The sequence below is a fragment of the Heterocephalus glaber genome, unplaced genomic scaffold (genome assembly GCF_053883595.1).
Source record: "Heterocephalus glaber isolate CG9 unplaced genomic scaffold, H.glaber_assembly_v1.0 deba00001743, whole genome shotgun sequence".
Classification (NCBI taxonomy): Eukaryota; Metazoa; Chordata; class Mammalia; order Rodentia; family Bathyergidae; genus Heterocephalus; species Heterocephalus glaber.
Window position 1 is genome coordinate 2,421 of NW_028258449.1, and position 124,028 is coordinate 126,448.

General features: G+C 41.1%; 4 protein-coding genes and 1 pseudogene across 14 annotated transcripts; 3 read left to right on the plus strand and 2 right to left on the minus strand.

The window, feature by feature from the left end:
- Nucleotides 1-16,992: 16,992 nt before the first annotated feature.
- Nucleotides 16,993-52,297, minus strand: LOC147821390 (PMS1 protein homolog 1-like). Of its 6 annotated transcripts, none has more exons than XM_087200363.1 (6): nt 52,189-52,288; nt 51,212-51,398; nt 43,503-43,654; nt 40,195-40,377; nt 30,503-30,605; nt 16,993-17,621 (listed from the first exon to the last, which is right to left on the minus strand). In XM_087200363.1, exons 3-6 carry the CDS (start codon nt 43,632-43,634, stop codon nt 17,407-17,409), a joined length of 633 nt encoding a protein of 210 aa, XP_087056489.1. In that variant the 5' UTR covers nt 43,635-43,654; nt 51,212-51,398; nt 52,189-52,288; the 3' UTR covers nt 16,993-17,406. The 6 variants fall into 6 exon arrangements, with proteins under 6 accessions (XP_087056489.1, XP_087056485.1, XP_087056487.1 ...); XM_087200361.1 differs by having other exon boundaries at nt 16,998-17,621; nt 51,231-51,398; XM_087200362.1 differs by having other exon boundaries at nt 16,998-17,621; nt 51,231-51,398; nt 52,136-52,252.
- Nucleotides 52,298-52,359: 62 nt separating this feature from the next.
- On the plus strand, nt 52,360-67,245 carry LOC110347095 (ORM1-like protein 1). 3 transcript variants are annotated; one of them, XM_087200365.1, is made up of 5 exons: nt 52,392-52,501; nt 52,930-52,993; nt 55,038-55,218; nt 61,656-61,807; nt 65,604-67,245. In XM_087200365.1, exons 2-5 carry the CDS (start codon nt 52,959-52,961, stop codon nt 65,737-65,739), a joined length of 504 nt encoding a protein of 167 aa, XP_087056491.1. In that variant the 5' UTR covers nt 52,392-52,501; nt 52,930-52,958; the 3' UTR covers nt 65,740-67,245. The 3 variants fall into 3 exon arrangements, 2 of the variants coding, with proteins under 2 accessions (XP_087056492.1, XP_087056491.1); XR_015447050.1 differs by lacking the exon at nt 52,930-52,993 and having other exon boundaries at nt 52,360-52,501; nt 55,038-55,071; nt 65,604-65,639; XM_087200366.1 differs by lacking the exon at nt 52,930-52,993 and having other exon boundaries at nt 52,360-52,501.
- LOC147821391 (SRA stem-loop-interacting RNA-binding protein, mitochondrial pseudogene) lies at nt 57,758-59,458 on the plus strand (annotated as a pseudogene).
- A 5,850-nt stretch (nt 67,246-73,095) lies between the features above and the next one.
- Casp10 (caspase 10) lies at nt 73,096-111,489 on the minus strand. Of its 4 annotated transcripts, XR_002391467.2 has the most exons (9): nt 111,297-111,489; nt 109,531-109,984; nt 108,434-108,527; nt 95,792-95,927; nt 92,920-93,029; nt 86,438-86,546; nt 85,427-85,919; nt 83,062-83,343; nt 73,096-82,203 (listed from the first exon to the last, which is right to left on the minus strand). XR_002391467.2 is itself a non-coding variant. In XM_004871629.4 (8 exons), exons 2-8 carry the CDS (start codon nt 109,875-109,877, stop codon nt 83,196-83,198), a joined length of 1,437 nt encoding a protein of 478 aa, XP_004871686.1. In that variant the 5' UTR covers nt 109,878-109,984; nt 111,297-111,489; the 3' UTR covers nt 73,096-83,195. The 4 variants fall into 4 exon arrangements, 3 of the variants coding, with proteins under 3 accessions (XP_004871686.1, XP_087056482.1, XP_087056483.1); XM_004871629.4 differs by having other exon boundaries at nt 73,096-83,343; XM_087200356.1 differs by having other exon boundaries at nt 73,096-83,343; nt 111,301-111,487.
- Nucleotides 78,060-80,906, plus strand: LOC147821392 (tRNA N6-adenosine threonylcarbamoyltransferase, mitochondrial-like). The gene is made up of 4 exons (XM_087200358.1): nt 78,060-78,275; nt 78,867-79,071; nt 79,148-79,296; nt 80,720-80,906. The coding sequence occupies exons 1-4, from the start codon at nt 78,060-78,062 to the stop codon at nt 80,786-80,788; spliced, it is 639 nt and encodes a 212-aa protein (XP_087056484.1). The 3' UTR covers nt 80,789-80,906.
- Nucleotides 111,490-124,028: the final 12,539 nt, after the last annotated feature.

Consider the following 124,028-nt stretch of genomic DNA (forward strand, 5'->3'; position numbering starts at 1 on the left):
GGCGCTCAGATATGCATATGCACACATGCAACCACCCAATCCACGCACACGCACTCTCACCAGGCTGGGGAGCAATATGCAATCGAGGCCTCATAAATACTAGGCAAACAGTCTACAAGTAAGCCACATCCCCAGTGACACTATATATATATATATTTTTTTTTTTAATAGCAAAGAATATATTTCAAGAAACTAATGTCTTAAAATTACTGCACTAAATAATAGGCACTACTGCTAACATAAGTATATTTATTTTGTTTACATTACAGTGATACTTCAAGGTACAGGTATAAATCTCAGCTGCTGATTAATGAAAGTCTGCTAACTCTCACTGTGTTCCTTGCTGAATACAGAATTGTGAAAAGATCACTTCAACAAGAAAAGCTGTGACATATGAGAACAAGAAATGTGATTTAAAAGTCTGTTTTATTTTAAAGGGAACAGTGCTGCTAAGCAACTTAGAAACATGATTTCATAGTAGGGAATTATTGCATCAGTGGGCTGGTTTAGGAGGGTTTTCCAACTAGTTACACTGGATTAGCAATAAATAATAAAGAGGTCTACCAACAGGTAAAATCTTCACTATTACATAAGCAGTACTTATTTTCAAAATATGTTATTTAAATTAAACAATTAAATGTAATAAAAATTGAGTGCAGAAGAAACTGAATTTTTCAACTACATTTTCTGGAGAAAATATAATTTGCTTTCTCTATCACTTCATCAATTCTACACAATTTTCAAAAACAGAGATTATTTCACTTCCTGAAAGTTTTTTGTATATCTTGCCTTAAGCTGAAAGCTTAACATGTGCTAAAAATAAACACAAACCTCCATATGTTTTCTATCTAGGTCACAGAAAGTCGGAGCATCTGAATGTGCCAAGTAAGAATCTGACTAAGCTCACTATGATGACAGTGGCAAAACCAGTCAATCAAAACCATTTTATTACATGCACTCCATCTTAGGTTTGATTGAAGTCAGCCAAATACATCTTGTCCCTTCCCTTTTCCCTTGTTCCTACTACACTGACACACACTGTTTGAAGAAAAATGAAGTTAGGTCAGATTACCCAATATTTAATTAGTAAACCTCAATTGCAAAGGCAATCTGTGATGTACAGGGAAAAGTAGGTTGGACAGAGATGACACACAATGAACTAAAAAAATGCAATAGTGACTCCTTCAGGATACAAAACAGAGTATACCTACTCATTTAAAGTGCAACTGCTATCATTTGAATCTCTCCTCCAAAAATTCATTTGAAATTTCACCACACACTTCTAAATAGTATTAAAAGTAGATACTTAGAGGGCCAGGGATTTAACTCAGTGGTTTTGCCACCTGCTGCGCAAGCGCAAGGACCCAAGTTTGATCCCTGGTACCAAAAAAAAAAGAGTAGATACTTATAGAACTGATACTACGGCATGGAGCACGGACCTCATGAATCAATTAGGTTAGTTATTTCAAGAGCGGATTCTTAATTTTAAAAAGGGTGAGTTCAGTTCAATTTTCTCTGTCTCTCAAGCTTGCTTACCATGCTGTGATGAAGCCCTTATCAGAGGTGGCCCATCCATCTTGAACTTCCCAGCTTTCAGAACCATGACCTAAATAAAACCTACTGCTTATAATTTACCCAGCAGAAAAAGACTAAGACAGCAACCAGATTCTTTCTGCAACATATGCTCAAATATATTAAGCTCACATTTGAATTTTCTAAAATCTAGAAGTCTTAACTACCACTTCCAAGATCTTACAAGTTAATCTAACTGGATCTATATCTATTGCCATCTACTCCTGGATTAGTACTGTAATGACTCTGATTCAGGAAAGGATGGACAAAATACAACATTAAAAAAGGCCATTTTCAGGCCGGGGATTTAGCTCAGTGGTTGCCTGCCTCGTAAGCACAAGGTCCTGAGTTCGATCCTGGTACCAAAAAAAGAAGGTTATTTTCCCACACTGGCAATATGACAACTTTGAGCCACAGTGGCAGCTTATCTTAAGTACTACCAAAGCTTTTAAATTCAACATAAAATTATGGCTTATTCCATCACAATTATCAATACTTCTGTTAAAAGAACAATATCACTTTCTACTAATAAGAATTAGTATGATGACTATTGCTAAGCAGCCTCAGGCTTTCAAAAACTGATCCTATCTTGGTAAATTTATGCAACACAATTCTGAATTTCCAAATCTCCTATGTTCACTTTGACTCTACTTAAATATTTATTTTATATTCTTTTTCTGGAATAGAACATCCACGACTGTTTTCTTTCCTGAAGGTTACAAAGGAATTAATAATAGACGTTTTTGCTACGGGAGAAAGGAATTAAATGAGCTAGGCAAACGAGAAATAAAATTTTGCATCCTACCTTTCTGCTTTTTTATTTGAACCATGTAAAAGCAGAATTTAAATATCCAATAAAAGCCAGATATAATAATCCCAGCTGCTTAGGAGGCTGAGGTAAGATGAGGGCAAGCTGAAACCAAGCCTAGGGCAATTTAGTAAGACTCGGGCTCAAAATAAAACCTTAAAAAGGGCCAAGAATATAGCTCAGGTACAGCACTTGCCTGGCATTCACAAAGCCCTGGTACCACACACATATACAGGCACACACATACAGGGAAAAAAAAAAATATAAAAGCATCGAGTTAATTTTTGCTTAACTTTCAAGGAAGATTGTAGAGACTGATTTCTTCATAGTTTTTAAAAACCAGAAATATTGTTTTCAAATTGCTCATCAGATCTTGTCTTGTCTAATCAGAAATGTTTTTCTTGTTCAAACCGTTTTCTCAGGCCCTGTGCAACTGCCTACACGACTGAACCAGCTTCCACAGGCCTTACACACGACTCATCATAATTGGGTCCACCCTCCAATACCAGGAGAATTATTCTGTTTTGTTAGTCTCCTACCGAACACTTCCAAGAACAATAGTCCACATTCTCGCGTAAGGTACACCAGGTCTTTCAGAATCCAGACCACGCAATTTTTGCAGACTGACTTCCCCTTCTCTTGCATCAACTTTTCTCTGACCTCTGATAACTGATATTTGTACACACTGCTCTGCTGCCCTGAATGCCTCTGCCCACCTCATCTTTCTCCAGAACATTTATAAGGCAATTTCTTCTAACAAGCCTTTTAAAATCTAACCAGATTTTAATGCTATTCAGAGCATCAAACATAGCAGTTAACGTTTACTGAGAATTTATGGAGCAGGCACTGGACTAAGAATGCTTTATCTCATTTTAATTCATAAGTTACACTCTATTGTGTATTTCATTTTAAAGATGAAGATGTTGAAGCCTAGACATGTAATATAAACCAATTAATAGTAAGCTATAAGGCCAGAACTTGAAGTCATGCTTGTCTAACTGTAAAGCCAATTTTCTTAATAGTTAAATAAGTCCTTCTTGAAGATGAAAGGAAGATTGTAGATGGCCTCTGAAAGTCCTACTGTTAAAATGATTTTTCCTCAAGATTAAAAATTATCAAAGATCTGAAACATTTTCTAACCATAGCACATAAAGGAGAAAAGATAAATTAAAAATTATTCTCATTTTATAAGAGAAGTCTCCCATATAGTTCTACATGTGTAGCTCTTTACAGCTTAAAAAAATTGTATTATATAATCACTTCGAACTTATAAACAAAGCCTAATATAGCAAACATCAATTGATATGAAATATTTAATTACCCAACTGAAGCTAAATTTGCTTAAGATAATTGAAGAGAAAACAAATTTTGTTTTTTACATTGGTTAACTCAAGTTTTTAAAATAGAATACTGTGATTGTAAGAAGACTCTCAACACTATTCCATGACAAGCAAAGCAAAGAGTAAATCCTACTTAAATTACATATACAAGAGGAACACGAAAAAGAACACAATGTGTTTTTAGGTCATGGAGGTGAGGTTTATAACCATCGCTTTTCTCTCCTCGCGTACAAACACAATTTAGCAATTTCTTACTCAACTGTTAAACTAAATTTCATAACATTGTTCTTTGTCTTAAAAAAACAAAAAAGCAGGTAGAGAGAAGTTTGTCTTGACACTCTAGTAATAATATTCAGCAGCTCGAGCATAATATCCATTTTATAATTCTAAATTAAAATACATAAACTGTTTTAGCAGACTAAGTAACAAATATAAATGGCACTGCCTGTAATCCCAGCACTCTGGGAGGCTGAGGCAGAAGGATCACAAGTTCTAGCCCAGGCTGGGCAATGCAGTAATTCAGTAAGACCCTGTTTCAAAATATGAATAAAATTAAAGGGTGGAGGGGGCTGGGGATGTGCAAAGGCCCTGGGTTCAATCCCAATACCACTCCTCACAAAAGGCAGACAAAATATTAAAGTAAATAGCATTCCAAAGTTCACTGCTTATCTTTTCAAACACCTCTAAGGTCTGTGAGTATGTTTATCACCACCTACACATGACAGAGGAAATCTCTGCCTATCATTTGTCCTTCTCAATACTATTGACTTCAGGTCAGCCTTCTGGATCTGTTCTTTAATCTCAGAACCTTGAGGAAACTGCAAATCTTTTCATCTCTAACTTCACAGAAAAGGTTACTTGCAAATCAACCCACTACTGCTTTCTAACAATATTTACTTCAGCTTTCACCTTTTATTCTTATTAAGCAGAATACCTTATCTATTATGTTTTGTACTTTGTAAAACTTCCCAACTCTAAACTTGGTCTTACCCCTCCATAACTCATGCTAAATGAAGCTACCTCACTTCTGCAAGGCAACCATACCCTCCACATGGTCCTCCTTCAGATTAAGACCGAACTACTCAAACTGCTGGGAATGGACCAGGATTAAAAAATACTATTTGTGTCTGACAAGCAGGTGCACACCCCTAATTCCACTGGGAACTCTGGGATGCTGAGGCAGCAGGACCGCAAGTTTGAGCCCAGTCCGGGTAACTCAGTGAGATCCTATCTCAAAATGAAATAAAATATAAAATAAAATAAATAAAATAAAATAAAATAAAAAATAAAAAATAAAAAAAAATAAAAATAAAATAAAATAAAATAGGGATAGGGATGTAGCTCAGTGCGAAGGCCCTGCATTCAATTCCCAGTACTTAAGGAGAAGAAAAAAAGACCTTAAAAAAACCACTACTACCACTTATCACACACACACACACACACACACACACACACACACACGCAAATCCCAAAACCAAATCCAAAAAAACTATTTGTTAAAATATTTGAGGCAGGACAAAAAATTTTTCAGTGGTCATTTCACACATAAAGATCTATTAATACTCCCCTCAAAAATAGAAAAAAAGAAAATAAAAAGTTCTAGGAGTCCTACATTCTTTTATGATTATCAATCATTCTAATACTCATTTATCATGCTAAGTGATAAAAATATGAAATTTCAATTTCATGAGAGGAATGAAAGTGTCCAAAATATATGAAGATTACCGTAAAAATCAAAGTTTTACAGTTGAAAAAAAATCTGTAGAGATCTGATCAACTCTCATTGGCCTATATTCAAAGGATAAATTTGTGCAGGATTTCCTAACAGATACTACTGAACAGAAGAAAACTCCCTAGTGTTGGAGTAAAAAGTTTGTGTTATGATAAATAAAAAGTATACAAATTGTCATGCCTGGTCTGAATGAGACCTTTGCAAACCAAACTGGCTGCTCTCAACAAACAACAGGCCATTCTCAGTAAATAAGGCAGAAGCCCACACTGACTGTCCTTGGCCCCTCAGTCATAAACATTTCTTATGCTCATAGCTCCCTTTTCAATACCTATCTAAACCTACTTTTTTCCCAGCTAGGTGCTAATATCTCTCTCAATGTTAGCCCTTCCACCCACAGACAAAAATCTTCCCAGCTAGCTGCTGATCTCTCTCTCTCTGTCTTGTCCGCTCATCCATACATGGATGTAATAAACTTGGGTCTTCTCAGCTAGCTGCTGAAATCTGCCCCCAATTTCAGTCTCTGCTCCTTGATTAAACCTTTTTTCTCACAAAGCCTGTCCGAGTGAGTGGTCTCACATGTACCATTTATTAACACAAATATATTTGGTTAGATGATCGCTAAAAGATCATTTCTTAATTGAATGTGCTCACTGAATTAAGTCAGCGGAAACAAAATACACTGAACTGATAGCTTTCAGAGACGTTCCCTAACAAGTATGCTGCTACTCCATTATGTCCTATCCATGAAGTCATGTATTTCTTGATTTTCTGTAACGAAGACTATCAATAACTTAGCTTCCAGGAAAGGAAACAGACTACAACAGTATATGTAAATACAATTTAAAAATCGTAAAAATTGAAGAGATTACCAGGGAATCCAAAAGGATGAATTTACCCAAAAGAATTTATTATGAGGCAGAGTTAAGAGAAGCCACACAGTGTTTTTAAACTGGTGCTTTATACATTTATGTATTGTGACTTTAGCACTGCTGAATTCATTTAAACCACCCCAGGCCATGCATGCACGCAGGGAGTATGAAGAGGATACAGATCAAGTAGATGTAGCCCTTCCACAAGGGGCTCCACAAATGCAAATCACTGGCAAGGATGCAAAAATGTCATCCTGGGAAAACAGTATGTGGAGAATGCAATGGGAACACCTGAAGCCTTTTTCAGTTCTCCAAGGGGTAATGGAAGGCTTTAGACACTTTTTTTTTTCTTCTCCGTACCAGGGATTGAACTCAGGAACTTGTGCTTGCAAGGCAGTCGCGGTGCCACTGAGCTACATCCCCAGCCCCGACACTTTACAATAGTGTAGATAAAACACCAGAATCAGAAACCAGTCCCACTTATAAATTTGGATTTGTCTTTTATCTTTTCTATATACAGTAATTTCATAGAACTTGGTGAAAAGTAAAAGAAATTGATATGAAAAAATATGAGACATTTAATGTAAATTCTTATTATGAGTTTACAAATAGCAAAAAATCAACAAGAAACATTCAAAAGAAACAAATCCCTCTAAAACAAGCAACCAACCAAACAAAAACATACTTGATAATCGGCCCCAAGTTAACTTTAAACCATTGAGGGGAGGGGGGTTTTGAAGTCTAACTACATCAATTTAAAAGGAAACAAAATAAAAATCCACCCAAACTTTCCAGATTACTCCTGGAAGAGTAATTTCTGCCCAAGGAAGAGGCATTCGAGCCACAGTCCTGAACTGGAATCTCTGTGTGTATGTACTGCCTTCACAACCCTGGCGGGGATGGGGCAGCAGCGTGCGACCTTCAACACTGGCCCAATGGTACAACACCTTTCCTTGATTCCCCTATAGCAGCTGCAACAGAGCTGGAGGAACATCAAAATGCTCTGAGTAAAAATGCCAAGAGGCCTAATGAAGGACAAAATGAACAAAGACTACTAAGAATATACCAAATACAAGTTATAAGACACTACTTATTTATCTTCAGTTATAATCCAGATCTTTAGCCACCATCTTAGAGGTTTGGAAGTGGTATCAGGAGATGGAGCTACCACGTTCACTGCCAAATCCCCAGGGCCAAATTTCTGGGTTTTGGCTTCTGGCTAAGGCCTCTTTCCAGACTGACTGAAATCAGAGATATTCAACCCTTCAAAATTTTGTCTTCATTTGTTCAAATTTCAAAAACATCTTATATCAAAATGAACAGGCCTCAATCAGACTCTGACGACGTGGAGATGGGAACACTCTTTAAATCACATTGCTCTCTCAAGTAACAGTTAAAACCTCTTTATACTATTGAGATCCAATTCAGCTTCTGCAATACCAGGGAGGGCTAGGGATAAAATTCAGTGGCAAGCACATGCTTTGAATGCTACACAAATATTTTAAGAAAGTATTCACAAAAATCAACACTTAGGAAGCACAGGAGTAACCCTTATTTGAACTTATAAAATTAAGATTATGTGCTCAACTAGCAGTCTATGAAATTATTTATGTGTATATGAAATAGCTCAAATACTAAATTGGTTTCAGATACTATCGCATTAAGAATAACTTCTATCTGGGAAATAATAACTTTATAAATGAAAATATATATAGCAGGACCTCATGGGGGATTCAATTATTACAACCTTAAAACTGTAGTGCTCTTCTAAGAAATGGCTCTAGCGCCCACACCCTACCGAGGTCCCCAGTCGCGCGGAACACACGCCAATCAGCCTGCTGCAGACAGGCAGGTCTGTGCACACCTACCGAGGTCCTGAGTCGCGCGGAGACACCGAATCACCCCCGCTGCAGACAGGCAGTCACTGATTCCACACTACAAAGACGCAGAGGACACCAGACCAACAGACCAAGGTACTGAGTCCCACTGTTCCCGGCCAGAGGTAGGGGGCTTCTGAGCCATCGTTCCACTGCTCCTGGTCCAGCGGAAGGGGCTTCCGGGTCACCATCCCTCCGGCTGCTCCCAGCCCAGAGGAAAGGGCTTTTGGGCCACTTCTGTCCCGCTGCTCCCGGCCCAGGGAGGGGCTTCCGGGCCACGATCTCTCCCACCGCTCCCGGCCCAGAGGGAGGGGCTTCTGAGCCACAATCCCACTGCTTCTGGTCCAGAGGAAGGGGTTTCCCGGCCACCATCCTCCGGCTGCTCCCAGCCCAAAGGAAAGGGCTTTTGGGTCACCATCTCTACCGCTGCTCCCGGCCCCTGGCCCACCTCACCCAGCTCAGAGAAGGTAATCCGTGCAGGCGCTAACAGCGCCCCAACCCAGTCGAAATGAGAAAACACGTAAATAAGTCTCAAAACCAGATTCCCAGATCACCTACAGCAACCACAAGGGAAATGAGATGGAACACTCTGATACTCAATCATCTGGACCCACTGAACTGGCAACAAAAGGGGATCTGGAAAAAATGAAATCAGAAATAATTTCTCAGATAACAGGAGAAATTGTGCCCCTAGTGCAAGACATGATTAATAAATCTAGAGAGGAGCTCAGGAACATGATGGAATCCCAACATAAGAAACAAATGGAATCCATAAAACAGATGCAAATACATTTCCAGGACATAAAAAAACTCCATTGAAAGTCTAACACAGCAGAATGAGCCAATGTGAGGGCAGAATTTTCAGATATAGAAGATAAGATTGCAATTAGTGACCAGGAAAAGAAAAATTGCATCAAATTATAAGGGAACATGAGAAATCAATCCAGCAGCTGCTAGATGATGCAAAAAAGAATAACATAAGACTGACTGGGCTCAATGAAGAAACAGGAGAGAGTGCAGATGATACAAAAAAATCTCTTCACAGAAATAACGGCAGAAAACTTCAAGCAGGGGGAAAGAGCTTGACATACAGATAAGTGAGGCATATAGGACTCCAAATAGCCTTGACCAAAAAAAAACTACACATAGGCATATAATTGTTAAGATTCCAGAAACACAAAGAAGAACAAAGTTCTCCAAGCAGTCAGAGAAAAGAAACAAATCACATACAAAGGAAAGCCCATCAGAATCACAGCAGACTTCTCAACACAAACCATCAAGGCAAGAGCTTGGAGTGACATATTCCAAGCCCTAAAAGAAAACAGCCTCCAACCCAGACTGATGTACCCTGCAAAACTATCTTTCAAAATTCATGGAGAAATAAGATACTTTCATGACAAAGAGCACCTTAAGAACTTCGTGAATACCAAACCAGCACTCCAAAGAATTTTACACAATATCCTAGGAACAGACATTGAGGATCACAACCCCAGGAAGCAAAGCAGAATGAACCCATCTGGCATGACAAGAAATTAAATGTAAAGGGGGAGAACCCAACAAAAAGAAAAAGTCATGGCAAGGACAAGTCAATATGTTTCAGTTATAACCATCAACGTTAATGGTCACAATTCGCCAATCAAAAGAAACAGACTGGCAGAATGGGTCAAGAAGCAAAATCAACAATATGCTGCATACAAGAAACACACTTCATTCAAAAGGAAACTCATAGACTGAAAGTTAAAGGGTGGAAAACAATACTCCATGTGACAGGAACCTGAAAAAAAGCAGAGTAGCTATCCTCTTTGCAGATCAAGTACATTTCAAACCAACACTGATGAAGAGAGATGAAGAAGGACACTACATCCTTGTAAAGGGAACAATCCAAGAGGAAGAGATGACAATCATAAATATCTATGCACCAAACACTAGTGCGCCCAACTATATAAAACAAATACTAACGGACATGAAAAGTCATATATGCACTAATACAATTGTAGTGGGGGACCTCAACACCCCACTGTCACAAATAGATAGATCAACTAGACAAAAAATAAGTAATGAAATACTAGAACTCAATCGAACTCCTGAACAAATGAACTTAACAAATGTTTACAGAGTCTTCCACCCCACAAAATCAGAATATACATTCTTCTCAGCTGCACATGGGTCATTCTCAAAAATAGACCACATACTCACACATCGAACATGTTTAAGTAAGTGCAAAGGAATTGAAGTTATCCCCTGTATATTATCAGACCATAGTGCGATGAAACTGGAGATCCATAGCAAAAGAAACTCAAAAAATTTCATAAACACGTGGAAATTGAAGAACACACTTCTGAATAACCAACGGGTCACAGAGGAAATTAAAGAAGAAATCAGACAGTTCCTTCAATTAAATGACAATGACAATACAACATATCGGAATCTATGGGACACAATGAAAGCAGTCTTACGAGGGAAATTCATAGCAGTGAATATGCACATTAGGAAAACAGAACGAGCCCAATTAAACAACCTGATGCTGAACCTCAAGCTTCTAGAAAAAGAAGAGCAGGACAACCCCAAAGCTCATACAAGGGAGGAAATTATAAAGATCAGAGGAGAAATCAATGCAATGGGGACTAAGAGAACGATACAAAAAATCAATGAAGCCAAGAGTTGCTTCTTCGAAAGAATCAACAAAATTGACAAACCCTTAGCCAACCTTGTCAGGAAAAGGAAAGAAAAGGCCCAAATCCATGCAATTAGGAATTAGAAGGGTGAAATTACAACAGACCCAGCAGAAATCTAGATGATCATTAATACCTACTTCCAGTACCTATACGCCAATAAGATGGAGAACACAGAAGAAATGGACAGATTCCTAGATACATATGAATTACCAAAGTTGAACGAAGAAGACCTAAAAATTCTGAACAACCCAATATCAACCAATGAAATTGAAAATGTAATTAAAAACTTATCACCTAAGAAAAGCCCGAGCCCTGATGGCTTCACTGCTGAATTCTACAAGACATTTAGAGAGGAACTGCTGCCACTACTGTTTCAACTCTTCAATGAAATTGAAAGGGAAGCAATACTCCCAAATTCATTCCTGGAAGCAAGCATCACCTTGATCCCCAAAGCAGAGAAAGACCCAACTGAAAAAGAGAACTGTAGGCCAATCTCACTAATCAACATAGATGCAAAAATCCTTAATAAGATACTGCCAAACAGAATGCAGAAGATCATCAAGAAGATCATACACCCTGATCAAGTGGGATTCATCCCAGGGATGCAGGGATGGTTCAATATATGAAAATCAATTAATGTAATACACTATATCAATAGAGCCAAAGACAAAAACCATATGATTATCTCCACAGATGCAGAAAAAGCATTTGACAAAATCCAACATGCATTTATGATAAAAACCCTACAATAAATTGGAATAGATGGTCTCTACCTTAAATTGATAGAAGCCATCTATGAAAAACCAACAGCCAATATCATACTAAATGGTCAAAAACTGAAATCCTTCACACTCAAATCAGGAACAGGACAAGGATGTCCACTATCACCACTCTTGTTCAATATAGTTCTGGAAACATTAGCCACGGCAATTAGACAAGAGAAAGAAATAAAAGGAATAAAGATAGGAAATGAAGAAGTCAAATTGTCATTATTTGCAGATGACATGATACTCTATATAGAAGACCTCAAGAATGCCACCAAAAGTCTCTAGACTTAATAACCAAATTCAGTCAAGTAGCTGGTTACAAGGTCAACACACACAAAAATCAATAGCTTTCCTCTACACCAATGACAGACTCACTGAGAGAGAAATAGGGCAAATAATTCCTTTCACAATAGCATCCAAAAAACTGAAATACCTAGGAATCATCTAATGAAAGAAATCAAAGACCTCTTCTCTGAAAACTATGGCACTCTGAAAAGAGAGATTGAAGATGATATCAGAAAATGGACAGACATCCCCTGCTCCTGGGTTGGAAGGATTAATATAGTGAAAATGGCCATACTTCCAAAACTGCTACAGAGATTTAATGCAATTCCAATTGAGATCCCCGCAGCATACTTCATAGACCTCAAGAAAACAATCCAAAAATTCATTTGGAGCAAGAAGAGACCTAGAATAGCAAAAGGAATTCTAGGTAACAGAGGCATAGCAGGGGGTTCACAATCCCCAATCTGCAACTGTACTACAAAGTTACTGTGATAAAAACAGCATGGTACTGGCAAAGAAACAGACTCGAGGACCAGTGGAACAGATTAGAAGATGCAGAAACAACGCCAGAAACACTCAGCCACCTCATCTTCGACAAAGGAGCCAAACACCCTCACTGGAGGAAAGATAGCCTCTTTAATAAATGGTGCTGGAAAAATTGGGGTTCAACTTGCCAAAGATTAAAACTAGACCTATATCTCTCACCATGCATTAAACTAAAATCAAAATGGATTAAAGATCTCAATATTAAAATAGAAACTCTGAACCAGTTGGAACAGAGGTTAGGTAGAACCCTTGAAGACATCGGTGTAGGAAAAGATTTTATGAACAAAACCTCAGTTGCCAGTGAACTAGCAAAACAATCAACAAGTGGGATCTCTTCTTATTCTTCTGCACAGCAAGAGAAACCACCAGCAGTGTGAAGAGACAACCCACAATGTGGGAAAAAATCTTCCTGCTCTTCCTCAGACAAAGGTCTACTATCTTGAATCTATAAAGAACTTAAAAAGATCAGACCTCCCAAATTTAAAGACCCAATCCAAAAATGGGCATCTGAAATGGACAGACATTTCTCAGACAAAGAAGTAGAAACAGCAAATAAATACATGAAAAAATGTTCAACATCACTGGTCATTCGAGAGATGCAAAGGAAAACAACGCTGAGATTCCACTTCACTCCAGAAAGAATGGCTGCTATCATGAAATCAACCAATAACAAATGCTGGTGGGGCTGTGGGGAAAGAGGAACCCTGCTCCACTGCTGGTGGAATGTAGACTGGTGCAAGCACTGTGGAAATCAGTATGGAGATACCTCAAAGAACTAGGACTGGAAGTCCCATCTGACCCTGCTATTCCACTGCTGGGGATCTTCCCCAAAGAATTAAAAGAATCATACCACAGTGATATATGTGCACCCATGTTCATAGCAGCGCAGTTTGTAATAGCTAAAACTTGGAAACAGCCCAAATGCTCATCAACTGGAGACTGGATAAAGAAAATGTGGTTTTTTTATAAAATGGAGTACTACTCAGCCACAAAAAATGAGAAATTAGAGACATTTATAGCTAAATGGATGCACACTGAGGCAATACTCTTAAGTGAAATAAATAGGACACACATGTGTAAATACCAAATAGTTCTCTGGTGTGAGAAACTGAAAGTGTAAATAAGGACTAAAATGTATAATAGGTAATGTGAAATAGGAAGAAAAGGGCCAAAGGGGAAGGAAGTGGGAGGGCTAGGGGAAAGGATAGAAAGGAATGGGATTAATATGAGAAAATGGAAAAAATAGGAAAAAAATCTTTGTAAATAGGGAGGAATGGGGGCTTGAAGGGAGGGCTGGGCAAGGGTGAAAAATAAGAACCAAGAGAGACTATATAAAGGTTCAAATTTCCAATGATGAATGTCATTATATTGTATACCTAAAATGTACCAATGATTAGAATGAATAATCGATAATGCAAAATAGGAAGAAAAGGTCCAAAGGGGTAGGGGCAATGGGAGGGCAGGGGAAAGGAAAGAAGGGAAAGGAAAAAATGATGAGAAATGGAAAAAATGGAAATAAAGTCTTTGTAAATAGGGAAGGGTGGAGGGCGTGAAGGGAGGGCTAGGAATGGGGAAAAAATAAGAACCAAGATGCATTATATAAAGGCACGATTCCCAATGAGAAATGTAATTGTGTTGTATACCTACAATGTACCAATAAAAGAATTTAATACAAAAAAAACCCCTCCAAAATCCAAAACAATCAAAAACTCAAAATCTTCTAGTCTCAAACCTTTCTGATAAAGTGTCATCTACCTGTAATTTCCATTATACATGTATCATTTATTCAATGCAATTTTAACTAATAAGTTTAATGAAATATACTAAATAAATTACATAATATTTCTATTTTCCAAAAAAAAAAAAAAAAAAAAGAAATGGCTCTAGCCATTCTCCAAATAATATCTATTTTAAATAAACTCACTACATCCACTTATAAATTATTTTCCTTTGGCTGTCTCATTATTCAATATGCTTTCAAGGAACATGGTGATGAAAGAAGAAAATACCTCTTTCTAACAGCCATACTGGCAAGAACATCAATATTATCAGTATTCAAAGAATGTCTTGGCAGGTTAAACCTTCATCAAAAGAAGGAACACTATCTAATACAAGTTATCAAAATAGCAATAGTACTTCTCATATTATGTGCAATATTTTGTTTCTTATGCAGAAAAAATAAAGACATCAATATTATCATGTTTCAATTTTAAACAAGGACAAAAAATGCTTCAAAAAGCACATAAAGAATAATGAAAGTAAACATGTTTAAAAGAAAAAGGCTAACAGGCAAACAGGATTCAGTATTCAGAGATTTACAATAACATGTCAATGCTGTGCTAGAAGGTTTAACAATATATTTTAACCTTTTTTTAGGCACAACACAACTAATAAGAAATTTTAAGAATAATCCACATGAGCAAACAAAAGCTTAAAGACAAAGCTTGTTCTATTTCAGTACATGATCTCTTTGTGTAATAATTAACATTTAATATTACTGTAAGACTTTTTATTATCTTAAATTACTGTCATGGTATAACATTCTCAGCATACTCTCCAGGATTTAAACTGCATCTGAAATTACTGAAGGCCATAAAGGGACCTGGATTTGCTCAGTGTAAGTTCAGATACAGTGTCCTCTGAAAATAAAATACTGTTTAGTACAAAAGACTGCTTTTCATTCTCAGATGAAAATACCTAGACTGACAGTGTTACACTGGTTGATAAACTTTAAAGAAGAGATATGTTTGACTTTAAGTGAATAAGATCTCCTCCTATTGGATGAGAGGGCGATCTGGCTGCGACATCTGTCACCCCACTGATCGCCAGGGTGGATTCAGCTGATCTGGCCAGGCAGGTGTCCCCTTCCTCCCTCAATGCTCCATGCGCGTCCCTCCCGAAGCTGCACATCAGAGGACAACCACCCCCAATGGATCTCCTTATATTATCTCAAATACTTCTGATATACTCATTTTCATTATATGAGGCAATAATTGTTATCTGTTATGTTTTCCCTTATTCAAAACTTTTTCTTTAGTTGCACTCAATTTTCTTTTACAAATACATGATACCTGTTTCCTCTTCATATTTTGCCTTTTGGATCTGTTTTCCCTTCCTGATTATTATTTTCTCCTGACCCCGGTCTTGACTTGGGGATACTGAACTGCACGAGGTCAAGGTTTATTTATATTAGCAGAATAAGCCTCCATCCATCAACGTCCTGAGGAGTCAGCATGGTAGAGCCTCCAAAAGGAACAGGTGGCTGACTCTTTTTTTTTTTTTCTTTAAAGAGGACCAAAGATTTTGATTGTAAACATTTCACCATCACTTGACAATAGACAATTGACAATTTTTTTTCTTTTGAGACAGGGTCTCACTTTATAGTCCAGGCTGGCCTTGAGCTTACTACATAGCTGAGGTTGGCCTTGAACCTGCAGCAATCCTCCTGCCTCAGCCTTCCAAGTGCTGGGATTACAGGCATGTGCCACCATGCTCAGCTAGAAGAATCTTCTTAATAGGCAAAAAGACATGGAGTAGAAAGAAAACTGAATCAAAACAGATTCTGACCTAAGTACTATTACTTGTTGAAAAATATGCATTTTTCCCATATTTTTGATTGCTCTGAGCTTCAAGTTCCTCATACAAATAGAGATAATAGTGTTTACCTCACAAAGTTATTCTAAGTATTCTGAAATCGGAAAAAAAGGATATAAATCTAATGTAGTATTAAATGGGAAGAAAACAGTAGAGTGTAAAGAACCTGTACTCTGCAAGGCATTCTAAGTTTCAAATGTCATCTCAACAATTGTGTAACCCTAAATAAAATACTAAACCGCTGAGTTCAGATCAGGGGACAGCTGCAAAACTGACCTAAGGTCTACTTCCTTGGCTGTTACTGGGGAGATTACAGGAGAGCAATTAATGCCCCTAGCAGCGATCCTGGCACTGTGTCGCTCCTCGTTAAATGTTAATTTCCTAGGCCCCAGCAGGCTTCCACACTACTGTGTGGGTCTGTTCTCCTTCCATTACATAGTCTCCTTTTTTTGGTATTGGGGATTGAATTCGGGACCTTGCCCTTGCAAGGTAGGCAGCAGCATCACTGAGCTAAATCCCCGGCCCATCCTTCCATTACATATTTCAAGGTGACCCTGTAGAGTTTGGGGAAAAACAAGATTATCAGAAACCACCTAAACCTTTCTTCCCCTAAGAGTCATCAAACAACATGATGAATTCCTTTCCTTAACAGCCCTGCTCTGAAAACTGGAAGAAATGAGGTAGGGTGGTCTTGAAACCAACCAAGCTCTTCCAAAGAAAAAAAGTGTAAAAGGTAAAGAATGTTCCCAAATTGTGAACTCTTTGAAGGAATAGAACAAGACTCACTCATCTTCCAATTTTCAGAATCTATTATTGCATCTGATGAAAGAAGCATACAAGTATTTCTTGCATTAAAAAGTCCTTTAGGAGAATCACTGATCTTAGGTAGTAAGAAATATAGGTAAAATTAATTTTATATAGGTACTATATGATTAATTACAGATGCTCTTTATTTTATGAAGATACAACTAAACAAATGTGGACTAAATTTTTGTCTTTGGGCTGCTATAACAAAATATCTCATAAACAACACAAATTTATTTCTCATAAGGAGGCTAGGAAATCCAAGATAGGCACCAGCAGACCTGGTGTCTGGTGAGGATTAACTTTCTGGTTCACAAGCAGCACTTTCTGCGTGTCCTCAGATGGCAGAAGAGAAGGCAGCTCTAAGGGCACTGATGCCGTTCACGAGGGCTCTGCTCTTCTGATCTAATCACCTCCAAAGGCTCTAGGTCCTGAAATCACCCTGGTGATTAGGTTTCCCACAAATAATCCCGCAAGTGAGGGGTTCAGTCATTAGCATATATCGAACTGATCTGGATAAAATACATTGTCTCCTTATTATATTATATTATATACCAAAATAATCTTATCAAATATAACAATGCTCACCTTATAATGTACAAAAACAATCCTTAAGTCAGGTTTAAGGATACCATAGCTCATGAGGAGATCCTGGACCTTTTTGAGTTCATCTTTACATTTTTTAGCAGTTGAGTAAAACTGCTTTCTTACAGGCAGATTCCTAAATAATCTTAAAACAGTTACAGTTGTACCTGTTGGCAAATAAAAGGCTAGCTAGACATGGAAGAAATTGTAAAGATCTTCAAATTCATACTCAAATCCATAGTCAGTAAGGAACCCTTTCTATACCTAAAAGCTAATCCTCCTCCCAGTGTGGGAGGAAAGGAAAGCTCATCTTTGCAAACTATTCTGATCTCCTGCTAGACTCTATCTGTAACCTGCTAAGTATGCAGTCTAAGCAAGTATAATTTTATTTCTACCAGTGCAGAGAAACATGGCTCACTGGAACACAGTATCTTTTTTTTTTTTCTTTCTGGTACTGAGGATTAAACCCAGGGCTTCGCTCAGGCTAAGCAAGTACTCTACTACTGAGCTACATATCCAGCCCTTTTTCTTATTTTATTTTGAGACAGGATCTTGCTAAGTTGTTCAGGTTGGCCTTTAACCTGGGATCCTCCTGCCTCACTTTCCTAGCTGCGATTCCAGACACTGCCACCACACAATGTTAGAATGCAGGTTAAAAAATCTGCTGATATTCAAACTACCTGGAGATGTTTATTCTGCACTTTACAATCTACAGGTGGTACAAGAATATACAACATATGTGATAACCTTAATTATACCATTAAAATTTCTTACCTGAACTAATATCCAATAACTTGGTTTTATTTACCCATCTTCAACAACATTCAAAACACAGGACAATGAAACAAAAGAATTAAACTAAAAAGCTAATAAAAATTACACTTGTTAACGATTAGGTTAATAAGTAGCTTGTATCTAAAAAAATAAAATTACATGAAACTAAGACAAGATGTTTGTAGGGCCGGGGATTTAGCTCAGTTGTTCCGCTGCCTGCCTCGAAAGTGCAAGGTCCCAAGTTTGATACCTGATACCTGCCCCCCTCCCCGCCAAAAAAGACTAGCTGTTTGTCATGGCCATATGCAATAGGTATGTGTCTTATCTTGTCTTTTCTTGGCTTTTTGAGACAAGCTCCTGGCCTTGAACTCGCAGCAATCCTCCTGCCTTAGCCTCCTGAGTGCTGGGATTACAGGCATGCACCACTTCACCCACCTGTTTGTTTTTTAAAATATGTTTTAAAACTACTAGTCACCAGCAAATCTCAGACTTGTTAAATCAATCTCCCTATGTGATTCTAATGAATATATAGCCAGAAACGAAAACCATGCACTGAAGAGTTAAAACAAACAAACAAACAAAACACCAATTTAGGTCTCTGGCTTCATGTCTTGCTGGGTATGACCCTTCCCTCCTGCACATGCCTCCATTATCATGTGATGAGACCCTCACCACAGCCCCTGAACCTCCTAAACTGTGAACTAAATTAACTCTCTTCTTTATAAATTTTCTAGCCTCAGATTTTGTTTCTGTAGCAACAGGAAACAGACTAATACAGTTGATACCATGGGGCAGAGTCACTGCTGTAACTATGCCTAAAAATGTAAAAGCAGCTTTGAATCTGGGTAATAAGCAGAGATTGAAAGAGTCTGGAAGAAAAGTCTAGAAAAAGCCTAGAATGCTGTAAGGAGAACATCAGAAGCAATTCTGGATATGACGCAAAAGATGAGAAGAGCAAACTAGTCCTAGATGAAAATGAGGATTCTACTGGAACTTAGAATAAAAGTTACCCACATAACATCACTGTAAAGAACTTGGATACACTGTGTTCACTTTATGGAAGGCCAGCTTCAAGAATGAAGGGCTAGTTTTCAGGCAGATGATCTGTTTTCTTTTTTGATACTGGGGATTGAACCCAGACACACTCCACCACTGAACTACATCCCTAGCCCTTTTCATTTCTGATTTTGAGACAGTATCTCACTAAGTTGCCCAAACTGACCTTTGACCCTGTGTTCCTCCTACCTCTGCCTTCTGAACAGCTGAGATCACACCCACACCACTACGCCAAGACGGCAGAAGAAATTTCTAGAAGACGTACAGAAGGCCTTAAGTGGATACTTTTGTCTGCTTTCAGTGTGAAAGGAGAGCAATGGGAAATGGAGCAGAAGGATTTGGAAAATTCATAGCCTGTCTAGGGAAAGAGATGGAGAAAAAAAACCAAAACACTTTCAAGAGAATAAAATCAGAATGCAGCTGAGCAACAGCTCGCATCCCTGTGGATAAAAGGGAGCCCCATGCAAGACAGTGGGAAAGAACCCTGAGGGCAACTCAGAGACCCTTAAGGCTACCCTTCCTATTATACACCCAGAGACCTAAAAGTGCAAATTTGTTTCAGGGTTAGAGTCCAGCGTTCTCAGCAAAGACTCACTGTCCGAGGCTGCCAGGCTACTGTGGGACTCTACTCCTTGTTTGCTGCAGAAATGCTTCATAGCAGCAAGACATAGTTCAGGTGGGCCAAGGCACCACGCGTGCCAACAGAAGACCTTGGTGGCATCCATATGGTGCTCATTTTGTAGGTGGATAGAATACAACAGTCATGCAGTCTTGACAGTTTTGAGAAAATTACTCCTTTCTACTTGCCTATTTCTTCATTTTGGAACAGGAATGCTTATCCTCTCTGTCCCACCCTTGTATCTTAGAAAAATGGAACTTGTTTTTTGATTTTTCAGGCTAACAGCTAAGACGCTTGTTTTTAGGCATAGTTAAATCAATGACCCTGCTCCTTGGTATTGAGATTTGGATAAGATTTTGGACTTTTGAGTGAAGCTGGAGGAGTTAAGATTTGGGTGCTACAGGGGATAGAAAGATTGTATTTTGTATTTAGACAGACAGGACCCAGGAGGCTAGGGTGGGATGATACAGTTCGGGTACGGTTTGTCCTCCAAGCATTCCTGTGCTGGAGGCCTGGTCCTCAATGTGGCAGTGTGAAGTGGTAGGGCCTACTGGGCTAGTCACTGGGGTGCTGCCGGAGGAGGAGTTAAGGTCAGGCCTCAGTTGTTCTCTCAAGAGCAACTTGTGAAGAGTAAGCTTGGCCCCTCCCCAGTCTCTGGTCACCTGTCCTGCCTGCCATGTGATCTCCCCCTCCTGCAACTTTTCCCTGTCACTGTGATGATCTTCAACTCTTTTTTTTGTACCACGGATCGAACTCGGGACCTTGCGCTTCCGAGGCAGGTGCCTGAACCACTGAGCTAAATCCCCGGGCCTCTTCAACTCTTTTTAAAAGTGGAAATCATCATTGTTGTAGGGTTTCTCAATCTTGGCACTATGACACTAACGTTGGACCAGATAAATTTGTTGTTGGGGACTGTCCTGTGTATCATCGAATGTTTAGCAGCATTTCTGGCTTCTTACCCACTCAGTGCTAGTGGCACCCCACCCTGTCATAGTAATCGAAAATATTCCCAAATATTGCTAATTGCTTCAGGGGAAGCTGCCCAAGATTGAGAACCACTCATTTAGTGTATAGCAACTAGCATCTTTTTAAAAGATAAAATAGAATAAAAAGAATAAATCAGGATAGAAAATGGAGCATCACATTTCACTGTTGCATGAAATTTTTGCTGTGATTTGATTTATGTGAATTGGGCTGCTAAGTATTATGTATTTTTTACTGTGAAGCAAAGTTAAAAAGGCTAAAATTCACTATATAATAGGTCCTACTGCTTGTAACAATGGGCAAAGACATAAAGAAAAGGCAATCCTAAGGGGAATGTAAGACTAATAAACCCTAGCATAGAATCAGGAGTTCCAAGAGGAGGGAAAATACAAATGAAGACTTAATAATTGAGAAATATCTTCTAGAATTAAAGTTTGAGTGTGTATTCCAAGAGCTTACTCAGTTATGAGGAATATTTTTAAAACAAAAGAAACCATTTTCCTCTAAAAATCTCAAAATTCAAAAAAACCAAAAAATTTTTACAAGCTTGCAAACAGAAAAAAAAAAGTTTCTTATAAGAAAAGACTAACATCAAATTTCTTCGCTACAACACTAGAAGATGGACAATCTATAAATTTTTAAGGGGAAGTTAAGAAACCTACACCTAGTTAAGATATGGCTAAGAGCAAAATGAACACATTTTTGGACTTATCAAGATTTAGAAGTGTGTCACTCTAGTATATTTGAATATGAACTCTAACCAAATGACAATTACATCAAAATACAGGTTTCACGACAAGAGAAGAAAAGAAAAGAAATTTGGTGAGCAAAGAGTCCTAAAACTGGAATATAACTAGGAGATGGTAATATGGATGAGATCTGCAATATAAACCATTAAATCAGGATTCATGACATGAAAGATATACTGGAGAACAATTGTTTGGGAGTCAATATTTTCAATGATTACTAATAACACAGCTAACTGGGGAAAAATAGGTGGGACAGGAGAGGAAAAAAGCTTACAAGGCTGTGCTTACCTAGCCTATGGCTACATCCTCTCCTGTCAATCTTCTTTCTTGTGTTTCTTTAGCACTTCAGATCTGACTACAACTCAGGGCCCTGGTATCTTCCACCCACCCTTTGGATGACCAACTCCTTGAACAACCTCCAGATCCTGGCCTAAATATCACACTTCTAGAGATCCATCCTAAATACCCTATCGAGGACTGTGCTACCATTCGGAACAAGAATGTCCTCCACAGGCCTCACGAGAAGAGAAGTAGAGATGTGGAAGATGACTGAGGGGTGATACAGCCGACTTACTGTTAGGAGGTGGGGCCTGCTGGGAAGAAGCCAGTCACCTTGGCATAACCTGTAAGGATTTCTCTCTCCCTAGCTCCTCCTCTCTCTCTCTGCTTCCTGGCTGCTATGATGAGCAGTTCTTCCTCCACTATAGCCCTCTGCCATGCTGTTCTGCCCCGGAGTCAGCTTACCAGGGACTATAGCTATGAGCCAAAATAAACCTCTCCTCCTTAAAGTTGTGGCCGTCCAGTATTGATCTTAGCAATAAGTATCTCAGACAGGTTTTGGTTCCAAGAGTAGAGTCGATGCTAGGATTATACTTAACAATGTGATTTACAAGGAGGAGTTTGGAAAGGTTTAGAGGTGCCAGCTAGAGAAACCCTACAATGCCATAAACCAAGCTTGATGAGATTCTGATTAGAACTCAGGAGACCAGAATGCTGAGAAAAATGCAGATGGTAAAGACCAGGATCAGAAGGTTTCAGTTGGATAAAAGGACTACACTGGCAGCTGGACTCTAGACCATGTGTGTTATTCTATGGCAGAAAATTTGTCTACATTTTGCTCATATACTAAGATTTTATGAGAGGTTGAGATTAAGCGTGGTAGACTAATCAATCTTGTGGAGGAAATGTCAAGGAAGCCCCACGTTCAGCATATAGCATGGATACTATTTATGGCTTTTAGCAAGATATACTATAAGGAGCAAAGAGCCAAGCTGAATAATTTGAAAACTTTTGCTGGTGGCCACAAAGCAGCTGCCTATAAAACTGGGGCCTATAAAATTTTGGCTCAAAAAAATTTGGCTGCTAAAAAGATTAACACTAAAAAGAAGCCATGTCAAGTACTTTGCATCAGGACAACAGAAAAGATGCCTTGAGGGCATATCAAAAATCTGCAATTGCAGGCTTAAGAGTATAAAGCTGCAAAGTTTTCATTTGAAAAGAGAGCTCTGGGGCACCCTGCTTCACAGGGCTGCCTAGGCAATTGACTTGCCAGGATTTGCTCCACTGGTAGGTAAGCACTCAGAGGTCTCTGCAGCCATGATTCAAACGGGCCTGGTTACTGCTTGAACTGGCATCAGACCTTGGTGTTATTCATTTGGTAGTGGTTCAACAGGCATACAGAATGCTAGAGTTGTGGGGTCAGGGAGGCCTCTTCCTAGATTACACAGGAAGACCTGGGAGGCCAGCAGTATGTTCCTGAAAGGTCAGTGAGTGAAACTGTGAGACTGAAGCCAAAGGTGCTGTGGAAACTCCAGAAGTTGGAGAAGCCAGGAACATGGAAGTCTGAGGAGAGCCATATGTAGTGAGTAGAGCCACTTCAAAAGAAGTCATGAGGGGTACAATAGGGCCGGGGCCACCAAAGTCCTTTGGAGCTCACATCTTTGCCCTGGGGTGCTGGACATAGAGCTACAAGATTTCGTGTTTGCACTGCTGGGTTTCAGTCTTGCTTTGGTCCCATTCCTGTGTATCCCCTGCTTGTCCCCTTTTAGAATGGGAATGTTTACCCTGTGCCATGGTATGTCAGAACTGTGTAACTTTCTCTCTGATTCTTACAAGGGCTTATAAGCTAAGAGTTTTTGCCTTGAGTCCTAAAGGAGACTTTGGACTCTTCAGCAACATCACTCTTACAGATGTACTAAATCCATTTTGCATAAAGAAATGCACAAAAAAGAAGCAAGATATATGACACACAGGTACAAATTCCCTATGAATGTTATCATTATGTGTATCTAAAATGTACCAATAAATGTTTTGCTTAAAAAAAAGAAAAGAAATGCACATGAGTGTTTTGGGTGCCAGGTATAGAATTAACATTATGGTTTAGATCAAGAATGACCCCTAAAGCTTCACACATTCACAGGTCGGGTTTTGGGAAGATGACTGAATCAGAGGCAATACAACTGACCTGCTGTTGGGAGGTGGCATCTGGTAGGAGAGATGGGTCACGGGGGGTGTGACCTGGAAGGGTGCATCTCCTTCCCCAGCTTTTCCCTATCTTTCTGCTTTGGTGACCACCATGACATGAGCAGCTTTTCCTTCACTCTGCCCCTCTGCCATAACATTCTGCCTTGGAGCCAGCTGACCACAGATTTTAACTGTGAGCTAAAATAAACCTCTCCTTTAAGCTGCCTCAGTACTGTGTCTCAACAATGGGAAAGTATCAAAGACAGGCTGCTTCTTCCAAACTGAAAACATGTTTTATTTCCTCTTAGAATTATCATTATGTGAAAAAACATTGTTTGCCTTCTCTTTCAAAATAACATTATACATTCCTGGCAGCTTGAATTTCCTGGGATTTCCCTTGCAACTTTAGTTCCACTCTCTCAGCTTCACTAGATATCACCCTGTCTGGGGCTGCTGTAGGGACTATGACCCTGCCACATACCACCTGGTAATCCTATAATTCTGCATCCTGCAAAATCAGCATCATGCAGCTAATGCCAAGGTCTGCCACCAATCCAAGATGTCCTTGGGCCCACCTGAACCACTGCTGCAGTGGTTTCTATGTGCTTTGCTGGTGTGGGCAGTCATAGTTAGGAAGGGCATCCTAAGGCATTCTTCTCAAAAACACTCAGTACTGGACATTCTTTGAAACAGATTTTCATTTCCACATCTTTGACCCTGTGATAGCTCCTGCTTTGCTAACTTCTGACATTCTCTCTAGGCATCCTGTCTATTGTCCTGATATAAAGCTCTTGTTTGTTTGTTTGGTTTTTTTTTTGGTACTGGGGATCGAACTCGAGACCTTGGCACTTTCGAGGCAGGTAGTGGAACTACTGAGCTAAATCCCCAGCCCTCTCTTGGTTATTTTTTATCAGTGCTGATCTCTCTAGCAACCATATCAGTGCTGATCTCATAACAACTATGTAAAGAAGTACTTTACCTGTACTATTTCTGGGCCAAATTGCAAATTTTCCAAATGTTCCTGCTTCTCTCCCCTTTGCTAATTCTTACTGTTAAATTGGGTTAAAAGATGGCTGTCATGTTCATGGGGCTGCCCGAACTTTATGCTGCCTTGGAATATCCTCCGCCATAGGGCTGGGGATTTAGCTCAGTGGTTCTGCCGCCTGCCTCCCAAGTGCAAGGTCCCAAGTTCAATCCCCAGTACCAAAAAAACAAACAAACAACAACAACAAAAAATAATAAAAACAAAACAAAAAAATATCCTCAGCCAGATAAACTAATCCAACACCCTTAGGCTTAGCCTCCTACAGTCTCAGGGCATGGATATAATACAATTAAATTCTTTGTCAGGGTATTCTCTAGTCCAATCCCCAATAGTGTATTTCTACTATATAAAAATTTTTCAGTATTATCTTGTCTACATTTCTATCAACATTCTGGTCTTCTGATTCCTCATAAGAATCACACAGTAAGCTCTGCTTACAGCACTCCAGGTTTTTTTCTAGCCTGATACCCCAAACTTTTTCTAACTCCTCTTGTGAACTACTTTTAAAGGCTTCTCTCCATCATCATGCAGTAAAAGCAACAACCGACTTCTCCACGTTTGGTGTTAGTTTTCCATTCCTGTAACAAAATAACTGAAATAATATATTTTAAAAGATTTATTTGGCTCACAATGTTGGAGTTTCCAGGCCACAGTCAGTTGGCCCTGTTGCTTTTGAGATTCTAATGAAGCAGAGTGGGAGCATCTCAGTAGGGGCATCCGGCCAGAGACACTGCTCACCAGCAGGGTGTAAGCAGAGACTGGAAAGGAGTGTACCCCAACATCCCTTTTGAGGGCATGTCCCCAAAGAATACAAGATCTCTCACTGGAGACCAAGGCTTTACCACATAGGTCTTTCAGAGGCATTCTAGATCTAAACTACAGCACCCATCCTATCAATTATTCAGAGTATTCTTATAGTTTTAGATTTTAGTTTCCATTTATCTACTGAAATTCTCCATTTTCTTAAAGATTTTGATCATTTTTCAAAATTCTTTAATGTAGTTTTTAAAGCTGTCATCTTTTAGTTCAAATATCGGGTTCACCGGTGAGTTTCTTTATACTGGTTTTTTTCCCCCCTCCTTAGTATGCATCTCATTTTCCTTCCTGAATATGCCTCAAAAGTTTTATTTTTGCCAGATATTGTATACAGAAGAATAGATACTAAAGAAGATCATATTTTCTCCCAAAGGAAGTTCTTGTCTCCTCTCAAGCAAGTGAAGAGCATGCTTCTCCAATCTAATTATGGGTTTGGGTTGGAGCTGAGTTGCCCCTTTATTTAGTTCCAGTTCACCTTGAATCTCCAATGTCTTAAGGATAGAATCAGTCCTCTTGCTCCAGCAAAGCTTTAAGATCTTTCTTTTTTTTGTTGATGTTGTTGTGTTTTTTTTGGTACCGGGGATTGAACTCAGGTCCTTGCAGCTTTAAGATCTTTCTTTACTAGCTCAGCCCCAACTTTATTCTTCAAGGCTTACTCAGCAAAAGTCCTGATGAGATTTGGTGAGTCGGGTGAATTAGCTCAGTGTTTGGGAATCTCATATCCATATGTCATGTCCACATGAGACTACAATAGTCCACAAGAGTCCACGTGAGACTATTCAAAGTTCAGCTAGTTTACTGCACTGTCATACAAGATCCTTTACGTAAGGCAGACTTGCTTCTTTGTCCACCCTATGCCTCCTAATTCGGTTAATATTCCCACAGATACAAATTACTGCCAGTCACTTTTCACCTAGAACTCTTGAACTTAGTTCATTTAAATTTGTCTGTGACATTGCACTTCAACAAGTTTAAAGAAAAATACAAAATTTTTAAGTTATAAAGTGTTTCATTGCTACAAAGAGAGCAATGGAGCAATGGTCTCCTCCTCTTCTTTGGTACTGGGGATGGAACCCAGGGGTGCCCTACCACTGAGCTGTATCCCCAACCCTTTTTATTTTTGAGTCTGAGTCTTGCTAAGTTGCCAGGATGGCTTCCAACTTGCAATCCTCCTGACTCAGCCTCCAAAGTGGCTAGGATCACAGGCTTCCGCCAGCACATTCCGCAGCTCCTCCTCCCCCTCCCTCCCCCTTCCCCCCTCCCCTTCCCCCTCTTGCTCTCCCTTCTCCTTTGTCCTTTTCTTTTTTTGAGGCAGGGTCTCACTACATAGTCTACGCTGGCCTTGAACTTCCCATCTTCCTGCCTCAGCACCCAGACCCCTGGGATTACAGACTTGTGCCCCATGGATGCCCTGACAATCCTTCTACATACATCATTCTTCTCACTGGGAAGTTACACTCCCATGCCTCTTTACCCATTATCTTTAAACTCAGGTACCCTATTTTCTAAAAAAAACTTGCTAACCTCCCTCTAGGCATTTAGTGGCCTCATTTTTTTTGTCAATATTCATTTACTCATCCTAGAGGGCTCCTCACTAGTCTAATGTCATCTACTGTAGCTAGGAACAGACAGGAAAAAGGCAGGTGAGCAGAAATCAATGGGACAAAATAGAAATGTGCTTATAAAAGTGGAAAAAAATTCTTGATTTTTAAATATGTTATATCTCAAAGACCATATTATCTAAGCACTGAAAAATATTCTCAGAGTAAATTAAGAATTACAAATAAGAGGCAAATTACATCTCTGCATAAAACTTACTGATGGAAAAGACTTTTCTGATTCCAAATGAAATTTGTATCCCTCAAAATATCAAGCAATACTAGCCAATAGGGAGAAGGCCCCAGTATACTATCATATTTTACAAGAGAACTGCTCAGCTCTCTAACTTTAGCACATTCTTCAAACACCGGATTAAACTGCATTCCTGTAATAAGCTCCCTGTTATATTTTTACACAACCCTATGTTATGTCACTCATAAAGGCAACTATTTATACTCCTAATGTAAATGTGTGGACGCCTGTATATCAGAAAGTATTCTTAAACTAATGAATAAAGTTCCACTCTTCAATTAAGATAAAAAGATCTTTCAATACATGCACAATCATATAGAGTAGGCATTCATATAGAACATGATACGCTACTCTAATGATATGGTTGGAAAAGGAACATCCTGATCACACTACTTCTGATGTCTGAGAAATTCCCAAGGCAGAAGAACTGAGGGGAGGGGAGGCATCTAGGAGGGTAAATCAAATTAGACGCTTACTATTGGTTAAGGTAAAGGAAATAGAAGTGATGATAGAAAAAGTATGACTAAAATAATTTAGTCAGCATTCTTAGTAAAAGAATTTAAAAGCTAGAGACATTTCTGTATTTCTGGTTAGTTCAAAAAATCAGGTACAGTGCTTTAAAACAAGTGGATAGAAGGTAAAGCCAATTAGAATGGAATTTTGTTAAACACATAAACTACTTTAAATGGCATAATCCATAAAAAGATACCCATACCCAGAAAAACCAGAAATGCAGCTTCTCGTAAGTTATTTTTAAAACATCTTTAAATGTTTTTAAAGGAGTAACAAGTTTTCCAATGTCTAAATAAGATTTTGTTTTAAGTTGTGCCTGCACCTACCGTTATGTTATCTCTAAGTGTCATCCAATCAGACTATATGAAGAGTAAGTGCTAAGCAAGGATGTTCACACCACAGCAGAAATTAATCCAAAAGAACCCTAAATGCACAAGTATAAATTAGGATAGCTGAACTGTAGTTTTATCTTACACAGAAAACATTTAAATGGAAGCTAATGACAGCTGGTGAAATGTGAGTCTATGATTCAATCACTCAAAAACCACTAGCACTAAGCAATGTAAACATAAAAGGCTTTGGAAAGTGTTTGTGGATTTTTATAAGCCCATCTAGAACAACTTGAAATTAAGACTTTTTGTTGTTTCCTAACCAATCAAGTGTAATTAGGTGAAAAAAGTGAATTATGAAAGGCACTCACCGGCTTTGTAGCTATTTACCTTCCAGTTATGTTTATTTCTTAAGATAAAAGAACAGGCTAAAGAAAATAAGGTTCATTTACTGACTATAAAAATTCCTTACTATGCATACCCAGTCTTACTAAAAGTAGAAAACTGAGGTCAGCAGGGGAAGAAAAATCAACCAGCAAAAGGGCAAAGATCAGATGGAGTCCATATTTAAAGGATTGTTATTTCATAGTTCTCATGGAGACGAATACAGAAAAGCATAAGAAGTATGAGTGATGCAGAGCCACTGGCCATGCAGATTAGACTGGTTACTACTAAGATAAAAATAAATACTTTTAAGTTTTATAAGGTAAGGAGATTACCTCAAAGTACTCTACTAGATAGCTACTCCTAATGGTTTCCTAATTTGAACTCCTAAGACCCAGGGTCAGAGCATTTCCTGAGAGGAATCATTTTTTTTAAGCCTCTTTGTCCTACTGTTCAACATATAGTAAAAGAATTATACTCGATTTTAATTAAAATGTGTATAATATTTATTATTATACATCACACTAGACTTGAACTCATTTTCATTATCAGAATAAATGAGGAAAAAACTACTATTTTTTTTTTTTAGGAAACATAGTCCCTAATTGTAACTATGCTGAGGTTTTATAAAATAAGAGTGAGCAAATTTGACATAAGAATTAAGATATCAGAAAATGTATTTCAATGAAGACAGAAGTATTTGCAAAAAAATAAATCTAATAATTTAATGCTTAAACTGGAAGAAACCATAGGAAAAATAAAGGACTTTGATAAATTATAATGAGGAAACAAAATTAAATATGAATTTATAATAAAATGCAAGAAAATTACATATAAGACAACTTAAGAATTACACTGTACACTGCCTGCCTCACAAGCGGAAGGACCTGAGTTTGATCCCCAGTATGAAAAAGAAAAAGAATTACACCGTAAGCAGGAATAAGAATTAATATACTTATTCTCCTCAAAATAATACAGAGAAAGAAGATATGTTAGGGTATTAGAAAAAAGGTTCTTGTCAAGTAGTTGTTAATTGTTTAAACAGCCATGCATATACTTTCCTGTTACTTCTGCATATGTTTGAAATTTTCCATAAAGAAATATATTTTAAATTATTACATAATCATATCACCTTAATACTGTGGTTTATTATCACTGTCAAAACTCCATGATGTTTTAGGTGTTTCAATAGAATACTGTCCTTCATATTTAAAGATGACACTGGCAACCCAGCAATAGGAAAATAAATGCTCTGATAGTTTTTGCACAGACTAATACAGCGTTGTGCACGGTCCCTAACGTAACTCCTCTTGAGTATTTGAGAGGTTCATAACTAAAGGTTGAACATTCACTTTAACTAGATTTTATCAGGTCCAAAACAATACATCTCAATTCAGAGGATAATATCATTTTTTAAACAAACTAGACAGAAAAGGTAAAGAATGCTATAAAGCTACCCTCTTACCTTGACCAAGATGTGAAGGTTTTTGAGAAATTATGTGGCCACTGTCATCTAAAACATACTGGGTGCTAAAATTATCAGCAGCTGTCCTTGTTGTAATTAAAACCTGGAAATAAAAAATTCTCTAGTACAATTATCATTTTAGACATTGCAATAGGTTCACTACCAAATGAGATTTGAAATACTGGTCATTATAACATATTTACTTAATATAAAAAACGTTTTACTTGATAATTCTTATGACTACTTCTCTTGAAATATTTCTTAAGAGTTACACTAATAGAGCAGCTTATATATTTTGTTGTTGCAAATTATTGATTTTTCAGTATTTTAATTCAAACACACAAAAACAAACCAATATATTTGAAATGGCGATTGGGGTGTATATATGATTTACATATGTAAAAGCAAATATTTCATCTGCATTTAAGGAATCTGTTTTGTTTGCTTTTTTTTTTTTTTGGTACCGGGGATCGAACTTGGGAACTTGCGCTTTCGAGGCAGGCACTGGAACCACTGAGCTAAATCCCTGGCCCAAGGAATGTTTTTTAACAGATTTCCATAAATTGTGGACAAAAGAATAATCCTTAGGTAAACTGATCATTCTGTCCCCCTGTTACAACTTGTGTAAAGCTGCATTGTTGTATTCAACGTTTATGGATCAAAAAGTTAAAAATATACAAATATATCTTTACGGACACATTTTTCGTAAACCCAAATTTAAACTCATTAAGTGCAAATTTTTTATTAGTTAAAAGAAAAACTTGAGCATTAATAAAAGGGAGAAATTCATTCGCTATGCAACTATTTCCTCGCTGAGTATAGTAGCACACGACCATAATCCCAGCAGTCTAGGTGGCTGATGCAAAAGGATCACAAGTTCGAGTTCCGCCCAGGCAACATTACAATTTACTGAGACTCTGTCTCAAAAATAAAAAGGGCTGAGGGTGCAGCTCAATGCAAAGACCCTGAGTTCAATCTCCAAATACCGCAAAGATTTTAAAAAGAAAGAAACTATTTCCTCAGATGTTAGCCATACAAATTTAAGAGCATGTGTACTCATTTGAGCTCCCTCGTGCTTGCAAGATTAGCAGGCAAGTGTAAGAATAGTAAATCACGCCTGTGCCGCGAGACCAGGAGTGGGAGTGGGGATGCTGGCTCAAGGACGGCAAAGGGGACTGGGAAGAAGGGAGCCACACATAGTAAGCAAGAGCGACCAGACTTGAGTGTAATCTTTGTTCGTCATCCTTGGACTCAGCAGAGCTGAATATCCTAAATATGTCTACATAATTTAGAAACCACAAAGATCTTCCTCTACTGATGGAACTCACAGGTTCACTTTCATCTACATTTGCCAGTTCTGTCACTCTGTCCTCACCAAGCAGATTCACTGGGGCCCATATGGCCCTGTGGAACATGTGGGCACTCAGTAAGAATACCAGAACCACCACCAAAATATGACTTTTCGAGCCCAATGTGCTAGCAGAGCCTGTCGTAGTCTGAGAGTGAAGTCCATAGAAACCTTACTAAGGGCACTGGGAAAAAAGCTGTATCTAAAAGTTGTGAACTTCTGTGTACTCTGTGACCGTTCTACCTCTTCCAAAATTAATTCCATGGCTTGAGAGCTGTGTAATTCAAAATGTTTTCCTGGTAACTAATCTTAATCTTCCCTGCTACAACCCAACTGTAATGTATCCATTAATGATTTCTTCTAGTAAGTATAATCCAAAACAAAGAAGACAGAAATGACTAGATACTCTCTTTCCTGAGGTTTCATTATTCCACAACTGTCCCTTTAAAACAATTCTACATTTAATCAACTGCTTCTCCAAAATTCCAAGGTCAAGTGAATTTTATTTCTATTCTCTAAAGAGCTGGGCACCTGACCTCAAGTCGGTGTCACTGAGCAAGGCAGCCCTGGAACTCTTAGTTCCGGCACTAACTCTGCCAGTGGCTTCTGGATGGTCCGAATAAATGAGTACACTATCATCTTTGGGGGAGTGACGATAAGATGAAGATGATCTCTTACTTCATAAGGTTACATGAGATTTTTCTTTAACCACTTAAAAGCATTCTGTAAGGTAGTAACTTATTCATCCTTTTAAAACATACTAATGGGTAGTAAATTTACTCCAGGGTGCATGAATAAACTGAAGGGATAAAAAAGTGAAATAGGACCGGGCATGCCTATAATCCCAGCACTCTGGGAGACTGGGGCAGCAAGGTCCCAACTTAGGAGCCCACCCTGGGCAACTCAGCAAAGCCTTGTCTCAAAAAGGGAGGGAGGGGCTGGGGATGTATGTACGTCAGTGCAAAGGCCCTGGATTCAATCTCTAGTACCCTCCCTCAAAAAAGAATAACCTATATCCTGGACAGGAAACCTTTTTTAGGACCAGACATGGGTTTAGAATGCATTAACTGTGCAGCAGCTTGCATGTGAAGGTGCAGTAACTCCATCATCAGGAGAATCTCAAATGTTAAAAACTGTTACTGGTGATTCCTAGAAGAGACATTTGAGAAACTGTGTGAGTGAGTAAATCCAGTGATGCCAAGAGAATTTTTTTTTAAAGAAAAACAGTATTGAAAAGGAGAAGTTTTAGAAGTCTTCAAAGGACCTTATTATGGGTTACATTAGCTAGTCAGTTAATAAAAGCTAAACTGAAGGAATTAGAGTACTAATACAAAATTATATAAAGCCATTTAAACTTCAGAAAAGCAGTTTTCCTCAATTTTGGGTTAGAAAGTAAATTTTAAAACTCAGGAATCAGGCAAAAATCTTGACAAAAATTTATTTAAGGTAATTGCAAAAAAGCCTTTTGGGGCAATAGGAAGGCTGACTTTTGTAATGTTTTGTGGTGCTAGGAATCAAACCCAGGGCTTGGCACATGCTGGCAAGTGCTCGAGCACTGAGCTACACCCCCCAGCCCTGTGCGGATTTTTAGATGAAGAATGGCACAGAAACAGGAATCTGAGAATGCAGATTAATGGCCTTTATGACTGAGTGAAATATAGGCTTTTGCCTGAATGAAATGTCTCTCTTCTCTGTGTTGAGTATGCCTGCCTACCCACAGATAAACACTAATGTGAGTACTCTGACTTTAGAACTTGGTTCTAGCTACCCTATTACAGGGAGACTGGTAACAGGAAAATCCTGGCCCTGGCTCTACTATTTTCAACAGAGTTGTGTATTGCTTTTGAGGAGGCTGCACGTAGGAACCATAATATCCCAACAACTTCAAAACTTTCCATGCTTCTTCTGACTGAAGGTCTACTACTGTCTCTAAAGGACAGTGAAGGCACACTACACTGAGGAAAAGGAGTCAGTTATTTGTTTGGCCCAGAAACATCAGAATGCTGCCAGCGACATCCCTTTGCCCTTTAAAACTATGTGGGCCACAAATAAGGGAGTCCCAGTTCCCGTCTTCACAACACAGTAAGTAAGCTTCTCATTCTGCTCCCCTACGTCGTGGAGGTTTAATGTGATATAAAACAGTAACAAGCCTATAGATTCTGTGTTATCACAAAATTCTGTATAATTAACAGGTCAGAATATTATCCACATGGTAATAACTTTAAAAATGTAGGATGAACGAATCAACAAATACAGTATGAGTCATACACAGAAGACGGAGGGTAACTTCCAATTCTAAGGGAAAAATGGACTTATGCTGCAAAATGAAGACCTCTGATAAAAATTAGAAGGAATATACCTATGGTTATAAAGTTTCAGAAACTATTTCCCAAAAATGTGGAGACGTATGCGTAACCTTTGCACACTGAGATGAAACACTGCTTGCTGACAAGGGAATAAACGAGACTCATCATTTCATCACCTGCGTGACACAGCAGCCCACTGCTTTTCACATTCAAGGCCAAAGCAGAAACAATTTTCACCTGCATGGTACATAACACTATTCAAGACTCCTCGGTATGCATTATTTTACTTGTTCCTCAAATCATCATCCTCACTTTATAGATGGGAAGAAAATGACTCTCTAAATAAGTCTTATTTCATACATCTGGCCAACACTCTTATTCAAACATGATATTTAGGACTAGGCTCCGGATTCCGACATTCAGTTTGTTCTCATTTTAATAAAAAAAAAAAGTCCTACCTTCCTCCTAAAACAAAGGTACAACTTAACCTCCATTTAAACCCAGTTCTCCCAATAATGAGTGTGATCATGAGGTATACCTAAAAAGTACCAATAAACAATAAAAACTGAAAGAAAAAATAAATAAATCCAGTTCTGCAAGCTTAAATAAGTTTCTTAAATGTTTCTTTGGAAGGAATGTATAATTTACAGTATGTTTATAATATCATCTTAAAAAGGAAGTCCATTATTATATGCAGCTTATTATGTGATGGAATAACACATACTATATAGTCTTTATAAAATTTTTATCAGAAGACCAAAACAGAATTTTCACTACCTTCTAGGTTTTTTTGAGACAGGGTCTTGCAACATCATCATTATGCGAACACCAGTGAGCGCATTTATACTCACCTACATGATACAATCAAGAAACAAGGTGAACACAAGATACATGGGGCCATTGCCTGGGTAACACAGCATAGTGCTTTATAGTAAACTATTCTTTTAATTAAATAGGAGTACACTAGAACGTACTAACAATGACTATATAACCCAGTAACAGCCATTCATCACCATTCTTTTTTTTTTTTTTTTTTGGAACTGGGGATTGAACTCAGGACCTTGCCTTTGTGAGGCAGGTGGCGGGCGGCAGTGGCACCACTGAGCTACATCCCCGGGCCCTCATTACCATTCTTAGGTACTATGCACCATATATAATTCACTGTGTTATACTTTCGTGACTGTCAGTGCTGGTTTGTGTACCCCAGCATTAACACAACCAACTGAGTAGTGCACTGTACACCAACGGTTTCAGTGTTACTAGGTGATACGAGTTTTTCACCTCCATTATAAACTTACAGGACGACAGCCATAGGTCTAACTCACTGTTGACTGAGTGGTCCTTATGCAGCACACAATTGTTTTTTAAATGTAAAATGTAAATGCAGACAAACATATTACTTTCTATATTTTTGAAATACTATTCAGAGTATTTCCACATTTAATTTGACTCTGACAACTTACGTTGTCTGAAATTATCAATGCAAGCCTGGGAATATTTATTATTTTAAGATGAAGGTATTTTTAAACTTTTAAACTGTTTAACCATGCTAATAAGAAAGTGACATACTGTGAAAAACTCAGTACTGAGGGAAATGAAATTGAAACTGAATTTTTGGTTTGCCATGGACACACTGTCCCTGAATAGGTCACAATGTTCATATTCCATGATTTCACTGTGCATAGTTCCTCTGAAATAAGCTAGCACAGCAGGCTGCAGACAGCAGACAATAAGATACAGCTAGATCATTATTAGAGACTGTTTTCAAGGTGGGGAAAGAAGGTTTTGCATTTGGCTTCACGAGGCCCCAGTTTCCTCACCAGTAAGTAATGTGAAGAGATTTTCACAGTAGAGAGGCTGAGACCAGAAGTGGACTCTGAGACACAGAGGAGTGAGCAGGAACTCACTGGCGGGTGCTCTGGAATGAGCACTGTGGGGCAGAGCAGAACCACCCTGAGCTGGGGCTGGGCCTCAACAACCCCATGTCAAGCAGTCTTTGGACGTGGGCGGCCCTGCATGGCCGGGCCAGGCAGCTCTCTCCAGCTGAAGTGAGGGAAAGTCACCTATAAGCTTTCAGTCACCAACACTCTCAGCAGCCCTGGCCCTCTAGTGGGGAATGTGAACAGTTACCAAGGTCCATTACTACTACCAGGGGCCTTTCCAGCTCTAACCCTCCTTTTTTTTTTTTTTCTGTTTACAACACTGGGGATTGAATCCAGGGCCTTCACACTAAGCTACATTTCCGGCCCTTTTTATTTTGAGGCAGGGTCTCACTAAGTCACTAAGTTGCCTGGGCTGTGCTCAAACTTGCAGTCCTCCTGCCTCAGCCTCCCAGAGTGCTGAGATTACAGCTGTGTGCCACCACTAGCTTTTAGATACAAACATAAATCACCATCAAAAACTCTTGTGACAAAATAATATATGCTATGCAATGGCTTAGATGAAAACTGTCTCCCCAAAGGCTCACGTGTTCAGAGGTGGGCTTTGGGAAGGCGATGAGATCATGAGGGCACTAACATTACTATACTCATTATAGATGAGCTCACAGCAGGAGCGCTGCTCGGAGGGCGGGCGTAGTGAAGAGGAAGCGGGTACAGGAGGCATGACCTAAAAGGGGACACTCTAGTTCCCAGCCCTTCTTTTCTCTGGCTCTTTTCCTCTCACTCTGCTTCCTGGCTACCTTGAGGGAGATTTCCTCTGCCATCGTTTCTGCCTTGGAGCCAGCCGACCATGGACTGAAACCTTTGAAACTGGGAGGCAAAATGAACCTTTTCCCTCTTAAATTCTCTACATTAGGTATTTTAAACCAGGTAATCGATAGTACATTTATATATCAAGTATCAAGTTTAACAGGCAGAACTAGTCTGTGTTGATGGAGGCCAGAAGGGGGCTTATCTCTAGGAGTACTGACAGGGAGGAGACACGAGAGAAGCTGCTGGGTCCCGATAATGGTCTGATCCTGCGCAGAATGACTACACAGACCTACCTCCATTGTGTTGCACGTGGGTGTGTTCCTGTGCTCACACTCAAACACAGGCAGATTATATGTGGTTTCCCAAAGATCTGCAAGATGGGGGATTCCATAAAATGGTCTGCTAATATTTTTAAGGGTAAACAAATACTTGGCACTATAATGTGTACACTGTAAGCTTCAACTGCTTATGAAGTTCATGGTTTTCTATTATTGTGATACTTTTGACAATTCTTTTGAAATTCTGATGAATAATATTATACTATTTGTACTCAAATCCACTTGAATGCCTCAAAAAAAGGACAAAATGACAAATGTGGATTATCAAATGGGCCTATGTAAACAAATAAACAAGATCGTAACCATGGAGAAACATAAAACTGCCATGTAAAATCAGAACTACAGTGAAGATTTGTCATGTTTCCTGTAAAACATTCATAAAGACTAAGTATGCTGCTGCCACCTAGCAGGCCAAGCTGATTATAACCAATTTCAGCTCTGGAAGGTTATATACATCTTGTACATACGAAACTGCATCTTTTCTGACCAAAATAATACCAAAATAAACCCTAAAGGCTATCTTCCAGTTTGGACAATGGCTAAAAAATTCATATACCGTATCTGTGTTCTAAAATGGCCAATGAGCGTTCAAACATCAGTACTGCTACTACTGGGAGGTTCAGACGTTCCCTGGTACAAATCCCACGTCATTTTAAAAACAGACTTTTTGTGTAAGATTTGGGGTGTAGGTTCCCACACACTCTCTAGAAGAATGACAGGCAATGCCCACTTGTACCCTCCAGGCCTCCAAAACCCACCTGAAGGCTCAGGGTACTATAGAGCAAGTGCTGAGTAAGACAGAGAAGCACATGGTGTGTCGGATCCTGGGAGAGGCTCTAAAAGTGCGTTTCCTCCTTTAATGAGTCTGACTACCGGGATGCTGACAAGCAAGGGCCCAGTTCTCTATGCTTCAGCAGCAGAATCTCCCACTTGAACCACACCACACCTGCAATGTTTCTCGCCTACTTAGGACAATCCCTTACAAAGCCCTAAGGTCCTAGCTAAGATCCTACCTATAAAACGGGAGAAAACCTGCATTCTGCTACCACTTTAAGGGCAGAAAGACAAAGGAAGGCCACAGTGGGTCTGGAGAACATACCAGTGCTGAAACTATCAGGATACTAAATGGATGTTCAAAGACCAGAACAGGAGCTAGCAACAATATCTCTCACCCACGCCACTTTTTCTAGACAAGAGATATAAAACACTATCACTTTACTGCACTTGACATTACCACCTATACAGGGTCTTTCAGCCTCAGCACAAATGAAGTAGTACATGACCACTGGGCAAACTTTATTAACTAAGGAGACCCTCACAATTTCCTATTGCCCACAGATACTGTCACACCACAAAACAATCCCTACACCCACAGCGTAAGAGTATAGCACAAAGAAACTCGTAAAGTTATGTACTCAAAACACAGTGGAGATAAATGAAAATGAAGAAATTGAGCTTGTAGATGGGCTTTGGCACAAACTAGTTATAAAATGTGAGGCAGAGGTAGTGCAGTATAATTGCTATAAAACAACTGAGAGTGACTCTGGTGTGGTGGCACAGGACTGTGATACTGTCACGTCTGGGGAGGCTGAGGCAGGAGGATCACCATGAGTTTGAGACCAGCCTGGGCTACATGGCTGGTTCAAGGCCAGCCTGAATTATAGAGCGAGACTCTGTCTCAAAAAACAAAAACAAAAACAAAAATCTAAACAAACTGAGTGTGTCAGGCACTTTAGTAGATGGTTGATACACATTACAAACACCTAACTAGCAGCAGTCAGAAGTGTAAAGTTCTGGGATCCAATCTGACCGAAATATCTATGGTTTAGGACAAGTCAAGTCATGTTTCTAGATCTCAGCCTCATTATGTGTACTGACCAGAGTGGGATTTCCAGATTCTATCCTGCAGAACAAAACCAGTAATATGATTAAGCAGGTATAGGGAAATGTACCTACGATAAACCTCTATCCTTAGAGACTCACAAATTATGCTTCAGTAAAGGCTGAGAAGTGCTCCAGTTAAATGTTTATGTTTCTAAATTCATCTTTTTCCCAATCCAATGGGTCACTAAACTATATTCTTTTCTACCCTGCCAAATAAATGCTGCTGATCCTCAAAAAACTAGAGATAGAATTAGCATGTGACATAGCAAGTCCACTTCTGGGTATATACCCAAAAGGTGAACTCAAGGATTGGAAGAGATATTTATATATCCATGTTCACAGCAACCTTATTCACAGAGCCAAAAGGAAGAAGTACCCCAAGTGTCTACCAACAAAAACAGATAGTGGATAAACAAAATGTGGTATATCTATAAATGTCATACTATTTGGCCATTTAAAAAGCCAGGCATGGTGACACACACTTGTAATCCAAACACCTTAGGAGGCCGAAGCAGGAGGATTGCCAATTTCCAGCCCAGCCCAGGCAACTGAGCAAACTAGTGACACCCTGTCTCAAAAAAATTTTTAAGGAGGGTGGGGATGCTGCTCAATCCAAAGACCCTAGGTTCAATCCTAAGTACTGAAAAAATAAAACAAACAAACAAACCAATACCTAAAGGAATGAAATTCTGATAGCATTACAACATGCACAAAACTTAAAGACATTCTGCAAGGCCAGACACAGGCCAGACCCAAAAGGACAAATACTGTATGATTCTACTTACATGACACACTTCCAACAGAAGATTCAAAGAGATGAAAAGTAGAACAGTGATTACAGGGATGAGATGAAGTGGAAGGGACGGGGAAGCTACTGCTTAAAGGGTTTTAGTTTGGAATGATGAAAAAGTTCTGAAGATGTACACTGTTCTTAAGGGTATAAAATGTGAATGTACTCAATTGTACACCCGAAAATGGTGTAAATCTGGTGCAAATTTTATAAGTATATTGTACCATAAATTTTTTAAAATTTGAAAACATACTTTACCAAATACTAGATTACTTTTAATTCTAATATTCTGTAATGATGAAATCACTAAAAAAACAATATAAATTACCTTACCTCAGCTATACAACAAATTGACCCCAGTGCTTCCCCACGAAAACCAGAGGCTCTCAAGTTGCCAAGATCCTCATGACTGTTTATTTTGGAAGTGTAGTATTTCACAGCCATCACCGGGGTGTCCACAGCCTTGATACCTTCACCGTTGTCTCGGACCTCAACTTTATCAAACCCATAGTTCTCCTGTATGAAGCCAGAAATGCTTTTACTATATAAAAACAGTAAACTATGATCACAGAAACAGAAACACAAATGAAACACTTTGCTCACCTATTTACCTTTATTGAAGGATTATATGATGGAAATCAGAATTCAAATCCCTTTAGCTCCACGAATTCCTAGTCAAGGTACAATGAGCAAGTTCCTGGTTTTCTTTGGACTCAGGTCAAAATAAGGAAGTCAGTCTGATCTGAACAGGTTCTTTTAGTTGTTTCACTATCAATTCTTCTGACATACACACGCTCACGAGCGCATACACACACATCTTTTTGTATATATATAATCCCCCAAATAAAATAAAACAACAACCCAGCACTAGCAAACACTGCCTCTTCTACCCACCAAGACTACAGCAATCATCATTATTCAACCTGATTTTTAATACTTTCTCCCTTGTTTTCATAAAAGCTTTTACATTAGCTGGGCATGGTGGTGCATGCCCACAATCCCACAACTCTGAGAGGACGAGGCAGGAGGATTGCCAAGTTCAAGTCTAGCCTATAACTTTCTAAATTTCTTTCAAATATCACCAAACAGAAAACTGTGGAGAATAACACACCTAATTTGGCAAACTCAGCAAGTTTTTAATTTGAAAATTAAGAAAACAGACTCGATTTATATCTTACTTATACATCCTAATTCTAAATTATACATACACAATAACAAAATCTAAATTTCTATAATGATCACACTTTCTAGGAATACAATATTCTAAACTTGATAGCCAACTTCTGACTCCACAAAGTTTTGTGTATGGCCACAGGTACAATTACGAAGGAGAAAAAAAAAATCTTCCTAGCATTATGTTCACTTTGTATTATAAAACATCACATCTTTCTAATAACCTAGAAGTACATAATACTGTATATGTATATTTTAAGATAAATTATATACACAAGGGATTATGGAGGTAGAACATAAGATTTAGCCCCTTGGTTCTTAAAGTAAAATTAAGTTCACATATGGGGAACAGCCTGTTTCATTTTATAGGAAAAAAGAGAAATACAAATCTTGTACATAAATAAAAACTACAGACATGTGAGTAAAATAACAGATCTTTCTGAATTTTTAAAATACTATCAACACATTTAATTATGACAACATATGTTGTACAAACTCATTATAGAACAGATCTTATCATGTAAAGCAGCCCAGCTGAACTGTTTATGTACGTGGTTTAGGAGATTAAACTCTAGATTTCACACCCAGTCCTTTCAAAATTTTTTTATTTTGCAACAAGGTCTCACTAAGAGGCCCAGACTGGGCTTGAACTTTTGATTTCCTCTCTCAGCCTTCCACAGTATTGGGATTACAGGCTTCTGCCATCAGGCCCACCTTGAATTGTTTAAAATTCTACAACAAAGATACATTAAAAGACTAAAATACATAGCAAAGTTATGTTTAATATACTTTGATAGAGTATTTAGGTTGGCTTGTTAACATTATTCTAAATTATTTTCCTTCCAGAGATGTTTAAAAATAAGACATACATTTTAAGAAATAAAACAACAGGGCCAGGGATTTAGCTCAGTGGTTCCACCGCCTGCCTCGCAAGCACAAGGTCCCGAGTTCAATCCCCTGTACCCCCCCCAAAAAGAAATAAAACAACAAAAGTAAAAATGAAAAAAGAACAAGATGTTTGTCTGCCTAAGACTCTTAAGTGAAGTCTGACCGATACAATGATATAATACTCTAAACTATCAACTGTACTCAAACCACACTGAACTGATTATATGAAACATCTAAGAAAAACTGTCTTTCTTCAGATTTAACTCAATACATTTTTTCTCATGTTTATAAACCTTACATTACTTAAAAACACAACCCAGGTTTGATATGGTATAGAAGAGCAGCTCTCAAAGTGTGTTCCCCGGTACAACGGGTTCAGCATCAACTAGAAACACGTCAGAAATGCAAATTTTCAAGCTTCACCTAAAATGTGAAGTTTTACGATGGAGCCTGGAGGATGTCTAATCTGTAAATTAATCTGCTGCACCTATACATTGTAAAACCTACTGCCATACAGAAAAGATTTTGAAGGGCTATTCAAGTCACAAAGACAGAGTCTAATCTCAGCTCCACTATTTAATAATTACGTGACCTGGAACAATTTTTCAGAACACTACATGATTTGCAAAATGGGTATTTACTAGCTGTTAACATACAGTTTTTATAAGTGGCTCATTTTATAGCTATATCATAGAATCTAAACTGATAGGAAAAGGTTAGATCCCTTTCCTACAAAAATACTATCAGCGTAAGGCCCAATCACATAATATCACAAATAATGTAAACACCTGATAATCAGATTGTTTTGGTTTTCGTGGTATTGGTGACTGAACCCAGGGCCTTCACACTGAACTACAGCCCCAATTCTTTATTTTATTTTATTTTGAGGCAGGGCCTCAGTAAATTGCCCAGGCTGGGCTTGAACTTGTGATTCTCCTGCCTCTGCCTCCTAGAGTGCTGGGATTACAGACAAGTCCCACATAACCAAAATGATAATTAGATTTTAATAAGTGTACATGTATTCTTACATTCAATCAAACACTTTCCTACCATTTACTAGGTACTGGCCAGGAACGAAGGATGCACAAATAAATAAAATATAGACCTTACCCCTATGAGCTTACAATTTGTAACAGTGGAAATGGATATGCAAATTAATTACAATAAATCGTAATGAGTGCAGTAAGACAATATTAATGCACGATTTAATACTCAGCACTTAAAAATGTGAACTTTGAGTAGTTCTGAAACGACATAGGAAAACTAAAGTACAAAAAGGAATACATAAAAAAAGTAAATACAAATAATTAAGAGTAAATACCACAAAATACATTAAATTGATATTTTAAGTGATAAAGTCCCAAAGCATGTGTTCTTCTTACAATGTCCTTTAGTGTTACCAAACTGTCGACTTAAATTAAAATTTAGTTTTTAAGAATTTGCTATTAAGACAAAAAGTCTAATGTCCTAAGAATGATTTACTAGTACACAGAAAGAAAAGAAAGTTACTAGAAGAAAGAAGAAAACATCTGTCAGGCCCTTTTTGCTTTAAGGACATCTGGCTTCCCAAGGACACTCACCAGTTTCACATCTATGCTTGTGGCACCAGCATCCAAGGAGTTTTCAACCAGTTCTTTTACAACACTGACCACAGAAGTGATTATCTGGGAACTTGAAAGGAGGCGAACTGTTGCTGCAGGCAACTGTTTCATTCTAGTTTTTAGCACAGTATCTAAAAGATAAATATGAAATTTATAAAAGACAAGCATTTCTAATAGTACAGACAGCAATAATAATGATACAATAATAATAATAGAAACAGCTCACATTTATTGAGCCTTACTGTATGCTAGGCTCTAGTTTAAGCATATACAGTATTAATTATCTTACCAGTATGCTTTGAAAGAGGTGCTACTATCATGTCTTTTTAAAAGAGGACTGAAGAAAACTTGTCCAAGGTCATCCAGTTATTAAGAGGCAGAACTTAGACTTAAATACAGGTAAGTCACTCAATACTTCCTCTACTTTGTAATATAATTACCTCTAATAAATAAAAATGACTAGAGCAGGTACAAAAACCCCACAATAATATAAAAAAAGTTTTTCTAATTTCTGTGACTACAGCTGCTTATCTACAGTCTGACTTTTCTACTAAATTTCAATCTGGTATTTCCAACTGCCTGCTGAGATGACTAGCTCAAACTCAAGGTATTCCAATGACAAATATCCACTTACTCAGAATCTAATCTGATCAACTCCTAAATCCCATCAATCCTTCCCTTGGTGTCTGGTACATTTAGTCCTTCCTTTTTCTTGGGGGGAGGGACGCTGAGGATTAAATCCAGGAACTTGGGCACACACTCCATCACTGAGCTACACTCCCAGCCCTAGATCTTCCTCTCTTTTTTTGGTACCAGGGATTGAACTTGGGACCCTGTGCTTTGGAGGCAGGTAGCAGAGCCACTGAGCTAAATCCCCGGCCCTAGAGCTTCCTTTCTGGTTCAGTCTCCTGACACTATACAATCTCCTAGTTAGCCTCCATGACACTGGACCATTGGTCGACATGCCTATTAGTTAAAATGATGATTACTACAAGAACAACTACCATTTATTAAGTGCACTTTATATATGGGATCACATTTAATCCTCTAAATCAAGAAAAGGAAGCACTATGTAAAAGCTGTAATTATTATTATGATCACTTAAGAGGTATGAAAGAAATATAAAAGTTGTCAGGATCCAATCAGAGCTGCTTGTGTCAACTTACCAAAACACGTAAATGAAATCAGGAGGTTATGAAGGAAAGAGTGTTATACATGATTGCCTTACAGGAACTGTCACAAAATACTCCCTGAAAATCACAAGCCATTGAAATGTTACACAAAACGTCCTTACAAGGAGCCAGCAACTGGCTGTTCAACCTTGGCCTGAAGCCACTGCTATTATTCACTGTCATCATGGATTTTTGTTTTAAAGTACCTGATGTAACCCTCAATTTTGTCTTTCAAAACTTCTCTCTTAACTTTTTTGAATATATCCAATTTACTCTGGCATGTATATCTCCACTGCAATGCTCTGCAGTTCCCATTGCAAAGCTGTTACCAAATAAATATTATTCTTTTGAGAATCACTCGTTTTGTTGTTTTTTTCTCCTAGGTCAACAGACGTGAAAAAAAAAAAAAAAACTGTGGGACTAACTCAGGTACTTCTAGAGATTTTACCTTAAATGCATTCCCTTAAATGTCCTGATGATTAAGTAGACTGCTGAAGGCACATAAATATTGGAATCATGGAGACAAATGTGTTCTAACGTGATTTCTTATAAACAGAACATTGGGCTGGGATGTGCCTCAGTAGTAGAATGTTTGCCTACCATGTGCAAGGGTTCTATTGCTAGCACCATAAAAAAATTTTATAAACCAACATTTAAAGGGAGGAGAGGGGGTTGGGGGGGAGGGATAAAATAAAATTTATTAATAAAAAAACATTTAGTTAATAAATCACACTGTGTTAGCAACTGAAGAATGCGAAGGACAACTGTGCTACAATGAATGTAATGGATGGTCTGCGTGGCTGGCAATGATCACATAGTGCTGCCACCTTGGGACGTGGTCAGTCCTGTGACTTAACAGCTTCACTTCAATGTCATTAGTTACCCACATGTTTTGAAGAGTCACGATGTCTTTTTATATCACTGAGCTCTTTTGGAGGTAGGCTATTTAGCCTCTAGAGTTACTGTCAATCTAAACTAATTAGATCCCAGACATGTGAGATTAACTGCCCTCTACCTTACTCTGCTTAAAATGTCATTCTAATCATGTGGCTCCCCAAAGTTGAAAAGATTAAGCTCAAATCTGTATGCTGACATCTGAGATTCTTAATATGCTGATCCAGGGCCAGGGATTTAGCTCAGTGGTGCTGCTGCCTGCCTCACAAGTGCAAGGTCCTGAGTTCAATCCCTGGTACCAAAAAAAAAAAAAAAAAAAAAATGCAGATCCGGTATGAAAATGGAAATCTCCCTGCCAGTAACTGTTACAACTATAAAAACCTCTGATCAAGCAATCAAAAACAAAACAAAAATTTCAGTACTAGAACATCTACTTAAGTTCAATTGCTTCAAATAAAGAACTTTGGTACCCAAAAACAAACAAACAAACAAACAAACCACAAAAATTTCATATGTAAATTCCTCATTTAAAACACTCAGGGAGGGGGCTTTGCATGTACTGTAATGCCTAATTTCAGAAAAGATTTTAGGAAAATAAACATAAGCTCAACAACATGCAATTCCTAAAAAGTTAAAGAGTTAGGGCTGGGGATTTAGCTCAGTGGTTCTGCCACCTGCCTTGCAAGCGCAAGGTCCTGAGTTCGACCTCTAGTACCGAAAAAAAAAAAAAAAAGTTTCTTGGACCAAAGAATGGGGCAGATGGGGCGGGGGCGGACAACCTACCACTTCCTTAATTTAACATGACTAGTTACATGCTTGTATGATGATTTGATCCCGTGAAATATAGTTCCAAGTAAAACAGCAGTGTGAAAACAAAACAGAGAGGTCAGTTTAGGATTCTTTCTCAGGCAACATAAACAGTCACATGAACAGTAACTGAGAGCAAGAAATGGAGTATAGGCATTGCCGTACACAGACGTTTAAGGGACACATTTCTGGGAAGAGGCGACATACTGGCTTCTGAGGGTGGTAAATGGTCACAATTCATTATATATTTTGCTAAACATAAGGCAAAGCTGACTGGCACAGCAGAAAGACAGACCAGAGGCTAAGAAATAAGTCTTGGGGTTCATCTTTATTAAATGTAAACTGAAGCAAATCACTTCAATCCTTCTGCAAAAACTAGTCATCATCTGTAAAAATGGATAATGCCTTACCAGTTTACCATAAGAATCAAATAAGAAAGCTCATATAAAATGTCATTCTATAAATGGTAAAGACTTTCATAAATGTACAGCACTGTGGTGAGACAATTATGTAAAGGAATGCTGGTAATTCTTTTTCGCTACTAACAGTTACTCTCTAATCAACCTAGATATTTGATTTAGTTCTGGCATATGTAGTTTCAAGGGTAGCAGCTGTAAAATAACTCCCTCTCCGGGGCTGGAAGCATCAGAGAAACAGTGGATAGTTAGGCTCTCCACTGCCCTAACATTCACACATATTAGTCACAGATAAAAGGGACCTTCCCTCTTCTGAAGCTTCAGACTACAGCCTCAGGTCTAAGGGTGTAGAGCTCCTGTACCGTGTAATTTCATAGTCACTAGCCACACGTAGCTACTGAGCCCTTGAAATGTGGCTAGTCCCAACTGAGATGTGCTGGGCCAGGGATGTACCTCAGTGGCACGGTGCCTATCTGGCAAGCATGAGGTCCTGAGTTCGATCTCTGGTACCAAAAAACAAACAAAGCAAACTGAGATGTGCTAATACATATTAGATTTCAAATTCAGCATAAAGTCAGATTAATTTTTTTCACCAGTATAGGATAAAGTGCTATTTTAGATATATTAAGCTACACTGCTGTGTTTTGTATCTAGATGTACCCCTAAAGCCTCATAAGCTCATAGGTGGGACTTTGTGACTGGATCACAGGGATGTGACACTCATCGTAGATTAGTCTACTGGTGAGTTTATAGTCTACTGGTGAGTTTATAGCTAAATGTGATGCTGGGAGGTGAAGCCTGGTTGGAAGAGGCAGGTCACTGGGAGTGTGGCCTGGAAGGGTCTCCCTCCCTCCCTCTCCCTCTGCTTCCTGACTGACAGGCCATGAGCTATTTCTACTCTGCCATGCTGTCCTGGATTAGAGCCAGCTAACTATAGACTGAAACAGAGCTCTACAAACTGTGAGCCAAAATAAACTTTACTTCCTTTAATTTGCAGGTGTCAGGTATTGTGTCTCAGCGATAACAAAGATATACAAATACATATTAAAATTAAATTCATTTTTTTCCTTAACATGATTAGAAAATTTCAGATGATGTGGCCTATGTTAGTCATACTTCTACTGGAATGCTAGACAGAGTAGTAGTTTAAAAAGGCAGGTTCTGAACTCAACTACTTGGTTTTATCCCATTAGCTATACAACACTGAGGAAATTAAACTCTCTAAAACACAACCACCTACTGTATAAAATGGGGAAAATAATGGTATCATACGGTGGTAGTCAGAAATAAGGATATATATAAATAAATTTATAGTGCTTGGCATATAAATGCTAAAAGACCCCAGGATACTTGGACTAAATTGAGTTCATCCAAATTCTTAAATGAATGACCCGTCTACCCCCGGCCTCTACCCCTAAAGGGGCTAACCCACTAGGCTTGAGTTCAAGTACAGTATTCTACATTAGCTTGAGGATCCCAAGAATCTAAGAGAAATACTGATGAACAAAGTTATGGGTTAAAACCTTGTCTCCTCTTAACCTTTACCTGTTCTGGGCAGTCTGCCCACTCTCATCACCTCTGACTCATTTCTACAACACTTATCCCAAAATCATCTTTCTTTTTTGTTTTTAAGTCCCTAATTTCATCCCAATCTTCATCAGTCTTAGTTTACTGAGATTGTGGCATAGCATAAACTCTTATTACACCTTGCCTATCCCATTCCACCATGTCCTCTTCTTTCATAAGATGTCTGCATCTCTACGCATACTCTTCTTCCCTTAGGGCCAGGTCAGTGTCTCTTCTCTCCTCATGAAGTGCTATGAATGCTTTCCTCCCTCCAAAATTCATGTTGAAATGCTGAACCCACAAGTTCATAGAATTAGAGGGGGTAGGCCGAGGTCATGAGGCTGAAGCCTTAGTGACTGAGATCAGAGCCCTTGTTAAGGATATTCAGAGAGGGCCTTCCCCCTCCCATCTCGGAAGAACACAAGCAGCCGGCGCCACCTATGAGCCAGCAATCAGGTCCTCACCGGATACTAAGTCCGCCTCGATGCTGCTCTTCTGTCAGACTGGTGAGAAAATCTTTCTGCTGTCTACAGCCTACCCCACATATGGTATTTTGGTATAGCAGCCTGAAAAGGCTAAGGCACTAACATTTTCAATTAATTACTGACGCTTTCACCTAATTTCATTGAATGAGTTTCCCCACGAGCATTTTGCCACTGAAAGCAAAAATACAAAAATCCCTCAACTCTATTATGCCAGCAATCATCTTTCTCTTTTCTGTTGTTGTTGTTTTATGTACTACCAGGGATTGAACACAGGGTCTTTGCCCAAAGCTACATCCTCAGTCCTTTTTTTCTTTTCAGACAGGGTCTAAGTTGCTGAGGCTGGGCTCAAACTTGTGCTCCTCTTGTCTCAGCCTCTAAAGTGTTGGTATTACAGGCATGCGCCACCATGGCCAGCTTCACTTTTTTTTATGAAGACAAAGTAAATACCCTACATTGACTGTCATTAATTCCCTATCACTAACTTACTTCTATAACCCTAGCAAAATGGCTACCACTTTAACCACTGTTAGGATTTTATTTCTTTTCAAGCTCACTGATGATATCTTGAGTCACTAAATTCATTCTTCAAGACTCATACTCCTTGACTTCCTTGAAACCTGTGATGCTAATATTGCCTAATCCTCAACACTATTTCCATCTATACTTCCTTGACCACTTTGAGGTCTTCACTTTCTTCCCAGAAATGTGAACATTTCTCAACCCTTCCCCTCTCCTTAAGTATCTTAGGACCCAAACCAAAATTTATATCCCTAAAAGTGATGTCTTGCTTCTTAAGACAGATATTTGTAACAATTAGTGCCATTGTTACCCAAATAAATATTTGTGAAACAGAACTCATCGTGAGATCTTCCCTCACATGTTCCACTTAACTTTGTTATTTCTCTTTAACAGTATATTGTTGTTAGTCACCAAGGTTAAATACTTCCATTCCTCTGTTAGCAATCTATGTATTTGTACTCCACATATCCTCCTAATGCAATGCTGCGTATCACTCTGGACCCAGTTCCGGTATTATCTGCAACACAATCCTTTCTGATCACCCAATTGGGATGATCCTTCCCCCTCCCTTAACTCCTAACGTGTTTGGTTTGCGCTCATGGGATGCTTATCACCTACCAGTCCTCAGTGTATAACTTGAGAGTGCAAGGAATCATGTAGTATGTATCTCTGGATGCACAGACACCCATCACAGCACTTCACTCACCTTGAGCACTTTATAAACACTAAATGAAGGGCCACTAAAAATAATATCAGCATCTTTCTTGTGCCAATGTAAACATTAAAGTGTGTCCTTTCCAGCAATTTTCACCATTGCCATAGCTTCTCCCCTTTATATTCTAATTTTAAACTTGTTTCCATTCATCCCTAGACCAAATGTTCCTCCTAACAACTTTTCTTCCAGGCTCCAGGGCCTTCTTCACCTACTTGGAGGCAACCTGAACTTAAATGTTTTCCAAACTGATCTCAGAATCTTTCTCCTGTATTTCTTAATAATAAAAACAACAGCTAAGGTAAAAACTTGATACACTTTATCACTTTTAATCTTTACAGCACCCCCATGTATACTATCATTCCTCTATTCCAAATGACATTTAAAGGCTTGATGACTTTTTCAAGATCAGACACTACTATACAGCAGATGTACACCCTTGGATGTTTGACTCCGAAGGCTGTGCCCGGAATTTTCCATGCAGGCACTCAAAGCGAACCCTGACACCATAGAAACTGTCAACGTCCACATCTTAGGACCCAGTCCTTTCTATCCTACTTCTAAATACTTCTCAAACCAATTCTCTATTCTCAGTATAGCCGCTGTTCAGCCTCTTAAAATTTCTCCTCTGATCTGCAGCAACAGCCAGCTAATTAATATTTTCACTCCAATTTCAACCACCTATAAGATAGTTTCTAAAATTTCATCATATTGCTACCCTACTTAAATTTTTGTATATGGTTTCCAACTGCTAACTAGGTCAAGTTCAAACTCCTTAACAAGTGGACCTCTACCTACCTTGGTAATTTCCTACCATCATGCCCCTTAGCTCACAGAATTCCCGTCTCGGCTGACTTCTGCCCTTCCCTCCAGGTTTTCTTTCAGCGTCGTCTCCTCAAAGACTTTCTTCCCTGTTTTAATGCCCTCACCGCCCCACCGCCGCACATTTCATGTCCCTAATAGATTAGGCATTCCATTCCTTTCACTCCTGCAGCACCTTTTCCTTATTTTTAATCCAAACTAACCACAGGTCATTCCATTTTCCTTCTCTCCTGCCTCAGAGTCCTTTGAGGACAAAGATTTTATATTAACCATACACAGTAGCTTTAGATTGTACCATTCTATTACATGTGTACCAAATGATTCTTGAAAAGTAGAGGGTTCATGCCAGGCTCACAAGTTCACAGCATAGAATGTCTGAGAAATGTTGGGATAGTCATTCTTCCACGTCTGCTGAAAGGTTAAGTGGAAGACTCCAGAGTATGCTAATGACCAGCAAGGTCAATTAAGGACACGGGGTGTACCTAAAAAAAGAAGTAGGGATCAGACAATTCAACAGATTTTTCTAGGGAGAACACAAGTAGTACTAATTTAAAGGGCAGACTAAATCTAACCCAACAGAAATGTTAGATATTTACACACATAGAACCAACATTCTCTTAAATCAACTTTTGAAATGTTTTGGCAAGTTAGCTCAGGAAAAAAAAAATAATTTACGTACTATTAAGGTAAAGGTAATTTGATTTCAAAGATGATTGCAAAAAATCTAATCAATGGGGCCGGGGATTTAGCTCAGTGGCACCGTGCCTGCCTCGCAAGCGCAAGGTCCTGAGTTCGATCCCCAGTACCAAAAGTAAAAATCTAATCAAGTCTTTTCCTCTTTGATATCCACGTGTTCTCAGGATGTACTGGTGCCTGCACTCGGCGTGGGGATAAACGCAGAATGACACCTGCAAGTGCAGAGACTAAAGGATGAGTCTATGGGTACCCGTCGTGGGTCACAGCACACCACATTACGACAACACCATGCTCACAATCACAAATCAAGTTACGGTTGTTGTGATTAAATTTTCTGCCAGGAAGACAACCTTCTTTTAAGACCTGCGCCAGAAGCGTTTGGGAAATGGGCCTCCGCTAGCGCAGCCCCTCGGCCCGCGCTCCCCACCTGTGTGCGCTCGCGGGGCGCTCTCCCCGCTTCCCGCCCCGGGGGAGGCGCCCACCGCGGGCCGGGCCCCAGCAGGCGGGAGTTGAGGAGCGGTACCTTCAAACCTACGACAGAGTAGGAACGGACGCCTTGCGGCCACACGACAGTACCTTCCAGCTGGTGCAAGGAGGGCTACTACCGTCCACCGGCGAGCCGCCAGCAGCCAGCATCCCAACCAAACCCCAAGCCCGCTTCGCGCGACTCCCCCACTCGCTACAGTGCGCGTGCGCGAAGGGGCGGGCACCCGTCGCGCCCCGTAGTCCCGCCCCTCGGGGAGAAGCGGGATTGACGCGGCTAGTAGCCAATCCCCTGATAGGAAGTCCTGTCCGGACCGCTTCCGTCCGCAGGGCCTCACCGGGCAGACCCTGAGCCAACGCTGCTGTCGTCGCCGGGGTGTCCTGCGCCGCCTACAGTGGGCGGCGGGTAAGTGGCCAAGAGCGCAGCCGGGGCTGTGGGCTTCAAGGGGTCCGTGCCGAACGAGGAGAGAGGGGAAGGCTGCTGCCGCCCCGGTGGCGCCCTGCTCGCGCTGCGGGCGAGAGGCCCCAGACACCGGCCGCCCCCGGGTCCTCGTCGCGGCGCCACGGCCCCCACGGGACGCTGAGCTGCGACCTCGAAGGGGCGGGCGGAGGCGGCGGCCGGGGCTCCGGGACGAGAGGGAGGGTCCCCGACGGTCGAAGGTCGGGGTGGGCGAGGGCGGCGCCGCCCCCGCTCCCCGCCCCCGAGCCTTTGGTCGCTGGTCGCGGGGAGGCGCGGTTCCTGCGGAGAGGGTTTCTACCTCCGGGTAATTTCGGCACCAGCCAGCTCAGCCCTGCCCCGCAGGTGTAAATTTGTTTTCTTCTCTTTGTTTTTAGAACTTTTATTTGCGTATGGTTGCACACACATGATGATTCCGTTCAGCGGAGGGAGTTCTTACACGTAAAGCACATCTTACTCTCTTTATGTCCCCTTCCCCTCTCCCCTGAGATGCAAATTTTAGGCCTCTTTTCCAGCCTTCTTTTTCCGTCTTGTGGAAAGCTGGAAAAATATCTGCAGTGGTGGAATATCCTCTGTATACTGTAACATTTAAAAGTAGTATGTGATATACGGTGGATGTTCATGGAAGGATTTACTCACGTACATTTGCGGAGAGGCTTGTGCTTTGTCCCTGTAACTTGGTCGCTCTAAGCCTTGATGCCTATTCCAGAGATCTTTAGAGGGTAAAAGAAAGGTACATTATGCCCCAAAACACTTGCTGGATAGGGTTAGGAGGAATTCCTGTCTCTCTGTTAACTCTGTAATAGAAAACGTTTATATAGTTTCAAATGAGAGCTGTTACAAATGTAATCTAGCCCCGTTGAACCTTCTTCCTCGGATGATAGGTATTCTTCCGGCTGTTTGATTTCCTTTACGGAATTCTTAAACCCAAATAAGCATCTTCACTAAAATGACCGAGACTATTATAGGTCTTTTGGTGTTCATCTTGAACATGAAAGGGGCATGGAAAAGCTTTAAGAGAAAGTAAAGTTTTAGGGGAGTTGACTATAGAGAAATATACAGAAGAAAGATTCACCACTTTAACCTAGTTGTGTCACAAAAGTGAGACAGATGCTATCCCTTGACCACGTAAATTGTGCACATTGTCAAGGCATGTTCCTCCCAGTTTCAGTGTTCAAAAAGGAGTGCTTTGAACTCTGACCTCTGTATATACAGAACAGTGCATTAGCTGTAAGAATCTGGCTACTCAGCTAACTTGCTGGGTCATTTTTTTTCTTGAATGTTTTGTTGCAAAGTTTAACTCCTGTCTTTGTTGTCATTTTTGTCTTTTGGTTTGGTTTGGCTTAGCTTTGAGCCAGGGTCTGGCTAGGTAGTTCAGGCTGGCCTTAAGCTCACTATATAGCCCAAGCTGGCCTCCAACTCTCAGCAGTGCTCCTGCCTCAGCCTCCCAGTGCTGGGATTACAGGCGTATGCCACCATGTCTGGCTAACTCCTGACTTTTTACTTTGTACTCATTATCTGTTTGTTTCTTTTTTGTAAGAATCTTTCATTTATGTCTTGTATTCTGAGTCACTACTTTGAAGATAATGATAAGTAATGTATTAACTTGTTATTTTGTTATGAAATTTTGTTTCATTAAGAAAGACAGCACAAATGGGGCTGGGAAGAACTGGTCCTATTTTGACTAAATTTTTTTTAAAACTCCGTTTCTCCTTGTTTCATGTCGTTTATCTGGATGTGATTTAGGTATTTCTTAACCTTTAAAGACTATGTTGCACAACTACCTTAAGACTCATTGAAATTTAAAAATTAATATAGTGAGTGAAAAAGAAATGACGGGTTTTTTTTTTTTTTTTAATAGATACCCATTTTTCTCTAGGAGATTGCTTCTTGCTCTATCCTTTTATCCAGTTAGAGTCTAATTTCTTACTGGGCTGGGCCTACATCTTTGTGAAGCGAGGGTTCTTCATCTAGGATTCATGTGCAATAGATAGACCCCAGAGAATAGAAGAAAACTTGTATGGAACAAAGTATCTTATTCTCATTTACCTCTAATTAAATATTACATTTCCCCCAATTATGGATGTAAACAACAGAGCTGGATGTGGTGGCACACATCTCTTAAGAGGCTGAGTCAGGAGGATTTTATTTTGTACTCACGATATATTAAAAAAAAATGTAAGTTATTCTCTTTTCAGCTTATATTTTCCTGAGCATTATTTTGTTTAGTAAAACCAACATGCTGGAAGACAAACTGTGGTAAGGGAGCCATAAAAACAAGTCTTGTTATCTTTCTGTAAATTCAAATGTTAAGGATTCTTTACTCCCTACATCAGGATTGGCAAGTATCATATTTTGGAGGGTATGTCTGTCTATTTCAGAATAACAGGGAAAAAATAATCCTGGTAGCTTTTTGTCATGTCAGAATTAGGTTTTAGGCTTCCTAAATGCATCGGTGTGGATTCATTTCATTTCTTCCCTACAGAGCAAACATGAATGTTGGAGTTGCCCACAGTGAGGTGAGTCCAAATACTTGTGTAATGAATAGCTGGGGCATGTGGCTGACATATGCATTAGGAGTTGGCTTGCTTCCTATTGTCTTACTCAGCATTCCTTTCTTCAGTGTTCCTGTTGCTTGGACCTTAACAAATATTATACATAATCTGGTAAGAATTTTAGCTTTATTCTAACCACTTGAAAGCTTAAGGTTTATGTTGCCAGGGGTTGAGGAGAAGAAGGAATGGGGAGTTAGTGGTTAATGGGTACAGAGATTCAGCTTTGCATAATGAAAAAGTTCTGGAAATGGATGTAGTGTGATGGTTCCATAAGAGGATGAATATACTTGATATATTATAAACAAAAATGGGACTTTGCCATGGTGTGCGGTATTGTGTTTTGTTTGCTCACTAGGACTCACACCCAGGGCCATGTGCATGCCAGGAGAAGGTCCAGCCTAACAATGATATTTTTTGATCGCTTATTGAGATATAATTCATATTAAATTCTATTACTATTAAATTCTAATACTATTAAATTCACCTATGTGAAATCTATGCTTCACAATTAAAACATACAATTCAGTGGTTTGTAGTATATAAGAATTAATTTTAAAGAATTCTGATCTGGTATAGGGTTCTGTTTTTTCTATCATGCTTTTTATCATTGGGCCTTTTTTATATGTAAGACTTTGTTCTCCTGTTGTTTGCATAGAATCTAGAAAATAGTGGGTAATTTTAGTAAAAATTACAAGACACTGTAATTCACATTATTATAAGGAATTGATTAATCAAAATGCTTGAGAAGCATTTCTCTTTTTGGCCAACTGGAGTCTAATGAAAATAATTTGGTTTCAATCCTTAAGTCTTTCTGAATTGTTTACGTGTACTTTCCTCATTCAGTACAGAAATTTTGACCTTAATCATACTCAAGATTTTATGATATGTTAGCTGCTCTCTGTTTTTATAGAAATAGTTTTTATACTATGTGTCATTATCTTCAAAGAAGTCACTTAGAGTACAAGACATAAACCAAAAGATTTTTATAGAAAAGAAACAAACAGATAATAACACAAATCTGTCTTTTCAACAAACTAAGATAAACTAGCCGTATAAATGAAACCAATTAACAGATGTATTGCAGTAGTTTGAAAACACTTAGCTGCTTCGTGGGAGTTGGCTTGCTATTCACTTGTTACCCAAAGCGAGACTGTTTTCTTTCCAGATGGAGATTGAGTGTAGCCATGCTCAGCACCTCAGGGCCCTTGGCCGCTCCTGTTGGCTGTGTCCTCCTGTACTGTCTGTGCTGTGTTAGGCCCACGAGGGTGAGGTTTATCCACTCTACTGACCCTGCCATGCATCCCTGCTAATTGCCTCTTAACCAAAAAAATAAAAACAAAACTGTGGGAGAAATTTTTTTTTTAATAAATACTTTTCCCTTTCTTGAGTATATTTGAGACTGATTGGAGAAAGACAAAGACAATGTGCTGATGAAAGTGATAAGTGAATGTCCATTTAGTCTACTTTATGTGGTAAACTTTGATAGGGCAAACACTGTTGTGTGTGTTCATTTTAAGAGGTAGGGTCTTGCTGTGTTGCTCACGCTGACTTCAAACTCCTAGGTTCAAGTGATCCTCCTGCCTCAGCTTCCCAAGTGCTGGGATTACAGGTGTGCATCACCATGCCTAGCATGATACTCATGTTCATCTCGCTAGATGACCTTCTACCTCAAACCAAACAAATGTAAACAGAACTCAGTGTATTCCTGATTTATCGCCTGCCCCCTCCCACAGTCACCTCCTGACTTTGCTCCTAATCTTATCTGAAGGCACTGCTGTCTGCAGAGTAAGCAGCCAGACAGCTGAATGTCAGTGGTACAGTGATTACTAGAATATATCATCCAAACTGAGACTGTCATGAGAGTAAAAGGGAGCGCTAGGAATAACTACTGCAAGAGAATGGTGTAAAACAGAAGCAAAACCATCCTGTGCAAAGTAGGACGGTAGTCACCCTTGTCTTAGGATGACTCCTCCTTTTCCTTTATAGTCCTTATCCAGTTGGTCAAAGCCCGTGTGTCCTGCTTTACTATGAGCTTGATCCCCACATGCGCATTCTTTCCCTCAAGTAAATTACTCCAGAAAATCAGGTGCTCTTTTGTTGTTCCTCTTCCTTTTTCTATTCCAACTTGGCAGAGAGATATTTGTGAAATACTTAACAGAATTCTCCATTTGCATTTTAGTAAAATCTGACGTTCATTGTGTGACACAGAGGACCAGTTAGTAACAGTGCAGAGGCAGAAGGGGACTCAGTCTTATCTCAGCCATCCCTAGACATGGGCGCTCTAACTCTTAACAAGAACCATCCTGCCGTCACTCTTTTAATACTCTTTCCTACTTCCTGCCCTGACTGCTGATCCTACCTGCCCAGCCAGACTACTCAGGTTTCACCTCCTCTAGGAATTTATACCATTCTCTGAATTTTGTAATGTATTTATCATATTTTATAATCAATAGTTCATCTGTTTTTTAATCTTTTCCTTTCTGTCTCACTCATGACCTACTTAAATGTTTGCTAAATAACTTTCTTCTTCTCCCATGGTTCATGTCTTGACTGCACTTTAGAAGCCATCCTCCATCTCCCTCCTCTATTTTCAGATTGATTGACTGAGACTGAAGTATAATATATGGCCACGAACAAACAATAGGTAATTGACACCATGTAGGACAACGAACTTCTGATGTATTTATTAGCTCACCACACTAAAATCCTAACTTAATCAGCCATAGATGTAGCAATTACATGACTCCAAATTTAAGTCTGCTTTTAAGATAGCTTATACTAAACCAATTAAAAATGTGAAACACATGCTGAACGCTTTTAAACATGGAAAGTTAGACCTCATTGTTGTACTCGATTAGAAAACTAATATTGTATTTGCCTTTCTGAACCATACAGTAGAAACCTACGGTGATTATTTATATTCAGTGCTACAGTTCAGAGGTGTTAATGCTTCACAAGATTATTAGCCCAGCTTTAAAAATGAATTGAATTCTCTTTAATTTAGTAAATATTAGCTAGCCATGAGATACATACTTTGTTTTGAAGTTCTTTTGATATGTGAAAAATCATCACTATCATTTTTATGTAAAAATTCATAAAAATAACATTGGAATAGAAGAAGATACCTGGTCAGAAAACATTTTTTTGTGGTGCTGGAGATTAAACCCAAGGCTTCACACATGCTAGGCAAGCCCAAACACAGATTTTAATCTTTTTTGCTAGGAACAATAAATTGGATGTTATACTCTAAACACTATTAAGTGCGTGGTTTAAAGGAAAAGCAAAAGAATTTTTCTTCTTTTAGACGCATTCTAACACACCTGTGATCTAGAATAGAGGTTCTTCACTTTTTTTAGCTCATATGCTCCTGAGAATTTGAAAGCACACATAGTTTCATAGTTTCCTTCCAAGCCCTGTGAAAATGGTTTATGCTTACTCCATAAACACTCAGCTTAATGCTATCTTCCAACATCTCTAAAACTTGGTCTGTACCAGTTCTTATTCCTAAGGTACTCAGGCTAGTGGGAAAACAAATATTATGGAAAGAACTCAATATATAGTGTGCTGTAGCCAGGTGTGGTGGTGCACGCCAATAATCCCAGCATTTGGGGGGCTGAGGCAGGAGGATTGCCATGAGTTCGAGGCCAGCCTGGGCCTACACGGTGAGTTCAAGGCCATCTTGAATTACATAATATATTCCTGTAATTAAAGTACTTTCAGTTAAAGTCTATGCAGTACATAAACAGGTCATTACTGCTGAGGGTTTCACTAAGGAGCTGTCATTTGAGCTGATCCTTCAAGAATAAGGTAGTTGACAAGGTAGTATCAAGTCTTTGGCTTCAGCAATAAGAAACCTTTCTCGTATATTTCCTGAGTACTCTTTTGTGTGTGTGTGTGTGTGTGTGTGTGTGTGTGTGTGTGCGCGCGCGCATGCGTGTGTGTGCTTTAAACAATTTATTTAGAGTCTAAAGATGGCAGCCTCGGTATCGAGGGGTGCTGTGGCACTGCGTACGAATTTTACTCAGCAGGTTGCTTTTGTCCGGAAAATTCCTTGGACTGCAACAGTCAATGAGCTGAGAAAACACTTTGCTCAGTTTGGCCGTATACAAAAGTGCATTCTTCCTTTTGATAAAGAGACTGGCTTTCATAAAGGTATGTGTTGGATTTACTTTTCTTCTTCAGAAGCACTTCAGAATGCAGTGCAACATGAAAATCACATAATTGATGGAGTAAAGGTCCACATTCAAGTTCAAAAACCAAAAATTTTGCAAGGGGATCAAACATCTGATGAAGAGAAAGATTTCTGAGATGATTAAACCCATTAAATAAACACAAAACAGGAAAAAAAAAACCAATTTATTTAACCGAAATTCCATATATTGACTTCCATTTATTTTGATACAACTTTTCCTCATGGTAATTTAGAGGACCTTTGAGCCAATATAAATATTTCATAAATATTTGGCCATTTGGTTATACACCTGCACAATACGTCACATCTTTCAGCAAGAAAAACACTAAAGAGTAAAGACTTGACACAATTAACTAGGTACAATGAGAATCTGCTCCAAATACTTGTTTCTCTGAGGTAAGGCACCACACACCTGTTCAGTTAAGAAAACCATCCTTACAGCACAGATTCTTTATTTTTAAGTAGGGCCTAGAACACTTAGCTGCTAATTAGGTGCTGAATGGCAAAGCTACATCCCTAGCTTATGCCATGAATTCATAGGGAATAGGTTCCAACAATACAGGCTCCTTCCCATTGATGCTTACAAAGTATGCTTCTCTAGGCAGGACAGGCTGGTGCTTCAGTTGAACCCAGGTACTCCTCTCTTTGGCTTCTTTCTTTTTCTGAACATTTTCCTTGACACATTTCAGGAAGCTGTCTTGACTCTGAGTGTTTAGTATGGTCAGTATGCACATTAATCCTCTTAACAAGAATCTTGCACTTAACTTGCTTGTTTACAACAATGCCAAAAGCATGCTGGGTAACATTGTAGACTCTTCTAGTTTTGCCACGGTAACATTTGTATGACAATTCTTTTTGAACAGTATTCATTCCTTTGATGTCTACAACCCCATCCTTTTTGTAGTTTGGCATGTATGTGGCCAAAGGAACAAGCCCATGTTTTCTAAAAGGCCTGGAGAACATATACCGGGTTCCCCTCCTCTTTCCCTTTGTGTTTGTCACTTTGGCAAATTACTGGAAGATGGTGGTTCCGGCCGAAATACCTGAATACTCTGGATTGTAGTTCTGATAGCAGATTCTGCCCTACTGTTGAGATGTTTATGCGTATTTTTTCTTACCATCTCTTGGAAAACAATTTTCTCAAGACTTGAGACATGTCTTGTTCAATTTTATATGTGCATACATGTTCTGGGCCCTATATTTAAATTTTTTAGTTAAACCCAATGGAACTTGAGTCTGCTAAACTTTAGGGGTGTTGTAGATGCTTTTCTCATTGCTGAGACAAAATACCCAATATGCAAAGTTAAAGGAGGAAAGGTTTATTTAGCTTATAGTTCATAGAGGTTTCAGTCCATAATCAGCTGGCTCCTAGTCAGGGTGGCACATGGCAACAGTTGATGGAAGCAGAAAACAGCAGAAGCAACAAGGGACCTTAACGACATCTTTCTGCCCCTTTTATCCTATCCAGAGTTCTTAGGACGGGTAGAACTCACACCCTTAATCCTAGTGCCCTCAAGCCTAGCATTGCACCATGAATCAATCACACATTCTAAATTCAGCCACCTCTGAAAAAGCCCCACCTACGACTGCATTAGACTTTGGGGTGACATCTAGACACAAGCCATAACAAGGGGTTATTGCCGCTAAACTACTTTTGACCTGCTTAATACATTAGGAATCAGACTAAGCTTTGAGGGGAAGGGTCTCTTAACATAGTACAAAGTAAAATTTTCAAATCACTGATTTTCTACTTAACCAAAAAAGTAGGTGTTTAATAAAATCACGGACAGAATGGCTTTTAGTAATGCTCTTTAAAACTAACTTGAAAAGGGGCACAGTGGTGATTTTAAAAGTGAATTAAGTCAAACATTATACCTGTTACATCAGGTCATCTTTCTTTGGAAGAAAACTACTGAGGTACAAAGGCAGTTCTAATATTAAATATTTCAAAAGCATTTTTCCCAATATAGAGATTTCATTTTTTTCCCACCAATTTATATGCCTACCATTTTACAAATAGGGCAATCTAAAGAAAACGTTAGTACTATATATTTAGAAAAAGGTAATCCTATTTCCTAATAGGAAACATGTTCAATAAGGTAAATGTAAGGATGGGAAGCTACCCTGGTGATACTTTTATTTTTCAATTTAATGAAAAGAGTTACTTTGGGTTGACCTTTTACTGCTTTTCACCAGGTAATATGTACATAGTCCAAAAAGGTTCATTTGCCATGTACAAACTGGCTGCAGCCTTTCACTAATCTGTCGAAAATAACTTGGACACATCTTACTGCTTACTGGCAAGGACTAATTTTGCATTTGGTATTGATTGTATGCCCTGTTGCTTGTTTTCCAGGGGATGTATGTATTTTTCCATGCAGTGAAAGGAACACCTTTTGAAACTCCTGACCAGGGTAAAGCAAGACTTCTAACTCACTGGGAACAACTGGACTATGGAGTACAGTTTACATCTTCATGGAAGTTTTTCACAATTTCTCCAATAATTCTGTAAGTGGTAGAAATATTTAATGATAAAGAAAATTGAATAATAGGAAGATTTTTCAGATTGAATTAGAATTAGAAACAATATTTCATTGAAAATTTCTATCAATAAAGTAGCTACCTCAGAGTATAAAAATAGGCAAAATTTTTGGCAAGTTGAAATAAACCTGTTTTCACTTCAGTCAGTACATTGGGAGACAACGTTACCTGTTCATCAGTGTTCATCTCCTGTCCTCATGTTTCCTGTAAGAGAATGAATTATATTTTGATTGCGCTGTCAGATTAATTTCCCTCAATAATGAATTAGATGATCAGAAGAATTTTCTTGGCCATCCAGCCTGATTTGGATATTCAAACTCCTTGGGAGAGAGTATGTTTGGGGATAAAAGAGTTCATGCTTGAAGTATAAGACAAACCTGACTTAAATCCTGACTCTTATCATTTACCCAGTTTGGTTTGTTCGTGTATCAAATTTTGACTACTAATACCTGATCTTGATGCTGTGAGAAACAAATGAGACAATACCTAGTTGTAAAGCATCTAATACCTATATAACTTCCTTCCATTACCTGATATTCAGGACTCGCCACAAAATAGTTCCTACCTCATTTTCCTTTTATGTGAATTGTTTTATTCCCACCCAACTCCCACCTGGTTAGGCTCTTCTAAGCAGCATTTTTTGTTTGTTTTATTTTGTTTTGTTTTGAACATATTCCCGCTGGCTTGAACCACCAGTGGTGCATACATGACCGTCCCATCATGTGGCTTGTACCACCAGTGGTACAAATAGATTTAATCACTTTTATTGGTCTTTTTACTAAAAAAATTTATAGATAGTTTCTCAATGGTATAGTCATTCATGTACCACCCGTGGTTCAAGCCACCCAGCAGTAAGACATAAAAATTACAGCCCCAGCTCTGGTTTTGCCGCCTGCTGCACAAGCGCGAGGACCTAAGTTCGATCCCCGGTACCAAAAAAAAAAAAAAAGAATTACAGCCCCTCAAGGGCCGGGGATTTAGCCTAGTGGCATCACACCTGCCTGGCAAGCACAAGGTCCTGAATTCAATTCCCGGTACCAAAAAAAAAAGAATTACAACCGCATTATGAATGTGTTAAGAATCATTTCTTGATTATTTTGTGGGTGGTTCTATTTCTATGCCCCCCCCACACACACATTTAGGTATAAGTGACAAATTAAAAATTTTATATGTTTTATATGTGCTTTTTTTCCTCCTAAGAGTTTATAAGTACATATAGATTGCTTTGAATCCCATCATAGGTACTGTAATAGGATTGCACATAATAAGTACTTTTGACATATATCTTTTTTTTTTTTTTTTGGTACTGGGGATCGAACTCAAGCCCTTGTGCTTGTGAGGCAGGCACCAGAACCTCTGAGCTAAATCCCCAGCCCCTTGACATACATCTTAATAAACACTGTATCACATACCCTGTACATAGTACTACATCCATGGTAGAATCAGTGCAGCCTGAAGTAGCTGGAAAGACTTTCTGTAGCTTTAGAATTCTTGAAGCTGGACTAAAGAAGTAGTTTTTGGATAGATATTTAAGAAAAAGCATTTTCGGGTGAAAGTAATCACTATTCCAAAGTGATAGGTTTTTTTTCTTTATAGCATTTTGTGGAAATTTTGAGTTATTTTAGTCCTATATAAAATTAAGCTCAAAAGAAAAATGTCTAGGGCCGGGGATTTAGCTCAGTGGTTTCATCACCTGCTGCGCAAGCACAAGGACCCGAGTTCGATCCCTGGTACCAAAAAAAAAAAGAAAAATGTCTGTATGGTCTAACAAAAATAAATGCCATAAAGCTCATTTAGACACTTCAAATTTGGATTTTGGCTCCATTGCTTTGAAGCTATGTGACTTTTGACTATTTTCTTGAAAGTGTCAGTTACAGAGGATTACATTATAATACATGTAAAAATCTTGACATATACCTAATTTTCAATAAGAGCTATCATAACTAAGTATAGATAGCTGTGTTTAATCTCCGTATTTCACAAAATATAATTTTTACCCATAGGTATGATTTCATATATTCCAGTCAAATTCCTCACATAACTGAACAAATATTAAAGCCATCTGAATAGCATTGACCTTATTTTCTTTCTTTCTTTTTTTTTTTTTTTTTGGCAGTGCTAGGGATTGAACCTAGTATGTCACACATGCTAGGCTAGTGCTCTGCCCTACATCCCCAGCCCCAATTCTTTTCAATGTGTTTTCACATTTTCATATTTGATTATGATTTGTCAAGTGGCATGCAGTGTTTTCTCAAGGAACAGAACCAAATCTCAAATGCATGAATTTGCTAAAGTTTTTGCAAGCTATTTGGAGTCAGGAGCTCAGATTAAACCCTAAATGTCTGTCTTCCAATATAGGTCTCTTTCCTGTATACCCCTTAGCAAATAGATGCTTTCACACTGATTCTCGCCGAGATTTGTATTCCCTCAGAGGGTCATCTTGTCTTTTGTTAAGAATTAGGTAATTTTCGTATAATCTTCACAGTTTTCATTAAAAGACAAAAAGGAGACATAGGCTACAGTAGGGAAGGAGAAGCTATAGCAAGATTTATTATTTCTAATCTGTCAGCTTATAGATCAAACCCACAATGATGATGCCAAATCAAATGGGCTAAGTGCAAGTGCTGTCCTATTTTGTTCAGTGAAGGAAGTATAAAACCGGTCTTTGAATATATAAAAGCAGGAAGAAAGAATTTAAAGCAACAATTGAATGTGATTTACTCTGAAAAGAATTTTCTGGCTGTTTTTTAAATAGGTGGAAGGTCGAAGAATTTCTCAATCTAGACAGTTCTAAAAATGATATATTCATTTCTGTAACTATAATGTTTTTAGTCACACCTGGAAGCAGCTGTTGATTTCTAACCATATTACACAAGATATTTATTTTCGCCTTATGATGAGCTAATGACAGTAGTTAGAGGAATGTTTATTATACTTTTCTTTAAAATTAATTAGACAAATACTTATGTGAAAACTACCTTCTTAGATATGATCAAGGCGTGAAATATCTTTTCTATGTTAGAAATATGCTTTTAATAGCTAGATGATGCATCTGTACTCTGGTGTACCCTTGGGTAACACTAGACGTTCTGGACGCGATGATTTATGGTCTTAAAGATAGTTTACACTTGTTAAATTCTCAAATAGATCCCTGAACACATGTGTTCAGTTATAGCAAAACAGTTAAAATTTTACAACAATTGTCTTTCAGTTGCCAATTAGACCTGTTGTAAACCTGTTCAACTACAGTGTGGAATTGAGAACAAAGGGGTAAACAAGTATTTCTTTCAAAGAGACTGCATTGTCCTAATATACTAAAACCCTGCTTTTCAAACTTTATACTAGTAGTCCTTACCCTTTTGATGAGTCACAAAACACTTTGAGAACATGACAAATGTTTTGGATCCAGATCTTCTCCTCAGGAACACATACATAAGTACAAAACTGTACCTGAAATCTTGGAAGGGATTCTAAAACTGTTTGAAAGCCTTCTGCTTTAAAGGAGGCTAAGTAGCAGAACATGCGATCAAATCCATTTAACATAGTTACAGAAGTGCAAATTGCACTTGCATTAAACAAATTTCTAAATGCCAAGTTAAATTCACTTGGGCCCACCCTAAAATATTTTATTTTGGGTCTCAAAAAAAATTTTACTGCTAGGCAATTTGTGTTTAGTGGCCTTTTTTTCTATCTTTTAATTTTTTAAGTTCTAAGTAATTTCGTTTTTGGATGTTACATGTATTCTTAACTTTTATTTCTACAGATATTTTCTGGCAAGTTTCTATACGAAGTATGATCCAACTCACTTCATCCTAAATACAGCTTCTCTCCTGAGTGTGCTTATTCCCAAAATGCCACAACTACACGGTGTTCGGATCTTTGGAATTAATAAGTACTGAAATATTTTAAAACTGAACAAAAAATTTTTACAGCTACTGAGTTTCCTATAGGGAAGGAGTAGTGAGTTAAACCACTGTTTCTGTGATAATGTGAAATGAGAGGTATTTGCATTGGAGGACCAATTGCTGGTTTTTCATATGCTGTCTTGAACGTGCAGGATTCTAAAAGATGCCTCTGTTTAAAGCATCTGGTACATTTCTGAAGAGAGGCTTTATTGGCAGGCTGGGCAGGCCCAGCTTATAAATTAATGGCAGTACAGTGAGGGTGTAGTAGATAAATCCAAGGAAATACAAGATTTGTAAAGAAATAGGACCAACTTTTAACTTATAATGAATGGGCATTTTATTAGGAAAAGAAAATTTCCAGTCAGTCACAGTCAGTTTAAGCAGGCTTACACTTGAACCAGAATCATCTCTAGACATGTTTATTATAGATTGTTTTTATTACCAGATGTGTTTCTCTTCTATAAGAAGATCTATGCCCTCTTGTTTCTATAAGCCAGTTCCTACCTTATGAGTATGCTTTTTGGTTTTGCTGGCCCAATATTGTGTGTTGATAGATAAGGTCAGTTTTGCATACACTACATTACAGAATTCGTGAAGGTCCACTTTCATGACTGGGGATAGAAGGTACTGGGTATCTGACAGGCAGCCTCTGAGTCAGCATTCTAATTCTGGAACACAGTGGGTTATACTGTTTTTCTAGACATAAAGCTGCTAATCCAATTAAAATAATTTATTCAAGCAGTTAAAGTATATGGTAGTCTAAAAGTGTTTGCTTATTGGATTGAGCAACTTAATTGGTAAATCTATCATTCTTTAGGAAAGGAAATAGAAAATGGATAACTATCTGGCCACCTGTGGTCTAGCAGAAAATGCTTCTCTAGCAATAGTACCAAAGGAAGTAATGGAGTCTTTTTTTTTTTTTTAGCAAGTCAGCAGTAAAAGATGACAGTATCTTTTTTTATTCCTCTTGCTGTCAAGTTCCATAGTTTCCCATTAATATTTTGCCTTTAAATATGTGGGTCTTAGTGTAGATGATACCAAATGGTAACTATTTCCAGAGCAATGACCATGCTAAATTTTTGTGACGTAAGGAAGCTTCGTGTAGTTGTTAACATGTAAGAAATAACTACATACTACTTGGGGAAGTAAACACAAAGTTCTAATATAAAATGAGACATAAAAACTCAGTAACATTTATAAACAGAATTGAGTGAAAAGAGTTGTAGACCAGCTTTTCACTCTGTGTCAATATACTATTAGGAATATTGATCATTGTTTTGTATTTAAAAAGTATAGAGCTTAGAAATTAGTTGTATGATACAGAGTTGCCTTTGTATGTTTTTCCCATGTATTTTTAAATAATTGGTAATCTGTACTTTAATAAAATTTTTTGGGGGGTGTAAGATTATTTTGAAAGCTTTCCAGTTCAATCAAAACTATACTGACATTTTTCAAGTTTTTTAAGCAACTAAATTTATAAAATTAAAATAACTAAAAATATTCCTTTGTTTTGCTTTGTCTGTCTGTTTTGTTTTTGTTTTTAAACAGTATCTTGCTATGTAGCCCAAGGTGACCTGGAACTTAACTGTATAGATCAGGCTGGCCACCTAAACTCACAGTCTTCCTGCCTCAGCCCCTAAGAGTATCTTGCTTCATTTTAAAGTTTATCTCAAAAGGCTTCAAAGATGGAAATCTACCTTTATGTTTTCTACTATCTGCTTTCACTGCTGTAAAGATACTTAGTACATATGTGAAGGCTCACCCACTTAACGTATTAAAGACAATTTGTATACAAGACAAGCCATTTCTCTCCCTGGAGAAACTTACATTATAATAAGAATAGACAGATACCTGTTATTTTGTGTAATGATGCTGTGGAAGAAGATTAAGCAGATGGCAGGCCTGCCTTAGAAAGATCTTCCCTGTGGATGCTATCTTAGGTGACATTTGTACACAAGCCTCACTGATGTGAAGAAGCAAGCAGTACAAAGGTCTGTGGAAAGATTGGCAGTAGAGCTAATGACAGTTATTAAGGTTCTTGGGCAGAAAGGAGACATGTCTGAGGGAGAAGAGAGCCACTGGGACTAAGGAGAAATCAGGGAGAAGAAGGAGAATGGTAGCAAAGGAGGCCAAGAAATAAGTAGAGGACAGTCCATAAAGGGCTTCTAGAGGAAGATAATAAATAGATTTTACTCTAAGCATGACAAAGCTATTAGAGGGTTTTATACAGAAGACTAAAGGGATCTGATTTTATTTTAAAGGCCATTGGGTAATGTTGAGAATGAAGTAAGGGGATAGAAAGTGGGAAGAATAGTTGGGAAGCTATTGCAGGCAGGGAGGAGCTGCACCAAGGAAGTAGCAGATACTGGGTTTTGGATCTCTGCAAGTACAGCTCACTGGTCACTGGTGTACTGAATGTGGCTGGCAGGAGAGAAAATGATTCCTGGTTTTTTGGCCTTACTATCTAAGTAAATGGTTGTGCTAAATATGGAAACTTGCCCATTTCGTAAATTTATGTAGTTTTTTTAAAGGTATTTTTAAATCCATACTTACTTGGGAACAAAAGCTATCACCGTGTTAAAATTGCTACTAACCACATCAGGAGACAAAATGGCAATTTAAATAGGCACAAGCCTAGAAATACCACTATTTTTAGCATCCATCAGTGGATCTTGCAGCGATTTTTAATTAAAATATTAATGATTTTCTATTTTCATTTCTTCTATATTTATTTATTGGAATTATCCTGTAAGAAAGATGTCTCTGTTCTCTCATTCATTCATTCATTCATTCATGGACCTGACCGTGAGTGTGTTATTCCTCGGGTTATAATCATTAACTAATTTGTTGCTAAACTGTCCCCCAGTGAGGCTCATTGGGAGTTCTTCCTAGTTGGCTCCTGTGTCCTTTTTTCCTGCCCCTATGCTTTTTTGCTTTTTAGGTTTTTGGTGTTATTGTCTACATATTAAACTATACCAATCCTGGGGTTATCACAAAATCTCCTTAATATTTGTATGAATTAGCTTTATAATGCTACTTATCTAATGGTAAGAGTTGGAAAAGCCCTTAGCGACCATGTAATTCAACACCCTACATTAGCTGAACCCTTCATTAGCCCCCGTCCCTCCAGTTCTTTTTAACACTAACAGAGAAGGATTTACAACTGTAAGATACCATATTCCATTTGGTAATGGAACTTACTTGATTTACATTGAGCCAAAATCTAATTCTTGTTCCACGTAACTCTCTAGTTATTTAAAGATAACTTTTAAACTGATAACAGCATTACTATGGCCATTTTTTTGTACAGCAGTGTTTCAAATTTCCACATCCTAACAGTGCTCTAGGTTCTAGTTTGTTTTTTACTACATAGCACTATAAAATAGGTGATAAGATGTGCTACACCTCCCTTGTTTTGGATTTTTTATTTTTTAATGCAGCCTAGTACCGCTTTAGCTGTTTTGACGGTTGCATATCACTCATTCCCCTTATGGTCACTAAAATCTGACATCTTCAACATGTAGCTCTCTTAACTGATGGCTCTCTTCTCATATACTTATTTACTAAACGAAAGGCTAAGACTTCTATTTCTGATAGAACCTTATCTTGATAGATTTTAGCCTGTTGATTCACTTTGTATAGCTATCGGTAAATCTCCTTGACATGTAACATGTCTCCCATATTAATACATGAAACTAGTAGCAGTGGCTTAGATTCTATTCATGAAGAAAACATGCAGCATCCCAGAACAAACCAATGCAGTTTAATAATCTTCAAAGAGGACAGATAAGAGTGATTTGCGAAACAATAATGTGGCTTATACATGTTAGTGTGTGAAATATGGACAGTTCAGTTCTGGGAAGACAGGCCTGAGTAAAATACTAAAACATTTGGAGTAGCGCCAGCCAGGGAAGGGGAAACAGGAGAAGAGGAATGATACTATCCTTCACTTTGCCTAGTTTTAAGAAAAACCATGATGATGCATACGTTGTTGAGTATGTTTATGAGTGGCATTCTAACCATATATGAAATGCATGAGAGTCTAAACAAACCTCAGAGAGCCCATAGGCCTTTCCCTAAACCATCTCCTATGGTATTGTAAAAAACATGAAAAATGTATACCTTTATTATAGACAGCTAAGTTAGGTAGAAATATTATAGGCAGTCAGACTGGTCTAGGCCATCAAGGGAATCCGTGCAGATGAGAACACATCAGAACTGTGGCTGGAGGTGCATCTAAAGATTAAAATCACAATGGCCAGATTCACATACTTCGCTAAGGGATAAATGGAAAGTTTTAAGATTATTGGTTCCACACTTTTCAAATCTCACATATAAATGGACCATTATCTCATTAAGGGGTGTCCCACCCTAAGTCTAAAGCTAAGACTGAGATTTAAGAGTACTAAGACAAGGGGGCCGGGGATTTAGCTCAGTGGTTCCGCCGCCTGCCTTGCAAGCGGAAGGATCCGAGTTCGATCCCCAGTACCAAAAAAAAAGTACTAAGACTAAAACTAAAGACAAGACTAAGACTGTAGATTATCAACCAAGGCTAATGATGTCATTCATAGGCCCTTGCCACGTGCCCCACCACTATTGGATCAATTGGATCAATATTAGCTAGGCTGCTCATACTTGTAATCTTACTGGTTGATTACAATCCACATTGTACCCACCTCGTGATTTTGCTCTATAAAACTTAGAAAAGTGGGCTCAATGGCAACCACTTTCAGGTCCCCTCCTGTCTCTCAGAATCTATCTCTCAATAAATTTTTCCTGCTCTTAACCTCCTTTGTTCCTTAGAATTCATTCTTGGATTTCAGGAAACATGAACTCAGTGTGTCTGACATCTAGCAGGTTGGGAACTATATTTTTTCCTCTATATCACCTTCACTTGGTAAATACCTCCTGAGACTGGTATGTGTCCTTTGTTCAAGGGAAAAATAAAATCTCTTCCCAATGTGTGTTAGTTCTGTTTCCTAATGTGTTCAGGCACAACAGTGGCCAGAAGAGCCCAGAAGACGGATTGACCCAAGGGTGGCAGTACCATCAGGAAGCAGTGGGATACACCTAAATATAATTTGAATGAAAAAAAATTTCCTGATATGAAGGTTTTATGTCCAGACTGGATTTCCATGTATAACAGAAATACTTCTGTCCTATCATTATGGGGTGGGGGGACATTGCACCCTAATGAAATTATAGCTTATTCTTTCTTCTGGAAGTTAGGAAAATAGCCTCCATAACCAGATGGCTGGGTTTGTAGTCCTAGCTCTTCATTTATTAGCTGTGATTGCAAATCATCCAAACCCTGGGGCCTAGCTGCCTGTACAATGAGGACATTAAGTACCTCAGGGGTTTGTTGTGAGGATTAAATAACCTTACCTCAATGTCTGGCACATAATAATTGCCACTTTACTGTTACACATAAATGAAATTTTTTAAAAACAATCTCCAATTAAAAATTTTTCAACAGTGTTCTGTTAATTGGGCATTCACTTACTTGTATCCACTGTAGCTTGTACTGTGTGACTTTTCAACATGGTTTGGTCATGTTTTATACTGAGAACCACACATGGTACAAGGCACAGATCTCCCAGCCCCAACCAACTTTGCATTACAAGGTTCTTGCTTACTAACAAATTAAGCCTAGCGGGGAAGAATAAAGATTCTTGGGATAAATCTACTTAAACAAATGGTCACAACTTCACAAACCAATAGAAGACTTACCAAAAAAAGTGCAAGAATGTAAGTATACACTATACTGAAAGTTGCATACACAGTAAGCAGGGACTATGTAATGCAATATGGAAAAATATTTACTCTTGCCTCTTTTATTATTTATCTTTAGATTAATAGAGGAGGCACACACAGACCTTTTAGTCTCAGTGAAGCGGGAGATTTGTTCAGATTGAATGCCCAGAAACACTTTCATTCTCTAGCATTCCTTTACAGGTTAGGGCATTCCTAGTTTCTTTTTCTGATAAAGGTACTATACATTATTAAGTACAGTTATCTCCAAAGACAAAAAAACAAAACAAAACACTAAAATGCAGCACACTGTGGATCTTAACGCTGTGCATTCAGACAAAGTCGAATTCAGCACCTCTGGATCGGTCACTAGCAGTGTGACCTTATAGAACCTAGACTTGAGTGAGCCAACACCGGGCGCGTTAGACAAAGCTGTGTGTTGCTAGGGTAACCAACTCCGGCTAAGAGTCTCTGGCCCTGTGGATGGCGTCACTTCCGGCGCTCTGCGTGCGGGCTTTTCCTGCGCGGGAGAGTAGGCGGTCGGACGTCATTGCTAGCGGGGAAAGTAGGCGAGTGCTACTAGCTGCTGTCGTCCACGAGGAAAGTGGGTGTAATGCTCACCTTTCACCAGTCCACTCCTCGTCTTCTTAGCCTTCTTAGAGCAAACAGAAAGACCAGCGCTGCCCAAGTCGCCTGGTTCACCCGGGAGCTTTCTTGGCCTGAAAGGGAAGTGCTGCTAACAGTCTGCCCTGCCCAGATCGATTTACTGCAAACCTAAATCCTGCGGAGTAACTGTGGGCTGCACTCCTCGCAGCTGCTCCAGTCCTCCGGCTCCGTTCCGATATTATTTGCTGTTTTGAACCAGCCCCCTAATTTTGACCACTCACGTGGTAGAGAAAGAAGCTACTGCACAGTGAAATATTAAGGTGGTTTAGTGATGCACAGCTAGGGGTTTTTTTTTTGGGGGGGGGGAGAATTGCTATCATGATAAACCTGTGGCAAAAGGGAGATTTAGTTCCAAAGGTTGTAATTTAGGAATAATGTTGGGTTGGAGGTGGTTTTAATCGAGATGTGTTTATTTGGGACTAGCTATATGAGAAGACTGTTGTTTCTAAACTAAGACTAAATCTTTGATTGCTTATGTGTGTTTTATATAAACTTTTTTATTCAAATTATTAAATTTTATTTTGAAAAAATGTTTCCAGGAAATGAGATTCATTTCTTTTTACCTGTTCTATTTCCCTTTGTTGAGTTTCTTAAATCACATTTTGTCTTAATAATGAAAAAATAAATAGCACTTTCGGAGAACTATCCATGCAACTGTTGTTCTGTAAGAGTACCTGTTTTATAAAGAATAATAAATAGTTCGCAAAAACAGCATAAAAGTAACAGTACAGGTTGAGCCTCCCTTAACCGAAATGCTTGGAACCAGAAGTGTTTCAGATTTCAGATTTTTTTTAAAATATGAGTGTTTGAGGGGTGGTTGGAATATTGGCATATACATGAGATAGCTTGTGGATGGTACTCAAGTCTAAACATGATTTTTGTTTAGATTTTTATTTATGTTTCTTATACACCTCATACATATAGTCAGAAGGTAATTTTTTTTTTTTTTTTTTTTTTTTTTTTTTTTGGTACCGGGGATCGAACTCGGGTCTTAGCGCTTTCGAGGCAGGCAGCGGAAGCACTGAGCTAAATCCCCGGCCCAGTCAGAAGGTAATTTTATATAGGGCACTGTTTTTAACATGCCTGTGCTTTAGCTGACATGTCGCAGGTGGCATCATAGCAGTACTCAAAACGTTTCAGATTTTGGAGTGTTTCAGATTTATGGATTAGGAATGCTCAGCCTTTAATACTAACAAATTATATATCTGTCTTTTGCCCTTTGGAAAGCATTGTCCTCATACATAATGTTATTTATATTCACAGGTAGCTAGGATCTATATAAAATTTTGATGACTTTTATAAACTTTATTATAGTTCTCTAAAACTATATATTAAAAAATAAATAAACCAGGGGCTGGGCCAGTGTTAGAGCACTTACCTAACAGGTGCAAAGCCCTGAGATTCCCTAGTACCACAAATTTTTTTTAAAAATCAAACAGTATTCAATATTTTGTTTAAGTGAATGGGTTAATCACTAATATGTTTCAAATAATGTTTGTTTCTGTAATTCTTTTTCAGGAATTGCCTATTAGAGTAGGAAGTATGTTAATATTGAATAAGGCAGCAGGAGTTTTTTCTAAACCATCAAAAACAAAAGTTTATGCATTTTTTCAAAGTTTTAATTTTCATCCCGAAATACAATATCTTCAAAAGTGGTCCTGGGAATTGAAACCAGTTGTGATGATACAGCAGCTGCTGTGGTGGATGAAACCAGAAATGTGTTGGGAGAAGCGATACATTCCCAAACTGAAGTCCATTTAAAGTAAGTAAACATGGTCTTAGTCAATGCTATCGTTAAAAAAAAAAAAAAAGTAAATGACACCATTCTTTTGTGTTTATCATGTATAATAGTTAAGTTTTATGATCTTCCTGTGTGTAAAGTTTCCAATAATTGCTAAAGAAAACCTCAAACACCTCACCCTGGCTTTTACACCTCTCCACAGTATGATCCCAACCTCAGCTACTCTTCTTGTCAAAAACAAAACCCTCATTCCCAGCTCAAATATTTATCAGTGGTTTTCTCTTCAGAATGCCTTTTCCTGTCTCCACACATATATTTCATATTCTCAACTGAAGTCCTAGGAAAGCATGACTTGCTCTATAGCCTTTCTATGTGTCTTGTCACCAGTTCAGGCTGAAGAGGTTTTTTTTTGAGATTTGGGCAGCCTGAAGAAATGCAGAGCTATGGACTGGATTAGATATCTTTATCCTCAGGTGCTTCTCTGATACCATTACGGCTCCCAGTTGTTCTTAGCTGTGCATTAGCTGCACATTCTCTATAGTTCTCAGCCGCTTAGACCTCCCCAGCCCTTGCCCATTCTAGATTTATAGGGCCATACACAATAGTGGCTTCATGGCAGTATTGACCCTGATTGTACCGGCTATTTACAGGGAGACTGTGAGGTGCACCTGCACTGGGATTCTGATGACTCCAGACTTACTATCCACTGGAAATCACACAACCCTCCAGCCTGAACCCTAGTGCTGCCATCTTGGGCTTCGTTTTTTTCCCCTATATTATGTTAATTCCTGCAGAAAAAAATCCTATTCACATTTATACATAGAACTTGTGTTGATGCTTAAATACATAGTAATACACTGTTGTATTAAAGCTTAGAATGATGCAAGGTTTATAAATGCAGATATTTGAAGAGGACTACCAGGGAGATTATGTAAATAGGTGGGCTAGATAAAAGCAAAATATCTAGAGGCGATAACTGAGCTCTAGCCAGTTGTTGCCATGCAGGAATCTAGGACCTATGTCATTAGATCATCAAAATTTTCAACCAAAAGTGGAAATCATAGTTTTTGATGTAGTATCTCAAGATTTTAAGTTATTAGCCAGTTCACAGTATAATGAAATATGCCTCCAAGCTGTATCAATTTACGTCTGGATAGTGAAAAAAACTAGTAGTTTTGGATCAAACTGGTATTGAATCCTGAAAGTATTTATTGGATCTGCGACTTTCAGCAAGTTCTTTGTCCTGATTGTTTTCACATCAATGAACAAAGATAACACCTGCCTTGGAGGATTAAAAATAATTTATGTAGGGCCGGGGATTTAGCTCAGTGGTTCCGCCACCTGCCCTGCAAGCGCAAGGACCCGAGTTCAATCCCCGGTACCAAAAGAAAAATAAATAAATAAAAATTTTAAAAAATAATAAAGTAATTTATGTGAAGAAATAGAGTAATCTTCAAATGGTAACATCCTTTATGAAAGGGACTACGCTGGGTAATAAGGTACAGTGAAGTATTATTATCCTAATGAGAGGCATGTTAAGTAGAATAAAAGAAAGCTAGTAATGGAAGGGCAGCGTAAAGTAAGAATCACTGATTTCTGACTTTCTTGAGCTTTTCTTTTGAGACAGGGTCTCACTTTGTTGTTTAGGCTGGTCTTGAACTCACTTTGTAGCCCAAGCTGGCCTCAAATTCACTCAGTCCTCTTACCTCAGCTTCCTGAATGCTAGGATTACAGGTGTGCACTTTCATACCCAGCTATCTTAAAATTTTGAACACATAAATGTGAAATTCATTTCACAAAAAGGCTGGTCCTGAGCATGTCATCTAAATTAAGTATTCCGACTAACTTAGGTTTATTCTTTATCACCATATCCAGCATATTTTATCTGTAATCCTTTTTTACAATTTACACATCTGTACTCTTATACATAGTCTTTCCCCCGGTAGACTTTAAGCCCCACGGTGATGGAGACCACCACCTTGTATCCAGCACAATGTCTGATATATCAAGTCCTCAGGAACCTGGAAAAATGATTAGGCCTTTTGTTCCTAGTTCTTAGTATAGTCTCTGGAATCTATAATACACAGAAGAGGCACAAAAAGGAAAGGAAAAGATGCAAGACAGAAGGAAGAAATGAGTGGAGGGAAAGGAACTTAAAGTCTCCGGAATTCCAAGAAAGTAAAGGTTTTGAGTAGGAAAGCAATAGGGTCAGTAACAGGGTATCTTTTATGCTATTCTCTGGCCTCCCAATATGGAATGGTCTCCAAGGACCACAGGACAGAGCCAGGAGAGTGCAATTAGAAGACTACTGAGTAGATGGTAGAGGGAGGGCTTTTTGTATTTGGTCATAGCAATGGGAGTGGTGTTAAGTGTGGAGAGTGAGAAGGAAAGAAAGGTAAAGATGAACCTTAAAACCCAAATGATTATGGGGTTATTGACACCATGACTAGAGATAGGAATATGAAAAAAGTATCTTTGAAGAATTAAGGTAAATTATAATATGTATGTGTTGAAATCAGATACCTTCTTTATATCTCCCTCATTGCCTAAAATAATACAAATGGCTTAATCAAAATACACAGTGCATGTTTAAATTTTTAAAAATTTTGTTACACTAAAAGACACATTGCTGTTAAACCTTTTCAAAATTCTCCCCTTGCATCCAACACGCATATCCCATTATTCTTCCCACTTTCTGACACAGTTCTGGAAGTCCTGTTTTTGTGTCTTTAGGAGGCATAATGAAAAATACAGTGAATACTGCTGCCCAGTATCATCCACTGGAAAGGCAGGCTTGTAAAAACATGACGGTGACCATGTGACTTCTGGCTCCTGCTGAAAATCAAAGTGATCAGAAATGTCAGCATTTTGAATTGATTCAGGACAGACTTCCGGCAGCCACCACAGCACAACTAAAGACATGAGAGAGGACTTCAGAACTGCTTCAGAAAGTGGGAAGAATGACGGGATAAGTGTGTTCAAAGCGAGGGAAAGTATTTTGAGGGAAATTACTGGTGACATGTTTTTTACTGTAATATATTTAAAATTTTTTAATATCATTTTTATCATACCTCATATTTTAACTATTAAGCATTCATTGGATGCTCTAAGGATTTTTATTTTTGTGTATAGAAGTAGTAGGTCTTACAACATTGACTGTATGGAAGATAAATTTTGAGACTCCACATGTATTTTGCACTCTGTATTTTATTGCGCTGCTCCTCAGATTATAAAGCAGTCACGTCCTAGCATATTTGTTGGCAGCAAATGTGCCGCCTCATTCTTTATACTTGGTATTTGGGGTGACCATGCATGCATTGTCTTACATGGATCAAAAATCTCATTTACAAGTTTGGAATCAAACTTTGTTAGGATTGCAAGCAATTTACTCTCCTGCTATGACCTCAAGTGCAATATATTTAAAAATAAGTTCATCTTCACAAAATTATCTAATTGTTTCTCACTGTTAGTATTTCTTTTGTCCTGGTCATTTCAGCCAAAAATCTGAATCTTTGATGCCTTCATCCATTAGTCCCATATATCCAGTTATCTATTACATTTTGCAAGGTTCTCTGTCTCTTTCTGTCCATTCCCATAAATCACCCACTTTAAGATACAATCATTTCACACAAATGTTTTTGCTGTAATCTCTAAAAAATCTCTCATCTACAAGGAGATTAATTTTTCTAAAGTATAATTTTATCCTGTCTTTCCCTTGTTCAGGACTTGATTTAATTCATCAGCAAACAAATCTGTGGGGATTTTGTGCACAGGTTTGGAAAGGTAGAAACATTATCCCCTTAATCATTTTATATTGAGTTCTTACAGTATGCTACATTATAACGCACAATTTGAAGAAGCTGAATATTTCCAGCCCTATAATGATTAATTTGGAATCATGCCTTTAGTTGCAATATTGTCATTTTTGTTTCTTTGTCTTTACAATCTTCAGTGTGTAAAAAGCTACCTTTTTGTTTCTTGCAGGACAGGTGGGATTATTCCTCCAGTATCTCAGCAGCTTCACAGAGAAAATATTCAACGAATAGTACAGGAAGCTCTTTCTGCGAGTAGAATCTCTCCAAGTGAACTCTCAGCGATTGCAACTACCATAAAACCAGGGCTTGCTTTAAGCTTGGAGGTAGGCTTATCATTTAGCATGCAGCTGGTGAACCAGTTAAAGAAGCCATTCATCCCCATTCATCATATGGAGGCTCATGCACTGACTATTAGGCTGACCAATCAAGTAGAATTTCCTTTTTTAGTTCTTTTGATTTCTGGAGGTCATTGTCTGTTGGCATTAGTCCGAGGAGTTTCAGATTTTCTGCTTCTTGGAAAGTCTTTGGACATAGCACCTGGTGACATGCTTGACAAGGTAATTATTTAAGAATTAACTTCATTGTTTCTTGTTATAATGTTTATTTCAGTTAAATAGCAATAGATGCACTACTGCTATGCATCAAAGTATTGCTCAATATCTTATTAAACAAAAGGTTCTGTCATTAAGTGCACAATTGCTGGCACCATAGCCAAATAGATTTCTTTTTCCTTTGTTTTCGAATACTACAGAGCCTCTTGCCACATATGAAAAAGACACAGCTAGTTCGATCCCCGGTACCAAAAAACAAAAACAAAACAAAGACACAGCTACCAACAGCTGAAATGATAAGAAGAAACAGTAAGGCAGGTTTTCCTCTTTGGAGTTCATCATTAAGCAGTCTTGATAACTTCAAGCCTATTTTCCAGCCCCAATAGGAGAACAAAAGTAGCGGACAGCATTTGGCCACTGCTCATCAGGTTGTCGTAGGAACAGGGTTTTCTGCTTTACTGAACATCAGCTATACCCCATATTTGTCAAAATGTAGTGTACAGCATTTTATTTTTCTATTCATTTCCGTTGCATCTTTTGGTTTCAAAATGTATAATTTATGACTTATTTTTTAAAATATATTTTTGTTTTTGATAGGTGGCAAGAAGACTTTCTTTAATCAAACATCCAGAATGCTCCAGCGTGAGTGGTGGGAAAGCTATAGAACATTTGGCCAAACAAGGAGATAGATTTCATGTTGATCTCAATCCACCCATGCATCATGTTAAAAATTGTGATTTTTCTTTTATCGGACTTCAACATATTATTGATAAAATAATAATGCAAAAGGAAAAAGAGGAAGGTATATTTCCAGTTAGTAAAGTTGGACAGATAAATATTCCTGGGTTGTGCCTAAAAGTACCTACTTATTTTTGCAGGTGTTGAAAAGGGCCAAGTCCTGTCTTCAGCTGCAGACATCGCTGCTGCGGTACAGCACACAACAGTGTGCCACATTGCAAAAAGAACACACCGCGCTGTTCTGTTTTGCAAGCAGAGAGACTTGTTATCTCAAAGTAATGCAGTACTAGTAAGTTTTGTCATCTCACATAATAGTCGTAATACGCTTTGCGGTGTGTTATTTCCTTAAGACCTTGATTGACCTGTGTTTAGGACATATCCTGGCCCTGGCAGTGTGAAATTATGCAGAGCAGAAAAGACTGACACAGTCATTTCTAGCATAGATAAGGTAGCTTTATGGGCCAGGTACTCTTGTACAGCTTCTGTCGCAAAAAACACAATGCCACATCTCTCACTGGACTTGAAAGAGGGTTTACAATAAAGAAACCAGATGCAATAATTGCCATCACTATTTTTAGAAAAGTGGGCTGGTTTCCTCCATTCTTTACTGAAATCCCTTTAAATATACTTAAAAGTCTTGATAATCTTTCTGGCTAATGTATCTTACACTTTATTCTTTATAAAATTCTATAATAGAAATTATAAACTATAGTAGAAATTATAAACTATATTGTATACTAATATTATAACCTATAGTAAAATGTTTAAGTAATTTGAAAAGTTAAATATTAAATGAATGTTAATGGCTTTTTCAAGTTTATAGTAAAGTAAAAATGTTTACAGGTAAAAATTGCAGGATCTAAAAATATTGGTCCTGAGGATAAGTCCACACTCTACCACCCAAGAATCCCAGGCTAAGGACAACTTGACCGACTCACTTAGAAGGCCGAGTGATCTTGTGTGACACAAACACTGTCCACTGGGACAGATGTCCACACTGGTTCACCACAGAGCCTGACCATTACCAAAGGCTACTGCTCAGCGACCACTGCGTCTGTGTCACACTGCTCATCAGTGTTGGGTCTGCTTGGTCACGAGGTCTAGCACCACCTGAGCACTGTGGAGTATGATGTGTTTGTTAGGGTTGGATCTTAAATGTTCCGAGAGCTCATGCACTGAAGGTCTGGTCCTGGCCAATGGCACTGTGTAAGGTGGTGGACACCTTAGGAGATGGGGTCGAGTTGCAGAATGAGGTCATTTGGGGTGTGTCCTTGAGAGGTATATCAAGACCCCACCCTGTCTCCTTCCTGGTTTTCATGAAATGAGCATCTCTGCCCACCATATGCTCCCCACCACCACCTGTTCATTGCAGGCCTTGAGTGATGGACCCAAGGAATCATGCACTGAACCTCTGAAACCATGAGCCAAAATGGGTCTTCCTCCTCTGAAGGTGAGGTGCTCAGGTATCTGTCGGAGTGGTGGATGGCTGACCAACACAGTACCACTGAGGCTACTCTCCATGACTTCAGGCCTACCCTCTCCCATGGCATCAGCCCCACCCACCTCCTCCCAGGCTCCTGAAGCAAGACCAGCAGGAAGCTGTGATGACCAGTGGCTCTAATAACAAACACTGGTAGTACCAGCATTAAATATCAGAAACATGTGTATAACACCTTATCAAAAGTTTTTATGCCTTTCATTTTGTTTGGTAGGACCCAAACTTCTATGAAAGAATGAATGGGAGAGAAAAGAAACAATCAGCTACATCTCTTATAGGATAAGCAAACCTAGGCAAACTGCAGGAGCCTCACTCAAATGTTTCCTTCACAAATATCTGGGCCAACAACAGCTGTAGCTACTACCAAGCAGCTGTGACCAAACCAACTGTTGCTCCTGGACTCCAAATTCAACAGATGTGCACACGGAAACACTTCATCCAGACAAGGATACTGCTCAACACGATCTGGGAGAAGCAAGTCAGGAATGATTATCTGTACCTGACAACCATGGCTCACAGGCATGAATGTCCAGGTACTGGCTGGAGGACTCTACAGAGACTTCATGGGGCATTTTCCGATTCTAGAATTTAATCTTGCAAAAGCACCACGCTCTAGCAAAACAGAAACAAGACACAGACCACAGGTGCAGGACATCAACATCAAGTGCTTCTGAGGAGATTTCATCAGTGGTGGGAACTGGACTTGGAGCCAAGAGCCGCCCTGCTGTGCTGGGGACCCTGGGAACCAGGGGGACCCAGGCCTGGCTCCAGGATGTTGGGGCATCGCTGCTGTTAGATGTGAGGGACCTTGAGTCCTGCTCTCTCCATCTGGTTCCTAACCACAGACTCTGCCCCAGGGGCACAATTCAGTTTAAATGGGCACCCTGGGGCACACTCTCCCATCCCCACCACTAATGTCTCCCTATAGAGAAGGCTCAGAAAGAGCTTGACTTGGTGTCTCAGCCCAGAGCTGCTGTGCAGAATGGAAACCCAAGCCTTGGATCTCCAGACCCTGTGCTCTTTGTACCACACCAGCCTTTACTTGAGTCAGGGACTGCAAAGTGGCCACAGGCTACGTGTATCCAACTAGACAAAAACTGTGACAGCTGGGCATGGTAACACAGGCCTGTAGTTTGGCACTCGGGAGGCCGAGGCAGGAGGATTCCCATGAGTTCAAGCCCAGCCTGGACTCACAGCGAGACCCTGTCTCCAAACATGACCAGGTTTTAGCCTTGACTGGTACGAGCGATGCTTGGGAGGCCCATCCCGACGTATGATCAGTCTTATTCCCCGATCAGGCAGGCTACACCCAAATTCACGAAATGATCAACTATGTGGTAACAGGACTCCTATAAACACTTCTCAGCAAATTCACTGGCCGTGAATTTGGGCTGCATGTAAATAATTATAAAGCCAAGCATTCCTGAGAGCTCTTCCTCCTCATTCTTTGGCTCTTCCACGAGGACCTCCATCCCCTGTGCAGTCGTACGTCCTGTTGTGCCCCGTGGTGTTCTAGTCCACCCTGCTGGACGCAGGACCCTCTCCCACTGGCTGGCGGGGCGTGAGCGGGTCGCTTTGCCTCCTGGGCCTCGGCTGCCTCACCTGTGAATGGAGGTCTCCACCATGGGATTTTCCACTCCCTTCGATCAACCCTTCAAGGATTCACAATATGTTTCCAGGACTTCAAAAGAAGTTCCTCTTGGAGTTAAAAAAAAAAAAAATCAAAGTTCAAGTACATTAAAATATTCAAAACCTTAACAGAAAAAGCCTATTGGTTTCCATACTGAGCCACCCCAAGACACCTTCAGACACTCCTCTGGTCAAGGGGAGTCCAGCCAGCCCTGGGACAGCGTCTGGCCTCGAGCAGCTTCTTTCCCGCCCTCTGGACTGAGGAGCATGGTGTTTTAGTGACAGGGTGAGGGCATTTACTGCGGTCCACGCACCACAACTGCTGACCTGAGAACACGCGCCCTAGAGCAAGCCCTGTGCAGCCTCGCCTGAGCCCAGTGCTGCCCACATGTGGGTTCCAGGCACACGAGGCCACACGTCCCCTTCCTTGCCTGCACCAGCCAGCGAACTCCAGCTCCAGCACCTGACCAACAGAGTCTGACATCAGGCTGTGATGATGCCATCCCCAGGTCAGCGAGCGTCTCTCCTCACACTGAGCTGTGTTCTCCCCACAGCTCCTGTGTGGGCAGCGCCCTTCCCTAAGCTAGAGACAAGCTTGTGGTGTAGACCAAATGTTCACCTCCCTGAATGTGAGGAAAAACTTGGGAAAGGGGAACACGGGGAGGACGGGTCATGAGCTCTTCGCCCAAGGTACAAGGCCATTGGAAGGGACACAGGATGGTCGTCCAGAGAGGAAACCCATGCTCAGTCGAGGCCAGCAGTTCTTAAAGGAACCTCGGAATGAACCTGCCCGCCAACCTGGGCTTCATAGCCGGTTGTCCTCTCTCCAGGGTGCACAACCAAAGCCAAGCACACAACCAAGTCTTCAGGAAAGAAAATTCCCCAACATTTAGACTTGTAGGAAGGAAAAAAGCAAAACAGAATCACCATTGTCCCAAAGCAAGGCATTTTCCAGCGCCGGGAGGCTGGCTAGCATCCCTCACCAAATCCCGGGCCAGCTGAGTCCTAGGAACAAGAAAGGCCCCATCCAGGCCACGGAGCTGATGACAACTCTGCTATGGTCAGAGTGCTTCTGAAGGCACGGGGAACACCAGCTTCTTCCTGAGTGTGAAGGCAGGCTGGGGCATCTGCTTCTTCCTCCCGCTGGCGTCTGCCTGCTGGCTCACATCCTGGTTGACGGCCGTGAGGATGGACAGGATGTCCTGTCGCCTGCAGGCAGAAACCACACCAGCTCTTACGAAGAGCCAGAGCAGGCAGACAACGATCACCTGAGTACCACCCTCTCTCTTCTTGGCTGAAGAGGGCAAAAGGCTCCACATGACACAATCCTGCACTTTAACACTTAAAATGCAAACAAGAAGTTTTACCCAGGACGTACACACCGTCACAGCAGACAGTGGAGCGTGATCGACACCCTAGGAGCTCAGGGGAGAGGGCGCTGCTGGCCCAGAGGGAGAGAGAAGCCTGTGGAACAGACGGCCCTGAACCCGGGTTGGCAGGACAGGTCGCCTTTTCCAGAACATTTTGGAGGTGGCGAGACAGATGTAGGATCTGGGACAGAACTCGGTTTTGAATTGCAGCTCTAGTGCTCGGTAGTTGTGTGTCTCAGACAGGTTCCGCACTTCTCTGTGCTCATTCCATCAGCCTCACAATGGGGACCACGACTGTCCCTGTCCAGGGACAGCCAAAACCTGGAACACTGGCCAGTGTCCCGCCGACTGCCGCCTCCACATTGACTGTACTGCTCCTCCTTGCCCTCACTGTCTCCACCAGGGTCTTTTGGGTGGGGGTGCAGGCCTGCCTGGCCCTCGACCCCGCTTCCTGCTTGGACCTAGCTGTTTCTAGATCTTCCTGTGGGAGATTCTTTCCCATCATGTAGTCTCAGCTGAAATATTACCTCCCGCCAAGGGGCCTTTTCAGGGCACCTCTGCCTCACCCTATTTCGCTGTTCCATTTTCCTTTGTTCATAGCAGGTCTCAGTCCTGAAATCACTTATTACTTTATACTCACTGGCTTATGTTTTCATTATCTGTCTTCCCCTCAGTGACTGTTGCCTCATGGAGATATTCTGTCTGTTGCTCACATCTACTCGGTACCCAGCACAGTAAGCACACGACAGGCCCTCAGTAAGTGCTGCCCTTCCTTGGAGCCAGAGACTGGCCTCTGATGACCCTGGCAAGGTTGGAGGGCTGGCGAGGAAAAGTGAGAAGCCAATTTATCTCAAGGCTCCAGTCCTGAATTCCCAGAGAGCTCCATGGCCACGCCTGGAAATGGGGACTGAGGAGTCGGAGCACCTGGTGAGGACCAGGAAGGTGAATTCAGAAAGATGCACACTGAACGTTAGGTCCCAGGGCAGCTCAGAGGTTAAATGTTGGGAAAGCCAGGCCTTCGCTAGTCCAGCGAATACCGACCAAGCTCAACACTGTACAGGACGCTCGGGTCCCGGAAGTGTGGGCCTGAGTGAAGCAGGGTCTCAGAGATGCATAGACCAGAGGTGGCAATCTGGGGGACACTTTCATGGAGGTGCCCAGAGTTTCTAGGGACAGTGAAGCTGCCAAGGGAAGAGAGAACAGAGGAGAGAGAGACCAGAAAGGGGGTTGCAAGGAAGAACCGTGGGAAGGCCACTCACTCCTAGGCTCAGACAAGCAGCACATGGTGGGCACAGAGGGAAGGTGTTGGAGCAATGGCAAAGACAGCACACAGACACTCGGTGAACACAACTGACCGGTAAATTACTAAAGGAGAAGAAATCCAAAATCCCCTGCCTCTGTTCACAGTGTTCCCTCTGCCCAGCATGCCTTCTTCCTGGACTCTGCTAACATTTATGTGTTATCTCTGGAAGCATCTTCTGATCCTCCAAATCAGGGTTCCCATGACACCCAGGCCTCATAATGTGCATTTATCACCTGGACGATTTGTCTGTCTAAACCACTAGATCATGAGAAACTCGAGGGCAAGGACTATGTCTTTATTTTTAAATTCTGTATCTTCCTTTCCAGGTCCATCCTGGTGCTCAACAGAAGTTTGTTGGATCCATGCGTGGATGGGTGGATGCATGGATGGATGGATGGACAAACAGGCAGGTAGGTGAATGAATAGATGAGCAGGTGTGTGAATGGATGGATGGATTGATGAATGGGTAGGTGGGTGGACAGATAAAGAGGTAGGTAGGTAGATGGGTGGGTGGGTGGATGGATGGATACACAGATGGGTAAATGATGGACGAATGGATGGGTGGATGGATAGATAGGTGGATGGACAAGCCAATGAATGAACTACTAAAAACTCTCACCTTGGGACCAGGTTCTTCAGATGATTGCACAGAGACTGAATAAACCAGCTACCTTTCTCCTTGTGCCGAAAGGACACATAGCCAGGGACAGTGGCCAGACCGAGCAGGAAATCTGCCTCCTCTGGAATACTACCCTGAAGGGAAGGGGACACACACTCAGGGTTCAGAGCATCTGCTTCAATGAGCACAGAAGGGTGCATCGCTTCACCTTGACAGGCCTGGATGAAAAAGAGCTTTGGTTTGTGAGCCAGTGCCTGGCACTGCTGGGCTGTGAAGTGCGATGTGATCTCCCGCAGGGGGATGAGAGCCTTGTCTGAGGAGTAGACGGCCCCAAGCTTTCCATGGGTCAGAATGCAGAACACAAAGCAGTCCCCATCAGCATGGCCCGGGTGACTCCTTTGCTCCCTCAGAATCTTCTCCATGCCTTCTCTGGTCACGTCATGGTGCATGTGCACAGTGAAGCCAAGCCACTGGAACACACGCCTCAGGTACTCTGAAGGGAACGAGACAGTGGGACGTGGACATGAAAGGAAACAGTAAATGAAGGCAGGAATCAATGCTAATGGCCATAAAAACTGCACTGCAAGAATCCTAAAGCTATGAACTTTGTACTTTCGTAATAAAATCATACAATTAAGTTGCCTTATAATGCCAAAGTGGCATCACAACAGTCTTAAGAGTCAGCAGCCACCAGTTTTAGCTCATTTCACGGACAAGAAAGCCAAGGCCCTATGACTTCCCAGGGCCACAATAACAGAAGGGGTGGAACAAGAGCTCAGGCCTTGTTGTCTGGGGTACCCAGCATGCCCTCTCCAGCTCAGCGTTGTGAACAGCGAGAGGCTCTGGTCACTCGGGAGACTTGTGTCTCCTCAAGGACACACGAGAGGCCCCGGAACATTTATGACATCACATTCACATGTGTGTGGAAGACAAAGTTACAGAAAGGAAACGTGAAAATGAAAGAGGGCCTTCAGACCCCCGCTGGCCTGTGATAGGCCATTCCAGACTCACCAGCATCCATGTGCGTCCCTGTCCTCTCGTTCAGGCCCTCAAAGCTGTGGTTGTTGATGATGACACAGTGCCCTCTGTGCTTCCGGTCCATCCTGTACACATCCACCTCCTTGACAGGGGAGAGACAGGACCCTCAGTAGGGACCACTACTTAGGGAAGTAGAAGTTTCTAACCAGCTACCCCAGTGGGTCTACTCTAAGAAAAGCTGTCCCTGGCCCTCTCTGTACGGGGATTGAACCCAGGGCCTCCTAGACAGCTGCTGCCACTGAATTACAGCCCAGCCCTTTTAAATTTTTATTTTGAAGCAGGGTCTCACGAAATTGCTAGGCTGGTCTCAAACTTGTGATCCCTGCCTCAGCCTCACAAGTAGCTGGATCACAGGCGCGCACCACCACATGGGGTACATCTCTTAGCGCCCATTTTAAACCACAGTGTTCCACTGTTGTTTGTTCTTAGAGACAGGGTCTTGCCGAGTTACCCAGGCTGGGCTTTAACTTGTGATCCTCTAGCCTCAGCTTTCCAAGTAGCTAGGATTATACTTTAGTCTAAACTCCTCAGGGCTGGGGGTGTAGCTCAGTGATAACGCACATACTTAGCATGTATTAGGCCCAAGGTTAGATCCCCAGTGCCAAAAAGAAGAAAAAAATAAGTAAACCACAAATCACTGGAAATATCCATGCCATGCAATTTCTAAAGTCACAGTGCTTCTGAGCACTCTGCACTCAGTTTTGTTGCTGACCTGTAATCTGAATTCAGTGTCCAAGATTCAAGTCCTAGTGAGGCAGACATGAGACCCACCCTCCCCTTTTCCCAAAGGCCATGATCCCACCACACTCTCCTGTCTTAGCTGCCCAATCCTGCCACCTCTGACAAGCCCCTGGAGGACTGTGGGGAGATGCCCGGGCCCCCAGTCCCCAAACCCCAAAGGGCCAGGGGCAGCAGCGCAGTCCCCTGGACACTCCTGGAAGCCACGCAATCAAGACATTAGCCCTGGTCGGGGATTTGGCTCAGTGGTTCCAGCGCCTGCCTTGCAAGCACAAGGACCGGAGTTCAATCCCTGGTGCCAAAACAAACAAAAAGATTTTAGCCTTGCCATGTTCCTGGGAGTAGAACTGTCCATCAAACTGAGTATCCCCCAACATCGTGTTCTGAGGAGCTGTCGCCATGGCCATGGCTGAAGAGTTTCAGGGAACACTGGCCTGGGCCACAGCAGGCTTCAACATGGGCTCATCCCATGTGATCACTCACTCTGCAGCCTCCAGGTGGCCCCAGCCCCATCCCTACTCCCAGTCTCCCAACAAGCCCACCTGCTGACCATCCTGCTCTGCCTCACCCTCCTGAGGTCAGGCCACCCCTGGGCTTCAGGACAGGTCCAAGAAGCTGCACTGCAAAGGTCCTAGCACCTACTCGTGACCCTTACTTGCCTCAGTGGAGTGGGCTGAGAGAGCTTCCCTAAAAGGAGCTTGCAACACGGGGCACAAAGAGTTCTGCGGACAGAGAGACTAGGGACTGAGGCAAAGGCGCTTGGCCGAGGTGGCCAGAGGCCAGGCGAGGCGTTGCTATGGTTTGGTGGGGGCTGTGGCCAAGACGCAGAGCAGGGCAGTGAGCACCAGGGAGGCTAGAAGGGCTCTGAGCCAGGGGCTATGAGCCTCAGCTGCCAAGGGAGCGATGGAGAGCAGCTGCAACAAGAAAAGCAGAAATGCCAGGGGCCACAACACCCTGCCTTCAACTCGAAGAGCTGTAACGCAAAGAGCTGTAACACCAAGAGCCAAGAGTCTCTGGCACCAAGGCAAGGGAGCCACTGACACTCAAAACCCAGAACAGTTACAGGAGCAGCACTTGGCCAATTGAGGACTTCTACCTGAACCGAGAAAATAACCCTGGGCTGCTCTGTGACAACAGAGCCGAGGTCACAGGAGAAGAATCACTTGCAGTAAAGTCAGCCATGACCTTCCTTCCAGGACCCCACTCCCAACGCCAGAGGCCAAGTCCTCAAGATCCTGGCCCTGGTTTGGGATTAACAGACTGATTCCAAGGTAGAGTTCCAGGTCCTCAGTAAAAGACAGAGTCAAGGGCCGGAGGTTTAGCTCAGTGGTTCTGCCACCTGCCTCGCAAGCGCAAGGACCCAAGTTCAATCCCCAGTACCAAAAAAAAAAAAGAGCTGTCTTACATTGGGCCTGGGATTTAGCTCAGTGGTTTCACTGCCTGCTGCGCAAGCGCAAGGACCTGAGTTCGATCCCTGGTACCAAAAAAAAAAAAAAAAAGACAGAGTCAACCTATTTTTATTGGAGAATCTCAATTTCCAGAGTTAAAAAGCAAAATATGTATGCTTGAAATTGGCAAAGCCAGGGTATACACATAAGCATCTTCCCGTTCAGATTAAAAATGGGAAAAAAGGGCTGGGGATTTGGCTCAGTGGTTCCGCCACCTGCCTTGCAACCGCAAGGTCCCGAGTTCGATCCCCCAGTACCAAAAAAAAAGGGGGGGGAGATTAAACAAAGATTTACCAAGCCACAAAAACATCAAATGATTTCTATGATACATCAAAGGATGTATACATTTAGATGGTAGGATTCTGGAGTGATCTGACTCCTCTGGAAACCGAGACATCCCTTTTGTAACTTTTTTTCTGAATAGAAATATACAGGAAAAAAAAAAAGAAATATACAGAAAGCACAGTGGAAATTTTTAACTATGTGGAATCATTTTATGGCGATTGTAAATAGCATCCAATTACAAATTAGCTAGCTGTCTTCAGTAGACCCAATGTGCAACTAAAATGATCTGAAAATATGGTACATCTTTGAGCCAAGTGGAGATGAAGTGGCTTTGTTGATGAAAAAGAAACTTTCCTTCTCCAGAAACAGCCCAAAGGGTATGAAAGCTTGAAAGAAACATAGCAATAGGATTGCCTTCACAGCCAAAGGTCACATGCTTCTGATTGCTGCAGAGTGAGGTGGGAAGATCAGAGAAAATCACAGAGAAGAGCCAGGCACAAGCCAACAGCTCTGATCCCTCCAAGTTGTGGCTAGACCTTAGACATCAAGCAAGTGTTCCCACCTCACTGCAGACACGGGGTGGCGCATCATTTGTGGCCCTGTAACCTGGAAAGAAGGGCACTCACAACCCTCAAATATCTTTCCCTGGGCACTTATATTGCCTCACTAATGATTTTCTGATTTACATCTTATTCTGGAGGATTGATTTTCTCCTGAGGCACTCCTGGGACATAAACTCAGCCACTGTGTCCTTTGAGATGGGAGATGCTGATGTCCAAATGTCACTTTTTCCTTTGATTGGAAACTACACTGCTAGGGAAGAGTAGGCTGGGGAATTAAGATCGTGCAGATTAGCTGTACAAGAAAAAGACAGGTCATAAGTCCTAACAGCATGACTGGGTCAAAAGTCCAAACCAAGTAGGTTGTTAAACAAGGAATGTCTATAGAGTGCAAAATTACAAGTGTGGAGGGGACACTAGAGTTGGAAACGCAGTGCTTTGCAGCCAGCATACTAAATTCTAGACCACAGATGAATCCCCAATGGATGCATAGTCACCAGTGGATACTCAATCTAGGGAAAGTTGTCATGCAGAGTAAATAGTCACAAGGTTTGAAACTGTCTCCCAGCACCAGCTTATTAATTGCATAGAAAAAAGCAGATTCAACCAACCAACATGGAAAAATATTCAAAAAAGAAATTGCAATTGTACTCAATGTGGGCACTTTTCTTGTCATTCTTTTCTTTTCTTTTTGCGCAAGGGATCGAACTCAGGACCTTGCACTTGGAAGGCAGGCACAGTGCCACTGAGCTAAATCCCCGGCCCCTCTTGTCCTTATTTTCTTTTTGGGTGGGGGTACCAGGGATCGAACTCAGGACCTTGCCCTTTTGAGACAGGCGCCGGAACCACTGAGCTAAATCCCCGGCCCATGTCATTATTTTCTAATACAACATAACATTTATGTAGCATTTACACTGAGGTGTTAGGTATGATAAGTAATCTAGAGGTGACCTGAAGTATGTGGGAAATGCACATGGGTTATCTGCAAACACTACCCCATTTTACGTAGGGGACTTCAGCACCTGCAGATTTGGGTAGCTTCGGGGGGTCCTGGAACAAATACTCCATGGCCAACTGTGGACAAATGAACTCCCATGAGGAAATCAGACATCTCAACTAAACAACCAACACCAGCACCACCAGCGGGGGCCAGGGCTTTCGTGTTCCTCTAGATGCAGCACCCAGAAAAAGGCTCCAGGTCACTCATGGGACCAAACATGTACATTGAATCTAATTGAGGGGAAACAGACATCAAAAATGAGGAAAATTCTGTTTTAAATGAAAGGTGGAAAGAGTGACTACATTCTTCACAGGTCTCCAGTTCATAAGAGAATGGTAGCAAACTCCACCTCCTCAAAGTCAGCTTTCAATAAATTCTACTTCTTTTTTACCCCAAAAGAGAAGAAGAGAGAAGGAAAAGTTGTGGAAATATTCAAGATTAAAGAAGTCTGAAAAACAATTTTTTAAAAACCCAGAATGATTAAAGGAAACTAAAGGGAAAGGATGACTAAATACAATAGCGTGTTGTATTATATTTGACCCTAGAATGAGTTGTGTATAAGAGGTGGAAAACTAAAAGGACATTACTTGGTCAACAGACAACCCTGGACCCTCAATTTGATTAAGTGTTACATTAATTAACTTCTCAGCATTGATGACTGCCTGTTCCACAAAAGGATGTCCTTGTCCTTAGGAAATACAAAACGATGTCTGTAGGGATAAAGGACCCTGATATAGGCCACTAACTTCTTAAAAGTTCAGAAATAAGGGCCGGGGATTTAACTCAGTGGTTCCACCGCCTGCTGCCTCACAAGCACAAGATCCTGAGATCGATTCCCGGTACCAAAAAAAAAAAAAGTTCAGAAATAAATGTGTGAGTGTGTGTACATGTGTGTGTGGCCGTGTGTATGTAGAAAGAGCGAGAGAGAAAAGAGACAGATCACAAAACAGCGTGAAACATCAATAGAATTTAGGTGAATGGTGTAAACAGCATATTAAGGGTTCTTTGAATTATTCACATTCTTTCAAGTTTTCTATAAGGTTGAAATTATTTCCAAGTTTAATATTCTAACTGTAAAAACATGAAATCATGAAAATAGTAAAGAAACTATGACAGACTTTTTTAAGAATAAAAAAATGAAACCTCTACAAACAACCCAATGAGAAGATGGCCTGGGGACTTGAGTGGACGTTTCTCCAAAGCACACAAGGACCCCAGCACCACTGGTCACCAGGGAGACGCAGACCAAAGCCACATGAGACACTGCCCCATGCCCACGAGGATGGGTGTGCTTCAAACAGAGAACGCCATGGGCTGGTAAGGACGTGGACAAACCGAACCCTGTGCACGGTGGTGGAAATGCAAAATGGAGCCGCCACTGCAGAAAACTGCACCTCGGCAAGTTAACTCTCTCTGCTCTATGACTCGGCACCTCACTTCTGTGTGTTGGCCCAGAAGAATCAAAAGCGGAGTCTCACAGAGATATCTTAGCCACGTTCATAGCAGCATTACTCACAAAAGCTGGAACAAGATGAACAAGGCATGGCAGGTGCCCCAATGGCATATTCCCCAGCCTTAAAGGGAGGGAAGTTCTGAAATGTGCTACAACCTGGAAAAGCCTTGAAGATTTCGTGCCAAGTGAAACAAGCCAGTCATAAGAGACCAAATCCGGGGCAGGGCGGCTCAGTGGGGAGCACAGGCCCAGCACACACAAAGCCGTGGCTTCAATTCCCAGCACTCCAAGAGGTCGTGATGCACTTTCATGCAGATCTAGAAGTCTGATCAGAGACCAAAGAGGAGGAGAGTGCTGGCTGCAGGGCAGCAGGGTGGGAGGTTATTGCTTAATGGGTACAAAGTTTCACTGAGGGAAAATGAAAAAGCTCTGGAGATGTTGGCAAATTTTATGTAATGTGTGCTTTATCACAACTAAATGGTTTAAATGCTTAAGATGCTAAATTGTATGTGTCGTGTGCATTTTGCCACAAAAAATTAAAGGTTAAAATGGTAAATTTTGCTATATGCATTTTATCACAATTTAAACAAAATTAAAACAAAAACTTTACAAGGTCAAGATCATTTCATTCAGATGTTGGCAAAATGCAGCCACCGCACTATGCTGGAGAGGAGCAGGTGTGAGGGACGAAGCTGCAACCCGGACCCACAGCCAGCGGGGACAGAGAGCTCCCCTCAGCCCCCCTTCCCTGGCCTGAACCCACCTTTACCTTCTGGGTGGACCAGCTGTGGGAGCCATGCACACTGTTAGGACTGCAGAGCTCTGACCATCGCCCGGCTGATCTCGAGCATCAGAGCCGCCCCGGGGAAATGGTCTCCCATCTCCCTCCCTCCCTCCTCTTCCTGTTTTGCAGATTGAGAGTGGAAGGCGGAGCAGTGGTTGGCCAGTGACCAGGGGACCAGTGAACCTACCGGTAAAGCCTGAACAAGCTGTTTAATGTCTGAATGGGAAAACACTTCTTCCTCTCCTTGATGCAGTGACTCCGTTTCCCTGTCTGTGGGAGGCATCGCTTCCTGGGCAGCTGGAAATAAAATCACAGACAGGAAAACAAAATCACCTTCTGGCTCGCAGCAATCCAAGACACCAATCTTCAAAAGGAGTCAGCAAAAGTACGCCCTCCCAGTACTGCTCCAGTGGTCTGCACACACCCAGGAGAAAGTGAGTTTATAAATGTCTCATTATATGCTGGTTTATGTTTTAGTTATGTTTAAAATGTTATTAATTCCTTAAAATCTGTACATACTTTACCAAGTACTATTTCAGAATTTAGTGTTTAATTAATATGCCAGGTAATAGTCCAAGTAAAGATCCCAAAAACATTACTTCAGAAATTATTATCAGAACTCAAACTATAATAGCAACACAAAAAAAGAAAGAAAGAAAAAGTAAACCCCTTCAAAAGTGGTAACTAAATTAGTATGTCATATCCATAAAGGACATTTCTTTGAAATCACTAATAAGAATGTGCTGACTGTATCTGAACTGTGTTCAGGAAAAATGTCAGCTATAGTAGGTGGGAAAAAAAGAAAGTTGTATTGATTAGCATGGCTTTCGTTAAATATATATTATAGCTGGGAGAGGCGGCACACACCTGTGATCCCAGCACTTGGGAGGCTGAAGAGGATCTCATGAGTTTGAGGCCAGTCTGGGCTACACAATGAGTTCAGGGCCAGACTGAACCACACAGTGAGACCCTGTCGCAAATAAATAAATAATAAATAAATACAAACGCACACGTGTGGGCACACACACACACACAATTGTTCATAGGAGGAAATCTACAAGAGCACGTTCTGGTGGTCATCTCAGGAAAATGGGTTGGTAATGGAGGAAGGGAGCTTTTACCTTCTTCATTCTGTGTTATTCTCATTATTTGAATTTTTATTTAATTTCATTGTAATTAGATGTATTATCTTAATAGTAAATTTAAAACACTAAACCAAGCACTAAGGCTCAAGAAAAATCCAAAAGTTACCCAGGGCTGGGGGCGCAGCTCAGTGGTAGACACTTGCCCAGCATATGCAAGGCCCTGGGGTGGATCCCCAGAGCCACAACAGAATAAAGAAAGAAGAAGAATAAACAAGAAAGCCAGCCAGGGCTCCATAGTAAAGCTCATGCCCCAGTCAGACACAATGGACTTGGACTTTGGATCACACAGAAAAATCTGAACTCTGCACACCTTTCTTTGCAGTCCTTAACAGCCTTTTTCATCTCACACACAGAATTAGGCCCAAACATTTAATATCGGGATGCTGATATTAAAATATTAATAATGACTGGCATCCAAAAGAGATTCGCAGAGGTGGGCTTTTAAAAAAGCCAAAACTGGAACTCTTCTGCTACAGAGCTCAGGCCTGCAACTCACCCATGCACATGTAAACAGTAACTACATGGAAACCAGCGAGACTCCTCCAGTACCAGCCGAGCCCTGCCCTCCAGCTACTGCCTTACCAGAAAGGACTATGTGACTCAGATTAACAATCACCCTCCAAAGTTCACATGAGCATCCAAACAGCCTTCCAATATCAATTTCCCACTTTTATTTTCTGCTTGATAATATGATGTAAGAACTGTTCTTATTTGCCATAACTTTCACTTAAATTATACATTCATTTGTTATTTTAGTTATTGTTTGAGATTTACCAATGTAACCAGTATATTTTGCCCCTCAACTCACTTTGTCTTCAAGTTCTCAGGCTTCCTTTTAGCTAGTTTCACACTAAGCAAGGAATTTTGCAACCTGGATTGACTCACCAACTAAATTGTGGGTGAGGCCACAAAGCTTCCTGAATATATTCATGAGGTTTCACAATAGTGCTTATTTATTTAACAGCAAAAAAATGGACGCAGAAAAACAGAAATATTTAGCTTATTGATGTGGGGGAGGCAGTCAGGTGTGATTTCCACACTGCGCTTCTATCTATACAACATCCCAGAAACACTTCCTCTATAAGACAGACAAAAGAAGGAAAAGAAAGAATTCTCTGAGAGTAATTTCCAGAATATGAAAATCCCTGTGACCTCCCTCTCTAACCAGCATAGCCATGATGGCAGCATGTATCAAATGCCCCTTCATGCCAGAAACACATTTTATAGGAATTATCTTCTTCAGTCCTTGCCAGAACCTCTGAGGTGAGCACTATCATCATGCTCACTTTACAGATGGAAAGTGAGGCACAAACAGGCTAGGTGAAGGGCACCACACCACTCGTGAATAGAGTACTGGCCTCCTGGCTATGCAGAGCTCACTCTTAATCTTTTTTTGTTTGTTTATACTGGGAATCGAACTCAGGACCTTATGCTTCCCAGGCAGGCACACCATCGCTCCTTCTTAAAGTTATTTCATTCAAAACAATTTCCCATGTAAAAATCAGAAATGCCAGGCATGGTGGCACACACCTGTCATCCCAGCCCTCAAGAGGCTGAGTCAGGAGGATGACTGTGAATTCAAGGCCAGCCTGAACTACATAGTGAGACCCTGGTTCAAAAAAGAAAGAAAAAGATTATAAAAATCAGAAGAACACATTCATCTAGAACTAACCTTGCCCCACTAGAACATTCACTCAAGAGAGCAGGACATTGGCTCTCTACCTGCCCCATCTCTGACTGGCAAACAACACCTGATCAAGTATGCAGCCAGCAAATATGTCTTGAAGGGATAAAGGGGGTATTCCTGGCTTTCTTAAGAGAACATTATCAAAATGATGAGTAGACATCACATGAGTGGACATGACAAATTGCTTTAGGAATTCCCACAGTCTGGTGCACATGTGAGCTACTTACCTCTCTCTCTTTTGTAGTTCTCTATCTTTTTCACAAGGTTGGGCGCAACAGATTTGAAGACTTTCTCCAGTAACCTCAGATTGTCTTCATCTATTAAAGTTTGTTTCTCTAGACATGCCAGTAAACTTAGAGAAGTCTGCAAGAGAATCAAAACAGTCAGATCGACTTGCTGCCCAAGTAATTGTCACTAACCTGCAGCTGGCCTCAGGCAGCAGGTTCTGTGTGAGAAATAGTGTTGTGCCCTTGAGGGGTTCAACCTTTAGAGAAGAGGCATTACCAAGCAAGTCTCTGCCCATCTACATTAATGCCAGGTACCAACTCTATGCAATTCTATACCCCAGCCACACGGCTTATTAAAAATTAACCTCAAAACAACCCAATGAGCCAGATGCAGTGGTGTGTGCTAATAATCACAGACTCTAGGAGGCCAAGGTAGGAGGACCACAAGCTCAAGCTCAGCCTGGGCAACTTAGCAACTCAGTGAGACCTTTTCTCAAAGTAAAAATAAAAAATAAAAGTGGCTGAGGAGGTACCTCAGTATGAAAGGCCTGGGTTCAATCCTCAGTATTTCAAAGAAGAGGAGAAGGAGAAAGAAGAAAGAGGAAGAGAAAGAGGAGGAAAAACATGTTATACTCCGCATTTTAAAAGTGATAACTGAAGGGGCCAGGGATGTAGCTCAGAGGCACAGTGCCTGCCTGGCAATTCCAAGGCCCTGAGTTCGATCTCCAGTACAAATAATAATAATAACAACAACAACAACAACAACTGAGGCACAGAGAGGTTCAGTAATTTGCCCAGCATCACAAAGCTAATCAGTGCAGAGCTGGTGCCATCTGATGTCAAAGCCACTGCTTCTAACTCATGGCTCTATGTGATGTAACTGATTTAGAAACTGGCAAAATAGGGACACTAAAGAAATGAGGGGGAAAATGTTTTGAAATAATTTTATACTTGGCAATTTTTTAAAAATGTATGACATTTCCTGGGGGAGGTCACATATCAACTGCTATCATTTTAATGGAGGTAGAAAGGGGCATAATCTTTTCAATGACTAGGGGTTCTAAGTAGTGATTTAATCAGGACCCATTTGAGGAAGGGTCTTATTGCTTAAGACTAAGGTACTTCAAGAATCAGAATTCAAAAAAAAAAAAAAGAATCAGAATTCACAGAACAACTACACTTCGGGGTCTCTGGTATCACCCTACTGTATGATGGGTGACAGATGGCAGCAAGAGACAGTCACAGAGGGGGCACAGGCCAGTCAAGACCCCTGAGAAGGTTACAGTGGTGAGCTCAGGCTGGGAAGGACACAGAGCTCCTGGTATCTGTGGTGAGAAGCCAGGCTGGTCACATGTACCTTCTGAGGGGGTTATGTCTGAAAGTGCTAGCATCAAATCCAGTAGGCTGCTTGACCCTCTTCACTGCGTACTTACTGCATAGAGCTCAGTGGTCTGTTTGCTTTCTCCATCTGCCAGCATGATCAGGGATACACCTCAGCTTCAACAGCTGCCACATCCTTGGGTATATGGACAGAGAGGCCTCTAACACAAGGGTGGGGGAACAATGCCCAGGCTAAAAGAGTATGCAAAGAAAGCAATGACCTGGGTACCCAGGGGAGTCCAACTGCTAAGAGCCACTGCAATGAATGTAGCCCTAAGGCAGACACCACGCCATTGCTTGATCCTACCCATCAGGAAAGACAGGCAGGTCTCAGCATTCACACACACACACACACACACACACACACACACACACACACACAAAGTGAGTGCAAAAACAATATAGGTTCTAGTTGCGATACTATTCCTCCCTCATATCTGGTGGATTCCAATTCTACAGGTCTTGAAAAGAAGCCACTCATTCAAAACCAGAGGAATATTCTGAACTCTTTTCTTGTTTGGGATGGGGTTCTTTTCTTTGGTGCTTTGTCTTTTTCTTTTTTCTGATTTTTCTTGGGTGTTGTTGTTGCTGTTGCTTTTACCTGATTCTATTTTATTCTTTTCTCTCATCCTTCTCATGTTCCTTTCCTTTCTTTTTCAAATTTTACTTGTTTTGTTTTTCCCTTTTTCCACCTCCTCCATTTTATTACTATAATTATTATTTATTAATTTTTAGCTATTGAGTTGACTCTATGCTTTTATTGCTGAATTCTTTTCTATTTCTAAATAGTGGTATAGTTGTTGCATTTAATAGATTTTACTGTATGTCAATATTTTGTTTGTCTTTGTGTCTGTCTTATTATTTCAGATCTCTTTTCAATTGTTCAGGGTAGTGTATTTGTAGTTTTTATTGGTTCTTATGGTGTATTAATATTGAATTTGTCTTTGACTCTATTACTATTCCTGATTTCTTCACTATTGTCAATGATGGCATAGTTGTTGCTTTTAATTGGTTTTTACAGTGTACCAATATTTTGTTTGTCTTTGTTCATTTTCTCCTCTCTGAATGGTGATGGGAATCAAACCCCCAGTAGAAGGTTAGACATTAAAAGACCCTCACATTCAACCTACACTGAGTAGGTTGACAAGGGGTATAAACAACAAAACATAACTAAACACTAGGATACATCAAAGGGAGACATATTCTAACTAAGTAGTGACAAAGTTTTTCTACCTGAACTGATTTCAACGTACAGCACAAAAACAGTAGAAATATGAAAAAGCAAGGCAACAATATATCTCCAAAAACACTTAACTCCCCCAAAATTGACCTCACAGACACTAAAGTAGAGGAAGTTACGGATGAAGAATTCAAAAAACAAATGGTCAAAATGTTTGAAGAGATCAAAGAAATGCATAATTAAATTAGCATTATGTTTAGTGAGCTCATTAAAGAGATAAAGGATTTTACTAATAAAATGTTCAAGGAGCTTAAAGAAAAAAACAAACCATAAACTAATTGAGTTAAGATAATTCAAGAATAAGGAACAAGAAAAGGATGTCAACTCTTTTTTTCTCTTCCCTTTCTTCTCCTTCTTCTCCTTCTTCTCCTTCTTCTTCTTCTTCTTTTCCTTTTTTAGACAGGGTCTCGCTATGGAGCCCAGGCTGGCTCTGAACTCATGGCAATGCTCCTGCCTCAGCTTCCCAAGTACTGGGATTACAGGTGGGCACCACCATGCCTGGCCAGGATCTCAACTCTCACCACATCTGTTCAATACAGTGCTTGAAACTTTAGCCAGAGCAATCAGGAAAGAGAAATAAAAGGAATATGTATAGGAAAAGCAATACATAAAAGCCAATAGCATTCCTGTACATCAACAATGAACTCATTGAGAAAGAAATCAAGAAAATAATTTCATTCACAATACCTTCAAAAAATTAAATACCTAGAAATTAACCTAACCAAGGAAGTAAAAGACTTCTATCATGGGCCAGGTATTTAGCTCAGTAGTTCTCCTCACTGCCCTGCAAGCTCAAGGACCTGAGTTCAATCCCCGGTACCAAAAAAAATTTAAAAAGACTTCTATCAGGAAAACTATAGTGCTCTAAAAAAAAAAAAAAATCAAAGAGGACATTAGAAAATGGAAAGGCATCCCCTATTTCTGGATAGGCAGAACCAATATTGTCCAAATGGCCATATGAACAAAAATGACACGTAGATTTAATCCAATCTAATTCAAAATATCATCATTCTTCACAGAACTAGAAAAAAAGTCCTATCATTTATATGGAACCAGAAGAGATGCAGAATAGCAAAATTAATCCTGAGCAACAAGAGCAAAGCAGGAGGCATCACAATCCCAGATTTCAAGTTATATTGCAAAGCCACAGAGATAAAAACAGCACGGTACGGGCACAAAGACAGACATGAAGGTCAAGGGAAAAGAATAGAGATGCAGAAACAACCCCAGGCACATTCAGCCATCTGATCTTCAACAAAGAAACCAAAAACATACACTGGAGGAAAGACAGTCTCTTTAACAAATGGTGATGGGAAAACTGGTTATCCACATGCAGAAGATTGAATCTAGATCAGAATCTCTCACTGTGTACCAAAATCAAATCAAAATGGTTCAAAGACATATTTAAGAAAACACAAAATCTGCTGCAAGACTATATTAATTACTTTCTTGTTGCTGAGACACAATACTTGACACCTGTAATGTAAATGAGGAGAGATTTATTTTGGTTCATGGTTTGAATTCATGATCTGCTGGCTCCACAGCAGAAGCAACACAGTGGAAGGACGTACTGAAGGAAATTGGCTCAGGTTATGCCATCCAGGAAGCAGAGGGAGAAGGAAAGGAGAAAAACCCTTCCAGGTCATGCGTCCTGTAACATGCCTCTTTTTTGTTTGTTTGTTTTGTTTGTAACATGCCTCTTCCAACCAGGATCACTTCTTAACAGCAAGTCAGCTGTATTGCTCCCATGATCCAATCTTCTTCCAAAAGCTTCACTTTATAAGCACATGAAGCCTTTGGGAAACATCAGGATATAAGCCATAACAAAGCTAAAAGTCGTAAACTCTTGATGGCACAGCATCCCAATTACACAAGAAACAATACTGACAATCACAGATGGGATCATATCAAATTAAAAAGCTTCTGCATAGCAAAGCAGACAACCAACAGAATGAAGAGACAACCTACAGAAAGGGAGAAAATTGCCAACTACTCCTCAAAGGACTAATATCTAGTATATAAAAGAACGAAAAAGAATTAGACCTCCCCAAATAAAAGACCCAACCAAAAAGTGGGGAGCTGAGCTGGGGATTTAGCTCAGTGGTCCAGTGCCTGTCTTGCAAGCACAAGTTCCCGAGTTTGATCCCCAGTACCAAAAAAAAATGGGGAGCTGAAATGAATAGACACTTCTCAAATGAAGTACAAATGGCCAGTGATTACATTAAAAAGAGCTCAACATCTTTGTCCATTAGAGAAATGCAAATGAAAACAACACTGAGATTGTATCTTACTCCAGAAAGAATGGCTATCACCAAGAAATCAAATAATAACAAATGCTAGCAAGGCTGGAGGGAAAAGGGAACTCTTATTGTTAGTGGGAATGTAAACTAGTACAACCACTGTGGAAATCAGTATGGAGATTCCTCAAAAAACTAAACCTAGAAAATACTAAACCTTCTAGATACTGTATCTTCCCAAAAGATTTAAAGACACTGTATTACAGTGGTCCGTGAACACCCGTGTTTACAGCAGCCCAACTCATAATAGCTAAATCTTGGAAGTTGCCTACAGTCCCATCAACAGATGAATGGATAAAGAAAATATGATATATATACACCATGGAGTACTACCCAAACATACATAAAGAAGGATAACTTTGAGTCACTCATGGGAAAATGGATAGAACCATCATGCTAAACTAAATAAATCAGATACAGAAGGTTAAATATCACATGGTTTCTCTTATATGAGAAACCCAAAGTATAAATAATTTAGGAGCAAAATAAATGATAAACAATAAAAAACAGAGAGTAGAAACAGGGAGATCTGAGGACAGGGAGAGACAGGAGGGGTGGCAGAGGAAGGGGAAATAGGATCAAGAAACAATGCGTATATGTACCAATTCCCCACGATGAATACATTCATTGTGTATGGCAAATGTATAAAAAGGGGGAGAAGAAAAAACCTCAAATCTACTAGTATTATTTTAATATTGAATTACATATGGAGCTGGAAGGCACCACAGTCTTCAGTAACTAGGGCTCCTTGATGTATTAATCTGGTTATGGGAAAACTACGCTAGAGCCATAGGTAGGAGGGAACCGAAGAGCACCGGCCCCGCGCGCAAGCGCTCTCAGGCGCTGGCCACGGGAGCTGGGACACAAGGTTGGTGTCCGCGGAAGTCGCGGTGGACGCGTGCTCTCCGCGCCGCGTGAGGCTGCTTGGGCCCGGAGGGGACAGCCAGCCTCGTGAGGAGCGGGGCGCGGGCTGTGGGCCGAGGACTCCCAAGAGCAGCGCTCAAGCAGAGCGGCGGCATGCGCAGGTTTGTTTTCAGACAGAAGCCCTGGAAGGAGGTTGGGGTGGCAATGGATGAAAGAGAAAGTACTGACCAGAAGCTTAAAGGCCCTGTGGAGAGAGGACCAAGGCCCCAGGCGCTGGGAGATGCACAGCCGGGGGCGTGAGCGCCCCTCTGAGGTGAGTGGGGGACCTCGCCCTTAGGGGGCGAGGAAGCCAGGGCAAAGGCTACTTCCTTTGCTGCCACTTCCGGCCGCGCCGCTCATCCGCATCCGGTCCGAGCCTCGCCTCCGCTGCGCACGGGCTGCACGTGGCAGGGGATCCTCCCGTTGCCTCTCGCAACGGCTAGGCCCTCGCTGACCGGGGAGAGGCGTGCGGAAGACCACGGTGGACCGGAGAAGGAACGGAGCCGGCCGCGGAGGCTCCTGGGGCGTCAGCAAGAGACCCTTCCCAGAGTGATGCAGGCCCAGCGCTCTGGACCGCCTGGGCGCTGAGCTGGAGGTCAGCAGAGGAGGGGCAGAGGGCGACAGCCCGACACGGGACAGGGAAGGGTGAATCAGAATGTGCATGTCGAGGGAAGCAGGGGGACTCAAACAAGGCCCCCAGATACACAACCAGGAGATGGCCAAAGGTTCAAAGTCTCACCTGGTTGCTGCCCTCATCTACATAAGAAAGCGAGTATAGCTGGTTGTGGTGGCACACACCTGTACTCCCAGCACTCTGGGATGCTGAGGCAGGAGGGTCACCAGTTCAAGCCCAGGTTGGGGAAGTTACTGACATAGTGAGGCCCTGACTCAAAATAAAAAAGGACTAGAGTTACAGCTCAGCGCCAAGGAACAGGGTTCGATCCCTAGTACGAAAGAGAAAGTACATTTTCAAGGAATTTCAGACACAAGACTAAAAAGCCAAAGCAACGTGTGGGCCCCTCCTGTGGCCGCGCACCATTAGGAGAGAGGAGGGGGAAGAGGTTCCTCTGAGCCATAGACTGCTCTTCCTGAACCTCAAAACTGAAACTCAACTACTGCCTACCAGGAAGAACAAAAGGAAAAAGATCTGATTCCCAGAAGCAATGATGAAATACCTTGTAAAAAGTTTATTAAATGTTTAGTAAATGAGACACCACACACGCATATGAACAGTCACACACACAAGCACACATGTGCACACAATCACAATTTAAATGGGGCCCAGACATTAGGTTAAGAACACCCCTGGAGAGTGCTAGCAGGCAAAGGCTGAGAGCTCTTTCATTTTGCTTCCTCAACAGGAAGCGAGTGGATTTGGGAGAAGCTCCCTTCCGTCCAGCCATCCTGCTGGCAGCAAAGCTGGGAAGGACTTCCTGACCACTGTCCCAGCCTCAGGAAGTGTGTTAACAGCCACACTGCTTAAATGCGTAAAAAAGTCCAGAACACTTCAAGGCCGTGTTTGTTCCTGTGGGAATGTCATGAGAATTTAAGACCTTTCCCTTTGGGCTGAGGGATCTGGCCCACTTCCCACAGCTCTAGGAACCTTATTTCCCTGGTCAGTGTTTTGCATTTGCAATTGCAGATAATGCTCTCTCATTAATACTGGCAGGAAGGGGCTGGGGATTTAGCTCAATGGTTCTGCCACCCGCCTTGCAAGCGCAAGGTCCTGAGTTCAATCCCCGGTACCAAAAAAAAAAAAAAAAAAAAAATACTGGCAGGAAGCTCCCCTGGGTTGGCAAAGAGGATACTTTGCACCCTCCACAAATCCTGGTCGGACTGCAGAGTCCAACCGAGTCACCTGTGTCATCTGTGCGTGCAGTTTGGCCATGGTTCTGACAGGTGGACTCAGACATCCTTGGAAATGAAGTGAGATTATTTGGAACCCAAGAAGGAAGTGCAGGTTTCCTAAACTGCCACATACAATGACTTTTGTTTTCCTGTTGGACTGAGAAAAGTACAAAACCAGTTGGTTGCTGGACCTTTGTTAACTGAAAACCTGATTTACCAGGGGAGAAATGTTTGGAATGCTCTGACCACAAAAGGATTCTGCAGCTACAGATGCCTTCAAAAGAGGTCTGGGACTGTGCCAGCAAAAGAGAAAGAACACATCCACTTTCCTCCATGGAGAGCTGGGCCTTGGTGTCCAGAGTATCTGGGACTCTGGTAGCAGACACCTTTCCCTCCCAGCCCTCAAAGACAAGACAGGAAGGGCTCCACTGTTTCTGAACACGAGCTCCGGAGAAGATGCCCTAGTGGGGAGAGAACCTTCAAACCACAAGAACCTTTTCCAAAACTGAGGGATTCTTTCTCTGTTTATAGTAAAATGCCGGAACACATGGCACGGTGCTGCTCAGAAACTACCCAAGACAAAGATCCCTGGGGTTTCTGTTCTCCAGCAACTCTTGGACCCTTCAGCCAAATACAGACATCTAACACACATGCATCTAACACACAGGTAGACATCTAACACATATACACATCTAACATACACATAGACATTTAACACACATACACAATCTAACACACACATATAGACATCTAAAAAACATAAATACTTATAGAACAAGGATTATGTATAGACTAAAACAAGGGAGAGTGTAGGATATGTGATCAAACTATATGATGAGTGATTAAAAAAACATAGGGCCAGGGATTTACCACAATGGCACTGCTCCTGCCTCCCAAGTGCAAGGCCCTGAGTTCGATCCCCGATACCCAAAAAACAAAAAACAACAAAAAATATAGTAAGAGACACTTGCCACTAACCCCTCTCAATATACTCCTCAAATTGAACACACTTATACCATCGTTCTTGCCACTTTCTGAAGCAGTTCTGGGAGTCTTCTTTCATGTCTATATGAACACTGCTACTGAAATGCCATAAATACAAAGCAGCCTCTTAAAAACATGATGGTGTGAGGGGATGAAAAAGAATTAAGATGTGTTGTGGGGGCCAGGGATTTAGCTCAGTGGTTTTGCTGCCTGCTGCGCAAGCAGAGTGACCCAAGTTCAATCCCCGGTACCAAAACCAAACAAAACGATGTGTACATGTACCAACTCCCTATGATGATTGTAATCATTATGTACTGCGAACATGAAGTAATAAAAATTGGAGACTTCCAGGAAGATGGTGGAATGGTGAACAGCAGAGAAATAGTCTCTCCAAGATTTGATGTCCCGATGCTGGAATATAGCAATGTGAAGAACAGAAAAAGGGAGATAGGTCCCCGGGCCCAGCAAGGATCTGAAGTGAGAATTGAACCCCATGGGGAGAGTAAAGAGAAAGAGCTCAATGCAAAAGGGAGAGGTGGCAAGCAGCATTTTCACCCCGAGCCCTAACTCATGGGAGTGGGGGAGTTGAACTTGCAGACACCTGGTGACTACTGGTGACCCTAGAGGCCTCTGCATAAAAACCCACCAGTGGAATGGAGCAGTGGACCTGGCAAACTGCTTGGTGAGTTATTCAGGTTCAGACATCACCCAGGAGAGGGGACTGCCCAGTAGCCATCTTGGAAAGAGGCCAACTGAGCTCGGAACTCAGAGCAGCTTTGGGCTGGCTCCATTTAGCAGCTCCCAGTATCAGGATAAGGCAGAGCTGAGTTCAGTCCAGGAGGAGGCACATGGAGTGTTGCAGGCTGAGCAAATCAGGTTCCAGGTCACAGCCAGAAACCAGCTTGAACTTCAGTGGAACTAAAGGTTCAGGTTTGCTGGGATTATCCACTACCCCACCATAAATCTATGGCTGGCTTGCTGGGATTAATCACGTATCTGGGCTGTCTGCCCAGTGTGTTTACCAGTGACAGCAGAGACATACCCTGAAGGGGACATTTTTTTCTTCTTTCTTCTTCTTTCTCCCCTTGATTATCTGTTCATATTTTTCTATTAGTATGAACATTGTTTCTAGTTTGTTGTTGTTGTTCTGTTCTTATTTTTATTTCTTCCTTTTCTCTTTTCCTCTTCTCTTCTTCACCATTTTCCCAAAGTTTGCACGATCTTCCTTTGTCCTCTAGCCTTGCTTCTAATCTCTTCCTCTTCTATTTCTATATTTTTCCCCCAGACGCCTTTTAAATTTTCTCCCCAAGGGTAAGCTTGCCATGCTGAGGGCATACTTACTGTATATAATTTTCTGCTTTGTTTTGGATTTTGTTATATAACCACAAATATAGTTGATGGAGTTAAAGGTGGCAAATTAATAGTTACCACAGTTTGTCACTTTCTAGGCTGTGTTTGATGCTACTGTTAATGCTGACTGTACTGTTTTAGCCAAGGAGACAGCTGTTCTAATCAGTTGTTATTCCTTGTATGCCAAGACTTAGATTGCCTAAGGATCATAAATAATACTATAGGCCAGTGCCAAAGAACCAGGGGCTAGGCCAATAGGCAGCAACTTCTTGTCCCCAATAAATTGAAGAGGTAGGATCTTGAAACAAACTCAAAACCCAAAAGCCAACTACACCTGGAAGACATCTCTGAGTAGTCATTTCCTAAAGGACTAAAGCAATAAAGCTACTTGCCTGAGGTAATAAAAATTTAAATTAAATAACATTACAGTGTGTCCTCAAGCACCTTATTCAGTAGATCTGGCACAGTGCAACTTCTGGTTCTCTCAAAAGTAAAAATGATCATGAAAGGGAAACATTTTTAATCAGTTCAGTACATTGAGGCAGCCACAACAGCACAACTAAAAACACTTAGGGAAGAGTACTTTCAGAGCTGCTTCAGAAAGGCAAAAACAGGGCTAGGTATTAGCTCGGTGGTTCTGCCAGCTGCTTTTAAAGCACAAGGTCCTGAGTTCAATCTCCGGCATCCAAAAACAAAAAAAACAGAAAAAGGCCAAAACAAAGAGATAGGTGTGTTTGAAGTGTGTGTGGGGGGGGGGTATTTTAAGAAGGATTAATGACAGTGTATCTCTTACTATAATATTTTTTAAATTTAAGCATTCACTATATTTTTAATCACTCCTCATAGCATATTATGGCTGTATTCTCCAAAAATATAGAAACAGTATACTTCAACTCTAAAAACATGGGGAGAAAATGGGTATAATATGCAAACTAACTTTCCAGATATGAAGAATAATCATTCTGGTGATACGAGTGAGGATCAGTAATGATATTGTGAGGCTGTTGTAGGTGGAACATGAAATAAAACAAGGTTATACAACATTCTATTTCTGTCACTCCCTTTGAGGATTCTCAATGTGGAGAAAAGGAAATATAGCTGTAATACCGAAGGGATTAAGTAAAAAGTGTAAATTCAAATTGAAAATGGAAGTATTAACTCAAGGTATCATATATTAAAATATTTTCCATATTTCCTATCTCTGTCCAATCTAGGATCAATGCATTGGTCAAACCAGAGGCAAGGAGCATCCCCAGCACCTAGTTTGTGATCTTGAAATAAAATTTCTTATTAAAAGAAACCAGGGCTTTTTCTAGAAGGAATGGAATCTAGGATGGGACAAAAAGGCTTACAAAATGAACCTGAGAGTTTTTTCAGACAGCAAAGAAGTCTTCAAAGACTATCAGTGTCACATCAAAATGACTGAGGAATCAACTTGAAGACTCCCACTGGTTAAAAAAGGGAGCAGTTCATGATGGTGCATACTTGTAATTCCAGCATTCTTGGAGGCTAAAGCAGAAGGATTGCACGTTCAAGCCCAGCCTGGGCAATTTAGCAACTTAAAGACCCTGTCCCAAAGATTTAAAAAAGGGCTAGGGATGTAGCTCAGTGCAAAGGCCTTGGGCTCAACCCCTATTACCAGGAAAGAAAAAAAAAAAAGAGCAATTGAACTTTAATAAGGATAATAATTATAATGAATGAAACCCCTCAAGTGTATTTAAATTAATGTGTTTGGGCTAGGGATTTAGCTCAGTGGCACCACGCCTGCCTGGCAAGTGCAAGGTCCTGAGTTCGAGCCCTGGTTCCAAAAAAATAAAATAAATTAATATGTTCGACTTTATACATATATTTATAATTGCTCATCTTTGAAGAATGACAGGAAAACTATTATCTTGAAAACTGGGCAAGTAAAAGAAAAAAGAAAAACTCATATATATAAACCGTGTCACTGGGTAACCAACAGTAGATAAGGAGAAAACAAAGTGACAGAATTGTAATATTTCCATTTTGCAAGCCCCCATAGGTCAATCTGTAAAACTGTCAAAATTCAAGAACTCTAGGAAACAAAAAGAGAAATCCAGTGTTACAGCATAGAATCTGAAGTCTCAAATGAACTCACTTGCTTGTCACAAGTTTTTAGAGTCAAAAGAAAAACACTTTTGAGGCCTGGAGGGCAGGCCTGTTAACACCACAGGCATCTGTCTTGTTCGATCCTCATGTAAATCCCACAAGGGAGACTGTTATCGCCTGACACGGGCACCTGAGCCCCTTCAACACTGTCACAGGAGCTGGTGGTGAGCACACAACCCATTGGCCATGTTCACCACCTCCACCATTAGCATTTCCTTTGTAGCTGCAGCATGAATGTGGCCTTGCTAGCGCTTTCTGAGCAGTCTTCCCTCTACTCCCACAGTGAAAGGGGGAAGCAGTTCTTGTCCACAAGCAGACACAGGAGAAAGACTCAGAAACGTTTGCTTACCTGCCCACAACATAGGGTCGGTAGCAGAACCAGGACCAGAGTCCAGGTGCCCCTGACCCTTACGCTGAGGCCACTGCCCCTACAGAACATGACCCCCATGTCTCCTGACCACTGACCACTGTGAAGCCGTGCTTGCCCAGCCCCTCTGCCAGCCCACTCACCATCTGGGTTTTGGGAATGTGGTCCTGAAGAAGGAAGGTCATGTCCTTCAGCTTCTCTGAGTCGATGGCTTCTGACAGCTCGTAGAGCAGGTTTCTAAGACACACACCCAAAAGAACAGTGAAGCCCCCACACAGCAAGTCCAGGCTTCCATGACTGTTACTGTCTTTTGGAGGATGAACACTAGGAGTGGACAATCATGAACCTCACTTTACAGACTCAAAAACATAAACACTGAGCTTCTAGCACTGGGAAGACATAAAACAATCCCTGCATACCTTTCTCTCTCATGACCCAGTCTAGAAGCTCCCTCACAGCCCACGGCAAGGATCAGCCACCGCTGGCCATCACCCTCGCCCAGGAAAGGGAGGTGGCCCCTGCTACCTCTCCAGTCACCCTGTCCGTGCCCAGGAAAACAGTGTTTCCCCCACTCATCGGTGCCCTGCATGCCACAGGGCATTCCCCACAGGTCCAGTGCGAGGCCTGAGGACTCCTGGAATTCACCCTGGTGCCAGCGTGAACACCCAAGACACAAAATAACCCTCAACGTGGCTCTCTGGTGGGGACACAGGTCGAGAGGTGATTTCAAATGCTGTGGTCTTGGTGTGGCCCAGGAGAGCCCTGATGCCCACACTGTAACTCCTCAGGGAAATGCCTGTTAGATTTTACTTCTCTGCATTCCCACCCAAAACTATCAGAATATTAACTGGACAGGCGTGAGTGATGTCCCTCCCTTCCCCAGACACAGCCTTTTTCTCTTTACTTATTGGACTCTGAGTGTTTGTCAGACCTTCTTCAGACCCTCGAGACAGGAAGACACGTGGTGACTCCCGAGGAAGGAGTCATGACACAGAGACAGAGGGCTCGATTCAGGGAGGGCGAGCTGAACACAGGGAAGCCAGATCCAAGTGCAGTTTGGGGCTGGGGTCTCCTGACCCCCAACTGCTTGGTTCTCTGGCTGGTGAAACTGAGGAGCCTCCTGATTTAGAATCTCCTGGCTTTTCCTCCAAGGAGCAAGTTAAGGAAAAGACCTCAGTTCCGTCTTCCTTTCAAAGCAAAAGGACAGAATGCATGGTAGGTCAAAAAGACCCCTCCTCACCTGAACAGGGACAGCCTCCTTCGGGTGGGCAGCCACTGCTCCACACACTCCCTGGTGTATCCGAGGTGCCGCAGCAGTGAGTTCTGCCTGATGCTGTACAAGAGCTCGGCCAGGAAGAAGGCATTGTCCTCACTGAGCAGCTCCTCTTCCAGGAGGAGGTCAAACAGATCTGAGGCTGAGCTGGACCTCTCCAGCCTCTTCTCAAAGACCAGCCCCATGCAGAGGAATTTCATGCCCTCCACGTCCTGGGCCCCCAGGCTCAAGTTGATCCGCAGAAGCTTCTCCCGAAAGCTCATGCTGCTGTCTTCATCTGAACTGGAGCCCAGACTCCCACCTCGAGAGGCCATGGCCAAGCTGAGTTCAGGAGACAGGCTGGCTGGTGCTGGGGAATGATGATTCACAGCTTGCTGAGTCCTCACCCCCTCCTTCCGCCCTGGTTGTGGGATTCAGTTTCCTAGAAATGAATAAAAGTCACTATAACCCCACCACAAAATCCAACATCCCAGACCCCAACCTTTGCAAGTCACTTTCTAGGAGGTTTGTGGGGAGTTTTTGCTGGGACTCAGTTTGCCTGATTCTTCCAGTGGAAAGGCCAGGAGTGGAGAGGACACGGTGCCATATCTCTGACCCGGTTGGAGCTCTTACACCACAGATGTGTTTCCACCGAGTGGCAGAATAGCATGTGGGTCTCCTACACTATAAATTGTGGAAACAGCTTCAGAAGGAACAACTGAGCACGGTACCATGATGGACAGCTGCGCATCCTTAGCTTCAGGCTGTGAACCCAAACCGGGCAGGCCTTTATCTCACAAAGGGAAGCCACAACCTGGACCCCACCCAGCCCAAAGGATGGTTTTAGGTAAGACGCACGCAAGTCAGCCACGAATTTCATAAACCAATGTTCTGCCATTTATAAACTTCAGTATTCTCTGTCCTGGATTTCATCCTATGCAGAGAAGCAATGCACTGGAGAAGTTTTCACTACTCTTTCTATAAGGACAGAGGCCTATCTATATTTATCTAGGACGTGGCTGTTTAGAGAAATAGGAAGATACTTTCTTAAGGAAGGAACACAGTAAAAAAACTTAAAAGCAGTATAACCATAGGTAAGATAACTCAAGTCCTCTTCTGTGATCCCATCTGAGTCTCTCTAATTCTATGGAGATACGCGACTTTTGGTGTGAGAAGAGAGGAAGCAGCCACCACAGTGGGACCGGCAGTCAGGAGGGGAAGGTGGGTCACGTGCTCAGGAGTCCGAGACCGAGCCGAGCCACTGCCGCTGGCACAGAGAGACCCCTCTCAAAGGAGACAGAAAGACAGGAAGAGAGGGAAGGGAAGCAAAGCTGCCGTGTGGGATGCAGGCCGGCCCTGTCTCCCCTTGGGCTCTTGTCAACACCTTCCATCTTAGGCCTTAGGGTTTCCAGGAGATTCTGATTTCCAGCTTAAATAAATCCAAGCTTTGACAGCTGGCAACTTTTCTCTCTCTTGTCTTCTCTTTGTCCAGATGGGGTCTCACTGTGTGGACAGATTGCTGTCAAAGTCCTGAGCACATGGGATCCCCCACCTCAGCCTCCCAAGTGCTGTGAACAGGGGTACAAGGCTGTGTCAAGCCTTCCTGGATTTAGCTTTCATTTTCCTTGGCCCAGCAAAGAAACCCAGCAAAAGTCGTGCAGGCCAGACAGGACAAGTCCTGCAAGTTTCTGCAGCAGGCAGGGAAGGGGCGGTCGGCCTCGCTGGGCACGGGTCGGGTGGCCAGGGCTGCTCACCTGCCTTCTCTCAGGCTCCAGCGATCACTGGAGGAGGTGGTTCTGCCAGAAAAGGCCCACAAACAAAGCTTTAAATAAGAGTCCTCTGCTTGCCCCAGGAAGCTCCCATTTCAACAGGAAGAGAACTCTGAACTCCCAACTTGCACTCTGGAAACTGGAACTGAAAACTTGAACTCTGGGCTGAGTAACTTGATTCTGGCCCCTTGCTGATGTCACCACAGCTGTTGGCCTCTGCCCTCCCCTTTCCTGGCAGTGGAGATCCCGGAAGAGCAGCGTCCCCTAAAGGCAGAGCACACATCTTCCTCCTACAGACCTCAAAGGCTTGCAGAGCCCAGCTCCCGCCTGGGGTCTCAGCCCCCAAGAGGAAAGAGGCGATTCCCCCCCACCCCCACCCCCCACATCGGCGTCTGAGACAAACTCAGAGAGCCAGAGACAGCGCACAGAACAGCAGGCAGTCAGTCACCTTCCTCTTAGGTTTGCTCACTCGCACATAAACAAACGTTTTAATTACATCTACGAGCACAGAAAGTGTTGAAAAACCAAGAGTGACAATGGAGGACTGAGGCCGTCCGGGGACGCTGTCCCAAGTAACCCACCCATCGGTGTTGTCCACCCTCAGGCAGTCAGCCTGGCAGGAAAGAGAATTGCAGGGACACTGGCGAGTGACAAAATGCAAACCATTACCAAACACCACACTACCTACCATGTACCAGGCAGTATCTGTATAAACCTTTACAGGTTTGACCATCCAACAGCCCTCTAAGAAAGACACTACTACTGTGAGTCTGCTGTTGACAGAAAGGCTCTGTCATCTGGGCCCTCGGACTCAGTGAGCCGGCCGGAAGAGGGCACAGGCATGGCTAGGGGGTACACTGAGGTGCCATCTTCACCCCAGGCAGCATTGAGGCTTCTGTGCTTGAGAACAAGACACCACAGCGAGCGTCTCCTGCGTGCCACTGGTGCTGCACTTACGGGTGCTTATTACCACAGCAGTGAGATGTGTGTTAATTTTTTTTAAAGATCTAAATATGAAAGCCCCACATCTAGTTCTAATTGAGTCGTTCAGTTGTGGATTTTTCAGCTCTCGGGGCACTTGGGGGGAATCTTGTGAAACTACCTCTTCCCCTCTGCCCTGTTCTCAAGGCACAGGAACTGTCACCTTTTACTTCATAATTGTGAACACTAAAGCACAGGGCTGCGTCGGCACGAGGAGGAAGCAGAGTGGGGCCAGCGCCTCCTCCCTGTCAACCACGCTTCACGGCCTCTCGGATGAGCATCCACAGCGCCCTGCCTTGGACAGCACCTAATTTTATGTTATTAGTTTACTTTGGATGTGGACAGCACCGAGGCACATGCCGTCCATGTCAGCACTGCTGTCTGCATTCATTAACAGGAAACTGAGGCTGAGTGAAGCGGTGCCTGCCGCCACCCCAGAGCCAAGGAGAGCTGGGACCCCAGGCCCAAGCCCAGGTCTCTCTGACCCCTAACTGAGTGCTCTTGACCCCAGGCCCCTGCTGGCTGTCACTGGGGAAGCTGTCCTCAGTGCCACAGGAGCTCCAGGAGCAGGGGAGGCAAAGCCACCTCCAGGTCAGCAGCTCTCATCCTGGCATCCCTAGCACTCAAGGGACTGATGCAAAGGAAGCAGTTGGAGCCAGAGACCTGAGCCCATGCCTCATTCCTGCTCTGTTAGCACACAGCTCCAGAGCTGAAGCAGATCCGGCTTTCCATGGTTCCTTCCTGGCTGAGTGCAGCTTGAAGGATCAGTCACACCTCACAGTGTTTTATGGTGCAGGGGCTACGACTGCGTGATGGCTAAGGGAAAATCCCTGCCTTTCCTTGTCTCCACTCTGGGAGGTGGGAATAGTGGATGGAATTGGTTTTCCTTTCCAGCGAGGCTCCTATCCAAGTTCTCCACTCTGTTCAGTCACTAGGTAGCCTGGACAAGTGTGAACGTTAGGCTGCTTGCTACTCCTGTTCCCTGGGGACGCATGGACACAGGTGATGGGGGACTTGCTAGGGAAGAGTGGGCACTGGGACACCCATCCCACCCTGAAAGGGTCCAAAGAGGGCCCTGAGGCTACTAATTCATCACCCCCAGCTTCCAGGACCACAGGCAGGTGCACACACCTCAAATCAGCCCATGGCTTCATCTGTGTGTTCCAGACCGCCCTGCTCACTCTGACGGCCCGGGAGTCCAGTGAAGTTAGCTTCTGATGAGAGATTTCTGCCAGAGATGCCAGATGGTGAGCTGGTGGGAGGCTGAGGGCAGACAGGTGAAACTTGGCTCCTTTTTATGCACTGTAGGACAGAAAACCAGAAGCAGTGGAGAAATTCTGGGATCTCAGAGACTCAAAGTTTCATAAGACAGTATCACTCAAAAGTATTACATTAGCAAGAGACTGGCTAAGCAACTAGGCAGATGTGGTTAAATTTCTTTTTTTTTTTTTGTATCAGGGATCAAACTTGGGTCCTTGCGCTTGCGCAGCAGGCAGCCAAACCACTGAGCTAAATCCCCGGCCCGATGTGGTTAAATTTGAGTAAAATATTTCAATGCTGCTAAAAAGAAAAGGTAAAAAAAAAATCAATAAAATAAAACTAACCTGGCTTTTGCGACCATGTGGACTCCATGAACTGTTTCTCCTCTGTAATGCCCTCTGCCAGGCCGCCCTGCCTTGGGACCAGCTGATTTTGTTCTGAAACCTCTACAAACTGTGAGCTAAATAAACCTTTCCTCCTTTAAGTTTAGGTGTCAGATATTTTGTCTCAGCAATGAGAGAAAAATAACTAAACAGAAATTTGGTACCAGAGAAATGGGTTCATTGCTGTGACATCACCTGGCCATGTTGCTCAAGAGCCTTTGGAACTGGCTTGTGGGAAGGGGAAGAATTAGCAAAGGTTCAGAGATGCTGGCTGAAAAGAGCAGCACTAGAACGCCTTAGGCTGTTCTGTATGGGAGATTCTGGTTAGAGCTCAGAAGACCAGAAAGCTGGTAAAGACCAGGCTTGGGAGGTTTCTGCTGGGAAGAAGAACTGCATTGGCTGCTGGACTCCAGACGATGTGTGTTATGGCCTGGCAGAAAGTGTGTCTGCATTTTGTTTGTGTCCAGAGACTTTGCCTGAGACTGAGATTAAGGGCAGTGGTCTAATTAATCTTGCAGAAGAAATTTCAAGGCAGTCAAATATTGAGGCAGTAGCATGGTTACTGTTGGGGCCTTTTAGCCAGATCTATGTTAAGAGTCAAGAGCAAAAAGCCCAGCAGAATGATTTAAAATGTTTTGGATTTGGCCAGAAAGGAAGCTCCAGTAAAGCTGAGGACTGTAAAGAGAGCAGAGGAGATCTTGATTGCTGAGATGGAACAGAAGAATAGAGAAGATGGCCTGAGGGCATCATAAGAAGCACCATGACTCCACCCTTTGCAGCCTCAAAATTGCAAAAGTGAAAGACTTTGCTTTGAGAAGAGAACCTCAGGGCACCGTGTTCCAGAATGGCAGCAGCCTAGGGAAGTTTTTCCTTGGGATTTGGTTCATAGGCACTGGGCCCCTACAGCCAAGAGAGAAGGAAGCCTGGCTGCTGCTTCACCTGGCACAGACCTTGGCATCATCCACATGGTGCTGGTTTTAGGCCCATGCAGAATGCAAGAGTTATGGGGTCAGGGCGGCTTCCACACAGATTTCAGAAGAAGGCCTGGGACATCAGGCAGTGAGCCTCTGAGAGGGCAATGTATGAAGCTGAATGTGAAGCTGAAGGTGCAGTGGAGACCCCAGAAGTTTGGAGAAGACAGGAATGTGGATCATCTGAGGAAAACTGTGAGGAGAGAGCAGAACCTGCCCAAGAGAGAAGCCATGGGAGCTACAAACATAAGAAATGCCATGCAGAGCCACTGAAGCCCTTTGAATTTACAACTTGCCACAGATTGCTGGTGATGCTGGAAGTGGAACTGTGGGATTTAATTTTTTCTCTGCTGGATACTGGACTTGCTTTGGTCCCATTCCTTTGTATTCCCATTTGTAACTTTTGGATTGGAAATGTCTACCCTGTGCCATTGAATGTTGGAAGTGTTTAACTTTCTTTTTATTTGTACAGGGCCTTGCAGCTAAGAATTTGCATTAGGGCCAAGATTTAGCTCAGTGGCACTGTGCCTGCCTCGCAAGCACAAGGTCCTGAGTTTGATCCCTGGTACCAAAAAAAAAAAAAAAAAAAAAAAGAATTTGCATTAAATCTCCTAGGAGACTTGGAACTTGGACTTTTCAGCAATACTGAAGCCTTCAGGACTTTGGCAACTCTTAGAGATGGACTAAATGCCTTTGTGTTAAGGAATGCACATGAGTCTTTGGGGGCCAGGGGCAGAGTGTTATGGTTGTGTCTAGATGTCCCCCAAAGCCCCATGCAGTCTTAGATGAAGCTTTTGCAGAGGCAGCTGAATCTAGAGTGTGTGATGCTGGGATTAAGGGTGTGTGATTATTAAATCAGTCCACTCACTGACTTGGCGCTGTAGTGGCAAAGTGCCAGCTAGAATATACAGCTCTAGTGTCTACAGCTTAACACAGGTTGTCCAGGAGAATGGAAGACACGCCCAGAAGTTTTGAAGGCAAAGTGTACAGTTTTATTTTTAACACCAGCGGGTCAGCCTGGGACTTCTCCACAGAGTCTGACCCTCCTCTGGGGTTGAGCAGGGCAGGTTATACTCTCAGGAGAGGGGTGGGCTTGCAGGAGTTGAGCACTTTGCATTGGTTACACAGAGCACAAGTCATCTGGGCCCAGCAAATTCACTGGTTATCAGACATTACCGACACAAGCTCAGTGCACAAACCCACATCTCATTTAGACTTGGCGGGGAGGTTAGAGAACAAAGAAAATTCCTGAGATGTTTGAGAGGAAGTGTCAGGCTGGGCAGGCCCGGATATGTTGAGGGAATGGGGAAACCTCTGTCAGTAAGTCCGGCTTTAACTGCAGAGAAGCAGGAAAAAGCATGTTCCCCATTTAGCACCACCCTAATCCCAGCAGTCTGGATAAGATGAAAGGGCCAGAAAGCTTCCCTTGTGGCTTTTGCGACCATGTGGACTCCACGGAAAGTTTCTGCTCTGCGACGCCCTCTGCCACGCCACCCTGCCTTGGAGCCAGCTGACTATGGACTGAAACCTCTACAGGCTGTGAGCTAGGGCTGGGGATTTAGCTCAGTGGTTCTGCCACCTGCCTCGCAAGCGCAAGGTCCTGAGTTCGATCCCCAGTACCAAAAAAACACCAACCCAGACTGTGAGCTAAATAAACTTCTCCTCCTTTAAAAAAAATAAAGGGCTGGGGATTTAGCTCAGTGGTTCTGCCGCCTGCCTTGCAAGTGCAAGGACCTGAGTTCGATCCCTGGTATCCGCCCCCCCAAAAAAGGATCAATAAGTGGTACAAGTGAATTTATATATAAAAGAATGAGGCTGGACCCTTACCTCACATCACATTTAATAAAAAATTCAAAAGGACCAAAGAGCTGAAACCATAAAACTCTCAGAAGAAAACATAGGTGTAATAAATACTTCATTACCTTGGTTAGGTGTGACACAAAAAACATAAGCAACACAATAGAAACAGCGGCTGATCAAAATCTTAAACTTTTCTACCGTAAAGGACACTTCCGAAACTGAAAGTGTCACAGAATGGGAGAAAATATTTGCAAATCTTATATCTGATAAGACTAATATTTGAAATATAAAAAGAATACTTACAACTCAGCAATAAAAAACAAATAACTCCATGAATAAATGGGAAAGGATTTGAAAAAGTATTTGTCCAAAGAAGATACACATGGCATCATTAGTCCTCATGGAAGTGCAAATTACAACTAGAATTCGATATATACTTGTGGCTGCTTACTTCTGCCAAGCTCTGCCTCAGGAACCACCTGAGGGAGGCACGAAGATAAAGCTGCATTCAACTGTAGCAGACCCATCAAGATGACAGCAGGAGATACAAAATGGAGAGAAGACCTGGTCTTAGGCACTTTCTCCTCACTGGGGCAGAACACCCAACTTAAAGGAGGAGAGGCTTATTTGGGCTCACCATTTTTAGAGGTTTCAGTCCCTAGTCACCTGGCTCCAGGGTAGAAGGGTCTGGTGGAGAAGAGCTGCTCCTGTCGAGGTGGGCAGGAAGAGGGGGCTTCCAGGCCACACTCCGGAGACCCAGCCCCGCCCCCCAGAGCAGGTCGGCTGGGACCCACTCCTGAGCACAGCGCCTCCATGATCCAGTCACCTTCCATGGAAGAGATTTATGTGAAATATGAAATCTATTCAGAAAAGGGGACAATAATTCCAACTGAAGAGATAACTGACTTCATGGGGAATAGAAGGAGGTTGCGTTTGAACCAAACCTTGCAGTATGGTCTTATTCTGGACATGAGAAGATGTGGGGTCAAGTGGATAGTCCAGGAGCACACAATGACTGGGACCAAAGACCCTGAGTCAGCAGCTGTGCTGTACAACATGACTGAGCCTACGGTGTTTGGAGGGGAATCTTAAAGAAACTGAAAAGGAAGATGCAAACTGGAGTAAGAAAGGCTTTGCATGTCTGGTCAAACTGAAACCTTTTTGTGTATGTGCTGGAGAAAGTTGAAGGGTTCTAAGAAGGGAGTGACAAAGCTGTGCTTGAGGAAGTCTGGGGCTGCAACATGAGCTGCAATGTGAGAAATGTTGAGAGCCTGAGGCACGATAGCATGTGGCCATTGTCACAGGTCAATTAGAGGTAACAAAGGCAGAGGAAGTGCAGTGTGGAAATGTGTGGAAAAGACACAGTAGATACAGAACCCACGGATTTGCAAACTGACTGGATATAGAAACAGAAGTGAGAGTGGTGTTTTGATGGTGCCATTAGCAGAAACTGCATCCCCAGCTCTGTTCAGAATGTATTGAACTTGAGGTCCCAGAGGGAAAGTGAAGTGCAAAAATCTGCCAGGAAGTTGCAAGGTAGGATTTGAACTTGAAGAAAGGAATCTGGGCTAGAAATATCCAACTTAGAGTCACTTAGCATAGAAGCAGTAAGTGAAGCCTCAAAGTTGTCAAATGAGAAAATATAAAGAGGGAAAACAAGGGGGTGATTCTTGAGAACATCCACATTTAAGAATCAGGAGAGAGACACCAAGAAGTCCTTGGTAGAACTTCTGTGACAGAATACCCTGGAGAGGGAGAGGGATTAGTGCCACCTCAGAATTCAGGGACTCTGGTTTGGCAACTAAGTTCAGTGTCACCCTTGGATCTTGAAGATCTGCAGAAATGAGTCAGGCAAAATGCAGATGGTGGAGTAGTAAATAGGAAAGGAGGAAGTGGAGAGATATAGATAAAATTTCCATAGAATAGTGGCTTGAGGAGGAGAAATTTATTTCATGAGAGGAGAACTTATATTTAGGCTACAGAATCAAAGAGAAAGGGAGAAACTAATGATGCAAACCAGCTGAAATAATGCCCTATCTTGAAAGCTAACCAACCTACTCCAGAAGATAGGTTCGAAAAGGATAGGAACACTGGATCTGAGGCAGGAAGTTGTCACCCAATAAGGTGGTGGGCACAGTGGTGCACACCTGTGATCCCAGCACTCAGAAGGCTGAGGCAGGAGGATCGCCACAAGTTTAAGTTCAGCCTGGGCTACATTGCAAGTTCAAGGCCAGCTTACACTACAAGGCTTGAGACCCTGTCTCAAAACATAAAAATAAATTTTAAAAAAGAGTAAATGATGGGTTTTGCACCACTGTTTAAATAATGAAAATATGTAAGTGATTTGAATGCCATAGAAAGACATGTAGATATAGACAGGATCGCAGGAGTTAAAAAGAAAGAAAACAGCATTATACACTTGATCTTAGCCAAAAGACCGAGAAGCAATGAAAACAGCATTATAATAGAATGCCATTTATGTTTTAAAATAAATACATTAGTTGTATATATATTATATATAGACACTAGATTTTTTACAATAAGTTTTTATTTTATTTTTAAAATATAACACATACTCTTTAAAATTAAACAATACTGTTAAAATTCTTCACATTCCTCCAACATTGTATGCATCAAGACTTAATATGAGGCTATATTGATCAAGACAACATGGTATTGGAGACAAAACAGATTAATCAGTAGAATACACCAAAGGGTCCAGAAATAGGCCCATACAAATTCAATCAGCTGGTGCTTGACAAAGGAACAGAGGGAATTCAATGGACAATATGATCATTTCAACAAAATATGCTAGGAAAGTAGAGAAACAAAAATTCAGTATAGTCACAGACCTTACACCTTTCACAAAAAATTAACTTAAATGGATCATAGGCATAAGTGTACATTCAAAACTCTACAATTTCTAGAAGATAACAAAAAAGAAAATCTAGATTACCTCAGGTTTGGGCCGGGGATTTAGCTCAGTGGTTCTGCCACCTGCCTCGAAAGCGCAAGGTCCCGAGTTCGATCCCCGGTACCAAAAAAAAAAAGAACACAGAGTAGATTACCGCAGGTTTGACAATGATTTCTTCAAGTGCCTAAAGCACAACTCATAAGAGAAATAATAAACTAATCTTCACTAAAATTAAAACTGCTACCTTGCAAAAGACATCAATAAGAGAGTAAAAAGACAACACACAGTGGGAAATAGTTGCAAAATAAATAGCTAGTAAAGGATTTATATCTAAAATATACAAAGAACCCTTAAAACTCAACAACAAGACAGCAAGCAACACAGTTTTAAAATGGACAAAGTAGAAGGCAATATTTTTTTTTGTTGGAACCAGGGATCAAACTCAGGACCTTGCACTTGCGAGGCAGGTGAGCCACTACTGAGCTAAATCTCTGGCCCCTAGAAGAAGGCAATATTAAAAAAGGATTAAGATGTGTTGTGTGCAACTCTCCACAATGAATGTAATCCTATGTACTGCAAACTCATACATACTAATAAAAATAAGAATTAAAAAAATAAAATGAACAAAGTATTTGAACAGATAAGTCAGAAAAAGGAGATATACAGAAGGCAAACAACACATGAAAACATGTTCCTCATTATATGTCACTAGAGAATGAAAATTAAATTGACTACAATTGAAAACACGAAACACCAAATGTTGATAAGAATGTGGAGCAACATGAATTCTACAAAATAGTACAGCCACTGAGGAATGTAATCTTGCAGTTTCTTAAAAAGCTACACCTCAGCAATCACTCCCCCAGCCCTGTATTCAAATGGGCTGACAATATGTCAACACAACAATCTGAATATAAATGTTTATATAAGCTTCATTCATAATAGCCAAAATTTGGAAGCAATCAAGATGTCCTTCAATAGGTAAAAGAATAAAAAACAAAACCATGGTACAGCAATGCAATGGAATATTGTTCAGTGATTAAATAATTTGTCATCCAGTTACAAAAAGACATGGAAAAACTTTTCATCTCTCCTGACTCATTTTAGCTTGAAGAATATTTTGTTGGATATAAGTATAGCTACTCCTACTTGCTTTTGGGCTCTGGCTGTTCAGGGTATCATTTTCTATCATTTCATTTCCAGTCTGTGTATGTGCAGATGAGGTGTGTTTCTTACAGGCAACATATGATTGGGTCTTCTTTTGTAAACTGCCCATCTGTGTCTTTTAACTTTAAGCATTACTATTGAAAGGCCTGTACTAATTCTTGTCATTTTGTTGTTTTTCTAGTGTTTGATTCATTCCTTTCACTCACTTATCTACTCTTCTACTAAGACTTATTCTCTCCCGTGCTCTTGCTGTTTTGTCTTCTTCTGTGTTTAAGACTCCCTTACATATTTTCTGTAATGCTGGCTTAGGGGTTATTAATTTCTTCAGTTTATACTTACTATGGAAGGCCTTTTTTTTCTTTGATTCTAAAGGTCATCCTTGCAAGATATAGTAATCTAGGTTGGCAGTTATTTTCTTTCAGGGCTTGACATGCATCATTCCAAGCCCTCTTGGACTTTAAAGTTCTATTGAAAAATGGACTATTATTCTTATGGGCTTGCTATTCTAAGTAATTTGGTGTTTTTCTCTTACAGCTTTTAATATTCTTTGTTCTGAATTTTGGGCAATTCACTATGATATGTCATGGAGAGGGGTTTTTTTGTTGTTGTTTTTTGGTTTTGGTACCAGGAATCGAACTCGGGTCCTTGTGCTTGCACAGCAGGCAGCAAAACCACTGAGCTAAATCCCTGGCCCTATGGAGAGGTTCTTTTCTGGTCATGTCCATTGGCATTCTATTGTCCAGATTTGGGGGATTTTCTGCTATAATTTCAGTGCATAGATTTTCTGTGCCATTAGTCTGTATTTCTTTACCCTCTTCAAAGCCAATGAGAATTGAAGGTGGTCTTTTAGTTTGTCCAAGAGCTCTTGAATATTCTGCTCACTGATTTTTTTTTCCAGTACTGGAAATTGAACTCATGGCTTTCACACTGAACTACATTCCAGGTTTTTGTTATTTTTTATTTTGAGACAAGGTTTTGCTAAGTGGCCCAGGCTAGACTTGAACTTGAGATTCTCCTGCCTTAACCTCCCAGAGCACTGTGATTACAGGTGTGTGCCACCATGCCTAGCCTGTTCACTGATCCTTATTCTTTTTTCCTTTTTACTGTCTGAATATTCTAATATAGTCACCTTGTTTTCTTTTTTTTGGTACCGGGAATCAAATTCAGGACCTTCCACTTGCGAGACAGGTGCAGGAACCACTGAGCTAAATCCCCGGCCCCTAGCCACCTTGTTTTCAAGGCCTGATATTCTTTTTTCTGTTTTCTCTAACCTATTGCTGATACTTCTGAGTTTTTTTATTTGGCTAATTGAAGTTTCCATTTCCAGGGTTTCTGTTTCTTTTTCAGAAATTCTCTTTATTTAAATGGCCTTGCATATCTGTCTTCCTTAATTCATTCAGCTGCTTATTTGTATCTTATTTTTTATTTTATTTTATTTTTTTGGTACCAGGGATCGAACTCAGGTCCTTGCACTTGCGCAGCAGGCGGCAAAACCACTGAACTAAATCCCTGGCCCCTATTTGTATCTTATTTTATCCCATTGTTATGGCATGTGTTTAGATGTTCCCTCAAAGCCTCATGTTTTTTCTGAGGAATTGAACCTAGAGTGTGTGATCCTGGAATTAAGGGCATGTGATTTCTAAGCCATGTGAGTGACTGGTTTGGCACCACCCTAATCCTGGTGGTCTGAGTAAGATAAAAGGAGCAGAAAGACACAGTTAAGGTCCCTTGTTGCCTTTGCTACTGTGTGTGCACCATGTTGTTTCTCCTCTGCGATGCCTGTTTACCATCCCTGCTTTGGAGCCAGCCAATTATGGACTGACATCTCTACAAACTGTGAGCTAAATAAACCTTTCCCCTTTAACTTTGGTTGTTGGGTATTTTTGTCTTAGCAACAAGAGAAAAGTAACTAACACACCCATTGATCATTTTAACTCAGTTTTAAAATTTTTTTGTCTGGGGCCGGGGATTTAGCTCAGTGGTTTCGCCGTCTGCTGCACAAGCACAAGGACCTGGTACCAAAAAAACAAAGCAAAACAAAACAGAACAAAAAAATTTTTTTTGTCTGGAATTTTATCCACTTTAATATCAGTGGATCAGTTTGGGGGACATTATGGATTTTTAGAGGCATCATGTTGGCTGGTTTTCTCACTATGTTTGTGTTTTGTGTTGGGGTTTGAACATCAAGTGGGATGAATATTCTGTCAGTCTTGTGTGGAGATCTTTTTAGTAAGTGGCTTTCTTACGTGATGTGCCCTGGGCTGTGGTGTTTCAGTGTAGAAGTACTCACTCAGCTTATTTAGAGAACTAGGTTGGGTCCCTAGCACTGCTCTGTGAGGACAGAATAACCACCAGTGATATTAATATCAAAGATACCAACATGTAACTTAAAACTTGTTTCAAAAGATCTCTGCTATATTACTAACCCAGGAAAAAGGAGAATAATAATGTAGGGTATGCTAGGGGGAAATTAGGAATTATAATATAAATGCACAAGAAGATGGGGTGGAGTGAGATGGGCAGGTATGAGAGAAGAAAAAAGAAACAAAAGAAGGTAATGGAATCTAAATTGAGCATGACAGGAGAGAAAGAGAAATTGAATCCCAACTAATGAACAGAAATACAAAGTTAGAAAATCCTATGGAACACCCTTGATATAGGAAAATATGTGTGGCAGCTAAGCTTGAGTTGAGAAGCTCAAGAGCCGCCTAGGGGATTAATAAAGTAAATTTCTGAGTGTGTCATAGAGGCATAACCTTGGGTATCTCATCTTGAGGGCATCTCAGAAATCAGCAAGACCCCAACCATTGAAGACTCAAGGAACAAGTGCAAAACTTTCACTTGAGAAGATAGTCCCTGGGTCCCAAGACAAGCTTACTAGAAAGTTGATTATCTTGGGATTTATTTCACCATACTCAGGCATTCAGGAGCTCAGAGGCCTCTGCAGCCATGACCCAATGAGGCCCGGCTACTGCTCCCACAAGTGCCAGACTTTGGCATCATCCACATGATGCTGTTTCTCTGGGCATGAGAACACAGAGTTATGACATCAGGAAGGCTTCCTTTCAGATTTCAAAGTAAGGCCTGGGGGGCCAGGCAATGCGCCCCTGAAAAGTGGATGGATGAAGCTGTAAGAATGAAGCCAAAGGTGCAGTGGGGACCCCAGCAAGTTGGGGATGCCAGGAACATGGGACGTCTGCTGAGGAAAGCCACAGGCCATGACCAGAGCCAGCCCAAGAGA

Bases quoted from the DNA above. Each gene is read 5' to 3' on its own strand.
- LOC147821390 (XM_087200363.1), bottom strand. From the start codon at position 43,634: ATGAAACAGTTGCCTGCAGCAACAGTTCGCCTCCTTTCAAGTTCCCAG. The intron at 40,378-43,502 runs GTGAGTGTCCTT...GGCTTCATACAG, and splicing joins CAAGCATAGATGTGAAACTG to GAGAACTATGGGTTTGATAA. The intron at 17,622-30,502 runs GTAAGAGGGTAG...ATTTGCCAACAG, and splicing joins ACCTTCACATCTTGGTCAAG to GTACAACTGTAACTGTTTTA.
- LOC110347095 (XM_087200365.1), top strand. From the start codon at position 52,959: ATGATGATTCCGTTCAGCGGAGGGAGTTCTTACAC. The intron at 52,994-55,037 runs GTAAAGCACATC...TCTTCCCTACAG, and splicing joins AGCGGAGGGAGTTCTTACAC to AGCAAACATGAATGTTGGAG. The intron at 55,219-61,655 runs GTAAGAATTTTA...CTTGTTTTCCAG, and splicing joins CAAATATTATACATAATCTG to GGGATGTATGTATTTTTCCA.
- LOC147821392 (XM_087200358.1), top strand. From the start codon at position 78,060: ATGCAGCTGGTGAACCAGTTAAAGAAGCCATTCATCCCCATTCATCAT. The intron at 79,072-79,147 runs GTATATTTCCAG...TTATTTTTGCAG, and splicing joins GCAAAAGGAAAAAGAGGAAG to GTGTTGAAAAGGGCCAAGTC. The intron at 79,297-80,719 runs GTAAGTTTTGTC...TTTGTTTGGTAG, and splicing joins CTCAAAGTAATGCAGTACTA to GACCCAAACTTCTATGAAAG.
- Casp10 (XM_004871629.4), bottom strand. From the start codon at position 109,877: ATGGCCTCTCGAGGTGGGAGTCTGGGCTCCAGTTCAGATGAAGACAGC. The intron at 95,928-108,433 runs GTGAGTGGGCTG...ATTCTCTTGCAG, and splicing joins ACATTCCCAAAACCCAGATG to ACTTCTCTAAGTTTACTGGC. The intron at 83,344-85,426 runs GTGAGAGTTTTT...TTCTGCCTGCAG, and splicing joins CTGAAGAACCTGGTCCCAAG to GCGACAGGACATCCTGTCCA.